Source organism: Cetorhinus maximus, chromosome 19 (genome assembly GCF_964194155.1).
Source record: "Cetorhinus maximus chromosome 19, sCetMax3.hap1.1, whole genome shotgun sequence".
Taxonomy (NCBI): domain Eukaryota; kingdom Metazoa; phylum Chordata; class Chondrichthyes; order Lamniformes; family Cetorhinidae; genus Cetorhinus; species Cetorhinus maximus.
This window is the reverse complement of record NC_135897.1, coordinates 75,661,906-75,783,801: the sequence shown is the minus strand read 5'-3', so window position 1 is coordinate 75,783,801 and position 121,896 is coordinate 75,661,906. Positions and strand designations below refer to the sequence as shown.

Here is a 121,896-nt window from a genome sequence, read left to right as displayed (position 1 = left end):
AACACAAATAAGACAATAGTTATGAATATAAATCAATGGTAAAGCTATCAGTTATCAAATTTCAAATAGTTCCTCAGCAGAAATTAACAATTAAGTTACTCGCATAAGTGTCTGAAACAGAATGTAAAATCTTGGATTATAGGATACATATAAATGGGCAACAAACAATGCCAATTCGAGCACAAATTGTGGCTATTTCATGCATTAAAGGTATTAAATCATTTTTTAAAATCTCAAAAGTTGTTCTTCTAAATGAAATAATGTAAAAAGTGATACCTTTTGTCACAGATGTGTCAGCTTCTGAAATTGCATCATTTTTTCTTTTCAGTGCTTTCCTTTATCTGGACAAAATGTTTCATCAACAGGCAGGCTACTCCAAACATGTAGAGGAGACCACATACATAAAACGAGAAGTCATATTTGTTTGTCAAATCAAAAATCCAGCCTAATCAAAGAGAAGACTCATTAAGTATTCCAGCAATAGATATCCTTAGACTTTAGACATTTCAGTTACTCTTCATTTTAATTTAGTGCGTTTAGATTTTGCAATAAGTGCAGTTGTAATGATCTCTTTATAGCACATATACTAACCACAGATTTTTCCCTGACATAAAGCTAGGTTATTTTTTGGTAAACCTCAAATAATGTCTGAGTTTTATTGTAAACATGATCATGAATCAGAACATGCAACAAGGGCATTGCTCATACTGGCAAAATAATTCAACCCCCACATAAAATTGACCTTATTGTATCAAGTTCAAGAAGTACAATTTCAACATTTTTGGCATCACCAGGGAGGACTGTGGCAAAATACAGGAAGACATTTATAAACTTGAAGAATGGGTGTGTCATTGGCAAATGAACTTCAGTGTAGGTGAAGCTGAGGTGGCACATTTTGGTAGGAAGAATGAGAAATCCACATACTCCTTGGAAAATAGGTGTCCAAATGGGGTACAGATGTATAAATTATGAAAAGTAGCAATGCAAGTTAATAAGACCATAAGTAAAAGGGAAGCACTGGAGTTAATTTCAAGAGGTATTGAATTGAAAAACAGAGATTATGCTAAACATGTGTTGAACATTGGTTAGACCACACTTGGAATACTGTGAATTGTTCTGATCTCCAGATTATAAAAATGAACATATGAATTAGGAACAGGAGTAGGCCACTCGGCCCCTCGAGGCTGCTCTGACATTCAATAAGATTATAGCTGATCTGATTGTAACCTCCATTCCACATTCCTGCCTCACCCGATAACCTTTCACCCCCTTGTTAATCAAAAATCTAACTCTTCTTTAAAAGTATGCAAAGACCCTGCTTCCAATGCCTTTTGAGGAAGAGAGTTCCAAATACTCATGACCCTCTGAGAGAAAAAATTTTTCCTCATCTCTGTCTTAAATGAGTGACCCCTTATTTTTAAGCCGTGACCCCTAGTTCTAGATTCTCCCACAAGAGGAAACATCCTCTCCACATTGACTCTGTCAAGACCCCTCAGGTTTCAATCAAGGTTTCAAAAGAGGCAAGAGTTGCCTCTTACTCTTCTAAACTCCAGTGGATACAAGCCTAACCTGTCCGACGTTTCCTCATAAGACAACCCACCATTCCTTATATTAGTCTAGTAAACCTTCTCCGAACTGCTTCTAATGCATTTCCATCTTTCCTTAAAAAAGGAGACCAATACTGTACACAATACTCCAGACATGGTCTTACCAATGCCCTGTATAACTGAAACATAACCTCCCTACTTTTGTAATCAATTCCCCTCACAATAAACAATAATATTCTATTAGCTTTCCTAATTACTTGATGTACCTGCATACTAACCTTTTGTGATTCATGCACTAGGACACAGATCCCTTTGAATCTCAGAACTCCTTAATCTCTTACCATTTAGATAATATGCTTCTTTTTTATTCTTCCTGCCAAAATGGACAATTTCACATTTTCCCACATTATGCTCCATTTGCAAGATCTTTGCCCGCTCACTTAACCTATCTTTGCAGCCTCCTTACGTCCTCTTCACAACTTACTTTCTTACCTATCTTTGTGTCATCAGCAAATTTTGCAACCATACCTTCGATCCCTTCATCCAAGCCACTTAAATTATTAAAAGTTGAGGCCCCAGCACTGATCCCTGTGGCACAGCACTCGTTATATCTCACCAACCAAAAAATGACCCATTTATGCCTACTCTCTATTTCCTGTTAGCAAGCCAAGCTTCTATCTATGCCAATATGTTACCCCCGACATCATGAGCTTCTATTTTCCGCAATAACCTTTGATGTGGCAGCTTATCAAATGCCTTCTGGAAATTTAAGTACTGTACATCCACCCCTTTATCCACAGCACATGTGAATCCTTCAAAGAAGGTTAAACATAATACACAGAGGCACTGGAGAAGGTGCACAAAAACATTTCTAGAATGATACCAGACTGAGAAATTATACCCATTAGGAAAGATTGAACAGGCTGAGGCTCTTTTCTCTAGAAAAGAGATGACTAGGAAGACCTGATACAATTCTTCAAACTTATAAAGGGGATTGATAGCATAGATGTAGAGAAGATTATTGCAAGATTTTAACTCACTTAAAATCCATTCACTTAGATAGAGTTAAAAATGAAGCCTGATGCTTCAATTTGCAGGAGAGACCAGAACTGGGAGCCATAAGTACCAGGTAGTCTCTAATAAATTCAATAGCGAATTCTGGAGTAGAGTGGAGTGGAGTGGAGGTTACAATCAGATCAGCTATAATCTTATTGAATGTCTGAGCAGCCTCGAGGGGCCGAGTGGCCTACTCCTGCGCCTAATTCACTCTGTGGCATTTGCACAAACTAACTGCTCCCAGACAATGATGTACTAGTAGGTATTCCCCTTGGAATACAACATGACTTGGAAAAGTAACAGAGCACAGAGTTGGACAAGCTACTGGAAGAGGGAGGACAAAGGGGCAAATGGCTCTCAGCAGGAGGCCACATCCACTCAGAGTATTCAGGGAGCAATTTTCCAACCTGAACCTCAACAAGGAACAATGGGCTGGATTTTACCATGCGCAACAGGGTCATTAACGGAAGTGAATGCACGCGGTACACCTGCTCCTGCTGTGATTAAACACTGGCCGGCCAATTAGCATCCGGCCTAGGTTAGGACGTCCTGCAGTAGTGGGGTCAGGCCGTGATCCAGAAGGAGGTAACAGTGCAAGATTGGAAGGGCCGCAATTGTGGGGAAGACACCCTCAGGGGCAGAATCTGGCCGTCCATCATCACCAAGAAAAGACAGCACTGTTTACAAAGAGCTGAGAAGGAGAGTGAAGCCGTAGGGCAAAATATCTGGCATAATCCTGATGACGCCTGTGGCAGCTGCAATCCCTGTCACCCTGGGTAAGAAAGGAGGAAATAACACCCGCTCCTCCAGGGCACCTCCCAGCGGATCAAGGTGACCCATTCCCACAGCGTCGACTGCCAGCAGCAATAGAGAAGGTGAAAGACAGGTGGGACCACAGTTTGATGATGACTTCCTGTGTGTGTCCTCCTCCAGGCTGTGACTGGTTGGCTGGACGATCTCATACCACAGGATGGGAATCCCCACCAGAGCAGGCAAGCCTCAGTGGAGGTGGCAAAGGAGGTCATTAGCCATGGGGCCATCCAGAGGGTGTTGCTGCAGTGCTGCAAGAGGCTGACTGACCTCCTCTGTTCTGCAAGGGTGAGTGGCAAACCTACATCCTGATGTGGGCACACCCCAATGGGAGGGTATGCAGTGATGTGCATGTGAAGTGGGAAATGGATCAATGAATGGCCAGTGGCCTGAATGCATTCTCAAGGAGCCTCGGCATCCAGCATGGCTTCGAGGGAATGTGGAGCGGTGGATGGAAAGGAAGGGTCACATGTGAGGACCATTGTCAAGCAGTCTCACCAAAGATGAGACTCATCGCTCTTCCATTGTCTTTGCAGGAGAAGAGGGCCCATAATGCCCATGAGAGGTCGAGGACCAGTGGTGGAGTGCTCAGCTTGGCATTTGTGATGGTGATGGATGCTGCAGCTGGCCAGTCACCTGAAATGCATATCCATTGGCCTTGCAGAGGCCGGGGTTTATGGCGAGGGGTGGGGTGGTGGGGGGTGGTGGAATGAGAATCTGAGAGACCATCACTCAGCCAGGAGTGGCAGAGGCAGGGAAAAGAATGAGCTTGTCTCTTCTAAAGGCTGGGAGGGCATCACTCTGTGTCATGGGTTAAGTGGTGCAGCTGTGTCCAAAATGCAGGAACCTCTATATCAACTGAAATATGCGATGCTGGCCTTGGTTCTGTTGGCTTCGAATGGTCATATGAGGTTGCAGATCAGAAGACTGTGGAGCACAGATTGTATGGTTGAAAGTCTTCCACGTCTTCAGGAGAAGTGTCTCATGAGACTCACAAAACTCCCTAGTAACCATTCCCTATTAGCCATCAGGTGCAGCGTCAGGCCAGTCTGGATCCTCCTGATCGTCTTCCAAATCCCCTTCAAATTTGTCTTCTGAGGATGCAGGCCAGTCAACTAGTTAAGGGGTATCCACCAAAGAGGTGGCTCATGACCCTGGTAAAGAATCCACAAACTGCTCATTGCAGTATACACCGGCGCAAGTCTCCCTGGTTGTGATGGCATGCTGCACTATTCACACCTTGCAATCCAGAGTGGGGAGGGCCTGGCACCTGGCCAAAGAGGATCTAGTTGACTGGCCTGCATCCTCAGAAGACAAATTTGATGAGCCACCAGCTCTGTGCAGGCAGAGGAATCTCATTTTGAGCAGGCCAATGGTGGCCCTGGTGGATGCATGGCTTTCATTGTATCTGTGCTCAGCCTCTGTTTGTGGATTCTTTACCAGGGTCATGAGCCACCTCTTTAGTGGATACCCCTTATCACCAAGTATCCATCCCTCCAATAACAGTGCTGGGGAAAGAAGTTGTAGCACCTGGAAGTGCCCAAGAATGTAGGTGTCATGATAATTCCTCCTATTCACAGAACTGCCTGATCCTCATTCGGTGGTCACATACAATTTGTATATTCAGGGAGTGAAACCCCTTAGGATTCACGAATGCCTCTGGCTGGGCTATGAGAGCCTTGATGGTCACATGTGTGCAGTCTATGACTCTCTGCATTTTGGGGAATGTAGTTATTGCACCAAACCCTCTGGCTCTCTTAGCCTGACTGACCTCATCCATTGTGTAGTTGGTGAACTCACTTGCTCTCCTGAAAAGTGCATCAGTTACCATCTTGATGAAGTGATCCGCACAAGAGAGGAGGGATCCTGGAAAGTTCCTTTCTGACCAGCCTGAAGACCTTACTGAAAAGTACTGCCTTTCGCAACTTCCTTGTTCACGTTTTCACTTACCCGCAATTTGTACTTAGTACATTCCATTGCCCATCACGTGGGAAATGTTCACTTATCCACGTTTTCTTCTCCCCCTCTCCTCTTTCCCCAGAAAGATGGCAGCCACGACAGGGCAGAGACTGGAATAGTTGCAGCTGAAGTGCAGCCCGAATGAAGAGGTTAACCAGGAAATGTCTGAATCTCTTGGTTCAAAGCTGCAATAACAGCTCTGTTCAATTTTGAAATCTTCACTGATGTATTGCTCAGACACTCCCCTGTCTGTCATATACAGGTACTGCACCACAATTTGCTGTAGAGTAACTGCCCATACCAATGCTGCCCTCACATTGCTGGAATCGATCTAATTGTGTCCCATTGAAAAGCATTTTCATCATTCGCGATTTCGCCATTTGCAATTTTTCATGAGAATGTAACCTCCATGAACGGCAGGATTTTACTGTATCTGGGTGTGATTTAGTCATCGCAATTCTCCATTCATCAACAATCCCACCTTGCCCCTATGCAAATGACGATTAGAATGCAAAAATAAAATCACCGCAAAATATATATAACAAAGCAAATTTATCAATGAAATCATTCCATATCGCATGCAAATGTGAACTATTCATCCTTGTGCATTCCCTTGGTGCCTTTCTTCCACATGCCTTTGCCTCACCTAGTGCTACCCCAACACCTACAGCACTGCTGATGGAAGGCTGCTGACTTTCAGTGGAGGAGACCTCAGGTGGCTTTGCAGGATGACTTCGACCTGCTCTAGAAGGCTTGGCTTCTAACTGCAGCATTTCAGCAGGGGCAGGAGCGGTTTGGGCTTGGTCGGAGGATGAATGCAGACTTCCAGAAAGAGGAGAGTAGGTCCGTGTTCAATGGAGCGTTAACAATCCTAGTAATCTGTTCAAGGACAAACTGTTGCTTTGCTGTGACACCTTGCAAGTTCTCTCGCACTGTGTAATCGACAGCAATGATGTCAGCAAGCTGATCTTGTCTGACGGCAGACTGACCTCACATGACTTCAGCCTGAGCTTCCACTGCAGCACTTAGACTGCTGGTGAAACCTTGCTGCTGTTGCAATGGAATCGGAGACATTGGGCATCAGGTGCTGCGTGATGGTGGGTCCACAAGTGTGCTGCTGGAGCTGGCCACCACTTCCATGTTGGGAAGGATTAGCTCTTAAGTTTTGAGCAAGGCCCTGTGCCAAGTTGATGTTGGACTCATCCATGCTCTTTAACATTGACCACAGGCTTTCTGACAGGCTCCCCAGTGCACCAAGTGTTTTGTTGAGTGTACTCATCAGTGTTCCTCTGTAAGCTCCCAAATCGAAGCGCTCATCTGAGTCCTCGGCAGCAGAACTCATGTACAACCTCAACCCTCGGACGGGCCGGTCCCTGCACTATCCTTGTTGCCTGCCCTGGCTGCAGGCCACTTATGTCGGCTGTCTTACCAATGCAGATCCCACCTCTATGCCATCCTCTTAATTATGCGTAGTGTCCGGATTTGAGCTGGACGCTGTAAATATGAAATCAAGTGACAATGTATCTTCATGATTATCATTGTCTTCTTGCTGTTCCACCACAGACTGGACTGGTTGGACTTCTTGGATATCTGAAAGGAGAAAGGCACAAGGATAAGTTTGTGGTGCAAGGAGGGAGGAAAAGTAAGAGGTTGTAAATCAGAAGAGATTTTGGGAGGAGGGGTAGATGTGAGGATAATTGGGTATGAGGATACTGTCATTTGCAGTGGTTTCAGCCCCATTGCTGGCCACAGCTTCAGTAATGGCATCCCAATAATGGCAGGCACTATCTCCTCCATGGGAGTCAGGACATGTGGGCACATCTGTCCCCTTCTGATTAGCTCCTGCTGCCTCCATTGTTCACCACCTTGTCCTGCAAGTGAGAGGGAAATGTGCCAGTGAGTGTCGTGCAATCTCAGGTGATATGGTTCTCATGGTTGAGTCGCCAACAGTGCGTACAACATGTAAGATGTGAGTGTGAGGCTTGCAGCAGTGCTAAGTGTGTGAGTGTGTGGTGGAGCATGTGAATGTTATGGAGGAATACTGATTGATAGAGATTATTGATAGGTGAGTGATAGGAGTGTGGTGAAATGAACAGAGTCTGAGGTTATCGGTGTAGTTGTCAGAAATGGTATTTAAAGATACATTCACTGATCTTGACCACTCTCTTAAGTTCATTGAACTTCTTGCAGTACTGCATCTAAATCCTTGGGACTTAACTCCTGGCATTGATCACCACAGCTATCTGCTCCCACTGCCTTCCGAGTGTAGGACTGGAGGGCCTTCTGACCCCCTGTGGATACAGGACATTTCTCCTATTCTCTACTTCATTCACCATTGCACCAGTGCAGCGTCCATAATCCTTGAAGCCCACACTCTACCATGTTATGCCTTTATTCAATGTTTCCCAGTGTTTCCCAATGATTCACTTCCTGCACAATTGCCAGCACCTACTCCTGCAAAAACCTAGCTGGAGGTGTAGGCTTGTTTTAACTGGCTCTCGCCACTCATGTTATAAGCCCTCTGCTGAAGCGCCCAGCCAATCGACAATGCAGTTAATGCTGGCTGAATGCTGAAATCATTTAAAATAGCAGGCAGCTCAAAGTTGGCATGGTGCCTGAATGACAGGCATGGGTTAATCACACATCATGATCCCTGTTTTTGGGTGCTATCCAATTTAGCCCCCCTATGCAAAAGTAAATAGATGGACGGTAATTGGAGGCATCAGGGTTGTGTCACATTTTGGAATTTTTTGACCATTTCTCCAGGGAATATACTTGGAGAAAAAGCATCGCTCTTCAAATGTTGTTTTCTAATATGTGGAGTTATCGTCTCCCTCCAGCTAGACACAAAGGTTGTACTCAGAAGTAACAACAGATAACGAGGTAATACGCACATTGTTATCAGCTGGAATGCACGGTCTGGTGGAGACAAATTCAAGAGTAGCTTTTAAAAGTGAATTGGATAAATGCTTGAAGGAGAAAAAATTTCAGGAATATGGGGAAAGAGCGGGGGAGTGGATGGTTCTTTCATAGTCAACAAAGGCACAATGGGCCAGGTGGCTTCCTTCTGTGCTCTATGATGGTATAATTGTACGTGTCCCTTGTCAATAAGGACAATCAGAGCGTAAATATCGAGAAGTATGTTCATTCCAAGTGGAAAACAAGTTTTTTGATTACTGTAAATTCGAACTGATCTTGTACTTTGTTGTTCAAGGTCACTAAAGTAATTTTTCAAATGGAGCATTCCAATGGACATGTTGACTAATGTGGACATTTATGTTTAGGTGATGGATTTTGCCGTAGTTCCGTTGGAGCATTGAGGGCTGCTCAGAAATCCTATGTTAAGGGTGCTAGTATTTTTAAAGGAGATTACTTTTCGTCGTTTGGTAGTACAGAATTGAGTATTACTGAAAAAAGACACTCTGGTATTCTTGCAATTGTCCTAATGAGTGTCAGGGGAAGCAACAACTTTATACTTTGTGAGAAGAGAGTGCTGATTGGTTGGCAAGTGTACTCTGATTGATAGAGGTATTGCCATGGAAAATGCACCAGTTAATGGTGACTCACAGTTAACTGCCAAGCATTGTTTGAAATTTAAATCAGGCAGCTTGACTCTGATTGGTCAAGACATTGCCCTGAGGAATGAACCAGTGAATAGCTGTCACTTATTTTGTTTAGCTGAGACAGGCGCAATGTGCATACATGTTCTTTCTGTCTGCAAAGAACAGGGCCCTGTGCACTAATATATGTAGTTTCCAGTACACGCAAATGCACCAAACTGCGAGCCTGACTGACAATCTTAAATTGGTTGTCAACGTAATTTTTAGCACACTGAGGATTATTTAGCAAATTATGTCCAATCACAGAATCACACCTAACGTTGGACACTGTTTTGAGTTTGCAAGCACAGGTTGATTGCTTACGGTCTGTATCTTGCCTGTTGTGAACAGAGGAAGGGGGGGACATGCTGTTTGATACGATCCTCCAGTCGTTGGGACATTTGGCCTACATACCTAGCATCACACTGGCACTGAAATTCATAGTCCACATTACTCATTTGTGTGATAGGCAGAATATCTTTTTGGCTTGATGGCAGCATCGTGTTAGTGGCAAATACTTTAAAAAAAAATATCATTTTTCCTAATATTACTATGGGGGATGTGTGTGTGTTATGTGTGTGTGTGACTAATTTAATTAAACTCAAGACAGTCGGACTGCAAGGCTTGAATCATCAAAGGCTTGAGGTGCAAATGCATTTATTTTGGGATGGAGATGGACAAGCTAAGATGAGATCCCAGTTGATACAGTTTGAATGGAAATTTGCATTAAGAGATAAGTGAGAAGTGAATTGTTAGCTGTTTGAATTTCAAAAGAGGCATAACAGGAAGCTTTACAACTTAAGAACATAAGAACATAAGAAATAGGAGCAGGAGTAGGCCATTCGGCCCCTCAAGCCTGCAGCGCCATTCAATAAGATCAAGGTTGATTTCCCCAGGCCTGAACTCCACTTTTGTGCCAGCTCCCCATAGCCCTCAGCTCCCCGATATTTCAAAAATCTATCTACCTCCTCTTTAAATACTTTCAGTGATCTGGCCTCCTCAACTCCCTGGGGTAGAGAATTCCAGACATTCACTACCCTCTGAGAGAAGAAATTCCTTCGCATCTCAGTTTTAAATGAGTATCCCCTCATTCTGTAACTATGTCCCCCTAGTTCAAGATTAGGGGGCTAATGGCAAAATCATAAATAAATAAGGCAAAGTTATTAAGTGTATTTTTCTCACAAGTGCTGACCATAATGACAATATGAAAGATTTTTATATTCTGGGAAAGGTGACTTTCAAAGAAAGTTTGGAACAATGGGTATAAAGGTCAAAGGGGGATAAAATATATTTAAGGAAAGATTGAAAGCTGTATGAGAGTGGGCATATGAGATTTTGAAAAGTGGGCTGTGTAAAGACAGACTTGTGAAAAGCAACCTCTATCCAACCCAGAGAAGTGTTTGCTTGTTCCAGAAAACAAGGTTTTGTTACAAGCCTTGTATTTCCATGCTTTAGTGAGAGGGAGCGGGAAGCCCTGTGAAATACCTCCCTTATAGCAACAGTGGGTACCTTGTGGTAATATTGCTGGATGTTTTATAGATTAAGAATCTATTTGGACTGTTGCTGCGAAAAACATGTTTATTTGTGAGTCTAGCTAAGTAGGAATCTTTTGGGAAATGTTGTAAGACTAAATTTTACTGTATAACTGTAATCTTGTGTTTTTAAGTTTTCTTTTGTTAATAGATGTTTTAATTTAATATTTAAAATCTCCAAAGTGGTAATGGGCTCTTTATTTCTGACTTCAGTGCACATACCTTCCCGTAATAAAAAGATAAATTGCAAATCGTTGTGATAGCTTGGCCAAGTTTTCCTTTGGGATTTGGTCAGCCCAGCAATTATCACCTGCCATATCATAACAATACCACTCAGGTTGTTACTGCCTAGTAGCAGCATGAAACAGCTAGCTTCACCTGTTGCTCAAATTTTTTGAGATACCTTGCCCTTCCAGGGTAATCTGAGGTTGACTGGGCACTTTTCAGGGCCAAAAGTGACAGCCTTAGGGCCGTTCATGTGTTTGCGCGATATACAGCACAAAATGATCTGATCAAGTAGCCATTATCCTGCAGGATGTCTTTAATATGCCCTATTTCAGCATCAAGCTTGCATAGTGAGAAAATGGCTTGGGCCCTATTTACGAGGTTGCCGAAATGGCCAATCTTATAGCGCATGGAACTGCAAGAATCCCAACGCATGTATTAGCCAATGAAGGTAGGCTTGTAGTAGACCATAGTAGAGAACCTCCTGGCAGATTTCTCAATTCATATGTCAAGGAAAGAGCATTCATTTGACTGCTCCATTTCAAAACTGAATTTGAGTGCAGGATGGAGCTCATTAAGAAATGCAAGGAAATTATTATATGCTGCTACAGATTTTCAGCTAAACAAAATAAGTGATAGCCATTCGCTGGTTCATTCCTCGGGACAATGCCTTGACCAATCAGAGTCAAGCTGCCTGGTTTAAATTTCAAACACTGCTTGGCAGTTTACTGTCAGTCACCATTAACTGGTGCATTCTCCATGGCAACACCACTACCAATCAGAGTCCACTTGCCAACCAATGAACACTCTCTTCTTATACAGTATAAAGTTGTTGCTTCCCCTGACATTGGTATTCTTGCAATTGTCCTGATGAGCGCAAGACGAAAAGCTTTGACCAAATGTCTTTTTTCAGCAATACTGAAGATGGCTTTTTTGGCGACTAACACAGAAAGAGTTAACAGTGCAGTATGACAATCTCATTTGGATGGTCCTTGCAGCAGCCAAGGGTGTTCATTCCGAAGTTCATTGTCCCAAACCTCTGAGGTTGTAGCATTCTTTCCTCAGACAACACAAATTCCTTGACGTTGAAGCTGAATTCATGGCCTTCCTCAAGTGCAAAACTGTACAGAGTGCAGCATATTGGGAGTCATGTAATTTACATGGGTCTAATTAACTATTGCAGTCGTTCTGTTAAAACAGATAATTCACATGCACAGTGTCACAAGGTGATTGACGCTCCCATGCAAATGAGCCCATGGAACTTGAGCAAGCAGATTATCAATGTGGCCAAAAGATCTAAGAAGTTTATGTTTAACGGAATAATAGCACATAACCAACGAGAAATGCTGAAGTGCAAATTTCCTCAATCCTTTCATCATTGCAATGCATAACTGGCAATGATCATGAAGAATTTCACCCAGTAAGTTACAAAAATATCACATAAATTACTGCACATGTGAAAGACAAAATTCGAAGCTCATTCTACCGGTTAAGAATTTTGCCATGCTGAAATCACAGGCAATTTGGTGAGGGATTTAAAACCAGGAATGAGAAACTGGCCCTTACACTAAGTGCAAGCTTGGAAGGGAGCAAGGGGAAGGGTTTGTGGTTGCGAAGCAAGCTTCCTATCCATGGGTGGCTGCCAATTGGCCACAACACATTTTATTCAGTGTGTATAAAGGGCAATCAGTGGACCATGCACTTCTAGGTCAGCATCCCACACTACAAGCCACACCCACCATCAATTATGAGGCCAGTTAAGGCCATTATTAAGAAGGCGATTAAGAAGGCTGACAACAAAATGGAGGAGTTGAGAAATGTGCTGGTGAGCTGGAGCAACATGTCTTCAGTGTAGATGTGAAAGCTGACAGCACATCATTGGAGGATTTCACTGAGGGGCTACATGTAGATGAGAAATGAGAAATTGCTGCTGGCAAGATCAATATTTCAATATTGGCGACCCTGATTCTGAGGATAAGATGGTTCGGAAATAGCAACCAAATGCCCCTTATCTCCTGGAGACATTAGATTAGAGCCAAAGCAACATGGTCAAGTAAAGTCAAATACAAATTGCACTCAATTACTGTAGTTTTAATAAGTTTCTGATATATTTAAAAGTGGTAACGGAGTGCAGTTTAATCAATTCAGCTGTTTATGGGTTTCTCACAAAAAGTCAATGGGCAGAATTCTTTGCTGAGCGGGCGAGCACACACCCGACCCACTCAACTGTAAAATAGAGTGATGACGTCGGCTGAGTGTCCTAGCATCATTGTGCACTCACGCGATATTTCTGTCGGCGGGCGCTAGCGGGAGTCCAAGCCATACCTGTCATCAACTATGAGGCCAGTTAAGGCCATTAAGAAGGCAATTAAGCTGTATTTTACGTTGCCCATGTGATTTCACGCTCGTAACACAGGCAAAATGGGTAGACAGGCAGCCGACAATTTGCTAAGCTTCATCCAAGGGTGGGATAAAAAGGGTCAGCAGCTTTGGCAGTGTGAGTAGTGAGGAGTTTTGGAGATAGTTTGCTGCTGGTTGCTTATTGGTACCTGACAGCTTCTTGGCATTTCCAGGCTTCATTTCAGGGCTCATTGGTGTCTCCAAGGCCCCCGTTTGGACCCTTCCAGGCACCAAGACATTATGGAGATTGTGCTGTCCGCTGGTGCAACCTCCTCTGAGGAGGAAGAGAGGGGCAGAACGGAGAGGAGGCCAGGTGTCCCTATGCAGCTTCCAAGGGAGGGAACTATGGGAGGAGAGGCACAGACACAAGGGGTGCAGGGCCAGCAGAAAGCCCAAGGCGGAAGGGGCCACAGAAGATGCCACTATCCTGCTGCCAGATTTTACAGGCAGCGATGCAGCTACCTCAATAGATCCGCGGTGCAATGCCGAAGGAGGGTCTGCCTCTTAAGGGAGACCGAGACCTCCATTTTTCAGATGATTGGGCCTGAGATCAGCTCTGATTGTGTGGGCAGACACCCCATGCCAGTGGCTCTGAAAGTCACAGTGGCCCTCAACTTCTATGCCTCCGGCTCTTTCCAGGGGTCAGTTGGGGATCTGTGTGGAGTGTTCCAATCAGCTGTCCACAGTTGCATCAAGCTGGTGACAGAAGCTCTGTTCAAGCGGGTACTGACCTTTATTCTTTACCATATGGGTGGAGCCAGCCAGGCTGAGCGAGCCAGAGGCTTTGCAGCGATTGCTGGGTTCCCCTGCGCCCAGGGTGCCATTGGCTGCACACATCTGGCCATCAAGACGCCAGCGGGTCAGCCGAATACCTTCGTCAACAGGAAGGACTTCCACTCCATGAACGTGCAGATAGTGTGTGATCACAGGATGCTGATTCTACAGGTCTGTGCAAGGTACCCAGGCAGCTTCCATGACGCTTACATCCTGAGAGACTCCCAGGTGCCGAGGCTCTTCAGTGCTCCAGCCTGACTGGATGGATGGCTGCTGGGTGACAAGGGCTATTCATTGAAAAGGTGACTCGTGATGCCTCGTCACCACCCAAGAACAGAGGCAGGGAAACGTTATAATAGGAGTCATGCCGCCACAAGGACAATGATAGAGAGGACCATAGGTCTTCTTAAGATGTGCCTCTGATGCCTGGACCGCTCAGGGGGCGCACTACAATACCCCCGAGAGTGGGTGTCACTGATAGTGGTTGCATGCTGTGCTCTCCACAATCTGACACTGGCAAGGGGGGACACACTGGAGGAAGAGGATGTTGACGGAGCTGTGCAGGCCACTGATGATGAATGCAGTAGTGAGTCAGAAGAGGAGAACACTGAGGGTGTGTTGGCAGACCTCGGAACCTTCGGGGAGGTAGAGACACCAGGGATGACTTGATCCAACACTCCTTCAGCTAGGCTCCTAAAGATCTGTTTCCACCTCATGCCAGGGCTGCCGCCTCCATCCTGGATGTCTGAAATGACCCTTTGATTTGCACCCAAAGTCTGCGCAATGCCTGTGCAATAAAGTATCCAGCCACTCATGCCCAGCATTACATACTGGCATCCCTGCACCAGAAAGAAGAAAGATGAAGCATACTCAGGTCATCAGAATCAAAGCAAATTTAATGTTATTGTCACCATTACTGGTGTTGATGTCCACACCAGCAGACATATAAACCAAACATAAATGAACAGAAAATCACCCGTGAACTTGTGCTCATGGTGCTTTTAACTTACGTTTCCAAATGCTACGTCTTGGATGCCCCCCTCCCCTTCGCTGGCACCAGCATTGGAGGCGGCCTGCTGACTCTGCTGTCTTCTTGGCCTTGATGACCTTGGGCGTCATCTGGCCAGTGGAGCCTGTGCTGACCCCGCCTGGGAGGGAGCGACCAGTGCCACGGCTGGCATTTCCCCAGTCATCAGATGCCATGGTCACTGGTGGAGGGGCGTAGGAGCTGCTGCCGTCATCCAGAGCGTCCTGAGAGAAGCCCGCACCTAGCTGGGATACTGGGTGCCCCATCCACCCACCTCCCACATTGGCACTGACCATTGACAGCTGGCACCCTTGAGGTCCACACGGGGACTGCCACACTTTAACATGTCTACACACTGACCCACGCCAACACGGTACTCACCCTTCCTGAGCGCAGCGGGTCATTGAACCTCTTCCGGCACCGCACCCATGTGCGCCGCACCATATCATAGCTGCTAACCAGCTCTGCCACCTCCTCCCATGCCCTCTTTGTGAGGTGCGGTGGCCTCCTCCTGCCATCTTTGGGGACAAGGGTGTCCCTCCTGGCAGCCACCTCCTCCAGGAGGACCACGAGACACTCATCCAAAAACTGGGGGGCCGATTGCCCACCCGACCTGCCCTCCCTCCTGGTGTCTCCAGCCGCACTCGCACTCACTTTGTCAACGCAGAACAGACGTTTTTCCGTGGCAGCCTTCCAGGGACTGCCTGGGCCGTTTTCAAACCGGCCGCTAGGTCGCCATTGGGCCCAGTAGCCGACAGGCCCCCCGCCCCCACTCAGCCTTTCTGACCAGTGCGGAGCCGCGTTTCACGATGGGCGGGCCTTAATTGGCCAGCATGAAATCGCGGCCGGGGGCCAATCGCAGGTGGCGGCCCATTTCCCGGCTGACCCCAGGCCTGCCAACCACGCCCGCTCGCCAAACTCAAAATTCTGCCCAACATTTTTAATCAGAATGTCTAGTCCTGGCTAATTAATGCTCACATTTTTTTCCCCCCTTTTTATCAACATTTTCATTATTCTTTCTAAAACATCCCCAATCCTCTGACTTACTGCTATTCCCTGTAACATTATAAATCTCTTCTTTTAATCTAAAGTATCCTTAACTTCCTTAGTATGCTACGGATGTTTCTTGCTGAGTTTTTGTTATTTTAATGGAATGTATTTTTATTGAACAGTTTGAATTGTTTCTTTAAATATATGCCACTGTTTATTTACCACCATACCTTTTAGTCTATTTACCAAATCAATCTTAACAACATCTCCCCTCACACTAAAGTAATTGGCTTTGTTTAAGTTTAAGATTCTTGTCTGGCACTTTAATATGTTGCTTTCAAAGTTAATATGGAATTCAGTTGTGTTATGATCACTTTCAAATATTTGCTTTTAAATGGACACAACCAGTCCTTCATAGCCATATAAAGAAAAACTTACATTTTTATAGCATCTTTCACAACCTGAGGATGTACTGAAACACTTCATGGCCAATTACAGTGAGTACTATTGTCAATGTTGCAATATATGTTTAACAATCCTATTAAAAATTAGATTGATAGGATTGAGTAGAATGTAATTATCCCCCTGCAAGTAGAAAGTTTCTGCAAATGACATAAATCAGCAGCCTTTCAGCTTCTTATGCTTCCAATTTAGTTCTGTCAGCACCACACTGATATCCATATTCCGTCTTTGTTTGTATTAGTGTCATATCTTCACATAACTCATTTCCAGATGTCCATTATTGCTCCTTGATACTTTCCCTTCAATTTTTCCCACAATTGAGAGTTTCTGCTGATTTAAAATTCTCGGGGGATAGGGGAAATGGAACTGGTATGATTATATTTCCCACATTCCCTGAGAGAAGAAGGTTGTGGAAAATTTACATCCAGCTGCTCTCTGGATTCTCAGACAAAGAGTTACAGAGCAGCGGTGACCAGGTGGCAAGGCACTTGCCTATCACCTGGACTGATGAATGTTGCAGGAGACTACGTAATATAAGACAAAACTAAAATTGGACAGAAATTAATAATTAAACAGCAGAGATGCTGGGTCAAAGGAGAATACAATCTTTTTTTTATTCTTACAATCATCTTTTCTCCACAAGGTTAGGCAGCAACAATTTCAATGTGTATAACATGCTCGCAGGATACTGACTCAGCCTGGAGCTTCATTATATTATTCCATGTCTATTTAGCTTCCATGCATCATTAGTCAAATCAATGAACCAAGGCTCCAACGGAGGTTAAATGGGACATCTGTCAGTTACCTTTCTTATACCAAAGCTTTGGGACAACAATTTTGTTTACTTGTGTTAAAGGAATTGACAATATTCTCCCAAGTGAGGGATCATGATTGTGTCAGAGGGGCAATTAGCCTCTGAGCAATTACGTAAATAATGGATAAAAGGAAATAAATTGCATGAAGAACATATACCAACATTGATTGCGATTTCCAGTGAGATTGTATTGAATAATTTTTTGAATACAGTTTTAGGAAGAAGAGAATAGTTGGCATGTAAGAGATTAAAAAATTCTCTCTACCTTTGCCTCCTCTGCACAATATTAATTAGGCAGAACGAAAACAGAAAATGTCAGACTTGAAACATTAACTCTGTTTTTCTCTCCGCACATGCTGTTAGGCCTGCTGAGTCTTTCCAGCATTTTCTATTTTTGTTTCAGATTTCCAGCATCCACAGTATTTTGCTTTTACCTAATTAGGGAGAAATTTGTTTGGGTTGTTTTCAGAGCCTTAGACCTCATGGTAATAGAGACGAACTGCTAGTGCCCTCCACTCCTCCAGATACAGCTTGCCCAATGTCAGCAGCAGCTTGCAAGTTCATGCAATGGGGGCGAGGAGAGCGGGATGTCAGTTCACTGAGCAGTGGCCTGCTGTAGTGCTGTGGAGCCAGGCAGATCGCTCTTTCTCTTTTCAATTACCATGGAGGATTTAGTTTCTTTTGGCCCCAGTAAGGACCACTGGTTAGACCACTGTGGAACTGGAAAAACTGGTTGGAACTTGCATGGCATGTGTTTCTCCTAGTTTTTCCCAAATTTTGAAGAAGGATGAAACAGGCGCAAGACCTTACTTTGCATTTTTAAATTGGGTAAACACTGATTTCAGTCGGCAGCCTGGGATGCCTAAAAACAGAGAGGACCGAGTTAGTGGCGGTATTGGCGCCAGCACAGGACCTCACACCCAGACATCAGTAATTGTTCGTTTTACACCCAAGAAATGGGTGAAGTATAATTTCGAGCCCAGTCTCCCTCGCAGGCATTCTGTCCCCTCCCAAAACTCCAGGCATTATCTGTTCATTTTGAAGAAGCTCTCTTAAAATGATTAATAAAAAGAAAAGAAAGATTTTCATTTATATAGCACCTTTTATGATCTCAGGACATTCCAAAATGCTTTACAATGAAATACTTTTGAAGCGTATTCATTGTGGTAATGTCAGAAACGTGGCAGCCAATTTGGGCACAGCAAGGTCGCAAAAACAGCAAGGTGATAATAACCAGATAATCTGTTTTTAGTGATTTTGCCTGAGGGATAAATATCGACTAGGACATCAGGCTCCATTGATCATCTTCAAAGTAGTGCCATGAAATCTTTTACGTCCACATGGGAGGGCAGACAGGTCCTCGATTTAATGTCTCATTCAAAAGACAGCACTTCCAACCATAGAACACTCCCTCCATACTGCACAGAAGCGTCAACCTAGATTTTGTGCTCAGTTCCCTGGAGTAGGACTTGAACCCACCACCTTTGCACTTAGAGGCAAGCATGCCACAATAAGCCCACACTTTTGGTGCTAGGTCTTCTGTGAGAACTTCACCACAAATATGCAGAAAATATAACTAATGTTTGCCTGAAACATAGAAAAACAGTGGTGCCTGCAATTTTAGCCTTATGATTTGTTTAATTCCTTGTGGCTAGACTAGAATTTCCACACATTTCTGTGAGTGAAGGAAAAAATGTTAGGAGTGCATTACTTCATTTTAATGGTCATTGCATACTCTCAGATGAACACAGTTGTACCTTGACAAATATTAAGTAACCATTTGCACTAAGTAATATGTTTGCTTCAAGTTTACTCATTACATCTGAAAAATTAAAATAAAAGCTTACCAGTCCACAAAGCTGCTCCCAGTTTTTATCTTGCATACACCTTGCAGGACCTGGAGAAGGATTTTCTCCTGTGCTGAGCAAAACCTCTGTGTTTATCATCTTGTTCCTGTCCACAACTTGTGCAATTTTCTCATTGGTTTCCCTTATTAATATCATTAATATTTTCAAATATTCTGCTGCCTTTTGCTTGTAGCCAAGTTGTATTTGACAACTAGGCTGTCAATTCCCATGGCTCTATTATAAAAACAAAAAACTGCGGATGCTGGAAATCCAAAACAAAAACAGAAACAGAAATATCTGGAAAAACTCAGCCGGTCTGGCAGCATCGGCGGAGAAGAGTACGTTTGACATTTCGAGTCCTCATGACCCTTCAACAGAATTAAGTAAAATTAGGGAATTTTACTTAGTTCTAATTTTACTTAGTTCTGTTGAAGGGTCATGAGGACTCAAAACATCAACTGTACTCTTCTCCGCCGATGCTGCCAGACCTGCTGAGTTTTTCCAGGTATTTCTGTTTCTGTTTTTGTTTCCCATGGCTCTATTGTTGTCTTCATGCTTGGGATTGTTTATCAAAAAGATATAAACCTTCTAGCCAGCATCTCTTTTACTGAAAAGAATTAAGCTCATTTTCTCTAAGCTAAATAACATTGTCCCTGCAAATTCTGCAAATTACACAGCTGGTGGAATTTCCATGTCTTAAAGAGTCAACAATGTAACCTCTGACTCACTGTAAAACATAAATGGTTATTGTACCATTGTGTGCTCAGATACAAACTGTTCTCCTTGCAGAACTTCCCCCATGGCTGTATCAGCAAAAAGAGAGGGCAGGTGCTAGAGTGGGGTATTTCTAAATGGGAATGCATTGTTCTGGGGAAAAAGCAACTGATGGGAGGAACTGCCAATTGCTTTATTTACCAATGAGAAATGCCAGAGAAGAAGTTTTGCATTTAATGTTTTATTTCTGTAACAAGCAGCACCAATAACTTACTGAATGTTGTGCATTAAACCAAAAGCTTTTCTTTGCTGATGTGTCTTTCTATTATATTCAGAATAGAAAATATTGAAACAAGACTAATTTTATATACCAAGAAGTTGTTTGCAACATGGCGTAGAATATTTTCAACATGGTGTATGACCTGGCTGTCTTATTAACACCTCAATTAAGCTGCTTTTTGTGTTACCTAACTGTCTGGAGTTTTATCTGAATTTAATCATTAGCAAGTTAACCAACCAGCAAGAGGACACAATGATCCTTATTATACTTGGATAATATGCTCTTATCAATAATTATTAATACGCACACCCATCTTGTTTAAAATTAAATTTTCATCTTTCAATCCCATTGAACTGAGCACTATTATTTGAATGAAAAAGCAGGTGGTCCAGTTTCCTATTCCACCAGTGCTATCCTTTTGCCACAAATTGACCATCCCACTACTACAACAATGACTTACATTAATATAGCACCTTTAATATAGTCAAACATCCCAATGTGCTTCAGAGGAGTATTAGCAGGTCACAGGTCACCAAAAGGTTTGGTTAAAGTGGTAGGTTTTAAGGAGCCACTTAAAGGAGGAAAGAGAGGTTGAGAAGCAGTGAGAGTTTGAGGGAATTCCAAAGCTTAAGGCTTTGGTAGCTGAAGGCACAGCTGCCAAAAGTGGTGATGGAAATTGGAGACTTGGAAGAGGCACACTGGAAGAGAGCCAAGATCTTGGAGGGTTGTAGGGCTGGAGGAGGTTGCAGGGTAGAGAGGTGGTCAGGTTGGGGGAGTGGTGGTGAGGTCATTTAGGGATTTGAACATAAGCATGAAAATTTTAAAATTGAGGCACTGCCAGTTGGGAGCCAATGATGCATTAGTCCAATGAAAGATAGAAAACAAATCACATAGAACCATACTTTGGTAAGCAAAATTGTTTCCTTTATCTTTCATCAATGGCTGGAGTGCAATATAAAGATGAAAGGTCTTGAGCGAATATTCCCATTGATAGAACACTAGGCTATTGTGTATTTTATTGCTAATGGACTCTATTGCATTACCAAGCTACGAATAATGAAATGAAACTGTTCCAATGTTTACCTGCAAACGGGGGTCCCAGCAATGCAGATACTCCATTAGCGCAGATGATGATACCATAAGCATTGGCAAGATTGCTTAGTCCCACCAAATCTTCAGTTACACAGGGCATGACTGAAAAATACCCACTGGAAAACCCAATCAATGCACATACAATGGCCAGATCAATAAACGTGTGCATGAGTGGAATTATCAAAATGCAGATGCCAAGACAAAAGTTAGACAAGAGTAATACATTCCAGGCACTGACAAATGGGAAGTCGCAGATTATACCCAGGATCACTTTTCCAAAAATGTGGAATATAGCAATGATTGAGGTTAGAGGAAGCTTGTCATTTTCTGAGGATAAACCATACTGTTTTACAATCTCTGGCAGATGAATAAAGGGTATAACAAAACTACAGTAAGCAAATAAAGCCCAGAAAATGAACGCTACAAAAACCTTATTTTGGAACAGGGATTCACCTCCGAAGTAGCTTGAATACCAAAAGTGAAATCCTAGCCTCACAGAGTTTGCACACTGGCTAAGTGTTTTAAAGAGGCTTAACGTATACATGTCCTTAAAGATTATGCCTTTAGTGTCTTTATATTTCCATTTAGTTTCTGATGCGGTTGTCACACAGTCTCTGTTTGAATTTTCTTTACAGCCCTCTGCATTGTTTTCAGTCTTCCTTGTTTCAGCATTTTGGTTGTCACTTGCAAGCGCTGTGTGATCACTCTCAGAAGGCTTACTGTCCCAGTTCTGCATATCATGTAACTCTGGTACAATCCCTTTGTTGGGTGAAAGTGGTCTTAATAGAGCACCACAGACACACAGGTTTAAATTTACTGCTCCATGAATCAACATTGTACCTCTCCATCCAAACTCAGCAGAGAGGGTTTTAAGTAAAATTGTTACAAGGAAAGCTCCGAACCCAGTGCCAGTTGTGCTTATTCCCTGTGCCAGTGCTCGTCGCTTTTGAAAATATTGTCCCACCATGACTATGTTCGGCAGGTATGCCAAACCGTTGCCAATCCCTGATCACACAGTGAAGAAAAGAAATTTTAGTTCAACAGAAAAATCTATCTGGATTCTTTCAAATGGAATCTTCTGAACATGATCGATGTTGTTAGCATAAACTAAAAAACAATGAAAGAGCATAAAATATTTATTATTACGCAAAAACCATTTTGATCCGTCCATCTTCCCTTTTGTCTACATCCCTCTCCCTACCCTTCTGCCACCATATCCTCGTGGTCCGGTCCATTGCTCAGTCAGGATGGTCAATAACCCCCTCAGATTGTACAAGTTGTACTCCTTGGATGACCTGGTAGGAAATGAACACTATTGCAATATGAGCATTGTTCTTAGACAGTTTATCTGGACAGATCGTTTGAAACAGATAAATTCTGTATTCGAATGGTTTAGGAAACAGAGTATGTCCAAAGTTATTTATTTTACTTCTCTTGCAAGTATTTGAAATAAATATTTCTGTATCATGGTAATGGAAAGGACCACGTTCAAACAGGATAATAAGTAAGTCTAGTACAAGTATAGCAAGAAAGATCAGACATGACAGAATAAAGACTTTTTCACTCAACCCCCAGATAACTCATAATTGCAGATGGTTAAACTAGCCTAGCGTGAATTATTATAACAATGATTATGAAAGACTGTATAGACAAATGCTTAAAATGCACTCACCAGTTACTACTCCGAATGAAATAAAGAGATAGTAAACACTTGTTGCATATGCACTCAGCGCCCAGCCCAGTGTGGTTATTATCCCTCCAATTACTGCTGTTGTGCGACATCCACATGCATCCACAAAAAAACTCACAAATGGACCTGTGCAGCAAAGGGAAATACCTAAATTAACTAGGCAGAAAAGATAGCAAACAGATTGATGGATCAATATTATGTATTGAGATGTATAGATATGTTCCTTAAGGCAAAAAGAGGGTGCATCAAAGAATAGAGTTTCATGGATAGATAGATTAAAATTAAACTGAAACTGAAAAGGGGGCATGTGATAAAATTTGAGATAACACCACTAAAGATAATCATGAGGAATTATAGAAAGTATAATAAGGAGGTGCATAGAAAGATCGGGTAGGTTAAAAAGGATTATGGAAAGACAAAGTCCGAGCAGCTAATCTAATATTGAATGATAACAGGTTTTGTAAGCACTCTAAGTGGTCGAAGAGAATGTAAGACCACTTAAGGATGGAGCCTAATTGATGAGGATGAAGATATGGTGGAGGTAATAAATATTGTCCATTGGTTTTTACAAATTAGAATGGAAGTGAAAATGGAAGTGTATCGGAAGAAAATAGGCAAAGCTGTTACTGCAACTGTAGAAAAGAAGTTGGTTTCGAAAAGAAGTGAGCAGAACTCCAGTGGAAAAGGCATTAGGACTTGACTGGTACTCACTGAGGCCGATGCAAGAAGTCAAAAAAGAGGGGATAATGGAGGCTTTAGCCACAATTTTTCAATCAACTTTAAATATGCAAAGTGTGCTCTGGAAGCGGAGAGGAACTGATATAACACCTTTGTTCAATAAGGAAGAGAAAGATAATCCAGAAAATGACCTAGATAGCTGGCTGCATTTCTGCAGCTACAGGATATAATGAATATCAGTATAATTGATTCTCAGTAACAGCTGACTATATTGCAATTCCATAATGGCATTTTCTGAGAGATACTGGAGCAAGTGAAATGCATTCACCTAGGATGCACAGAGAGCAATTCTCCTGTCTGAATCTCAGCAAGGAACAGTGTGTCAGTAAGGATGACCTCACTGGAATCCGCCAATTGCTAAAGCTTCAACTGCAGTCTCAGAGTAAGGCAAGGATAGCATAGCTGGTGGATGCCATGGTGACTATGGCAATGAACTTTTGTGTGTTGGGATGAGAAACATCAGCAAGGACACTGGCAGAGTGGCAGAGGTTGGAAGACAAATGCTGTCATCTTGAGAGAGGATGGCAAGTTAATGCACCATAAAGTCGTTACTGCCTAAAATAGCAAGATTGTTGTATGATGAGAGATTGGGCCGACTAGGCCTGTATTCACTGGAGTTTAGAAGAATGAGAGGGGATCTCATTGAAAAGTATAAAATTCTGACAGGGCTGGACAGACTGGATGCAGGGATGATGTTTCCTCTGGCTGGGGGGTCTAGAACAAGGGGTCACAGTCTTAGGATACGGAGGAGGCCATTTACGACTGAGATGAGGAGAAACTTCTTCACTCAGAGGGTGGCGAGCCTATGGAATTCTCTACCACAGAAGGCTGTGGAGGCCTGTGAAGGATATGGTTCGGAGGGACAGGCTCATGTGTTAGAAACTGGAAGGAGCGAGTGTCTATGGTGGAACTCCCTGTCAGATCCTTCCAACATGCCAGGAGTCTCACCCCCTCTGCGCATTGCCCTCAAGGTGGCTGTGGTGGGGACGATACCGTTGTTCATCTCCTTGTGGATTGTGCCTTTGCAAAGAAGGTCTGGAGAGGGATGCAGTGGTTTCTGTCGAGGTTCATCCCAAGCAGTTCTGTGACACAGGACTCTGTGCTCTACAGGCTGTTCCCAGGGACACACACTGAGACAAACATCAACTGTAGCTGGAGGATCGTCAACTAGGTGGAAGACACTCTTTGGTCTGCCCGAAACTTGTTGATCTTCCAGCGCAAAGAGTTGTCCCCGACCAAGCGTTGCAGACTGGCACATTCCAAGGTCCAGGACTATGTGCTGAGGGACGCACTAAAGCTTGGGGCAGCTGCCGCAAAGGCGCAATGGGTAAAGGTCGCTGTCTAACACCCTTCTGCCATTGTGCACTGAGGGGCTGGGAATTGTATAGACCCCTCGGGCTGTACAGCTCATAATGAACGTATGCATTGAATACTAATTGTATTATAATTGTATTGAAGCACCTCAGAGTGCAACATGATGTATGTTGATAACTCCAATATCATTGCACTGTCTGACTGTCTGTAATGACCATATTGAAATGATTGTAATATTCATTGATTGTATTGAAGCACCTCATGATCCATGTGTAAAAGTTGAATCTGATTGTACATTTTGGGATGGCAATTTAGAAATGTTTTGTAATGTTCTTCCAGATATTTTGTGAATAAAGTAGTTTTCCAAAAAAATAATTTTGAGATGAGCAAAAGCACAGGAATTACAAGACCTTTGAGTGGGAAACCACAAGACGGGTGAGCAAAGGCATAGAAATTGCAAGAACACTGAGTGAGGAACCACAAGATGGGTGAGCAACCCCTGAGTGGGAAACCACAAGATGGATACAGAAGAAGGGAGAGCTGGAGGATCCTTTAAGCCCATGCATGATGAAATTTTAATGATATTGAGTGAGGTGATCTGCAGGTTGGGAGTGTCATACCGAAAGGAGTATCAATCTAAATTGATATTATCCAGAGATCACATTCAAGTTACAATGGATAAGCTGTTTTACCTGAGAGATCAGTGATACTAGGGATGGATTTTGGCACTTTGGATTTTGATGTTCAGATCCATCCCTGGATCTGTATTGCTCCTCATTTTTTGTTATTGTACAATTCATTATTGTATTATATTTACTTGAGAAGACATAGATGTAAGAAAGCCAAATATCTGTATGGTTACATGCAATTGCAAAGAAAGAGAAGGGGTTTTGTAAATTGGGTAACTGCTTAGATAAATATGTACGTAACTTAGTTAGTTATGGGGGAGGAAACACTTACAGTCACCCATGGTTGGCAAAAGACATGTGACCGAGCAGTAATATCTCATTTTGGGTATGATAGTCCGCCATTATCCAAGCGTTTAACAAAACTGGTAAAAGATGTGGTGCTTTCCCAAAACATTATTATACTCTCTAACAGGAGAATAGTAAAACGAGAGACGAGATAAGGGAGATAGCTACCCCACCTTGGTGGGATATTGGTCTCAATATCGAAGCCCCACCCCCCCCCGGCTTGGATTTGAATTGTATCACATGTATTAGTAATTGTACAGTTAGCTATGGTGTTACTTATACCATCATATAAATTAAAACATAAGGCGAAACAGGTGAAATTGGAATGGTTATTTAAAGGGGGAATTAAGTTGATGGATTTACATGTATAGATTCTGTAAAAAATGTAAGGTTTGTCTGGGACCTGCAATACCTCATCATGACCGAAGATTCATCAGCAGTAATATCTCAATTAAGGTATAAAAGAGATATTAAAGGGGGGATATGTGGGATCAGAATCCCCTGCAACTGGACTGTATAAAATGTGATGGAAGAACCCCAAAAGCCCTGCAGGGTACTGTGAATGAAAGCCCAGCCTCAAAACAGAACACACCGAGGCAGAGCTACACTGTGGGGCGGGGGTTAATCTCAGACATCCCAGCATCACAACAGAACTGATACTATTAAAACGACTGGAATTTACGACATCGTCACAGCAACGAACACGGGATAACCACCATCATGTAATCTAATTAAGAAATGAAAGAGGCCATTGTCACAACCAAAATGGCCCCAGACAACATCCATTCACTCCTGTCACGAAAGGAGAGAAACCTTTCACATAAAGATCAGCTTTGGAGCCAGGGAGACCTCACCTTGGTGGGATTTATTGTTTTCAACATTAGCACTGAGTAGGTCTGTCTGGAACAGACTCGAAGGATCAAAGAAGGTGCTAAGCACTTAACCATCCAGCAGGACGGCCTCAGGAAATGTGTTCATGATATTTCGATAGGGATCATCATAAAAAGGACAAGAGCAAATGGTTTGGCACTGCAGTCAAGAAGGAGGGTCAGGAAGGGTCAACCTGGCTCACAGACATACAGTTCTCACTGGAAGGACCAGCCGTATGGAGGATCGTAAGTTTCAGCCAAATCGTAGTGATATTGGTCGGAAGGTTTTGTGAACGTCTGGGGTGAAAACTTGCTGTTTTTTTTGCTGGTACCTTGTAACTTGTTTCAGCCATATCTTGGTGACATTGGTCTGAGGGTTTTTTCTTAAGGCTTCAGGACAAGGCATGCAGCGGGATTTTCCACACCCACCCGCCGCCGCGATCTTCCGGTCCCAACGCAAGTCAATGAGCTTCTGACTGGGGCATCGCCTCGCCCGCGGCGGGTCCCACTCGCGATGGGGCTGGAAAACCCCAGCCATGGGTGTTTTGCCTGTGTTCTTGTCAGTTTTAACCGCGGTCGTGGTGACTTTGTGGTGGAAACTGGGAATAGGTTGTTTTACATTTTGGATTTTGTACTGTGGGGTTATGGGTGATTCAATAAAGCAACTGTGAATTATCAGAAGAAACTTATCTCGCTGGTCATTCTGTTCAAGCCCTACACTTGTGAATCTGGTGTCACGAACTTGAGTATGGGGAGGGTCTCTGAGGGAAAAGGGGAACCCCTACATAGTCTGCACCATTGAAGTACTCATCCAAGTCCACTGCAACGGAACTCATCTGCAACTGTGCAATCCCTGCCCCCTGCCCTAGCTGCAGGCCACTCTCATGATGTCTCATTACATGCAGATTTTCTACAGGTATTTAAAAAAGGAAAAGCATAAGTAAAATGAGTGAAGGTCCTCTAGAGAGTGACAACAGGGAGTTAATCGGAGAGATAATATGGAAATGACCAATGAAAGGAACAAATATTTTGATCCTGTCTTCACTATAGAGGATGCAAAAAGCATTCCAGTAATAGCTGTAAATCAAGAGGTGGAAAGGAGAGGGAACTTGGTGAAAGTACAACCATTAGGGAGGTGGTACTGAGCAAATTGATGGAGCTGTGGGCTGACAATTTCCGAGTCCAGGTGGACTTCATCCTAGAATTTTAAAAGAGGTGGCAAATAAGGTAGATACATTGGTGTTAATTTCCCAAAATTCACTAGATTCTGGAAAGGTTCCATCAGATTGGAAAATAGCAAATATAACCCCTCTATTCAAGAAGGGAGGGAGGCAGAAACCAGGAAACTATAGGCCAGTTAGCTTGACGTCTGTCGTGGGGAAGGTGTTAGAATCGATCATTAAGGAGGTTATGGCTGGGCACTTAGAGCAACTCAAGATAATCGGGATGAGTCAGCATGGTTTTATGAAAGAGAAATCATGTTTAACCAATTTATTGGAATTCTTTGAAGGAGTAACATGCACTGTGGATAAAGGGGACCCCGTAGACATATTGTTCTTGATTTCAAGAAGGCATTTGATAAGGTGCCACATCAAAGGTTATTGCAGGAAATAAAAGCTCATGGTGTAGGGGGTAACATATTAGCATGGGTAGAAGATTGGTTGGCTGGCAGAAAACAAGAGTATGCATAAATGGGTCTATTTCTGATTGGCAGGATGTGATGAGTGGAGTCCCGCAGGGGTCTCAACTTTTTACAATTTATATCAATGACTTAAATGAAGGGAGAAAAGGCATGGTAGCTAAATTTGCAGGTGTCACAAAGATAGGTATGCTGTGAAGATGACATAAGGAGGTTGCAGACGGATAGAGATAGCTTGAGTGAGTGGGGAAAAATCTGGTAGATGGAGTTTAATGTGGGAAATGTAAAGTTGTTCACTTTGGCAGGAAGAGTAAAAAAATGGAGAATGGCTGCAGAATTCTGAGGTGCAGAGGGATCTAAAGCCAGGATTTCTACTTTGTCGGGTGGGCGCGGTGGGTGGGCCCGGGAGCGGTCGCGAAGCTGACCACTGCCCGCAATCGGGCCCTGACATCAGTTTCCCGTTGGCTGGCCAATTAACGGCCAGCGAGTGTGAAACATGCGCTGCAACGCTGAGCGCTGCCGGGGTGGGGGCGGGAGGAGGGCGAACGCAGAAATTTGCGCATGCGCGTGGGTGCGCGCACTGAAAGCTCCCTGAGGCACTCTGAAGATTTATAAACTCAAAACTAAAAAAGGCTTACCAATGTTAAAAACATGTCCCCTCATGTGACTGTCACATGAGCAGGGACATGATATAAATGAAATTTCAAAATTTTTAATCTAATTTTTAATTGCCGTTGGAAACCTCATCCCGCCCGTGGATGAGGTTTCCTAAAAAATCCAAAGGCGGCTTGGACTTTTCACCTGCCCATCAAAGGCCTTAATAGGCCTGTTAATTGACGGCAGGCGCGCTGCCAACTCCTGCGCGCACTGGCCGAATGAAATATCGCGTGAGTGCGCGATGACGTCGAGACACTCGCCCGACATCATCGCGCATCAATTTACCTCGAGCGGGTTGGGTGCGCGCTCGCCCGCTCAGCGAACATTTCAGCCCTAGGTGTTCTAGTGCATGAGTCGCAAAAACTTAGTATGCAGATACAGCAAGTAATTAAGAAGGCTAGTGGAATGCTATCCTTTATTATGAGAGGAATTGAACATAAAAGTAAGGATGTTATGCTTCAGTCATATAGGGCATTGGTGAGAATACATCTCGAATACTGTGTGCAGTTTTGGTTTCCTTAGTTAAGGAAGGATTGGAGGCGGTTCAGAGGAGGTTTACTAGATTGATACCTGGAATGAGCGGCTTGTCTTTTAAGGATAGGTCGGACAGACTGGGCTTGTTCCACTGGAGTTTAGAAGAGTGAGGGGTGACTTGATTGAAATACAAGATATCCTGAATGGCATTGACAAGGTGGACATGGAAAGGATGTTTCCTCTTGTGGGAGAGTCCACAACTAGGTGGCACTGCCTTAAAATTAGGGACTGCCTTTTTTAGGGCATAGATGAGGAGAAATTTTTTCTCTCAGAGGGATGTGCAACTTTGGAACTCTCTGCATCAGAAGATGGTGGAGGCGGGGTTATTGAATACTTTTAAGGTAGAAGTAGGTAGATTCTAGTTAGGCAAGGGAATTAAAGCTTAACGAGGGTAGATGGGAATGTGGGATTCGAAACACAAACAGATTAGCCATGATTTTATTGAATGGTGGTGCAGGTTCAAGGGCCGAATGGCCTACTTCTGCTCCAATTTCATATGTTTGTATATTCATATGTTCATAAAGCATTTGAAGATGGGTTCACTGACCTTGACCACTCTCGTGAGCATATTGAACTTCTTGTGGCACTGCAAGCAGGTTCCTCTTGACCCCTGACATTGACCTCCATGGCTACCTGCTTCCACTGCCTACTGTCTGGAGGGCCTTCTGTCCCCCTGTTGATACAAATCTTCTCTCCTTCATTGTACCTCCTCCTCCAAGACTTCGAGTGCAGCATCAGAGGACCGTAGAGTCAGTTCGCTCTTATTTTGTGTGATTATATAGGCCGGGATTTTCTAGCGTCAGGTGTGTTCGGTGGCATAGTGGTATTGTCACTGGACTAGTACTCCAGATACTCTGGGTATTGATCTGGGGACCTGGGTTTAAATTCCACCTTGGCAGATTGTGAAATTTGAATTCAATAAAAAACCTGGAATTAAAAGTCTAATGATAACTCCGAAACCATTGTCGATTGTTGTAAAAACCCATCTGGTTCACTAATGTCCTTTAGGGAAGGAAATCTGCCATCCTTACCTGCTCTGGCCTCCACGTGATTTCAGACCCACAGCAATGTGATTGACTTTTAAGTACCCTCTGAAATGGCCTAGCAAGCCATTCAGTTCTCAAGGGTAATTGGGGATGGGCAATAAATACCTTGCTTCGGTCAGCACTCACAGTCATCAGCGCCAGGTTTCACAGACAGCACCACATCAGTTTTAGGGAGGTTCATGGGCAGGTCTCTACCTACCAGGTTAGCCATATGTGGGTGACTTTCAATGGCTGCAGGGCTAGGGCTTGCTTGGGGAAGGGGAAGAAATGGCCTCAGGCAAGGGAAGAGGCTATACTGGGGAAGGAGGGTATCCCAGGATGTGCGTCGGGGCACATGTTGATCTGTGCAAGTAGCCTCAAGGTGGTGATGGCTGAGGAGGCAGCCTCCAGAGGAGATGAGGCCAGATGGACATGTGAGAGAATGGGTGGTGATGCTCCTTGAGCTGGCAGTGAGTGAGATGCCAGTGGATGTGTGATGGGCTTGAGTGTGTGAGTTTAGAGTGATGAGATGGTTGCCTTATCTTGGCTGCACGGATGAGATCATTCGTCCTCTTTCTGCATTGGATGACCAACCTGTTCTGTGCAGCATTGTCACTGATCACCACTGCCATCGCCTGCCAAGCTGGGTTGGTAATGTTGCTGCCCCTCCTGCAGCCAGAGTGGGGGCAGAGGACATCACAGCAGGCCTCCATGGCATCCAAAAGATGCTCGGGGGCTGCAATTTTCTTGCCTTTTGGGGCCATGTCTTCTTTGCTGCCGTCCTGGGCTGGATGCATTGAACACAGCTGTGCTTTAAATATGGTGCTTAGCGTGATGAAGCAGCGAGGTGACGTCGTGGCAGGCGAATCGGAGCCCGCTCACCATCGAAATGGCATCTATCCTGGGAATGCACAATTAATGCTGCGGGTTTGGGGCAATATGGTGTGAAAAGCCGTCCTTGTGGCCCATGGGTAAAGTGTCGTTTTTCCCGCCCGCTACCGCACTTAGTGCAAATTTGGGATGATTCCATCCTTAGTGTTTTTCCATGTCAAATTTACTTGTACAATGACTTTCACTACTTCCTCTCACAACGATGAATCTCCCGTTTAATAGATACAGGCTGACCTTAAGTAGTGCAGGCTTGCTTTAATTCATGCTAGACCCTCATGCCTTTGTTGGACCCCCTGTTGAAGCATGTAGCCACTCAAGAGCACATTTATTGCTGGATGCATGCTACAATCCTAGTAATTAGCAGACAGCATGTAGGTTGGTGATCTGCCCGCATCACATTGCACAGGTTCTGGTTAATCACCCACTGAGAGCCCATTCTTGGGCACTGTCCAATTTAGCAATAGAAAATAACTTTTCCATTGTAATTCCTCCCAAATGGATCATTGTTAGGTGGCACATTATAGGATCAAGATATATAGAGAGATATTTTCAGAAGTAAAGCTAATGCAAAACAATATAATAAAGAACATCCTTCTCTTTTCAACAAAACATTACAGTAATAAATGACAAACCTACCAACGATAAGTGATATGCCCATTGCCAAGGATCCAATCCATGATGTCAATCCACGACTTTGATTAAACTCCTCAAGCCATTCAACATAAAGTATCCCCAGGGACATCTGTGATCCCATAACAAGTACGTGCATGATGAAAGATGCCAGAACCACCATCCAGGCCCAACCCCTGTCTGTGTTTGGATTTGTTATTTGCTTTTCACTTCTGGGTTTAGCACTATCTTCTGAGTGGTATTCAATGTTTCCACCTCCAGTTGCCATCTCGGCATTCGAAGCTGAAGAGAATCTGGAAGAATAATAGGAAATAGTTGGTCATAATACTTTTTAATGTTAACAACAATTTTCCATTTCAGGTAATCCCATCCCCTCACTTTTTATTTACCAAAATTAGATTTCATCTTTGAAATGAGCATTGCTCCACTGTCACTTAATTAATTGTTATTTCAATTTTCCTGCTTTATGTTTCCCTCTATTCATTGAGTGAAATAATTAACTATGATATTCAAATTAGCAAATTGATGTATTCAAATCTATCTATAATTTGGAATTGGCATCTCTGTCTATTCAACTTATTTTAGAAACTTGCCTCAGGGCTCCTCTGCACTCATGCAGTTTAAGAAACAATCATTAGGTGCAGGTTATTTACCTATAACTAACAATATTGTCATTTTCTATCTTCTCTAGTGCATAAAAGTCCTGACTTCAGTTTTTTTGAATGCACTGGCATTCACATGAATTGAACGAAGTTGGTAATTCACATTTTTTTTGTTTTGTTGTGTTATGACCACAACTGATGTTATTGCTGAGCAAGCCAGACCCCAGAGTGAAGTCTGTCTTGCTGACCATAAACCTATTTTTAAATTGTGAAAACAAGGTGGAAGAGCTACTGACTGCAAAAGCATAGAACTCCAGTTACACCTATAGAATTCTAAAAATTAAAGGATTCATTAAAAAGAAAAAAACTTAAGCACACAAGATACAAAGTTACACAGTTAAAATAGTCTTACAGAGCAACCCCCAAAACACATGCTTGGTTAAAAGTACACAATTAAACTACCTTTTTGGCAGCAATCCCTTTGAGATTTTTAACCATAAAAATCCAGTAAATATTACCCAAATCAAGGAATTGTTATTTTAATAAAGGTACATCTCACAACTTCTCAGACACTTCCACTCTGACGTGGAATTCCAAAAGGAAGGTCAGAAACAAATTATTTCCTAAAACAAGACTTTCCTGGCTTAGCACTAAGCTGCTTTCATCGATTTAAATCTTTCACAGCTTTTCAGCACTCCAGCACACAGGAACTGTCTTCAGTGGGCATTCCTCCACAGCAACTCTCTACATTTAAACAACCCTTTCCTTAAACATCTTTCCCCCCTTTCGTCTTAGGTTCCATTGTCCTCAAACATCTCTTTGAAACTCAACTTCTCCAAATGTAAAAAATATTTCATGTTTTCTATTTTGCCTCTACTTTTGGGTCATAAAATTTAACATACCTTCCCCTATTTACTCATGGAACCCCTGCAAGATGGAAATGTCCCCTGTCACCTCTGAACTCCCTTTTGAAATTCAACAGCTGGAAACCAATTCTCCTACTTATCTCAAAATGCAAATTTCAGATCCAACCTATTTACTTGTAACTCTAACCCACCTTAACCTCTCATTACAAATATACAAACCTAACACCTCTAACTTTTCATCTCTTAGACCTCACAGACAACCTGTCTCTGGTAACACACACACACCCACAGCTTTCTACAGAGGTGACATAACCACAAAGATATAAAAATATACACTTCTAATCACAGTAGTTTATTGCTTCTTCTTGCCTCCGACCATATGAATAATCCAGACTTAATCCCTGGCTATGGCCAATAGTGAGATTAAGATATGAACCCAGGTGGCCCTGGGATCATAGATTTGCTGTTTATAAACCGTTGGGTTTTATTCTTAGTGTGTCTGTTAACAACCGAGATAGATTTCTGTCTATGCTATTTTAAATAAGATACTAACCAATTTAAAATATAGCGATAAATTTACATAGCATTACAATTACTGCTTTTGTATGATGGGAAAGTTGGTATTGGGTTGTTAAGTTTGGCAGTCCAATCAATGTCCTACTAAGGTGTTGAGTGGGGAAATGTGCCTCCTAAAACAGATCTTGGGGATTGGTTGATGTAATGTGTTCCATGAGCTGAGACTCATGGCCACAATTGCATTTTGGGTCATCCCTCATCCTCCACTTGTGGAGTAGGTGGCCACATCCTCCATGCCCAGTGCAGATTTGGTTGAGCGCTGTCATTGACTTCAAGGGAGTTTGAAGACAGGGATTGTTTCATGTTGAGGTGCTCCTGATGTTAACCTTTTACTCTACATCTCCCCCAAGTCTTTATCCCAACTATATACATCCTCCTACTTCTCCTCCCAAAGTCTCAGACTTCAAAGGGTTAGTAGTCTTTTAGTGCCTTGACCAGTCTCCCTGATCTGGTCCTGATTTCACTTCGAGGTTGAGGATGAACTAAACTCTCTGGTCGTTTGACTGGAGTGAGTCCACCTGAGTGACTGTAGAGTTTCGACTTGTTTCTAGTTCCTTGTCTCCATCTGGATCTGGATACTAAGTCCAAGATTCCACTGGTTTCCTTCCCAATGATATCAAAGCTTTTGGTTCCTTCTTATATTTCCTTGGTCCATTTCAATTTGATAAGATCTCGGCTGTGGAGCTCTTTCTATTACTATGCCTTTTTTCTGTTGGTCTCATATCCACGTTCTACCCCTGGGCTGTAGCACTTTCAAGTCTCAAGTGCTCTGTGCCTAACTAGGTGAACTAGTCTCCTGCATGAAACCATAATTCCTGTGCAAAGTTGTGGAACAGTTCATTAGAAAATTTGCTTGACACCATAATGTCCGGGATGCCATGTGTTGCAAAGATTCTTTTTAGTGATGTAATGACTGCTTTGGCTGTAATGCTATGCAGTCTATTCACTTCAAACCATCTAGAATCGTCAATGACAATGATGAAAACTTTGCCTTTAAACTTAACAAATCCATTAAATCCATTCCAAGACACTGCCATGGCCTCAAAGGAAAAGTGGAGAGTGCCAGAGGTTCACTCTGCTGTTGGCTATTCACTGCTTCGTAAGGCAATTCGTGACTAACTCTTCAGTGGAATGACAGATGCCTGGCCACCAGACTGACTGCTGGCTCTTGCTCAGCATCTCGCTTTCCTCAAGTGACCTTGATGGATTTTGTGAAGAACTTTGAGTTGAAGTGTTCTAGGGATGATTAATCTGTTGTTAAAAACTAAGAAATCACCAATGGTTCTGAGATGTTTTCTATGCTTGAAGTATTGGCAATGTACCGGGTTGCTAGGAGTATAATCTGGCCATCCATTCTGGCAATGCTCTTTTATTTGGATGCATTTGTCATCCAGCTGTTGTGCTTCCTTAACCTCTTGTAATATCTTTTCTGTGGCTGTTAAGTGTTTAGTAATGAGCAAAGTATATGCTTCCACTTCCCCAATAAAATTTAAATCTTCCAGTTTGACTCCTTCCACTAGTATTCTTGATAATGTATCTGCTGTTGCCTGGTACTTCCCATGAACATACTCAGTAACTGAATCATGCCTCATGAGTCTCAGTCTAAAATGTTGAATTCTAGGTGGCATCTTGCGATCTGCTTTAGGTTAAGAAGAGTAACCAAAGGTCTGTGATCAGTTTCAATTTTAAACTTAATCCCATGACATAATCAGACAGTTTCTTGCAGGCCCATGTAGCTGCTAATGCTTCTTTCTCAATGGTTGCATGCGTTTCTCTGTGTCTGAGAGAGATTTTGAAGTGCAATAAACTGGTCTTCTTTGTCCATCTTTTTGAACTTGAAACAACACTACACCCAAGCCTGAAGATCAGGCATCCGCTGCTACAACTGTTGGCAACTCTGGATCGTAGTGCGTTAGAATTTCTGGTGAAATTAGGAGATTTTTGATCTTGTCAAATGCATTCTGTTAGTCCACATTACAGCATCATTGTTGACCTTGTCTCAATAGCTGTCGTAATGGCTCATTGATTTTTGCCAAGTTTGGTAGGAACTTGCCCACTCGATTGACCATCCCAAGGAATCTTTGTAATCCTGTGATGTTTTTAGATTGTGAGAATCCTCTAATCACCATGGCTTTCTGCAGGTCGTCAGTAATTCCCAAAGCTTGCACAAAGTGGCCTAAGAATTTTCTCATCGGCGTTGCAAATTCACATTTGTCATTTAATGTCAAACCTGCGTCTTGTGAAACTTTGAAGAGTATTCACCCTCAACCGTCACGTTCCTCCCTCAATGAACCGTGAGAATGTCGGCCATATGGCATATTACTCCTTCCATGCCTTCCAGAATCTGCGACATCATTCTTTGGAATAAGTCGGGTGCAGAAACAATTCCAAATGGTAACCTGTTAAAACAACAAGGATCAAATGGGGTGATAAGCGTCGTTAGCAATCTGGATTCTTTGTTCAGAGGCAGCTGCCAAAAGCCATTGTTAGCATCAAATTTTGTGAAGAGAGTGCTTTTTGCTAATTTAGCAAGACTTTCATTCGCTGATACCAGTGGGCGGATCTCACGCTGTACTGAGTCAAGTCCACATAAAATCTAATTGAACGATTGAGCTTTGGTACTGTGACCATTCCAGAACACCACTTCGTTGGTATGGTTACTGGAGAGATAACCCCACTGTTGTAACATGTGTTTAATCTTGCTCTTGACTTTGTCTAAAAGTGGGTGAGGGACCTTCCTTGCTTTGAAGAGACATAAAGGCTTAGCATCTGCCCTTAGGGTTACATGAGATTCTGTTTTCAGCTTCCCTCAGCCTGAAAATTGGGATGGAAATTCCTTTCTGAATACATTACTGGACTGCTCATCAGCAATTCCATCAACCTTGTAAAGTAGCCTCAACTGCAAGCATGCTTTTCAGCTCAATAATGATGACTCCTGGTTCGGTAGGGATTCAATAATTTCTTTTTCCTTGTAACTTTATCTTGTCAAGTGATCTATTACTTTCAATGTAGTCCCTCCTGGACCTTGCAACTGGATGGAGGATGTCTGCAATGTGATATTTTTAAGCCACTTTACTTCTCCAGATAATACTGAAACACCTGTGCCAGCATCTAGCTTGAATTCAGTGGGGTGACCATCAACTTCTAAGTTAATGCTCCAGTAATTATTTTCTGTTTCGTTAATTTCTCCTAGGAATGTTATTTGTTTTTTTCTGTGGCTCTTCCACTTCCTGAATTCGATTTGGCCTTATTCCTTTCTCTCTCTTCCTGTGAGATACTTGTATTTTACATTGGCAGACAATTTTAAAATGTTCTAACTTTCCACAGTTGTGGAACTCTGCTCCACCTGCTGGGCATTCTTCCTGCTTGTGCAGGGTTTTCCCGCCATACTGAGGGCATCTCAAGGTGGTGGTTGGTGCACCTTTTTCTGATTTTGTGGGCTTTTGCTTCCATAAGACCATAAGACCACAAGACATAGGAGCAGAGATTAGGCCATTCGGCCCATCGAGTCTGCTCCGCCATTCAATCATGGCTGATAAGTTTCTCAACCCCATTCTCCCGCCTTCTCCCCATAACCTTTGATCCCCTTACCAATCAAGGACTTCAATGCGCTTTCTCTTTTTTTATCCAACAAACTTAATGGCTTCACTCATTTTTTTCCCAAGGGAAATTACGTTCCCCACGAAGAACCACTCTGTTTAGCTTCCTAAGCTCAGTCTGTCACACTATTTTTACTGCCTTTGTGAATTAAATCTTCTCTCACTTGTAAGGAATCTGATAATGTTTCATCTAAGACCCCAGTGACATTACAATTGTGTGTTAATTCATTTATGAGGATCCCGTAGTTGCAATTCTCCATGAGCCAGTACAGGTCATTTATGAATTAATCTATGCATTCACCCAGTTTTTATTCCCTCTTATTAAATTTTGCTGACTCAATGATCAAATTTGTTTGAACACTGATGTATGCATCGAATGCCTGGAGGACTTCATCACAGGAGCTTGAAGCCTCATTGACAGCCTATCTCTCCATTGTGTTATTTGCAATAGCCCTTACTGCATAGAGTAAAGTACTGATCTGATCCTTTTGTACCTTCTTATGAGAACCTGAAGCTGTTCTGTATCTGGAGAATCTTGTCCTCCAATTGTCCCATTGTTGAGCCTGTTGTGAGCCTTCCACACTTCGGAGAGGTTCTGGGAGTGGCAATGTAGACTCCATGCTTGTCCAAAACTCTGGATCTGCTGCTGCGGTAGTTTGACTTGTCAATTGTGATCTTTGCTCTCTGCTGTCTGGACTCCAGGTGAGTGTGTCAGCTTGCATCTGCTACACCCACGATGCTCCATTTTCAGCTGAGGCTTCAATCTTTTTTCTTCTTGTCTTTTTTTAAAGGATTTGTAGGCCTTTCAGCTCTGGAATCTTCAATTGGAGTTTTTCTGGGTCTTTTATGCTCTGTCCACTGCCATCATGTTTTGTCTTGGGTTTGGGGACTAGGTGGGGTTTCTTTAAGAAGGCCACTTTAGTCTGTAACTCAGGAAAACCATTTTTGTTTATTTACAGATCTATATACATCTCAGTAAGTCTGTCTACATGATGTTGTACTTGTGCTTCCCTCCAGATCTGAGTTACTTAATCACGTGACATTGCATCATAGTTACATTAGTAGTTACATTGGTATCAGGTGCTCCTGATGTTAACCCTTTACAGGGACCTCTGCTGTTGGGTCAGTAGTGAGGTGTTGGTTTTTTATGCTGCATGTGTCCCAAGGTTCCAAACATCTGGATAGTCGGTTGATACCAGCATATGAATATTAAATGCTATTTCCCAGATTGGCCAATATGATCTTACGTGTTTTCTTGGTGGATTTTTCAAGTCTTTGTCAATGGGAAGTTGATGTTCTCGTGACTTTTTTCCATCACACAGGGCATGATGGCATCGTGGGGAATGGCAGGTGGGCGGGGAGAGGGTGCAATCTGGGATACCAATGGGAGCCACTAGGCTGGAGTGGACTTAAGCATCCCTGACACTGTTTTCATGGTGGCATCCAGAATTTTTTGTGTGACAGCTGTAAGGACCAAAAGGCACAGCAATACTCTGCAGCAGTGCGGACTAGGGCCACTGCTGTGATGCAAAGTTTTCTGTCTGTGCTTCCCCCATGATGTTCCAGTGAGTTTCCATGCCAGGCTTACCCTGTTTTTGAACGTTTTGGCTGATGCTGATGAGATGAGGCCATTGGCAAGAACAGCATTAAAATTGTGTGACAGCGAGAGAGCAAGGTAACTAAACTTGTGTAAAAACTCACTGCTTACATCTAATTCAACAGCCTAACAACTTGGACGATCACAGACACAAACCATCATGCAAATAAATCAATGTGCTCAATGAGGCATGCTAATTTATTGTGAATCGCAAGCCCAAATAAATGAATAAACATCACTACACAAGCAGGGTTTAAAGGAAAGTAAAATACACTGTAACCTTTCCAGTCTGGAAATCATAGAACCATAGAAAGTTTAGAGCACAGAAAGAGGCCACCTGGCCCACTGTGTCTGAGCCGGGTGAGAAGAGAACCACCCAGCTCCCACTTTCCAGCCCTGCAGATTACGGGACTTGAGGTGCATATCCAGACACCTTTTAAATGAGTTGAGGGTTTCTGCCTCTCCTACTCTTTCAGGCAGTGAGTTCTAGACCCCACAACCCACTGGGTGAAAGAATCTTTCCTCATCTCCCCCTTAATCTTTCTACCAATCACTTTAAGTCTATTCCCCCTAGTCACTAACCTCTCTGCTAAAGTAAATAGGTCCTTTCCATCCACTCTATCCAGGCCCCTAAAGGACATAAGTAAACCAGTTCTTTTACCAGGCTTTTACAACAAACTGATAGGACGAAATTTTACGGCAGCGGGATTTTACGTTCCCGCCGTAGCCAATGAAGTTTAGAATGTCTCGCCGCATTTTATGGCCCCACCCCCGCCGAAACGGGGCCGAAAAATTCTGCCCATAGATTTTTTTGTTTTGCTTAAACGGAGGAGTTCAAATTTTCAAACTACTATAATGGAATTTGATCTCGCAATCTCTGAATATTAATACCAGGGGTACTAGCCCTGTAACATAACCAAGACAATCTATTGTTTGGAAACACCAGTTGTCTGGGAATTTTTTGAGAAGGCCCAAGCAGTTCCCTCGACATCACTGGCATCATTTTGGGAGCAGAATCATGGAACATACAGTATTTGGATAAGTAAAACCATTTCTATTACTGCTTTTTAATGTTTTATCAATGTTTTATATTTAAGGTAAATATTTAAACTTTATGATGTTTTCTGGTTCACACACTTTTGATTAGGCCTTCTAATGTCATTCTATAATCCAGAAAATCCTGAAATCCAGAAGTGACTTGGTCCCAAGCATTCCAGACTGGAGGCTTTACAGTGTATTGCAAATTCTGGAAATCTGAAATGAAAATAGAAAATAGAGGCAGTCGATTTGAGCTGCTGGAGAAAATTGGCTGCCCACCAAAGCTCCACAATGTGATCTCCTCTTTCCATGACAACATAATGAGTAAGTTCAGTTGTAATGGTGCAACATTGGAACCCTTTCAGATCCATAGTGGGTCAAACAGGTTTGTGTTCTAGCACTGAAACTCTTTGGCATATTCTTCTCTTTGCTGCTATCATATGCATCAGCATCAGGAAGACTAATGTCATGGTCCAGGATATTGCCATATCTGGAGATAGACAGTGTGATGCTGGACATTGTTGATAGCTTCACATACCCAGGTTTGACAATCACCAGCGCTCTGTCATTTGATGCTGAAATCAAATCACGCATTGCAAAAGTTGCAGTGCTTATGTCCAAGCTGAGTAAGAGAATGGAACAACAGCAACCCAACTGAGAACACCAAACTGCAAGTCTACCAAGCCTGCATCCTCAGCGCACTCCTCTACTGTGAGACCTGGACAACATATGCTAGGCAGGAGAAAAGGCTTAACTATCTCAGACGTATCCTTGGCATCTCTTGACAGGACCAGGTCCTGAACTCAGAGGTCCTGCAGCATGCTAATTCCATACACTCATTGCTAAACCAACAACGTCTGCGCTGGCTCAGCCATGTTCATTGGATGGATGACGGCCGAGTGGCCAGAGTCCTTCTGCATGGTGAACTGCCCACTGGGTCATGACCTTCTGGGCATCCATACTTCCACTTCTAGGATACCTGCAAGCGAGATATGAAGACGGTGGATATTGACACTGAGAATTGGGAGACAGTTGCTGACTGCCGTGACCTCTGGAGGCTGACTGGAGGGGCATTGGAAGAGGTGAGTGTACAATAAGGGTGTGTGGCAGAGTAAGGGTTTATAAACGGTTTATGACAAGCCTCCAGACCTCTTTGTGAAACACCAAACAACCTTTACAACAGTGGGCAGAAATGAAAAGCTCAGCTGTCTGAGAAGAGGCTCCAGAGGAAACAGAGACCAGCGAATCATGTATCTTTTCAGTCCACTGTCTTCAGCTACAGCAAATGCTGCAAAGACTGCCATGTCAGACCGGGGCTCCTGAGCCTCACCAGGATATATTTAACGCAGAGTCGGCCACTAAGGCGCAAACCATCACCTTATGCAACAGGAGGCTGCCAATCCCACAATTCGGACTGTGGTATAAAAATAAACATTGCCTTTCATTATCCAGTAAGAGCGAAGGGGCAATATATATTCACAAAATAATAGTGTACCTTTGAAGAGAGAGTTTTACTTTTTGTGGGAATGCCTCAATTATTTTCAAACAGCTTTGTCAAATGCCATTTAAAAACTACTCCAAGGCAAAGTTCTCACTGAAGCAAACAAGGGAAAGAATTTTCTCAGGGACTTGGAGGTGGGTTTGGAGGCAAGAGGCCCAGGAAAATTGGGGAGAAAGAGGTGCACCAGTTCCCTAATGTCTCCTCCTGCATTTCCCAGAGGCAGCTTCAGTGTGGTGATGGCAGTGGTAAGAAACCTCTCAAGGCTCCTAAGAAACCAATTAGCAGTAATTATTTGTTGTAAATGAAATTTTACTGGCATCGCACTGAATCCCCACTGTGTTTGCAGCTCCTTTGTTAATGGGAGCCACATGCAGAGCGGGAGGTCAAAGCACCATGACAAATAAGTTAAATCTACCACCCTAAGATGCAAATTCCCAAGCTTGAGGTCTTCCACGGGAAGAGACTTACAATTTCCCTCCAGTCTCCCAGGGTATCGGTGGCAAGGAAGTGGCAGCTGTTGCCTCCAGCCATTTCACTCCTCCTATTTGGTCTAGCCCTGTTGCATCCCCTGCACACCAGCAGCACCCCCACTGCACACATAGTGAAGGCTGCCAGCCGGCTCTGCAGTCCCACACACTGACACGCCTTCCCACTTTCACAACCTGCTTGATGTCCCTAATTGGATGGCAATCCCAGAGGTGGCCTCTCTATTGGGTGCCTCCCATAAAATTATTCTGGGAGCCACGCTTCTGCTGCAAACGTGGTTGAGACCCAAAAATGGTCGTGACTGCCAAAGATTTTTCAAAGTCTTGAAGATTCAGCCCAAAGTATCTATTACCAAAAGAAAAGGTGCTGTGAATGAATGAATGAGATCACACATGCTTTAGTAAGACGCTGGCTTTGTGTTCCACACTTTTAGGGCCGCCAACTGTGATTAAATGTATTCCTGGAGGTTTCATCACATGACTTGCCCCCATGTTCCAGCCATTCATCGGCCAACACATCCATCCTTGTGACGTTCTGCCTTCCTATGCCAATTGGAAAGCAAAAAGACTCATTACCAGTATAGCAAATGAAGGTATAGCCTCTCCTACTGTCTATCAGGGGTCATGTGATTGTTCTTGGAGGCTCCGACCAATGAGCCCTAAGCGCAGGCTTCTTGTCAAGGACCTGGTTCAAGCACGTAGCATCTGAAAAGCTCTCTGTAATAAAGTTTATCTGTTTCTTGTTGAGACTTGTCTGGTACGTCAAGTCATTACAACCCAATTGCATGATGCTCAACTTCAGCCAAACAGCAATTTTTTTACCCAATTTTCAATATTTTTATACCTGATAAGAGAAAAGTTCAAATAAATTTTTTTTAAAAATCTTTTTTAATATCCTGATGACTTTTTCCAGGGTTGCACGCAGCAGTGTCCTGGAGACTGATTTTCAATTTCTGGAGACTCCAGGCCAATCCTGGAGGGTTGGCATCCCTTTTTTGTGATTCCTACTGTTAATGTAATTGTAGTTACGTTGTTCAGCAACTGTTAACTAACAGCTGTTTTCATCTTAATTATCCCAAAATACTAAATAGAGAATTGTCACGATTGCCAAACAGGGAAAAAAATCCCGGATGTACTGCCTGCAATTTTTATCATGTGAAAGAACGCGGTGATATTTTGACAGTATGTCATATTTCAATATAAATTATGTTGTACATTACGATTTTAGCAGACAAAAGCATTGCCAAACATTTTTTTCCAGAATGGTGTTGCCTCTTTAACCAATAATTACACAACTAATAGATATGCTTGGGCAAAAACATGTGTCTATTTGTACTCCATAATTGCAGTTTCCTATTTACAAAGGAATACATTGCTTGTTCTTCATGAGTAGCATTTTACGAAGAATCTCTAACTATGATTATAAGTCATTGCTCTATTTTACCCCCAGTGTTGCATTCCAATTAACCCCTCTGCCTCAACAGGACCTGGTCAGCTTTTAAATCAAATGGATCCCTTTTTCCCTAGAGCATGTTTCGAGTTGATTTTCTGTCAGTTTCTAAAAGTGCTTATTGTGAAATAAAATTAAAAGAAGTGTGTAATTGTTTGACATTTCTCAATGTGTCCTAAACAATTAGAAATAATCTAAAGGCTTTTAATCATTTTTATTAAGGAATTTGTCATTGGATTGCTACCCAGCTTTTTAAATTCAAACAAGCATCTTAACTCTGATAAAAGCAAAAAACTGCGGATGCTGGAAATCGAAAACAAAAACAAAAATACCTGGAAAAACTCATCATCTTATCTCTGATTGCTGCCCGTCTGCCTTTTCTGCTGATAATATTGCGCATTTGTGCTTAAGCTTGACTGAAATTACATGTTTGCGCTCGAATGAACTTTCAAATGAATTGATGTGATTTTGCTTCACTTACAGCTACGATGTGACACGGTTTGAGTATCTCAGGGTTGCCTCGTTGTGATGGTTACTGTTTAGTTCTCAGCGCTGCTCAGTTTCTGCCGACTGGTTCTGAAGATGCTCTCTTTGGATTCCTTGACATGAGTCAACCTTTTTGCTGATGGGCAATTGCCTTCTAGTCCCTGCCGCTGAACCCTCTGTTTGTTGCTGGACCCAAATGTTTTGTTGTCTGATTCTGATCCTGCCTCCAGTGTGGAGATGCTTGCTGCTTCATTCTATTACCAGCTGGCTCTGGTTTTCAAAACCTGCAATCACATCACCCACACACACCCTAGTGGTTGGATAGTTTCAATCAAGAAGTGAAGGCAAAACCCAAGCCCTATCACTAATAAGTAACATGTGCCAACGTATCATTCTGTACTACATTACATAGATAAGAATATTTCCCCTCTCCCTGTTAAGTGCTGGTAAAGCTAGCCACTTGTTTTAAAATGTGTTTTTAAAATTATTATGTGCTATCTATTTGAATTATATATTTAAAAAAAGATCCAGTACCTTTAACAGGTGCATTGTAACTAACACTGAGGCCAGGTCATTGTATGTTTAAAGAGCAGTTGTCTCAACACTGACCTGTGGGGAACACAATTGCACCCTTCCTTCCAGTCTGAAAAGCAACCACTCATCACGGCCCCCTGCTTTTTGTCCTTCAGCCAATTACATATGCACACAGTCTTTGTCCTTTCTGCAACATAATCTCAAGTACCGTTATCAATCCTCTCCATTACTTCATCAAAGATCTCAATCAAATTAGTCAAACATGATTTTCCTTTAACAAATTCTTGTTGTATTTCATTTATTAATTCGAATTTTTCTCAGTTTCCCAGATCATTTTCTCTAAAATTTTCCCCACCACTGAAATTAGACTGACTGACCTGTAGTCAGGTTTATTTTTGCGCTTCTTCCTTGGTAAAGCAACTCAGCATTTATGACTTGCTTTGGAATATATCAGGGTGATCCTGTCTTTCTAACTCATTGTATTTGTTACCATCGACTTAACCATTTTGATGCTTTTCAGCCAGCCTTCGATCCTCCTCCCTCCGTAAACTTCAAATCATCAAAAATTTACCTGTGCACATATTATTCTGCACCAAGTTCTGCTCATGATCATCCCCATCCTTATTGGCCTATGCATAAAATCCATATACTCATGTTGAAGTTCCTTCCTGGTTTTGCTCCTCCATACCTCTGTAACTGCATCCCATGTCACAACCTGAGTTCCAAAATCTTTGATCTTGTGATGGCCACAGTGATAATCCTAGCTAAGACTTGATGGTGACTAAGGAATTGTCTGATGTGGAGGATGCAATGGATTCTAGTTAGGAGAGTAATGTGGAGCTACAGAGACATACTGAATGGGGTGATCTAGTGACCAGCACTCAAACCTTTACTCTTTGTACTCTACGTAAATGTGGATTCAGTAATCCAATGCAAGTTGTTCAGATTTGCCATTGCTACTAAACTAAACTAGAGGCAACAAAATCTAATGAAATAACCAAGGAACTATGTCACTTACACAAAACATTCATGGCAAATGAAACTTCTCTCCAAAGACCTTGAAAATTTTGCACTCTCCCAAGATCCTACTCAACTGCTCCCTAAACTACCTCTTGACTATCTCCTATCCAGGCTACAGTAGCAAAAGACAAGGCTGGAGCATTTACAACCATCTTCAGCTGGAGGTGCCAAGTGGATGATTCATCTGTTTTCTCCTGAGTTCCTGAGCGTCACAGATACCAGTCTTTACTGAGATTCTGAGAATTTGATACACTCCACATGATGTCAAGAAACAGCTGAATGCATTGGATACGGCAAAGACTATGGGACCAGGCAACTGCCTACCTGAAAGACTTGTGCTCCAGAATAAAATGGACCCCTAGCCAAGCTATTCCAATAAAGCTACAACATTGGCATCCACTTGACTAAATGGAAAATCTGCCCAGCTATGTCCTGTCCGTGATTAGAGGGTCATTTCAGGAGGTGGTGGTCCCTGCCCTTTTGCGAGTTTCCCCAGGCCTTGGTAAGGGTCCCATTCTCAGTCTTATGAGCCATGGCCAATAGCTGAATTTTCAGTGGTGATGGAGAAGAGCTAGAACCTTCAGGGACAATGACAGCTCACAGGCAGAGAAGGATCCTACAGGCTGAGGACTTTAAGAACACATGAGGAAGGCAACAGGATGCCACCTCATGTATTCTTTTCACAAGTCATATTTCTCATCGCGCACTGAAGTTTAAAATGGGAGGCTCTTTGGAGCAACCGAAGAGAAAAGTGCAGGACCCTCAGGTGTGGAGAAAAGAGGACCTACCCTCCAGCAAATCAGCACCATTATGTCCTGTCCACAAAATGCAGGGCAAATCCAATCCAGCCAATTACCACCCCATTAGTCTACTCTCAACCATCAGCAAAGTGATGGAAAGTGTTATCAAACGATACCTACTTAGCAACAATGTGCTCACCAATGCTCAGTTTTTGTTCCAACAGGGCCATTCTGCTGTAGACCTCATTACAGCCTTCATCCAAATGTGAACAAAGGAGCAAAATTGTGGAGGTGAGGGGAGACTGACTCTCCTTGACAGCAAGGCAGCATTTGACTGCGTGTGGCATCAAGGAGCCCTGACAAAATTGAAGTCAATGGGAATCAGGGGAAAACTCTCCACTGGCTGAAGTCATACCCAGTACAATGGAAGATGGTTGTAGTTGTTCGAGATCAATCATCACAGTCCCACGACATTGCTGCAGGATATGTCAGGGTAGTGTCCTCGGCCCAACCATCTTCAGCTGCTTCATCAAGAACTTCCCTCATTGTGGGGATGTTCAGTATTGCTGCACAATATCATTCACAATTCCTCAGATACTGAAGAATTCATGCCTGCATGCAGCAAGACCTGAACAACATTTAGGCTTTGACAGATAAGTGGCAAACAATATCTCGTCATCATCCTCCACAAATCTTGAGGCTATGAGGGCCTCACGAGCACGCCTGCCTTGTCTGGCCAGGGCAATGGCCTCATCGCCAGCAGCCTCACCTTCGAGGATCGCATCACCGTCATCCCCTTCAATGTTCTCCTTATTGGAGGAGACGTGCTGCTGTCCCATCTTCTCCTCAGTCAGGTCCTCCCCCCATTGCAGCGCCAAGTTGTGTAGCACGCAGCAAGCTATGATGATACATGAGCTCCTCTGGAGACTGTATTGCAGTGCTCCACCAGACCTGTCGAGGCACCAGGACCTCAATTTCAATTTGCCTATCATTTGCTCCACCAAAGTCCGGGTCACGGCATAAGCCTCGTTATACCATTGCTCTGCGGCAATCTGAGGTCACCGCATGAGCGTCATCTGCCACATCCTCTGTGGGTAGCTCTTGTCCTCAGGGAGCCAATCCCGTGGCTTCTGTGGGCCCTGGAAAATGTCAGGGATCTGAAACTTGCTAATGATATAGGAGCCGTGGGTGCTTCCTGGGAATCATGCACAGACCTGTAGTATGCACTTGTGGTGGTGGCAGACCAGCTGAACATTCAGTGAGTGGAAGCCCTTGCGGTTGACGTAGTTGACTGCTAGTGGCCACAGGGATCTAAGCGCCACGTGAGCAAATCCCAGCGCTCTTGCTTCCTTGGCTTGTCTGATCAGGGAAAAATGCACAAAGTTCTGTGCCTTCGTAAAGGTGACACCCATGGCCTCCTGGATACACGTGTGCCTGGAGGCTTGCGAGATCCAGCAGAGGTCACCTGTGAAGCCTTGGAAGGAGCCACTGGCATAAAAACTGGACACTGCGGTCACTTTCATGGCCACTGGCAGTGGATGCCTTCCATGTTCTCAAGGCACCAAATCTTGCAGCAGGTGGCATATGTGATTGACCAGTTCCCTAAATATGAGCAGTCTTCAGTGCCACTCGTTCTGTCATCTGCAGGAATGGTAAGCACTGTCTATAGACTCTGGGTCTCACGAGGTGCCTACAGCGACGGCGCTCTGTGGATCTTCAGCTACGTGGGCAGCAGGCCCTGCCACCCCTTCATCTTGAGGGTAGTGCTCCTCCTATTGCCGAGCCAGGTGTCTCTGATGCACTCTTCTTCTTCTCTGTCCCAATAAACCATGAGGCACGCCGCTAAATCACCAGGCTCCATGATCGTGATGCTTTCCTCCTGCAGGATCAAAGAGTCGCGTGGGTTAGCATATGTGTCCTAAGGACCTCTCTTGGTTAAGTCTGAAGGCCCCTTCACACATGCAGAGAGTGCTGGCCACCACTTGGATGGCCAGTGTGGGATGCACTTCATGGCTGTCCGAAACCCCACCCACCTCCGCCGCACTCCACTTGACCGATTGGCGGCAGCTTCAGCCACTGGACTGCATGTTGTGCTCTCAGCTCAGGTGCAGCCATTCTCCTAACCCACACTGCAAGGCTGCGCTGTTAGCTTGAACCATTATGGATACTGGTCTAAACCTTAATAAAAGCATTGCAAGGAGCTGTGAGCGCCTCCACCAGTGACATGTTCCATGCTCATTTTTCACAAGGGCATTTTTACAACTTGCAAGTTGTCCCCTGTTCTGTCCAATCCCGTCCAATTGTTCTGCTGCCCCCTAAAACACATTAATTCACAGCCTATGCCCAAGGGGTGAAAAGTTCTGGAACATTTGATGGTACTTTCATGCTTTTGCGTTGCTTGAGTGGGCAGAAAAGCTTCAGAGGCTCCGACTCCAAGCCTGTCAATGGAGCTGCTGCTGAACGGCCTCCGCTGTGGAATAATGCTCACTTTTGACCAGCTTTTCCAAGTGCGCGGCCGCTTCCCTTATCCTCCACCCTACCTCCCCACCCCACTTCCCTCAGCATCTGCTTGTGTACCACCTTCTGTCTGTGCTGCCTTGCACCTTATGCCCCACCCCCGGCCCCACCCTTACCCTGGCACTGCACTGAAAGCAGCCGATAAAAAGTGACTTTCCTGTGCACCACCCGCACCCCTCCACCCCCCCGAATGCACGGCTCCTCTTCCTTGATGTCCTACAGGCGATTCTCGCAAGTGCTGTGAACACACTCACCTTCAAGTTCCCCTCAAAGTTCAGCTCGCCAGATGCATGTCTTTTGAAGTCACGCCGACGAGAGTGGTAAATTTGATGTGTGGGGGCGGGGCTGATTCTGGCTTGAGGGCACAATAATGAGATGCAAATGTACTAAAATTAAGTTCTCGATGTTGGATGGCGGGTAACATGGCCCGCCCTTGACAGGCAGAGTGGACAATTGCAAACTGGTTTCAAGACGGTGTAAATCCGATTTTTGGCCTTCTCGCCATATTGTCCGCTCACACCTGTCATGACGCCTGCAGCCAACGGGACCAGAAAATTCCGGCCCTCGTCTCAGTAAAGATGATCATGAAACTATTAGATTTTTGTATAACCCATTTGGGAAGGAAATCTGTCACCTTTACCCAGTCTGACCTATGTGTGACTCCAGACCAATTACAATGTGATTGACTTAACTGACCACTGAAATGACGTAACAAGCAGCTGTAGTCATGAGGATGACTCACACCATGTTCTCAAGGGGAATAGACAATAAATACTGGCCTTGCATTTTGAAAGAATTTTTAAAATTAGGTTGCCCCCCCTCACCGCCGTTGATCTGCATTTACTGTGTGAAATAATAGCTGACACATAATTCCAGCCCCAGGAGTCTGCAATTTTTGAGACTGCCAGTGTTGTCCATAAGTCAAGCCTGGTGACCTTTATGTGCCTTGTTTTTTCAGCTGTTATTGACTCCTTGGTTAAAAAATTTAGAACTGAGAAGATGTAGCAACTTGATCAGCATAAAAATAGACAATACATGGAGGCCAATGGCGTACAAAATGGACACAGAGTGGTTGACTCTGGACATTCAATTCACTGCTTAATTCAGTAAATGAGCTGCTCCTGTGAATCTATGCAAGAGGCCTGTATTTATAATTATTTTCAAAATAGAGCGTTCACCATTCACAATATTTACTTTGAGATTACCTTCTTTAAAATCTACAGTTGCATCTGTTTATCCTTTGGACTAGACTTCATTGGTTGTAAACTCTTTTTGATATTCTGAGGTTGTAAAAGGCTCCATATGAATTCAAGTCTTTCCTTAACAGAGTACATTTTACCAGATTCTCCAGAGGCAGTACTTCTTTATAAATGAAGTGATTGAGCTGTTTATTAGATGAGTTGCTTCAGCCATTTTTGCTCCAGGATTAATGGTAGGCTGGTGCAGAAAGCTGCAGAGATGACTGGCTGATGTTTGGCTCAGTTTTCCTCTCCCCACTTCCTCCTTCAGACAGGAAGGGAAAGAGTCCAGGCTGCAGACGTCATCATGGCTGCATTCGATGCCCGTTTACATTGCAATAATGTAAAGCACATGAATCGGCATTGTGATGCAGAATTAGCCACATACAATCAATAAGGAGAAAGAATTGGAGACCCTCTGGACAGATGATTAAATGATTGACTCCTACAGCCTTTCAGGCATTTTAAGTCTTGTCAGTATCAATGAACTGAGAGTGTACTGCTTTTGTACTAACAGAATTCTGGAAATGCATCTGATTGCAGAAGTTACAGTGTACATTCCTGAAACAAGTTGTTCTTTTTACACTTACAAGTCTTAAGCTTCCTGATCGTTCAGCTGAATAAGACAATGGGGGAGCGGAGGGGAGGTGACCTCGATCTCAGGCGATAGAGCAAAATGGACAGTAACAAATATGCATGATTTTCACTGGCTTCACTCTCAAGGAGTGTCTGAGTCATATAGGCCTGAAGGTTTCAGGTTCCGTATGTTATGAGGTTGTAATATGTGCTCTATTCATTTGCACAAGCTGAATGGGGAATTCAGCCTTAGCTCCAATCCCTTGATACCCAGGTCTCAAAAAATATCAGTTTCAACTTTAAAACCTCAGTTGTTCTCTCATTCACAGATTTCTGGGGACAGGTTTTTGAGGGGCTAAATTGGATAACACCCAAAATTAGGTGCAGGGACCACGATGTGCCATTATCTCATGGAGGAGATGGTGCTGGGAATCATTGGAGTGACTATCACTTCAGCCTCAACTGGACTATTGCATCTAATTCTGGAGTAAGAATGTGAAAGCTATAGCCATGTTAGGAAAGGAAACAGTTAAAAAAGTTCAATTGCTAATTATTAGGTTGTTTAACTAAGTACCATTTGTATGTATAAAAAGGAGGTGTCAGCTGTGGCTCAGTTCATAGCACCCTCGCCTTTGAATCAGAGGGTTGTGGGTTCATGTCCCACTCCCAGAAAACCAAGAACTGTGATTGTACTCGAAAGAGTTGCAATCTGTGACTGTTGATAACTCGAAAGAGTTTGTATGTATAAAAAGGATAACAGCTGAGACTAGTTCAGTTTGTAGAGAATTTTATAACAAACAATAAAACTCCGGCTGAAGGAGTCTGCCTTGGTTTCGGTCTTCATTTCTAAACAACTATTGGAACTTAACAGTGCTAGCAGAGGATGGTCCCTGCTTGTAAGTAAGAAGATTGGAAACTAAGCTTTCTTTGGACAAAAGAACGTATTTGGAGTTAGCTTTAAGATCAGAATGGTTTTGAGTCACAAAAAAAAATGGCTGAATCAAAATGTGGAGTGTCAGAGTATAATTACCCACTGACATTTTCTGAGTGTCAACCATATGACCAATAGAAAAATGAAGTAACCATGTGGACATGAGTTACGTCCTTGCCAAAGGAAAAACAGGGGATGGCTTTAGTACTTTCACCACCATATGAAAGCAAAATAAGATGCAAAGTATTTTTGGAGTTGGAACCTGAGCATTTAGACACAGATGAAGGTTTGGAAACCTTACTAGATTTTATGGATAAGATCCATCAAAAAGATGATTTATTAAGTGCTTATGAAGCATGGTCCAGTTTTGACAAATTTAGAAAGTTGGAAGAAAATTCCATAGAAGGTTACATAATGGAATTAAGTAGACTATATGCAAGGTTGCAAAGATTCCTTACAGAAATTGCCCAGTCGATGCTGGCGTTCAAGTTACTAGACTGTGCCAAAGTATCAACTATGGACAGGCTTCTAGTTCTAATGGGAGTTAAGTTTGCAGAAAGACACATGCCGCTAGAACAGATGTCAGAAGCTCTAAAAGATTCCTCAGAAAACATTCCTTTCCAGCAGCGTTCATTGTGCAAATGAGCCATTCGGCAGTAAGACAGAAAATGGAGGATACAATGTTAACGGGATAGTGAGATTGTTTAGAAACAAGACACAGGCATTAGTACGAAAGGAGATTCGTAACTAGAAACAAAAGGGACAGAAACACCTTGGACAATTATGGCAGGAGAAAAGAATTAGTGATTTACAACAAAAGAATGAACCCCAGAAATGCCCCGTGTGTGGTCAATCAGTGTTTTAGATGTGATTAAAATTACCATTATGCAATGAACTGTCCTAAACGATGTAAAAAGATGTTCAAAATTAAACATGTGACAGAAGACTCAGAAGATGGAGATATTGACCAAAGAGAGGGCATGGCATTAGTTACAAGAAGTTTTAGCCCGGTGATGAATGTCTTGGTTGCAGAGTCCTTCAGCTGTGCAGTGCTAGATAGCGGATGCATGTCTACAGTCTGTGGAATAGACTGGTTAAAATGCTACCTGGACTCCTTAAATGACAAGGACCGGAATAAGATTAAAGTATTTGAGAGTTACACCAGCTTTAGATTTGGAGATGATGATACCCTAAAATCTTTAAAATGGGTATTGATTCCCTGTAAGGTAGCTGGAGTCAATCATTTCATCAGCACAGATGTAGTGTCTAGTGAAATACCATAACTGTTGAGCAGGCCAGCGATGAAGAAAGCACAAATGAAGCTGGACATGGAAAATAACAAGGCCTTTGTATTTGGAAAGCCTGTGGATTTACAATTTCCGCAATCTGGACACTACGGTATTCCTTTAATGAAACCTAACTTTTCTACTAAGGAGATTAAGCTCTACCTTTTCTAAGCATTTAAATGCATTACACGTGTGTAGAAGAGTGTCCTTAAAGCCAATGTTTCAGATTTCAGCGAGCTCTAAGACACAATGTACAACCATCAATCAGGGAGACATGGTATACCATAAAAGAGAAGGACTTCATGAGTGGAAAGGCCCGGGAAAGATTATAGGTAAAGATCTTTAAATAGTCATTTTACAACATGGGAACCAGACTATTCAGGTACATTCGTCAAGGTTAGTTGGCGCAGACTACAGATTTGTGGGTTAGGAAAATGGAGGAGGTGATGAGGGACCATGTACTTCTCATACCCATATGTTGCATGATTGTAAGGACCAGGTAGCTGAAATTGACGGGGTATCTGAAGGTGGAGACAGTAATTTGGACGAAGAAAATGAGGCAATTTGTCTCAGAGGACAGCTGCCAAAAGCTGGCACTAAAGTTACATACTTGCCAGAATGAGCCAGCCAATGGCAGGATGTGACGATTGGAGGTAGAGCAGTGAAGGCCACTGGAAAATATAAAAACTAGTTAAATGTACGAGATAAAGGACAGGAGGTTAGGCTTATGGATTGGGAACATGAAGTACAAAAATGGAAGGCATGGAAACGCAGTATTAGTTCAGACAGTGGGTCTGGGAGTGAACATGCCTTGAGGAAGAGATCGTGAACTGTTGAAAGAGCACCTATAAGTGGGAGAAGGAGATCAAACAGTAACAGTCTGGAGTGTGACAGAAGGCAGGATAGTGGGTGTAGCTTAATAAGGTCAAGGAATATGGTACAAGCTGGTAACGCTACAAGGAGCAGAAGCCCATGTGATTGAGAAGTCTTAGTAGCTTCAAACAAATTAGTCAAATTAATAAAGGATGCCAAACAACAAGAACTACATAGTTGGAAAGAATGTGGGGTATACACAGAGGTGCCAGATAGGGGACAACTAGCTCTGTCTCATAGATGGATATGCATGGAAAAAGTGCTTCCTGATGGGACTTGTAAAGCTAAAGCCAGGATAGTAGTGTGAGGGTTTGAAGAAAAATCGGGTGCCTGGGATATAAGTGTAGATTCACCTACGGCAGGGAGAGGTATGCTGAAGATCTTTTTAGCTCTATTAGCTACAAATGCTTGGGAATACAAGTCCATTGATATTAAAGCTGCTTTCTTTTGCAGGAACACCAACTTCAAAGGGAAGTTATTCTCTGTCCATCAAAAGAGGTGCCAAATGCAGAAGGGACACTCTGGAAGCTAAATAAATGCGTATACGGTTTAAATGATGCCTCCAGAGTTTGGTATTTCTCTTGAGGTCAGTTTTGTTAAAGTTGGGCTGTCTTCAGTTGAAAGCAGACCCGGCAATGTTTTATTGGCACCATGGAAGGTAACTTACAGGCATCTTTATGATGCATGTAGATGATTTTTTTGGGGTGGTAGTAGCGAATGTGAAACAGTTGTTGTTAATGGGCTCAGAACCAAGTTCAAAATTGGAAGGCAGGCTTCTGGTGCATTTAAGTGCATTGGATTGGAAATTAGGCAGAGTGGATCACACGTCCTTTTACATCAGCAATCCTATTTCGAGAATGTCAATCCCATTGCAATTAGGGCCTCCCAGAAAGACACGGTGGCTTCTGAAACAGAAAAAGAGGAACTCTGATGTCTCATTGGGCAACTCAATTAGCTAGGCAAACAACAAGGCCAGATGTCCGTTTTGATGTTTTGGAATTGAGCACTAAAATTAATGATCCCAAAGTTGAAGAAATCATTTGGGCAAACAAAACATTGACAAAATTAAACATGGAGCAGTGTGTTTTGAAGTTCCTATCTTTGGGTGATATTAGAAAAATGAAACTGTGTTCAGTGACATGTCTTATGCAAATCTGTGATGGATTTTCGAGTGTGGGAGGATTTATAATATTTCTCAAGGGGGGAAAAAGGCAAATGCTGCCCATTGGCATGGGAATCTAAAAAGATACGAAGAGTTGTAAAAAGTGTGTTGGCAGACTCTCGCCCTTGTTGAGGTGGTAGATATGGCATTCTTTATATCAAAGATACTGGCAGATGCTTTAAATGGAAAAGGGTTTTTGGGAATGGTACCTATCGAATGTCTTATTGATAACAAGTCACTTTGGGGGGGAAATGTTCACTCTACAAAGTGTGTTACGAGAAGAGATTGCAAATTGACATTGCAAGCTTAAAACAGATGCTCGAGAATAAGGAGATTGCCAAGATCAAATGGATCGATAGCAGCTACCAATTATCTGACTGCTTCACCAAAAGAGGAGCGATCTCCTCCAAGAAGTTACTACAGATCCTCGAGGGATGTCTTTTTCTTTAAGAAAAAAGATACTTCCTTTAGGTGGACATATCATCCACTTACATGTGTTCTTTTTTCAAGGAGGTGAATGAAGTCAATTTATTGAATGAAAAATATATATTGATGTTTGTTCCTTTTTTTTGTGTGATTATATAAATTCAGCGTTACTTTTTGAAGGAAATCTGTTAGGGAAGGAAACAGTTGAAGAAGTTCAATTGCTAATATTTAGGTTGTTTAACAACCAAATGTGGTTGTATAAAAGGGATAACAGCTGAGACTGGTGTGGTCTGTGGAGTTTTATGATGAGCAATAAAACTGTCTGAAGAAGACTGTCTTGGTTTCAGTCTTCATTTCTAAACAACTATTGGAACTTAACAAGCGAGGGTGTGGAAAAAATGAAGGACAGATTGGAGAAGTTGGTGTTGTTCTCCTTAGATAAGAGGTTTGATAGAGGTGCACAAATTGTGAGGGGTCAAGAAAGAGTACATTTAGGAACTGATCGCTTTGGTGGAAGGGTCACGAACCAGAGGACACAGATTTAAGGTGAATGGTAAAAGAATCAATGGTGACACAAGGAAAAAGATTTTTACATTGAGTAGTTAGGATCTGAAATGTAATGTCTGAGTATGTGCTGGAGGAAAGTACAACTGTGGCTTTCAAGAGGGAATTGGATAAAGACCTGAAGAGAAAAAAAAACTTGCAGGGCTATGGGAAAAGACAGAGAAATGGGGTGAGCTGAGTTGCTCTTGCAGAGAGCTGACAGGGTCATGAAAGGTCAAATGGCCTCCTTTTATGCTGTAACCATTCTATGTTTCTCTGATTGTAACTGCTACCTGGCTAGGCATCGTATGGAAGGCTGGAGTCCTAGACAAAGAGACCGATGAAGAAAAGGTATCGTCACTCAGTCTGACACTCGCAGCCACCAGTGTAGATACAGACACTGCACGTACTTTAGAGAATAGCATAGAGTTGGGATCTGCATGTGGTGAGTCACCAGGCATGACTGAGCTGTAGCAGACTAGGGGGAAAGGATCATACAGATGCCAGCTTGGAGGGTAACATGGGTTCTGCTGCAGAGACTCTAGCAAGAACTGGTCAGAAGTGGGGCTGTTTGCTGGTGATTGCAATGTTTAGTGTCATTTACAGCTCCTCGATACTGAAGCATTCTGTGCCCATATGTGTAGCAAAATGTAGGCAACATTCGGACTTGGGCTGATAAGTGGCAAATAACAATTGTGCCACACAAATGCCAGAAAATGACCATCTCCCCTTGGCATTCAATGGCATTATCATCATCGAATCCTGCACCATTAACATCCTGGGAGTCACCATTGGCCAGAAACTTAACAAGACCAGGTCAAAGGTTAGGAATTCTACAGCAAGTAACTCACCTCCTGACTCCCCTCACCATCTACAAGGCACAAGTCAGAAGTGTGATGGAACACTCCCCACTTTCCTGGATGAGTGTAGTTCCAACAACACTCAAGAAGCTTAACACTATCTAGGAAAAGCAGCCCACTTAAGTGGCACCTCATCCACTTAAACATTCACTCCCTTCACCATCAGCGCATTGTGGCAGCAGTGTGTACCACCTACAAATGCACTACAGTAAATTGCCAGGCTTCTTCAACAATACCTCCCAGACTCATGACCTCTACCATCTTGAAGGACAAGGGCAAGAGGCACATGTGAACACCACCACCTGCAAGTTCCTCTCCAGGTCACACACGATCCTGACTTGGAAATATTTTGCCATCCCTTCATCGTCAAAACCCTGATACTGATCCCCAGCAGCACTCTGGAAGTACCCTCACCACAGAAACTGCAGCGGATTAAAAAGAGGGCTCACCATCATCTTCTGAAGGGTAATTAAAGATAGACAATAAATGATGGCCTTGCATGAATATAAAAGAGAGAATGGCCTTCATATCTTACTAAGGCCACTTTGGCGTTCTGTTAAGGCCAGAAACGCCATTACAACTGGCTGAGCACCCACGGGCAACGGAGAGGAAATATAAAGTAGGTTCCTGCTTTTGACTGCTGTCTGGTGGGCCTTGATAGAAAGGATTGAGCTGGACTTTGATGCCCTTTATGGATGAAATGTTTGTCAGTACTCATTGTCCAAACTCTCACATGGGATATTGATCATTACAGTGAGTACAGGATTGCTGCTGCCAACATGAGTCAGCAGAGGGAGGAAGCAATATGGGCTGGTCTTTATTTTCCTCTAAAGGTCAGAAGTGTGTTGAAAGAAGATTGCCATATAGGAGTGTACGTGTAATAAGAGACAGTAATTCAATCCTGTAGGCATGATGAATGCTGCTGGTTTTTGATGAACTTAGGCAGTGATTTTATTTTTGTCGGCTCTCCCAGCTTTGTAAAGTAATATGAGTAGATGGGAGGATGAAATGATTCTAATCTACGAATGTGATCACTTCCCAGTCCGTGTGTAAAGCAATACTTTATCAATTCCAGTATGCTCGCTGTCAGTACTCAGCGCTACTCAACTCTTACACAACATTAACTTTTTAATTGCTTCAAAAAGCAATGCATAATCTATGTAGCAATACAGATGAATCCGGCTAAACCTAATGTCTGTGAAGGTTTGTGAATATTCTACTTTGAATTCTCCATCAGAGGTAGCTAGCTCAGTGTTGATATTTCATACATTCTCATTGCAGGGAGGTCAGATGCTGGATAGTATCCATGATTTCTCTCTTCACAAGATCCTATTTCGAATGCCATTATAGGGTCAAAATTGGCCAGTTCTTCCTAACGGGGGAAATCAGAATACAATTCACACCTCGTGTCAGGTGTGTGCTTCCTAGAAACTTTTAATAAAGCAACTTAAGCCTGGCCATTAACTAAACAGTGATGCACAACACAAGAGGAGAGCTCAGAATCTGTACAATGAAGAGGCAGTCTAAAACTGCTAGTGTAGCAGAGCCTGGGATGTATAAAAAGATAAACCTCAAGCAGATAGGAGAGAGGTTAAAGGGAGGGATAGGGAATGACAGGTTCAGGAAAAAATAGAAGCGAAAAGGATATTGGGGTATTTTAATGGGCTAGGGTTTGTGAGAAATAAAGTCATTGAACATGGGGAACTAAATAGAATCAGGGGCATGGTGTCTTTGATGAAACTTTGACTTTAGCTAGGGCGAGGACAACAGGAATGAAATATCCCCGGCAATAAAATTTTCAGGAGAGATAGATAGGAAAAGGAGGAAAGATGGTCTTATTAATAAAGGAGATGTTCCACAGAAAGGAAAGCTTCATTGATGGTGGTATTCAGATATAGCTTGCTTGAGCTGAATTAAGAAATGATGAGGTGTTATATTGGGAATACATTTTGACTACTGAGTAGTGGGAAAGAAATTAAAGATTGGATTTGCAACAATAATAAAGCTATAATAGTGAAACTCTATTTGTCCGAAGACAAATTGGACACAAAAATTTGTATCAAATGGGAATGGATTCTTAAGCTACATTCACAACTATTTCCTTCAACAACATATTGCATAGCTAACAATGAAAGGTGCTGAGCTAGATCTGTTCTTGCTAAAGAAACTGTACATGTGAATAATCTGAAGGCAGGGAAAATGCGGGAAATAGTTAAAAAGAGATAAGGGAAAAGAGGAATCAAAGATAAATGTATTAAACTGGAAATGAATTAATCCCATTGGGATGAAAGCAAAACAAGCTTAGGCTGAAATAAAAGCAGATCAAAACAACAGATCAGCAATGGGAGATATTTAAACATGGGATGCAGAAGGTAAAGGTAGAATACATTCTGCATGGGAGTAAAAGGGATGTATTAACGGCTAGGTGAATGGAGAGATTAGAACAGAAAGTGGGCACAAGATTCATACACGTAATGCCCCTTCCTGTGTGGCCCATGTGTCGTACCTGCATTGGACTGGTGCATGCAAGTGTATCACTGGTGTGCACCCGAAATCACGATCATGAGTGTACACAATCATGATGTTACTGAAGTCAACGAGTTAATGCAACACCAGGATACCAAAACTGGTCAACCAATGTGCAGGTAAAGCCTGCCTTATTCACTCCTGAAACAAGTGTTTTGAAACAAACTGGACCATGCTCTGGGGCTATTTAAAAAGCCACCCACTCACCACTGAGGTGCTTCTGACTTTCTTCTGCTCAGGCAAAGTTGATGGAAGCACTGTGGTGACTTGCCAGAGCAATTTGGAAGTTCTTTCTGAACACAAGAATGCAGAGAATTATGTGACCTAGCAAAGTTATTGGGACAGTAGCCGCAGTGTCACTTGCTCTGCAGTATGAGCAGGGCAGGCAGAGAGGCAGAGGAGAAGCATGCAAGGACGGAAGTAAAGGAGGGGTCTCCTTGCAAGGCCCTACCCTGAAAGAGCCTTCTGGCAGTAGAACTTCTATGTTGCAATGATCTGGTGTCTCAGCAAGTGTTATTTATCTAAGGAGGTAATGATAGAGTTCTGTCACCTCCTCCAATATGGGGGAGGTGGCGGTGTAGTGGCATTGTCAATGCAGGACTGATAATCCAGAGACTCAGGGTAATGCTGAGGACCTAGGTTCAAATCCCACCATGGCAGATTCCGGAGGGAGTTGTCTTGGGAGTCCTCAACGTCAACTCTAAAAATGGGCAAGGAAAACCCCCTGCTAATTACCACATACTGCCCTCCCTCAGCTGATGAATCAGTGTTCCTCTGTGGTGAACACCACTTGGAGGAAGCACTGAGGGTGGCAAGAGTGCAGGATGTACTCTGGGTGGGGGATTTCAATGTCCATCACCAAGGACGGCTTGGTAGCACCACCACAGACCGAGCTAGCTAAGTCCTAAAGGACGTAACTGCTAGACTGTGGCAGGTGGTGAGGGAACCAACAAGACAGAAAAACATACTTGACCTCATCCTCACCAACCTGCTTGCTGCAGATGCATCTGTCCATGGCAGTGTCGGTAGGGGTGATCACTGCACAGTCCTTGTGGAGACTAAGATCTGTCTATCACCATGCCAAATAGGACAGATTTTGAACAGATCTAGCAACTCAAGACTGGGCAACCATGAGGCACTGTGGGACTCAATTGTACTCAACCACAATCTGTAACATCATGACCTGGCATATCCCCCACTCTACCATTACCACCAAGCCAGGGGAACAACCTTGGTTCAACAGGGAGTGTAGGAGGGCATGCTAGGAGCAGCACTAGGCATACCTAAAAATGAGGTGTCAACCTGGTGAAGCTACATCACAGGACTACTTGCGTGCCAAGTAGCATAAACAGCAAGTGATAGACAGGGCTAAGTGATTCCACAACCAACGGATCAGATCTAAACTCTGCAGTCCTGCCACATCCAGTCATGAATGGTGGTGGACAATTAAACAATTCACTGAAAGAGGAGGCTCCAAAATATCCCCATCCTCAATGATGGAGGAGCCCAGCAAATCAGTGCAAAAGATAAGGATGAAGCATTTGCAACAATCTTTAGCCAGAAGTGCCGAGTGGATGATCCATCTTGGCCTCCTCCAAAGGTATCCAGCATCACAGATGCCAGTCTTCAGCCAATTCAATTCACTCCACATGATATCAAGAAATGGCTGAAGGCACTGAATACTGCAAAGTTATGGGCTCTGGCAATAGTACTGAAGACTTGTGCTCCAGAACTTGCTGCAACCCTAGCCAAGCTGTTCCAGTACAGCTACAACACTGGCATCTACCCGGCAATGTGGAAAATTGCTCAGGTATGTCCTGTACCCAAAAAGCAGGACAAATCCAACCCAGTCAATTACCGCCCCATCAGTCTACTCTCAATCATCAGTAAGGTAATGGAAGGGGGTGATCAAAAGTGCTATCAAGTAGCACTTGCTTAGCAATAACCTGCTTACTAATGGTCAGTTTGATATCCACCAGGGTCACTCAGCTTATGACCTCATTATAGCCTTGGTTCAAACATGGACCAAAGCGCTGAACTCCAGAGGTAAAGTAAGAGAGACTGCCCTTGATATCATTTTGACCGAGTGTGGCATCAAGGAGCCCTAGCAAAACTGGAGTCAATGGAAATCAGGGGGAAAACTCTCCACTGGTTGGAGCCATACTGAGCATAAAGGAAGATGGTTCTGGTTGTTGGAGGTCAATCATCTCAGTTCCAGGGCATCACTGCAGGAGTTCCTCAGGGTAGTATCCCCGGCCCAACCATCTTCAGCTGCTTTATCAGTGACCATCCTTCCATCATAAGGTCAGAAGTGGGGATGTTCGCTGATGATTGAAAAATGTTCAGCACCATTCGCAACTCCTCAGATACTGAAGAAGTCCGTGTCCAAATGCAGTAAGACCTGGACAATAAACCAGGCTTGGGCTGACAAATGGCAAGTAATATTTGCGCCACACAAGTGCCAGGCAGTGACCATCTCCAACAAGAGAGAATCTAACCACCGCCCCTTGACATTTAATGGCATTACCATTGCTGAATCCCCCACCATCAACATCCTGGGAGTTGCCATTGACCAGAAACTGAGCTGAACTAGCCATATCAATACTGTGGCTACAAGAGCAGGTCAGAGGCTAGGAATACTGCAGCAAATAACTCACCTCCTGACTCCCCAAAGCCTGTCCACCATCTACAAGGTACAAGTCAGGAGTATGATAGAATAACCTCCACTTGCCTGGTTAAGTGCAGCTCCAACAACACTCAAGAAACTTCACACCATCCAGGACAAAGCAGTCCATTTGATTGGCACCCCTTCCACAAATGTTCACTCCCTCCACCACCAACGAACAATGGCAGCAGTGTATGTCAACTACAAGATGTACTGCAGAAACTCACCAAGGCTCCTTAAATAGCACCTTCCAAACCCAAGACCACTACCATCTAGAAGGACAAGGGCAGCAGATACATGGGAACACCACCACCTGGAAGTTCCCCTCCAAGCCACTCACCATCCTGACTTGGAAATATATCGCTGTTCCTTCAATGTTGCTAGGTCAAAATCCTGGAACCCTCCCTAACAGCACTGTGGATGTACCTACACCACAGGGACCACAGCAGTTCAAGAAGGCAGCTCAACACTACTTTCTTAATGGCAATTAGGGATGGGCAATAAATGCTGGCCCAGCTAGCAATGCCCACATCCTGTAAATGAATTTTTAAAAAATCTGGAGCCTCAAACCAGGTTGCGGAGGACCCTAAGATCAGTGCTGCCCACACATTCCATGCAATTGGATCCTTCCAGGCATCAGCAAGAAACATCAGTTATGTGTCGCAGTTCACCATGCATATGGGAAGTCACCAAGGCACGTAAAGAAGGAAAGGGGACTTCATATTCCCGCAACATTGACCAGGCTCAGCATTCCCATCGGAGGATGATGTGGAAGGGATGTTACTAGTGATAAATATGCATTCATCTTCTATTTTAAATGTGTCACCTTCAGTCACTTCCCTGGTCTGAAATTCTTGGTTGGGACCTCTGATACTGCTCACCTCTTCTCACTCAGTATACCAGCCTGCAAAGTTACCCTGAGACCGTGTGATACCAGGGAGCAAGAACTTCTAACTGAGGGAGTTCCAGAGCCCAAACCATCAATGGCCATGTAAGATTGGATTCTACTCCACAAGACCATCCTGAAAGACTCCTGGTTAAGACCAGGTATATTTGGGAAGTTTGGAGTGATTCCAATGGACCTCTGCTGAATTTACATTGGGAATCTACCAAATAATAACAGCCGCTAGATTTAGTTAAAGAATAGATCCTCAATCCCCAGTCAGTCAGCTTGGTGGTTCCGTGAGTATGATCAGCCACACAGACCTGAAGGTCCCAGTCTCAATCCCACCTGTATTGAGTTAGAGAGGCTGCTGTCAGTTCCCTTGAGTTATGGAAGGGAAATTGCCCAGAGTTTCTGCTCCAGATTGTAACTCAGATATCATTGCTAGTTGCGTGCATGAAGAGACATCAGATGACGAGCGACTGAGTTCAGTTGTGATCACTCCCTGCTCCTCCCAAGGCAAGAAGTTAATATTCACTGTTAAGGCCCACACATGATTAACGGTCAACTGTGCGAGATATCAAAGGGCAAATATTGCATGTGGAACCATGCCAAGACTGTTAAAGTTGCTGACAGTCCCTTGAGTTATGGTAGAGAAAATTGACCAGAGTAAAGAATCAACCCACACAGGAAGGGGAGAAAAGAAACCTTAGGGCAAGCTTGGTGAAAAACAAAGACTGTACCATCAATCTCAAATTATGTTTATAAATGGTATGAATCTTGGTTTTGTATCTTCACAGAATCACAGAAGTGTTACAGCGCAGAAGGAGGCCTTTCGGCCCATCATGTCTTCACTGACTCTCCTAATGAGCCTAATTCACTAAGTGCCATTCTCCCATCTTGTCCCCATAACCCAACACATTCTTCTTTTTCAGATAACAGTCTAATTTCTTTTTGAATGCTTTAATTGAATCTGCCTCCACCACACTTTGAGACAGTGCATTTCAGGCCTTAAGCACACACTGCATGAGTAAGTTTTTTCTCATATCACAATTGCTTCTTTTGCCAATTACTTTAAATCTGTGCCCTGTTGTTCTCAATCCTTTCACGAGTGGGGATAGTTTCTCCCTATCTACTCTGTCCAGACACCTCATGATTTTGAATACCTCTATCAAATCTCCTCTCAGCCTTCTTTTCTCTAAGGAAAACAATCCTAACTTCTCCATCTATCTTCTTAACCGAAGTTTCTCATCCCTGGAATCATTCTCGTGAACCTTTTCTTCACTCTCTCTAATACCTTCACATCCTTCCTAAAGTGCGGTGCCCAGAACTGAACACAATACTCCAGCTGAGGTCAACCTAGTGACTGATACAAGTTCAAGATCGCCTCCTTGCTCTTGTACTCTATGGCCTTATCAATAAAGCCCAGGAGACTGTATGCTTTTTTTAACTGCCCCCTCAACCTGTCCTGCCACCTTCAATGGCGTATGCTCCTGCACCCCGTTTAGACGCAGGTCTCTCTGCTCCTGCACTCATTCAGAGTTGTACCCTTTATTTCAATTGTTTCTCCATGTTCTTCCTACCAAAACGAATCACTTCACATTTCTCTGCACTGAACTTCATCTGCCACCTGTCCGTCCATTCCACCAAATTGTCTATGTCCTTTTGAAGTCCTACACCATCCTCCTCACAGTTCATAATGCTTCCAAATTTTGTATCACCTGGGTTGATTCCTGTATGAAATGTTAACCATAATTGACATTCTCATTCTTAATGTGAACCTTGTGATCAGCTTATAGTCTAGTAACTCAGTAAACACGCCAGCATTTCTTAATGCTACAATCATAAATCTTCTGCAACTGAACAAACACATTACAGGGCTCCTACAATGGGTTTGGTGTGCTCGGAATTACACTGTCCAAAACTTTGTTTAAAAGCAATACTCAAATGCAATTTTTCTTTCAATTCCATGCAGTGGTATCTGAACTGAAAGCAACCCTATGCAAAAAACTCATCTCAGGAACTCGGTGACGCTTTTCTGTCATTTAGGAACATAGATTCTATTCCTTTATATAAGTCTTGTCATTCTGTCATATTTTCTGTACGCCATTCATAACGGTCAAGTCTCATGCCTTAAAACAAGCTTTAAATTCCAAGTATTGAACAATATCAGTCTCCATTTCTACTCAGCACTGACACCATTTCCAGAATAAAGAGTTTGTGGGGTTTCAACTCTCAGTTCTCCACTTCACTCACTTCCTTATCGGACAACCTTGCCCAAAATAACTCACCACCAGCTTCTTCCTGTGAGAAAATGCTGAATCTCTGCTGTACATCACCTGCTGATAGCACAATTGAGTTTGGGAGCTCATGTTCGAGAATGGTCTCACCATTCCATAATGCAGTACGTAACATGCCTTGTCTATATGGTACCAGGGCCTGGCACTGTTACTTCCATGGAGTCCACCAATCAGGTGGCAGCATTAATTAACTATTTCGTCTGCAGATTCAATTTGACTTTTTAACTGACCGGCTTCTAATGTTGCCTTTTGGCCTGTATTGCTAGGGGGTTGGAGTTTAAAAATAGGGAAATCTTGTTACAACTGTACAGGGTGCTGATGAGGTCACATCTGGAGTACTGTGTACAGTTTTGGTCCCTGTATTTAAGAAAGGATATTCTGGCATTGGGGGCAGTTCAAAAGAGATTCGCTAGGCTGATTCCTGGGATGAAGGGGTTGACATATCAAGAACGGCTAAACAGGTTAGGCCTTTATTCACTGGAGTTTAGAAGAATGAGGGGTGACCTTATTGAAACGTACAAGATTCTGAGGGGGCTTGACAGGGTAGATGTTGAGAAGATGTTTCCACTAGTGGGGGAAACTCAAACTAGGGCACGTAGGACAGAATTTTCAGTTTAACGAGCGGGGGGAGCAGGACCCACACATCTGCACACAAAATGACACGTGGTACATCGGGCGAGCGTCCCGACATCACCGCGCGCCATCGTGATATTTCGCTGGGCGGATGCACGATGAAGTCCGACGCGCGCCCGCCATTAATTACTGGGCTAGTTAAGGCCCTTAATTCGTCAATCGACGGCGATTTTCAGGCGCCCGTGTGATCTTCGGGTCGGCGCATGAGTGCAACAGACAGGCGGGTAAGAGACTTTTCTATGAACCTCATCGGGCAGGATATGAGTGCTCAATGGGGTCGTCAACCTGCTTTGTGGAGTATTTATTGGAGAAAGCTTTTTAAACTTGCCTGTGTGATCTGCAGTAGTTCAGAACACATTCCAGCAGCTTTCTGTGTACTGCATTCTGCAGTCAGGAATCTTTCGTGGGCCTGCAGCTTTCCGGAGGACTCCCCTTAGCCTGGGTATGTCCACTGGAGGCGGCTCCTCTGAGGAGGAAGGGAGGGCTAGAAGGAGGAGGAGGCCAGGAGTGCACATTCAGCCTCCAGGGGAGCCACCTTTGGGAGGACAGGCGCAGGCACAAGGGGCGCAGGGCCAAGAGATAGTCCAAGGCGGAAGGGGCAGCACAAGATGCCACTATCCTGCTGCCAGGGTATACAGGCGGCAAAGCAGCTACCTCAATATGTCTGAGGTGCAGTGCTGAAGGAGGCTCCGTCTCTCAAGGGAGACAGTCAACTATATCTGTCAGATGATTGTCCCTGAGATCTCTCCTAACTGTGTGGGAGAACACCCCATGCCAGTGGCTCTGAAGGTCACAGTTGTCCTCAACTTCTATGCCTCTGGCTCCTTCTAGGGTTCGGTGGGTGATCTTTGCATTGTCTCCCAATCAGCTGTCCACACTTATGTCAAGCAGGTCACAGACGCTCTGTTCAGACGTGCATTGACCTTCATCCACTTCGGCTGGGACCAGGCAAGTCAGGCACAGCGAGCCAGAGGCTTCGCGGCCATTGCTGGCTTCCCCCGTGTCCAGGGTGCAATAGACTGTACACATGTGGCCATCAAGGTGCCAGCAGGTGAGCCCGGTGCCTTCATCAACAGGAAGGGCTTCCACTCCATGAACATGCAGATAGTGTGTGATCACAGGATGCTGATTCTACAAGTCTGTGCAAGGTACCCAGACAGCTCCCAAGATGCCTACATCCTCAGACACTCCCAGGTGCTGGGGGTCTTCAGTGCTCTGGCCCGGCTTGATGGCTGGCTGCTGGGTGACAAGGGCTATCCCCTCAGAATGTGGCTCATGACGCCTCTCCGCCATCCAAGAACAGAAGCTGAGCAGCAGTACAATAGGAGCCAGGGCACCACAAGGGCTGTGGTGGAGAGAGCCATCCATCTTCTCAAGCTGCGCTTCCGATGCCTGGACCGCTCAGGGGGCGCACTCCAGTACCCCCTAGATCGTGTGTCGGTGATAGTGGTTACATGCTGCGCTGTACACAATCTTGCGCTGGAAAGGGGGGACACAGTGGATGATGAAGACGTTGACGCAGTGTCTGCGGCTGCACACAACGAGACCAGCACAGATTCTGAGGATGAGCAAGCATAGGGGAATGCTGAGGGGCTAGACGCTGACCTGGGACTACACCAAGGAAGCAGGGACACCTGGAAGGCTTTAATCCAATGAACCTTCAGCTATCACAACACAAATGGATCAGCAGGACCAGCCCTGCCAGTCATCAGCAGGAACTAAGGGCTTTGGACATAAATTTGAATGTCCAAAGAAACACTCATGACATTTCTCTTAAACATACACACGCAGAACAAACGAGCCACCCTCAGCCATGGTCATACTTCTGATTTTTATTTTAAACATCATGTATTCTCACAATTCCAAAACAATACTGTAAGCAAGCAAAAATAAATTATAATCTCGGGCCAACACAAAAGCACCAGTGAGAAACCCGTGGTGTGTCTAATATGCCTTATATTTACATTTCCGGGTGCTACGTCTTGGTGCTGCCCCATCGCTGGGAGTGGCATCTGAGACAGCCTGCTGACTCTGCTGTCCTGTTGGCCTCGATGACCTTGGCGGTCGTCCTCTGGCCCGTGGAGCCTGTGCTGGGCCTGCCTGGGAAGGATTTGCCGGTTGCACAGCTGGCATCTCCCCAGTCGCAGCAGCCTCATCCGATGAAGCCGTCACTGGGAGACGGACGGAGCAGCTGGTGCCCTCATCCAGAGCGCAGCGAGAGGAGCCTGCAGATACGACAGGCAGCTGCTGCGCCGATGTGAGGTCACCTCGGACCTCCCTGCTCACCGTGGATAGATGGGCAATGAGCTGGGAAGCTTGAAGCCCAAACCATTTCCCACATTGGCACTGACCAGCTGTGGCCAATGGCGCTGTGAGGGCTTGCAGGTCTGAGCATAACCCCAAGAGGACCTCATGGAGGTGCCTGTCCACAAGAGTCACGACTCTCTCCATGGAGGAAGCATGCGCTCTGCCATGAGGCTCATTGCTCCACGTGGACTCCTCCGCCACAGACACCAAGTGAAGCACAGCCTCATGTATCTCCCCCAGATGCTCCCGCACACCCGGCCACATTTCCTGCAGCTGCTGCGTCACGGACGGCTCCAGAGGTACATCATCAGGCATCGACTGATCATGTGTCTGGTCCCCTGCAGTCCTCCGACTGCTGGTGCCATCGGCACTCTCTGTCCTTGCCAGCTCCTCCAGCGAATGTGAAGTGCCCTCTCCACTGTGCCCCGGGACACTAGCCAATGTTCCAATGCCCATCGAGGTGCTAGCATCTGTGCTGGTGCCTGCCTCGCAGAAATGGTGTGATGCAGGTGACACTTGACGGCCCTCAGGTGTGAGAGGGGGCATCTGCAGCTCCTCCTGCTGGCCGTGCTCTGATGATGCTGAAATGAACAACAAGGACAGTGGATCAGTTAGCATGCACACACTGACACACTTAATCCCTTTCCCCCTGACTCATTATGCACTCAGCCTTCTAGAACCAATGGACACGAACATTGGTGGGGTGGTAAATAGTGAGGAGGATAGCCTTACATTACAGGCGGATATAGACGGGCAGGTCAGGTGGGCTGATGAATGCCAAATGGAATATAATGTGGATAAGTGTGAGGTGATGCACTTGGGCAGGACAAACAAGGCACTGGAATACACGATGAATGGTAGGACTGTGCGAAGTAACGAGGATCAGAGGGACCTTGGTGTGCATGTCAACTGGTCCCTTAAGGTGTTTAAGAAGGCATATGCCATACTTGCTTTTATTAGCCGAGGCATAGAATATAGGAGCAGGGAGGTAATGTTCCAACTGCAGAAAACGCTGCTTAGGCCACAGCTATAGTTCTGTGTGCAGTTCTGAAATGTGCATTCTGGGAGGGATGTGATTGCAGTGGAGAGAGTGTAGAGGACGTTTACCAGGATGTTGCCTGGCCTGGAGAGTTTCACTTATGAGGAGAGATTGCATAGTCTGGGGTTATTTCCCCTGGAGCAGAGGAGATTGAGGGGGGACATGTTTGAGGTGTATAAACTTATGAGGGGCATAGATAGGGTCGACAGAAAGGAAATTTTCCCCTTGGCGGAGGGAACAGTAACCAGGTGGCATAGATTTAAGGTAAGGGGCAGGAGGTTTAGAGGGGGTGTGATGAGTAAATTTTGCACACAGAGGGTGGTGGGAATCTGGAACACACTGCCTGAAAGGGTGGTAGACACAGAAACCCTCCTAACATGAAATAAGTATTTGGATGTGCACTTGCAATGCCATAGCATAAAAGGCTATGGGCCTAGTGCTGGAAAATGGGACTAGAATAGTTAGGAACGTGTTTGACCCGCGCATCCTTAAAGGGCTGAAGGATCTTTTTCTGTGCTCCACACCTCTGACCCTATCACTCTGTGACCGAGCAACGTTGCAACCATAACAAGTTTAACAATCATCAGTGCTATGGATGTTGGGAGGACATTGTGGATCTCACTGTTGACCTCAAATACCTGGCCGTTCCACCCCAGCCTCACCGACACCAGTTGACCTGGGCGCATGGCGCCTCTCAAGCTCCAGGGCCTTCTGTTCGAAATGGCTTAACATGAGGAGGTGATACTGGCCACCTCCAGTCCTCACACACTCTGACGCATTATAAGTATTCTTCTCTTGAGAAAGAGAGCACCATTCATTGCGGCAATTTGCACATGGACTCTGCACGCGCACTCCGCACCCCATCCACAGTGGGCCATATCAGGCCTCCAGTGCCTCCTCTCCCCACTACTGCTGATCATTCACACAAAGATAGTACACCTGCTCCCAACCCTCCTAACAGCCACCTTGGACACATGCTGCATACACCACTTTAGGAACCACACTGTCTTTGCTCCAATAACAAGGATGCGTAACTAAGTGCAGCGTCGAGGGCAGCAGATGGTTCTTGGCCACGACATCTTGAGGCTCCCCTTCCACCATCTCATCACCGTGAATAGGACATGTGTTGGAGTTCTGCGTATGCGCCTGGCTGCATCTCCTGCAGGTTGCCCCCAGACTAGTCATGTGCGACTAAGAGCAACACATGGTGCGGGGGAGAACTCATTTCCTGGTGAACCACTCAGGCTGATCTAAGCATGGGTACTATCTGCTTGCCCACCCAACGTAGGAAAAATGCCCTAAATGATTCAAGGCAGTCATGACAGTAGGACCTGGTCGGTGGGGGGGGGCCTCAAAGGCTAAGGCTACCTGCTGGGTTAAATGGCCAATGCCAACATGGTACTCACCCTTCCAGAGTGCAACAAATCATTGAAGCGCTTATGGCACTGGATCCAGGTGCACCGCACCACGTCGCGGGAGCTCACCACCTCCGCCACCTCCTCCCAGGCACATTTGGTCATGTGGGGGGGGCCTCCTCCTCCCATCCTGGGGGACCAACACCTCCCACTATGCTGCCACCTCCTTGAGGAGGGCAGCAAGGCATCCATCTGAAAAATGAGGGGCGCATTGGCCCCCCGCTGGCCTACCCTGCAGCCTGCCCTGCTCCTGTGGCATACCCTGCATCCTGGCCTGCTCAGCTGACCCCCTGCGGTGTGACCTCGAATTGGCCATTGTCACCAGCCTACAGGAGGCTTCCAGGCCTTCCTTTATCAAACTGCCGGGTCGCCATTGGACCTGGTGGTCTGTGCACGCCCGCCGCCGCCCGCACACTCCCACTATCCATGGGAGTCAGCAAATATGCTGAGGGGGTCCTTAATTGGCCGGCCCGCATAAAATGGCGGTGCGGACCTGATCGCGAGTGCCGATTGGGTCCGCGCCCACCTGTGCCCGCACCCACTCTCCCCCTTCTCCCCCACCAAAATGGAAAATTCTGCCCATAGTTACAAAATAAGGAGATACTCATTTGAAACAGAGATGCGAAGGAATTTCTTCTCTCAGAGGGTAGTGAATGTCCGGAATCCTCTACCCCAGAGAGTTGTGGAGGCTAGATCACTGAAAGTATTTAAAGAGGAGATGGATGGATGTTTGAAATATCGGGGCATTGAGGGCTATGAGGGGTTGGCATGAATGAGGAGTTGAGGCCTGGGACAGATCAACCATGATCTTATTGAATGGCAGGACAGGCTTGAGGGGCCGAATGGCCTCCTCCTGCTTCTATTTCTTACGTTTTTGTTTACCAGTTTCCAGTTCTTTGAGGTACATTTTGGTCAAATTCTAAATTATTGCCATTCAAAACTTTCAACATTGGGAATTGGGATTGTGTTGTCTATCTGGTTCAAAACTTTGCAAGAGGGAGACAAATAAATTCCACATCTGTTAAAGTAACCACAAAGTGTAAATACAGCTCAGCTTAGGCCCTTAATAATTGAAGGAATCATGAGAAAATTTACCTTTCTCAGTCTATTTTTTCACCAAACTTAAAGACCATCTTTTTCTCCTGAATGAAGATATATAAATTGCTAATTTGGATGCTGGGTTCCAAAGTGAGGAATAGACAAAATTGGAAAAAGAGTGAGACAAAAAGATCAGCATTTGCTTTCAAACTGGCTATCAGTGAAAAGAGACATTGTTTAGGACGAGCATTTATATCAAAGTTAAGCCATTTCAATCATGCTGTACAGCTCTCACAAAGTTAACAGTGCATCATACAAGGTCACTCAAATATAATTTTCACTTTGCGTCTGATTTCAGAACAATGCCAGTTTGTATCCTAACACAATGAGGAACATTAGCCTATTTTCCTTTTTCAAGTGGTGACAGTCTTGTTGTACCTTCCAGCATTTTCTGTAATTTATGTTGGCTAACTCTGATTGACCATCCAGCCCATGAAGATTGGGAGTGAAAGGGGAGGGGTGGAGCTGAAAAAATAAAAGCGATTCATCAGCTGCAACTTGGATTCAGATTTGGCATGAATACTTTCTTTAGGGCTCAGTGGTGCAGTCAACCTCATGCCATCTGAACATCTGACCTTAATGGAAGTTCACTCTCACTGTCCTACACCTAATTACTTGTATGATAGCATAACTCGGAAATGTAACAATAGCATCCCTTGTGTCTCTACTGGAAAGCGGTAGGTTTTGAACATACATCTCTTCGTTCTCTTCAAGGTGGACTGAGCTAACACAAGATGCAGTGAAGTTCAGTTTTAATTGTAAGCAGCTATGTTCGACAATGAGGTGAAACAAGTAAATATGATAGGTATTATGAGTCTCTTACTTCATTCAGTACAGTTTATATTTGCATAATGATGAAAAAATAAAGAACTCGATCTGAATTCAGTGGGCTATCACAGTTAACTTAAGCAGAATAAAATTTCAGCATTCTGTCCTTCAGTCCAGGGTAGAATGACTCTCCCTGCAGTCTCCAGTCTTTTGCAGCCTTTCAATGGTTCTTGTTTCCAAAATCCAAAATGCCCTAAACAAAAACAGAAACAGAAATACCTGGAAAAACTCCGCAGGTCTGGCAGCATCGTTGGAGAAGAGCACAGTTGACGTTTCGAATCCTCATGACCCTTCAACAGAACAAAATGCCCTCTTTGGGATCTGCATTCTGATCATAAAAGCCTCTCATGGTGTCAAAAAAAAACCTGTGCTCATCACATCCTGGAAATGGAGGTCAGTCTTTCAAAATACACAGGTAATTAAATAAATCAGAAGATCAACAGCCCGAAGTGATGACTCTGTTACTCTCTCTGCATATGCTGCCAGACATGCTGAGTATTTCCAGCATTTTCCGTGTTTATAACAAATCCCCTATTGTTTAATGTCTGGAAGAAGAGATTAGCGTATTGGCCATTTTTTATCAGGCCGCTGCCTTTTAAAGAAAATTGTGAGAATACACACTGGCCTGAATGTCACACTTCCCCACCAATAGGTTATTAGGCGGGTAGTGGGGGGAAGAGTGTGCAATTGAAGGAATGGGATTCTCTCTGGGTTCCCGCCCGCCCTGACCTCACAGCAAATTGACGCTGGGGCAGGCAAGGCCTCAGATGGGATGCCCACCATTGGCCCAATTGAGACCCTGAAGTGGCCAATTATTGGCCACTTAAGGGCTGTTTTCCACACAGCCTCAATTTTTAGGCTGGCGGGAGGATTTACCTGGCTGAGAGGAGCCCAAAAATGAATGGGCTTAGATCATGGGCGCAAAGAGTGGGGTGGGGGGAGCGGGTACCTCCATCAAGAGCCCCTTTTGGACTTCGGGCAACCCCCCCTTAAGGTCCGGTAGCCACTGGACCTCCCTCCCGCTGCTGGCCTCTCCCCCGACACCCCGATTTCCCCCTTTGTGCCCCCCCAGGCCATCTCTACTCTCCCCACTCTAAAACTTACCTTGCCCTCCGGGCCTGGGGCTTAGGCTCAGGCATCTTACTGTAGTTCACCTTCAGTCCACTGCGGCTCTTGTCGCTTGCAGGGACTGGAGAGCTGCTGGCCAATCAGATTGGCTAGCAGCTCTGTAAGGTGGGGCTTCCCCCCAGGTAAGGGGCGCAAGTCCCACCTGCAGCCAGTTTAAGCTCATTTGAGCATGGAATGGCTGTAGGGCACTCAGAGTCAGTGGGGACTCTTTGGATTGAGGGAAGGAAAACCCACCATCTGAAAAATTCAGGACAAAGTTTTTAAAGATTAAAGGTAACTCTTTTTCCAATTTCTTTCAGTGGAAAACTGGTCAAAAAAATCTAAAAGTAAGACAAAATTAAAATATGGACATTTAAAGGGCTCTTCTATTTTATTTACCAGCATGGACCAGTAGGGCTGAATGCCCTCCTACTGTGCTGTATATTCTAAATTACATAGTCTATGTAACTTTACAAATTACTGATAAGATGATAGCCAAGAGTCATTGAAATAATTTGCTCTTAGCATTGGCATCAGTTGTGCATCGTAATTGTAAGATTCTCCTAGAATTTGCTGTGACCAGTCAATGAACAGTGGCTGCCATTAGTTAGGCTTTCCCTATTTGATATCATGATATTTTGTACAGCAAGTTGCTGGAAGCGTGAGATGGAATTGGAGCGATATCTTCTACAGGGCATATGGACCTGAATACAAGAATTAGGAGCAGGGGTTTGCCATTTGGCCCCTCGAGCCTGCTTCGCCATTCAACAAGGTTATGGCTAATTTGAACTGACCATGGCTGATTGTGGCCTCAACTCCACTTTCCTGTCTGCCCCTGCTCCCCCAGCAACCCCCCCCAGCCCCCCCTCTCATAACCCTTGACCACCTTGTTGATCAAAAATCTATCTAACTCAGCCTTGGACATATTCAATGACCCAGCCTCCACTGCTCACTGGGGAAGTGAATTCCACAGACTAATGACCCTTTGAGAGAAAATAATTCACCTCGTCTTTTAAACTGTGTCACCTTGTTCTAGACTCCCCCATTAGAGGAAACGTCCTCTCAGAATCCACCCTATCAAGTCCCCTCAGAATCTTATATGTAAGATCACCTCCCATTCTTCTAAATTCTAATGAGTATCGGCCCAACTTTCTCAACCTTCCCTCACAAGATACCCCAGGAATCAGTCGAGTGAACCTTCTTTGAATTGCTTCAAATTCAATTATATCCTATCTTAAGTAAGGAGACCAAAATCGGAAACAGTACTTCAGATGCAGTGTCACTAAGGTCCAGCACATCTGTAGCAACACTTCCCTAATTTTATACTCGATGCCAACATTCCATTTGCCTTCCTAATCACTTCTTGTACCTGCATACTAACTTTTTGTGATTCATGTACCAGGACAACCAGATCCCTCTGTACCGTTGAGTTCAGCAGTCTCTCACTTTAAATAATATATTACTTTTTTATTCTTCCTGCCAAAGTGGACAATATCACATTTTCCCACACTGTACTCCATCTGCCAAATATTTGCCCACTCACTTAACCTATCCAAATCCTTTTGTAGACTCTTTATGTCCTCTTGACAGCTTACTTCCCTACCTATCTTTGTGTCAGCAACAAATTTAGCTGCCATACATTCAGTGCCTTCAGCCAACTCACTGATAAAGATTGTAAGTAGTTGACACCCAGCACTGATCCTGTGACACTCTACCAGTTATAGCTTGCCAACCCAAAAGTTACCCATTTATTCCAACTCTCTGCTTCCTGTTAGCTAACCAATCCTCTATCCATGCTAATAAATTACCCCCTATACCATTAGCTCTTATCTTGAGTTGAAATGGCATATTATCAAATGCTTTTTGGAAATCCAAGTACACCCTTTCCACAGACTCCCCTTTATCCACCTTGCTTGTTACTTCCTCAAAGAACTCTAATAAGTTAGTCAAACACAATTTCACTTCGACAAAACCATGTTGAGCCTGCTTGATTGTATTATGATTTCCTAAATGTCCTGCTATTACCTCCTTAATAATGGATTCTAGCATTTTCCCATATGACAGTTGTTAGGCTAACTGGCCTATAGTTTCCTGCTTTTAGTCTCCCTCCTTCCTTGAATAGAGGTGCTACATTTGTGATTTTCTAATCCACTGGGACCTTTGGAATCTAGGGAATTATGGAAGATCACAACCAATGCATCTACTATCTCTGCAACAATTTATTTTAAAACCCTAGATTGCAGGCCATCAGGTCCAGGGGATTTGTCAGCCTTTAGTTCTGCTAGTTTTCCCAGTACCTTTTCCCCAGTGATTGTTTTATGTTCCTCCCTTTTATCTCTTGATTCTTAATTTTCACATATTCTTGGGATGTTTTTTGTGTCTTCTACAGTGAAGACAGACACACAGTACTTGATAAACGCTTCTACCATTTCCTTGTTGGCATGGGCAGGTGGGTGGGAGTGGGAAAGCTGTTTTTTAACCTAACTAGTTAAAAGGCAGGAAGGAAGGCGGGGTACATTCTTTGGAGTGGTGCCCTGTGCACATCAGAGGCACCCCCCGCCCAAGATGTTACCCCTCTTTGTCACTTTCCATCTGGCCACCAAAACCCACGCCCCACCTACCTCGCCCCACCTACCTAGACTCCCCAATCATCCTGGGACCTCCTTGCAGTCCCAGCAGCGCTCACTACCGAGTTTTGGCACTGCTGGAGCTTCTGGCAATCAGATTAGCTATCAGCTCTCGAGAGCAGGACTTCCTCCCACTGAGGGACAAAGGTTGCTCCTCACCTTCTTAAGGCTGCCTGGAGCACATTATGGCTGCGGCACTGCCTTGTTTAATGTCAGTCAATTTGGGACCAACATTTCTTCTGAAGGGGCCAGTGGTATGGCCCTGCCTCCCTCCCCTCCGCCACCCCCCCCCCACCCACCCACCCCACCCACCCCCCCCCCCCCCCACCCACCCCCCCCACCCACCCCACCCACCCCCCCCACCCACCCCACCACCTCCCCCAATAAAATTCTGTCCATAGAGTTTTCTTTCTCAATGGAACATATCTTTGCTCAGAGTTATGAAATATCTCCATAAATGCCTGCACTGCTTGAGCAGGGCAAGCAACTGGATAGCTCCTTAACCAATCAAATGGAACGACTGTGAAATTAATAGCAAGGACTGAGAAAGTAATGTAAATTAGAGAGATTGAACTCAATAAATCAAGTTTAGAACAACAACAACTCATATTTATATAGCATCTTTAATGTAATAAAATGTAGCAAGCTACTTTACAAGCATCACAAAACAATATTTAACACAGGAGATATTAGGCCAGATGACCAAAGCTTGGTCAGAGGTGGGTTTTAAAGAATATCTTAAAGGAAGAAAGAAATATAGAGAAGCAGAGAGGTATAGGGAGGGAATTGTAGTCCTTAGGGCCTCAGCAGCTGAAGGAAGTAAGAAAGAGGAATAAAAAAAAGGAAACAAAGATTGGATTAAGAGGAGGTGCGAAATAGAAAGAAGTAAAAACATTCATTTTAATTCTTGTTCATTCCAGCAACAATAAAAACTTGAAGAAATAAGAATCTACACTTGTAAAGGTTAATTTTCAGTGCCAGAGAGGTTGACTGATGGTAACTGACACTTTACTGAATCATTAAAAGGAACCAAGTTAGGCGCTATTATACTTTTAGCTATCATACACAATGCCTGTTTTTGATATCACTATGCCTATTCATTGCTATAAATATGTGGATGAGCTGACCCTCTTGGAGTGTTGTAATCAAGGCGACACATCACACATGCATGGAGCAATCACTTTGTTGAGTGAATGGGCAACAGCGAATCACATGAGACTGAAGCCCTCAGAAATGCAATGAAGTGACATGGCTTCATTTTCTGTATTAAATTTACTTCATATCTGTTGTGCAAATACAGGAATTTCACACCGAATGAATGGGGAACCAAATAGACATTTGTCATTTTTGGCTATCTAAAAGAGGAAGGGTGAATCTATTAATGCAACTTTTTGATTTCCACCTTTAATTTTTCTTGCTTGAAGTTGAAGTTGCAATGAAGTTGCATTTGCAGATAGTAGTTAGCACCATTAGTCTCACCATTATTCCAACAGTAAATTTTGGGCCATTGTCACAATAATACATAATGTCCTGCAATATTAAAACATTTCAAAGTGTTTAACACCATAAATTACTTTGAAATACATTGACTATTGTTATATGGGAAAAAAGATAGTGTCGTGGGCCTCCTCAGTCAGCTGTACCTGAACGCTGACAAACAGAAAACATCATCAACAGTAGTGCTAATTGATTTTAGCAAAGTATTTAACCATGTAGATCATTATATCACAATTAACAATCTCCTTCATTTAGGAATGAGCCAATCATGACTGCACTGGATCTCGGACTTTCTCAACAATAGACAACAATGTATTTAATATCAAGTACTTCCAGTTGGATAATGCTATATGCTGGGATCCCACAGGAACCAAGTTAGGCGCTATTATACTTATAGCTATCATAAACAATGCCTGTTTTTGATATCACCATGCCTATTCATTGCTATAAATATGTGGATGAGCTGACCCTCTTGGAGTGTAGTAATCAAGGCGACACATCTCACATGCATGGAGCAATCATTTTGTTGAGTGAATGGGCAACAGCGAATCACATGAGACTGAAGCCCTCAGAAGTGCAATGCTATGGAATTGTGTTTCATGCGCTTTCCTACTGATCCCCCTCTCATCAATTTACACAATGCTGAGATTGTGCATTAAGCTGAGGAATCTACATTCAAAGTGATCTCAAATAGGATTACCAAATGCAGGAAATGCTTAAGAGAGCAAATAGAAGACTTCACATGCTGTCTTCTCAAGCATCACAACATACCTATTTACTGTGTTTAATAGTTATGGTTGAATATGCAGCATCTGTTTGGAATGCTGGACTTACCAAACAGCATGTGAACAAAAGCTACTCTGACAAAATTAAACAACAGAATATGCGTTCCCTTGCTGAAATGCTTTCCGCTCTGTCTGCGCTTCACTAGAAAACTCTTGAATCCCACCTCCCATTGCCACTATTGACACAATCACATTTATTGTTAAAATAATGGTGAGACTAATGGTGATAACTACTATCTGCAAATGCACAGCAACCTCAAGCAAGGACAATTAAAGGTGGAAATCAAAAAGCTGCATTAATAGATTTGCCCTTCCTCTTTTAGTTAGCCAAAAATGACAAAGGTCTATTTGGTTCCCCATTCATTCGGTGTGAAAATCCTGTATTGGCACAATAGATATGAAGTAAATTTAATACAGGAAATGGAGCCATGTCACTTCAAGTCTTAGCACCCTTTTAATGATTCAGATGGAATTAAGGAGAAAAGACACCATTCCCAATTAAGATACAGAATGAATAGACTACAAGACAACCCAATCCCCTACTTTATAAAACTCATAAATAGTATGTAAATGATTGAGAATTTAACAAACTCAACCTGACAACATCTGAACTATGGAATCTGCTTTAGATGAAAACGCAGAATGCAGTAGACCTTTCATTTTTATTATGTATGTAAATTAAGGAGACCTGCATTTTCCAACATATTGTAATTGTTTGTATACTGAAATGTTCATAATTGTGCAATCCTTTTATTATTTTATACTTATTTTTATGATTATAACTATGTTATGAATTATGATGTAAAAACAGGAGATTCTGGAAAAATTCAGCAGGTCTGGCAGCATCTGTGGAGAGAGAGAGGCTGAATTTTATGGCCCCTCCCCCCAACGGGATTTTCCGGCCCAGATGAATTAACAAAAGTGTCATGGACACAAGACAAAGGGAGTGGTAATAATAGTGTTAAAGACCAAAGCTGGTGTTAATAGTGGCATAAAGGTCAGAGAGCAGAATGTGTTAATAGCAGAACAAAGGTTAGCACTTTCTGAAAGCAAAACAGGAGAACAATTTTGAGACTGGCTCTTGGAGGGGAAGGGGGGGGTTGGGGAAAAAAAGTCAAAATGGAGGACAGAGTTCATGTTGAACTCAATTTGTTGAACTCAATGTTAAGTCCAGATGAGCATAAGGTGCCTAATTGGAAGATGAGCTGCTGTTCCTCTCATTTGTGTTGGGCTTCACTGGAACACTGTAACAGGCTGAGAACAGAAATGTGAGCATGAGAGCAAGATGCTGAATTGAAATGGCAAGTGACAGGAAGGTTGGGATCATGCTTGCTGACTGAGCGAAGGTGTTCCACAAAGCAGTCGCCCAGTCTGCGTTTAGACTCCCCAATATAGAGGATACCACATTGTGAGCAGCGAATGCAGCAGACTAAATTGAAAGGGGTGCAAGTGAATTGCTGCTTCACCTTGATTCATCTTCACGTTTGGGGCCTTGGACAGTGAGGAGAGAGGAGTTAAAGGGGCAAGTGTTACACCTCCTGTGATTGCATGGGAAGGTGCTGTGGGAAGAGGATGAGGTATTGGGGGTGATAAAGGAGTGTACCAGGGTGTCACGGAGGGAACAGTCTCTTTGGGGAAGATGTGTTTGACAGGGGAAGTTAGGAGAAGATGTGTTTGGTTGTGGCATTGTGCTGGAGTTGGCAAAAATGGTGGGGGATAATCCTTTGAATACGGAGGCTGGAAAGTGAGGACAAGGGGAACCCTATCATGATCCTGGGAGGGTGGAGAAGGGGTAAGGAGCAGAAGTGCAGAAAATGGGTCAGATACGGTTGACGACCCTGTCAACCACAGTGGAGGGGGGGGGCGCGGTTGGTGGGGGGGGAGGTGGGAAGGGTAAATTATGTTTACTTATTTTATTGGTATCGTCATCATATTTCAGCACCTGCCACCATGGTAGTTTTTCAATTAACCAAATATTACCATCATCATTGAGGTCATAATTATGCACGAAATAGATGCAAGGTTGTACCTATTATCCACTATGCCGATTCTCAGCTCTGTTGAGTGTCAAGGTCCTAAGCAGAGTCCAAATGTTTCTCCATAGTGAGGGAGGGATAAACAAAGGGCGGAATCATCCGGTCCCATGGCGGCGGGCGTCATGGCGGGTGTGAGCAGACAATATGGCGAGACGGCCAAAAATCGGTTTCACATCAGTGTGAAACCAGTTTGCGATCAGCTGCTCCACCCACCAGTGGTGTTTCCTGCTGCCGCACTTCGGAAACCTAATTTCAATACTTTAGCTTGCCGGAATCATCACCCATCACCCCACATCAAATTTACACTCACGTTGGCGTGACTTCAGAATGATGTTCTTCACGACTGCCTTTAAGAGGCGTGCACTTGGCAACCTGAACTTCGAGGGGAGCTCAGAGGTGGGTGCGCAAAACCTAGGGCAGCGCTTGCAAGCATCAACTGTAGGACATCAAGGAAGAGGTACCATGCATTCTGGGTGGGGGGCATAGTAAAGTTTCTTTTTCCCGTTTGGCTTTCAGTGCAGTATCAGGGCTTGGGCTCCAGTGCAGGTCAGGCCGGGGTGAGGAGTCGGGAGTTGGGGGGGTGGTGGGGGTGCGGGGGGCGGGGGGGGTGTGAGGGAGAGGGGTGGGTGCACAAGGCAGCTCAGACTGAAAGAGGTACACAAGCACATGCCAGTTAGGGCTGGGGTGGTGAGGGAAGCAGCCACGCACTTGGAAAAGCTGGTCAAAAGTGAGCATTCTTCTGCAATTGAGACCGTTCAGCTGCAGTTCCATTGACAGGCTTGGAGTTGGGCCTCTGAAGCTTTTCTGCCCACTCAAACAAAGTAAAATCATGAAAGTGCCACCAAATGCTCCAGAACTTTTCATCCTTCGGGCGCAGACTGCAAATTAATGTGTGTTTTAGGGGGCAGCGGAACAACTGACCGACTGAGCAAACTGTAGAATCCTCTTGCAAAAGGTAGCCATGGCACAGTCACTGGTGGAGGCACTCACGGCCCCTTGCAATGTTTTTATTAAGGTTTGGACCAGTATCCAACATGGTTCAAGCTAACAGTGCAGCCATGCAGTGTGGATTAGGAGAATGGCTGCACCTGAGCTGAGAGCACAGCATGCAGTCCAGTGGCTGAAGCTGCCACCAATCGGTCAAGTGGAGTGGGGCGGAGGTGGCTGGGGTTTCAAACAGTCATGAGGTGCATCACACACTGGCCATTCGAGTGGTGGCCAGCACTCTCCTGCACGCGTAAATGGGCCTTCAGACTTAACCAAGAGAGTTTCTTAATATACCCATACTAACCCAAGCATCTCTCTCTCGGATCCTGCAGGAGGAGGACATCAGGATCATGGAGCCCAATGACTTAGCGGTATGCCTCATGGCTTACAGAGAGCAGAGAAGAAGAGAGTGGCGGAGGGACCTAGCTTGGCAAGTGGAGGAGCACCTCCCTCAAGATGAAGGTGCGACATGGCCTGCTGCTCATGCAGCTGAAGATCCACAGAGAGCTGTCGCTCATAGGCGCTTCACTAGACTCAGAGTCTATAGACTGCACCTGCCATTCCTGCGGATTACTTAGAAGCAGTGCTGCCGAAGACTGCGTGTATCTAGGGAACTGGTTGGTCACATATGCCACCTGCTGCAGGATTTGATGCCATGGGGACATGGAGGGCATCCACTGCCAGTGGCCATATAAGTGACCGCGATGCTCAATTTTTACACCAGTGGCTACTCCTAGGGCTCTTCTGGTTGACTTGTGTGGGATCTCACAAGTCTTCATGCACAAGTGCATCCAGGAGGTCACTGATATCATCTTCACAACAGCACAGAACTTTGTGCATTTCGACTGTGATCAGGAAAGACAGGAAGCAAGACTGCTGGGATTTGCACAGATCTCTGGTTTTCCACAGGTGCAGGGTGCCATCGACTGCACTCATGTGGCGCTTAGATATCTGTAGCAACAGGCAGTCAACTACACCAACTGCAAGGTCTTCCACTAACTGAACATTCAGTTGATGTGTGACCACCACAAACACATCCTACAGTTATGCCTTTATCTTGGATCAACCCTGTTTCAATGAGAGCGCAGGAAAGCATTGCATGAACAGCGCCAGACGTAGCTAAAAAAGAGATGTCAACCTGGTGAAGCTACAACACAATTCTACTTGCATGCCAAAGAATGGCAGCAGCATGCTTTAGACAAAGCCAAAGCCAACCGATCAGATCAAAGCTCTGCAGTCCTGCCACTTCCAGCCGGGAATGGTCATCGACAATTTAATAATTAATTAGGGGAGGAGGAAGGCTGTGGCTGTTGAAGGTCAATCATCTCAATCCCAGGAGGTTGCTGCAGGAATTCTTCAGGGTAGTATCCTACGTCCAACCTGTTTCATCAATGACCTTCCCTCCATCATAAGGTCAGAAGTGGGGATGTTCACTAATGATTGCACAGTATTCAATATCATTCACAACTCCTCAGATACTGAAGCATTGTGTCCATATGCAATAAGACCTGTACAACAATCAGGCTTGGGCTGATAAGTAGCAAGTAACATTCATGCCAGAGAGGTGCCAGGCAATGACCATCTCCAACAAGAGAGAATCTAACCATCTGATCTTGACTTTCAATGACATTAATGACATTACCATTGCTGAATCCCCCAATATCAACATCCCGGGGGTTACCATTAACCAGAATTTAAACATCTCATCTGGACATGCAATGACTTTATCATCACTGAATGCCCCACTATCAACATCTTGGAGGGTACCATGGACCAGAAACTGAACTGGACCAGCCATATAAATACTGTGGCTACAGGAGCAGGGAATTCTGCGGCGAGTAACTCATCCCATGTCTCCCTAAAGTCTGTCAACCAACTACAAGACACAAGCCAGGAGTGTAATGCAATTTTCTCCACTTGCCTGGATGAGTGACACTCCAATAACACTCAAGAAACTCACCACCATCCAGGCCAAAGCAGCTTGCTTGATCGGCACCCCATCGGCACCTTATATGTTCAGGCCCAGGTTTTCGCCCCTGGGTCTGATGCTCAGAGATGGGAGAATTCTTGGCTCTGTGAAACCGACTTTTAAAAATGGCCGCTCACAAATGGCCTGATTTTTGGTTAGTATTGCAGGGTGGTGGGGGTTACTCGAATTGAAGTCAGGGCGGGTGAGCCCGGAAGTGGTGAAGGGTCAGAGGCGGGCCCACGCAAGTAGTGCGATTTGGCCGCATATATAAAGCGCCCCTTTTGAGTTGTCGGCCAGACTGTTACTTCCTAAATGCAGCACATCCAGAGCTTTGGAGAAGATGTTATTGAGTTGTCAGACGACTGTTAAAGCTGTGAACGTGGTCCAGCTGTTAGATTATCCTAGAACGAATGGTCTATCGTGGGCTTTCCCTATGGGTGAATTGTCATTCACACTTTCTAATCAAAAATGTGCTGAACTAAATCACTGAGTGGATTCTCAAGACATGGCCATGGAGATGATATTGTCTTGCCACCACTGCTTGCTACAGCTAATATGCATTTATTTAGCACAGCATGTGACCTTGGAGAGACAGCTGCAATATACATGGCGCCAAGCGTATGAACAGAGCCTTTCTCTCAATCGCACTGTTAAGAGTATTCATAGATGACATGATGTGAATTGTTACTGCATGTAAGCACACAAAAGTGAATTATAGCAATGTATCCTGAGTTGCTACTTTTCTCCTTACATTTTATAATAGAATGTAGCACAGAGCAGCCGCATCGGAAGGAATGAAGGCAGCTGCCCCATGCTTTTCCCACCGGGACCTGGAGGCCCTGGTAGATGAAGTACAAATGAGAAGAGTCATCATCTAACCAGCTGGCCAACACAAAATGCCTGCTACAACCAAGAAGCCTGGGTTCAGATTATGACAGTGATGAGCGCCACCGGAGGCTATCAGAGTTCATGGATCGAGTGCTGCAAAGGTTCAGTGACCTGTTGCATTCTTGCAAGGTGAGTAGCATGGTTCATAGAGACAGAGGTCCAAGGAAGGGTCACACCTGCATGCTGCAGATAAAATGTGAGACCTGGCACATACATGCCTCCAATGCTGAAGCAGAGAAATACATGTAAGCAGCTCAGTTAGCTGTGCACAAACAGTTGTGAATAGGCAGTATGATGCACAGACACAATGAAGAACAATATCTCTGCATGCGCTATATATGAGGGTGATATAAATTCAGGTTGTGGGTGTAGAACAAAAGGGCAAAGGACGCAAAACAGATGGTCTGGAGTGGGGTTGGGAGAGCCTACCTGTGGTCCATGCACCCAGTGGAATAGGTAGCTATGGAGTTTGCCGGGGTGCAGGAGCTGCTGGCTGTTGGTGACGGTGATAAAGGAGGAGTTGATATTGCCTTGGCACATGGTGGTACTGGTAGAGGTCATGCTGTCACTTCACTGAGCACAATGGACGTTGGCATGAGAGGGAGTGCAATAATGGGGTTGATTGGTTTTGCAATGGCCAGCTGGGTAGATGATCATTCTTCTCCTTTGCACCTCATCATGCGGACAGTACGAGCATGGTTAAGGCAATGGTGTGCACCAGAGAGTGCATTCACTATTAGAGGGGCTATATCTAAATACCTTATTTTGTGTGTCACACAGGTCCCAGCTCTGCTGTCTCTCCCACAGCCCCAACCCTGGCCCATATTATTCCTCGGGTGTTATGACCGATGCAGTTGGTAAAGCGGAGTTATTTAAAAATCCCAGAGGGAAACTTTAAACGACTGTCATAACCTATAATTTTAAGTGTTATGTTTGAGATGTGACTCTAAATTCAGGAATCAGACCATCAGTTCTTGAGGTTTTACATTAAACTAATTGAAACATTTTATTAAGTTACGTAGGTTAAAAAAATATATACGTGGCTTACAAATTACTACTATCATAACTTTTAACTAATTCCCAAACTAATCTCCATCAAGGCAACAGCAACCCATAGACTTAACCAAACACCAGGCAAAGCATTTTCACCTTACAAATTCTAAGTGAGGTTCTTTTCACTGTGGAGACAGTTGGAGGCTTGCAGCTGGCTTTTGATCTTACATTGCCTCTACCTGCACATCTGAAAACTACTGAAGTTATACCTACCACCACTGAATGAATTCAAATTCTCATTGTCTTACCAGCCTCTTTGAACTCCACCTTTCAACAATGAAACCCCTTTCATAGTACCAATTTTATTAGTAATATAAACATATGACTTGGTATCTGCTAGATTGGTGTCAAGTTTTCACCCCACTTCTTGAATGCTCTATTCAAAAAATGCAAATGCACGCTATCTCTCTGCTTACATCTCAAACTAGTACATCAAAGCATCCAGACTAGCTGGCTTTAAACCAATTAAGACATGTCCGCAAAATAAACCTCTATTTTAAAAGAAAAATATTTTCCAAAATATGACATACATTAATAGCTTCATGACATTGGGCATCAAGAGAATGAAAAGATTTCAAAGGATACAGCATTACATCATACTAGCCCACAATCCGCCAACTCAGATACAGGCACATCACAGGGATGTAGCATATGTTTAGACTCAGTGGCACAGGATGAAAGTCACTGCACCTGAATGCAGGAGACAGTATCAGAGTCAGAGACATCTGTGCACAGTCCCCTCGAAGGAGGGTGGAAAGTTACGTTGAAGTTCCAGTGGGCAGGAACCTGGAGCCTAGGGAGTCATCTTTTGGGGCATAAAAGAACCCATTCAGGAGCAGATGTGTGGACATCTGGCAGAGTTCCCTAAGGCAGTAGGAGTTCTTGGACTACTATTGGAGGAGTCCATCGCCACCATGAGTTCCTCATTGTCCTGTGGGCTCAACTACATGACCATGAGGGATTGGCCAATCTCATGGAAAGACAGATGCAGCAACGCTCGGAATGGATGCAAAAGCAGGAATCAGCCAGGCAAAGGTGCAAGCCTCCCTCTGTAGCCTGGAGCAGTCCACTTCAGAGTAGAGTGCTGACATCCACGGAATACATGTGGGGCTGCACACCCTTAACAAGATGTTGGCCCAACATTTGCTGGATTGGACCACTGTTGCACACCAGCAGCCAACTCTATCAACCCTACCTGAAGGCCAATCTAGGGCTGTGGAGGTCTCTGAGGAGGGTAAAGGTGCTGAGAGTTCCTCAGCACCCTACCTTCCACTACCTCTCCGGCCCCTATGCCAGAACCCTTGTCGGCTCCACATGTGCCACTAACCATGGCTGCCATGCAGAGATGCAAAGACTGCAGTGGGAGGGAGGTCCCCAATGGGTGCCTGCACAGCAAGGCCGCCCACCACACTGCTTATTGCCCTTTGGACGGATAAGTGAACAGCCTTCCTCCACCTCCTCTGAGGCAACACAGGGGGCACTTCAAGCGCAGGGTCCCATCTTATTGAACACTAACGGGTTCACTGTGTTTACTGTATTCACATTTTATACATCACATTCGATTGAATATACTTCTTTTCACTTCTACATGACTTGGCGTGTGTGTGTACAACAGAGGGCTCAAAAGGAATGATAAAAATGTGAGGTTGCTTCTTAGCAGTAATACTGAAGGGGGCATGCTGAGTTGTATCTCAATGTGGCTTCACCAGGAGCAATGATGTGGTCTGATTGGTGAGGCACATGAGAGCTTCTTCCTTCCCTGTTGTATCACTTAAGAGTCCAGAGGTTAAAGGCTCAAGCATTAAGATACTCCTTGTATCTTTTAGTTTTCACCTAAGCATACCTTTAAGGGAGGCTTAATGAACTGACTCCAAGACCATATGCTGGACAACAAGTGCACCTCAAGCATGAGTGCTGGGTGCCAGACATTCATCCACACTGCAGTGTTGCACTTTGGCTTTAAGTAATGCTGAAAAAAAAGACATGTCGAAGCTCTTCTTCTTGCACTCATCAAGACACTTCGCCACAATATCAATATAAAAGGAAATCAACAATTCATACTGTATGAGAAGAGAGTGCTGATTGGTTGGCAAATGGACTCTGACTGGTAGAGGCATTGCCATGGAGAATGCACTCTGTATTCATTGAGCTAATGAGTTTGACAAAATTGTGCAGTTGAGTTCAGTTTTAATGACACTATGTATGCCCTAATAGATGGTGTTGCCATGGAGTCCCCTCTAGGCCCCGCTCTCACAAACATCTTGGTTGGGTTCCATGAGAAATGTGTCTTCGATGGAATGATACCTAATATCCTACTCCTTGCATATTTCCGAAATGTGGATGCTACGTTCGCTATATTTAAATCTGCAGCTGTGTGTAATCATTTCCTTACATGTCTTAATGAGCTTCATCCTGCACTCAAATTCACCTTTTGAAATGGAGCAGTCAAATGAACTCCCCTTCCTTGACATACTAGTTGAGAAATCTGCCAATGGGTTCCCTTCCACGGTCTACCGCAAGGCTACCTTCACTGGCCAATATACGCATTGGGATTCTTACAGTTCCACATGCTGAAAGGTTGGTCTTATCGGCAATCTTGTAAATAGCGCCTGAGCCATTTAGTCACCATGCAAGCTTGATGTTGAAATTGGGCGTATCAAAGGCATCCTGCGGGGTAATGGCTAAGCTGGTCAGATCATTGCTCGCTGTATCACATGCAAACTCATGAACGGGCCTAAAGCTGTCACTTTCGATCCTGAAAAGCGCTCAGTTTACCTCAGATTACCCTGGAAGGGAAAGGTATCTCAAAGTTTGAGCAACAGGTGCAGTCGCAACACGAATGATATTCGCCACTAACAGGATGCTGCTGTCAAGCCAAAAAGACATTCTGCCTATCACACAAATGAGTAATGTGGTATATGAATTTCAATGCCAATGTGATGCTAGGTATGTAGACCGTATGTTCCAAAGACTGGCAGATCGTATCAAACTGCATGTTCTAGCCGCTGTTCGCAATGGGCAAAGTACAGACCATACCCAACTAGTTTGTGCTTGTAAAACTCAAAACACAGTATACAACATTAGATGTGATTCCGTGATTGTACAACATTTGCTAAATAATCTCCACTGTGCTAAGAATTACACTGACAACCAATTTAAGATTGTCAGTCGGTCTCGCAGTGTGGCACTAAGTATTGGAAGTTATATATATAAATACAGAGGGCCCTGTTCTTTCCAGACAGAAAGAACATGTACACACATTGCACCTGTTTCAGCCAAACAAAATAAGTGACAACCATTCGCTGACTCATTCCTCAGGGTAATGCCTTGACCAATCAGGGTCAAGCTGCCTGGTTTAAATTTCAAACAATGCTTGGCAGTTAACTGTCAGTCAGCATCAAGTGGTGCACTCTCCATGGAAACGTCTCTACCAATCAGAGTCCACTTGCAAACAATCAGCACTCTTTTCTCACACAGTATAAATTGTTGTTTTACCCTAATATTGGTATTCTTGCAAAGTGTCCTGATGTGTGCAAGACAAAAAGCTTAGACTGTCTCTTTTTTCAGCAATACTCAAGTTCTGTACTACCAAACAACTTAGAGTGGGCAGTGTATTATTCAGGTAATATAGGTCATCTGCTGTCATCACTATAATGGCTGCATTGTCATTTCCAATGTCACAGGATGTGGTATGTGCAGTTTGCAGGGGTATCAGTAGAGGCAGTTGACGATTTAAATCATCAGCTGCCTCTACGAATCGCGCATGCACAAAACTCGGCCAGCCTTCAAAATCTCTGTCATAGTGAAAATCTGAGCCTCAGTCTCTCCATCACCGACACACACTGGCAGTAGTGCGTACCATCTACAAGGTACACTGCAGCAACTCATCAAGCCTCCTTTGAAGGCACCTTCCAAAACTGTGACCTCGGCCACCTAAAAAGACAAGGGCATCAGACACATGGGAACACCACCACCTAAAAGTTTCCCTCCAAGCCACGTGCCATCCTGACTTGGAACAATATCACCGTTCCTTCACTGTCGCTGGGTCAAAATCCTGGAACTCCCTTCCTAACAGCACTGTGGCTGTACCTGCAGCAGATGGACTGCAGCAGTTCAAGAAGGCAGTTCACCACCACCTTCCCAAGGGAAATTAGTAATGGGCAACAAATGCTGGCCTAGCCAGCTATGCCCACATCCCATGAAAGAATATTAAAAAAAACTGGCCAGAATTTAACATCTCGCAGGCAGGCATGCGCTGACCAGAATGGACATGAAATAGCGCAAGATAACGTCGGGCGAGTGTCCCAGCATCATCCTGCATGTAAGCAATCTTCAGGTCGGCGGGCACGTGTGGGTGTCGGAGCTGCACCAACCAACAATTAAAGGGCCATTTAAGGCCATTAAATAAGCAATTGATCCTGATTTTACATTGCCCGTGCGATTTCCCGCTCGTCGCACAGACAAAACGGGCAGGCAGGCAGCCCACTTTTAACAAAAACTTATCCAAGGGTGGGATAAAAAGGGTCTGCAGTATTGCCATTGTGAGTAGTGAGGAGTTTAGGAGATAGTTTGCTGCTGGTTGCTTATGTGAACTTGACAGCTTCACCTCTTTTCTGAGTGTCAGTCTTAGCATTTTCAGGCTTCATTTCAGGACTCAATGGTGTCTCCAAGGCCCCTGGAGGATTTTGGCTGTGTGGACCCTTCCAGGCTCCAGGCAACCTTCTGTTACCCTAGTAATGGGGATTGTGCTCTCCACTAGTGGCACCTCCTCTAAGGAGGAAGAGAGGGGCAGAAAGGAGAGGAAGCCAGGTGTCCCTGTGCAGCTTCCAGGGGAGCGACCTGTGGGAGGAGAGGTGCATGCACAAGGGGCGCAGGGCCAGGAGCTATTCGAAGGCAGAAGACGCCACTATCCTGCTGCCAGAGTTTACAGGCAGCGATGCAGCTACCTCAACATGTCCAAGATGCAATGCCGAAGGAGTCTTCGACTGTCCAGGGTGACTGTGGCCTCCATTTGTCAGATGATTAGGCCTGAGATCACCTCCAACTGTGTGGAGGTCAGTGACTCTGAAGGTCACAGTGGCCGTCAATTTCTATGCCTCCAGCCCTTTCTAGAGGTCAGTGTGGGATCTTTGTGGAGTGACCAAATCAGCTGTTCACAATTGCGTCAAGCTGGTGACAGAAGCTCTGTTCAGGCCAGTACAGACAAGGCCAGCCAGGTTGAGTGAGCCAGAGGGTTTTCAGCAATTTTTGGGATCCCCCACATCCAGGGTGCAATTGACTGCACACATGTGGCCAACAAGGCACCAGCGGGTCAGCTGGGTGCATTCAGCAGGAAGGGGTTCCACTCGATGAATGTCCAGATAGTTTGTGACCACAGGACACAGATTCTGCAAGTCTGTGTACAGTACCCTGGCAGCTCTCATGACACTTACATCCTCAGACAATCACAGGTGCCAAAGCTGTTCATTACCCCAGCTCGACTGGATAGATGGCTGCTGGATTACAAGGGCTATCCATTGAAAAGGTGGCTTATGATACCTCTCAGAGGTAGGGTGGTGTTATAATAGGAGTCATGCCTCCACAAGGGTGGTGATAGAGAGGACCATAGGTCTTCTGAAGATGCGCTTCTGATGCCTGGACCGTTCGGGGAGCACTACAATACCCCCCAGAGCAGGTGTCACTGATAGTGGTTGCATGCTGCGCTCTCCACAGATGGGGGTGGGGGCGGTGAGTGTGAAATTGAAGGAATAGGATCCACTCTGGGTTCCCGCCCACCCTGACCTCGCAACAATTTTACACTGGGGCGGGCAAGGCCTTAAATGGGATGCCCACCCTTGCCCCAGTTGAGGTCCTCAAGTGGCCAATTATTGGCTACTTAAGGGCTGTTCCCCACCCAGCCTCAGTTTTTAGGCTGGCGTGAGGATTTACCTGGCATGGGGAAGCCCGATAAAGAACAGGCTTCAATCTTGGGTGGAAAGTTGGGGCCTCTCCCCTGATATCCCAATCGCCCCCTTTGCGTTCCCCCAGGCCTTCCCTACCCCATCCCGCCCTGGGATCCCTTAAACGTACCTTGTCCTCCAGTCCCAGGACTTAGGGTAAGGCTTCTTCCTGAAGTTCCTCTTCAGTCCAGTTCAGTTTTTGTCACTGCAGGGACTGGAGAGCTGTCAGCCCACTTTCTAAAGCAGGACCTCCCCCAAGTGAGGGGCATAGTCCCGCCTGCAGCCAATTGACACTCATTTGAGCATGAAATGGCTGTGGGGCATTCAGATGCGGGAAGAGAAACCCCGCCATCCCAAAAATTCAGGCCACACAGTCCGATTTACTCTCAGTCTGATTTACCCCCAGTCCGATTTATTCTCAGTCCGATTTACTCTCAGTCCGATTTACCCCCAGTCCGATTTACTCTCAGTCCGATTTACCCCCAGCCCTATTTACACACAGTCCTATTTACACACAGTCTGATTTACACACAGTCTGATTTACACACAGTCCTATTTACACAGTCTGATTTACACAATCTGATTTACACACAGTCCTATTTACCCCCAGTCCTATTTACCCTGAGTCCGATTTACCCTCAGTCCGATTTACCCTCAGTCCGATTTACACACAGTCCTATATACACACACCTCCTATTTACACACAATCCTATTTACACATATTCTGAGTTACACACAGTCCTATTTACTCCCCGTCCGATTTACCCCCAATCCGATTTACCCCCAGTCTGATTTACACACAGTCCGATTTACTCCCAGTCCGACTTACCCCCAGTCCGATTTACACACAGTGGGCAGAATTTTATGCCTCGCAGGCGGGCGCCTGCCCGACCCGATCAGGTGTAAAATAACGTGAGATGTCAGACCCCAATGTCATCCTGCATGTGTGCAATCTTCATGTCGGTAAGCACATGTGGGTGTTGGAGCCGCACCCACTATCAATTAAAAGGCCGCTTAAGGCCATTAAAAGCCCAACTGAACAAGATTTTGTGTTGCTCAAGCGAATTCGCACTCTTCGCATGGTCAAAATGGGCAGGCGGCCAGCCCACATTTTGCAAAACCTCATCCAAGGGCAGGATAAAAAGGGTCAGCAGAATTGCTAGTGTGAGTAGAGGAGGAAATTTGCTGCAGGTTGCTTATTTGAATTTGACAGCTTCATCTCTGTTTTGAGCTTCACTCTTAGCATTTCTAGGCTTCTTTCCATGACTCATTGGTGTCTCCAAGGCCCCCGGAGGATTTTGACAGTGTGGACACTCCCAGACATTTCTGTTACCCTGGCAATGGGGATTGTGTTCTCCACTAGAGGCACCTCCTCTGAGGAGGGAGGGCCAGAAGGGGGAGGAGGCCGGAAGTCCATATTCAGCCTCCAGGGGAGCCATCTGTGGGAGGGCAGGCACAGGCACAAGTGGCGCCAGAAGGAAGTCCGAGGCGAAAGGGGCTGGAGAAGACGCCACTATCCTGCTGCCAGGGTTTACAGACAGCGATGCAGCTACCTCATTGTGTCCGAGGTGCAATACCGAAGGAGGCTCCGCCTCTCCAGGGAGACCGTGACATCCATTTGTCAGATGCCTGGATTGTTCAGGGGGTGCCCTACAATACCCCCCAGATCGGGTTGCATGCTGCGCTCTCCACAATCTGGCACTGGCAAGGAGGGACCCACTGGAGGAAGAGGATGTTGACACAGCCCCACAGTCCACAGATGATGAATCCAGTAGTGAGTCAGAAGAGGAGCACGGTGAAAACGCTGAGGGCATGGAGGCAGACCCCGGTAACCTCCAGGGACGCAGGGACACCAGGGACGCCTTGATCCAACGCCCCTTCAGCTAGTGACTATTGCATGACATGAACTGCTTTGTTAACACAACTATTTTCTTATTGGCTTAAACATTGCATCAGATTGCTAGAGAAATATAACGGGAATTTAATTTGAACTTTGAGGTTGTAAATTGTTGTTACTTTTTACACCCTATTATAAAAATGCTTTATTTGGCTGTTTATTTCCTTTGATCTCTGCGGGCTCCTCTTAGAGTGCTCTGGATGAAGGCAGCAGCTCCTCTGCCCCTCTGCCTGTGACTGTGGCATCTGAAGAGTGCCAGTAGTGAGCCAGAAGAGGAGCATGGCGAGGAGAACGTTGAGGGCATGGAGGCAGACCCCGGTAACCTCCAGGGAGGCAGGGACACCAGGGACGCCTTGATCCAACGCCCCTTCAGCTGCCAACGATCTGCTTCCACCTCGTGCCAGGGCTGCTGCCTCCATCCAGGGTGTCTGAAATGACCCTTTCATTTGAACCCAAAGTCCACTCAGTGTCTGTGCAATAAAGTTTACAGCCTTTCACGTCCAGCATTACATACTGGTGTACCCTGCACCAAAAAAATACAAAGGTGGAGCATACTCAGGCCATTACGGCAAAAACAAAATTTATTGCATTTTGACAATCCAAACAAATTAACATAACCTTCTCTGGTCTTCAATCCCAGACCGGTAAACATAAACAAAACATTACAGAACAGAAGATCACCTGTGACCAGTCCCTCTTGTGCTCATGGTGCCTTAAACTTACATTTGCAAGTGCTACGTCTTGTTGCCCCCCCTCCACTCGCTGGCAGCGAATTGAAGGCAGCCTGCTGTCCTGTTGGCTTTGATGGCCTTGGCGGTCGTTCTCTGGCCAGTGGAGCCTGTGCTGGCCCCGCCTGGGAGGGAGCAGCCGTTGCCACGGCTGGCATCTCCCCAGTCATCGCAGCCTCTTCAGATGCCACAGTCACTGGCAGAGGGGCAGAGGAGCTGCTGCCTTCATCCAGAGCGCTCTAAGAGGAGCCCGCAGAGACGACAGGCAGCTCGTGTGCCAATGTGAGGTCACGCTGGACATCTCTGCTCACCATTGATGGAGGAGTACCTAGCTGGGATACTGGGTGTCTCATCCATCTCCCAAACTGACATTGACTGCCTGAGGTCATTGCCTGTGTGAGGGTTTGCAGATCTAAGCGCAACCCCAGGAACCCCTGATTCTGTTCCTGCAACTGCCTCTCCATGAGTATCGCCACTCTCTCAATGGAGGATGCAGTGCGCTCAGCCACGAGGGTCAACACAGTGCTTATGCTCCGCATAGACTCCTCCACAACAAAGACTGTGGCACGCATACCCTCATGGATCTCCGCCAGATCCTCCCGGACTTCACACCGGACGTCCAGCATCTGCTGCCTAATGGATGACTCCAGAAGCTCATTATCTGCCTTTGACTCAACATCGAACCTGGTTTCCAGCAGTCCTCCGACATGGTGGCGCCCTGGGCAGTCCCTGCCTCCGCCTACTCCTCAAGTGAGTGTGAAGTGCCCTCACTGCTGCGCTCCAACATTCTAAACAAAGATCTAATGCCCACCGAGGTGCTGGTATCAGCACTGGTGCCTGGTTCAGAGAGCGGGTATGAGGCAGGTGCATGTAAAAGCTGGTGGTCTTCTGGCATCAGGGGTGGCTCTTCAGGGTCCTGCGACTGAGTCCGTGCTGGTCAATCTAATGGAGGACAACGACATGTCATTAATTAAAGTCATCACACTGTCACTATACATGCCAGGCCCCTGGTGACACAATGGAGATCTGCATCATGGTGCTATCGTCTTTCAATGATCAATGGGAACTCCAGTTTTGAGGCCCCCACCAATGAAGAAATTACAGAAGAATGTTTGCACCATCCGAAACTCTCACCTCTGTGCACTGCACTCTTACCTTCGTCAGAGACCCCAGCCTCTCCACAGCTGGCTGAATGAGGTGCATGGCGCCGCTCCAGCTCCAAGGTGTCCTGCTCGAACCCGGTTAGGATTAGGAGGTTTGGGGGCCTCCGCCTGTCTGTGACCTCTCCATGTTGTTATGGGTCATCTTCTCCTGAAAGGACAGAGGAGCATGGATTAGTCCACTCTCTACCTGTAGCACCATTGCAGCCTGGCCAACCCCACCTGAGGAAGACCTTGCAGGGCACATCCGAGTCATGGCCCTCGAACCACAAAGCACTCAGGCAGAGCAGCCAGGGATCACCCCCTTGGCCAGCTCCAGCGTCATTGACAGTTGGCACTCAGACTCTAACACCCCTGAGCTGCACTGGAAGACAGCCAGACCTTAACACTTCAACACACTGATCCATGCCAACACGGTAATCACCCTTGTTGAGCGCAGCAGGTCATTAAACCTTTATGGCACTGCACCCATGTGCGCCGCAGAACGTCATGCCTGCTGACCTGCGCTGCTGCCTCCTCCCAAGTTCTTTTTGTCAGATGCGATGGCCTCCTCCTTCCATCTCTGGGGATGAGGATGTCCCTCCTGGCAGTCACCTCCTCCAGGAAGACCGCAAGGCACTCGTCCGAAAACTGGGGCGGGGGAGGGGGGTGGTGGGGTGGGGTTGGCGAGTGCCCACCCGACCTCCAGCTGCTTTTGAAGCCATGGTTTCGGCCTTCAGAACGCAGAAGATATGTTCTACCCTGGCGGTCTTCAAAGGAGCTGCCTGTGCCACTTTTAAACCGCCCGCTGGATCGCCATTGGACCCGGTGGCCAACAGGCCCCCGCCCACGCTTCCCAACCATTATCAAGGCACATTTCACGCTGGGCCGGCCTTAATTGACCAGCCAGCATGAAATCGTGGTCGGGGGCTAATCGCAGGCGGTAGCCCATTTCCCGAATGGTTGCGGGCCCGCTGACCGTGTGCACTCATCAAGAGTAAAATTCAGGCCAGTCTGATTTACACACAATCTGAGTCACTCCACAGACTGTCAGCTGGAGCAGTGGCTGAGGATTTGAATCTGCCAGAGTGAATCAGCACACATTGTGCTTTGGAAAAGAATCATGATTTCACATTGACCTATTTTTGTGGTAGAAACTTTCTGGGAACTTTATTGTAAAAGCAGCGGAAAACCCCAAATTTCTTCAATCTTATCTTTTATGAGATTATTCCAATGTAACGTAGGAAAGCAAAAGAGAGTTTTAGCTACAACTGTAATGAAGATTGTGTCAGAGTGAGGTAATCAAATCCAGACACATCATGAATGACCCAAATCTCAACATTCTTATATTACTCAACAAGCTTACTTGTGGGGTCACTGCACTGGTCAACTTGTTTTTTTACTTTTTTTAAGAAGTGACTGTATTGGAGAAGACTCTGAGTTTATCTTTCATCTACCTGGCATGGCTAAAGAAGGTGTAGGAAGGTGGTAGTACCAGGTAACTGTTGCTGTAGTTGGGAGAGTATTTGTAGTACAAAATTGTGAAAATCCACTTTTGGACACTGCACAGTGATAAAGGGATTTTCATTCCCCCACCTGGTAGTTACTAGGCAGAGTGTAAGGTGTTGGGAATTTAAAGTGATGCAGGGGAAACTTCCACAATCCTTTCTTGCCCCGATGTGCCTGACTCCAATTTTAAACCACAGGCCACAGGATAACTGTCCCAATCCGGTGGGGTCCTCTTTCAATACGCAGGCCAGACTCTGATGAGGACCTCAGTAGCCAATTTGGCATTTTAACCTTGGGCCTAAGCAGTGGAGCAGTGCGGGTTACACCGTCAGACAGAACAGTGCCAGAAGATGCCAGCAAAGTGAATTTTTATTTGGTTTCCTGATGGCCAGGAGTACTCAAAGTTTCCCACTGCTATTAAATCTGCCTGAACACAAATTGCACCAGAAAATTCGAGGTAATCTGAGTTCCACTCTGTGTGACTATGCTAACTTTAATTAAGAAAAGAAGTGACTGTATTGGAGAAGACTCTGAGTTTATCTTTCATCTACCTGGCATGGCTAAAGAATGTGTAGGAAGGTGGTAGTACCAGGTAACTGTTGCTGTAGTTGGGAGAGTATTTGTAGTACAAAATTGTGAAAATCCACTTTTGGACACTGCACAGTGATATAATTTTAGACTGATATTGTAGGTGTTTTATGTAATTAAACGTTTATATAAATAAATAACTAAACTTCAGACAGCATGTTCACCATTTAGCTATTGTTTATTTGCAAGAATTTAAATGAGTGGTTTTAGAGGTCAGCGTATCATAGGGCAGCCTAGTAGGCGGATATTACATCCTGAGTCAGAGCATAAATCTTCCCTTAAATTTTCTGATTGGTTCCTCATTAGTTTAGCAGTGAAACCAGCCTGAAATAGCATTCAGCAGCTTGTGGTACGGCAATGTTCACAGACTCTCTTTGGGCTACAAGCGTTTTATAATCCAGTAAAATGCATTTTTGAAAATAGTTATCATAAAAACATGCTTCAAGGAAGAACATTAGAATAAGCAATATGTGTCGCATGGAAGATACTGGAAAAATAAGGTAAATCACATGGCTGGGTTAAAAAAGAGAAGAAATAATACTTAGTGAGATGACTTATGAAATTGTTTAATTTGGTTATTGATGGTTATATGTTAAAATAGTTAATAATAGGAACTAATAAAAGGGAAGCATCTGTCTTGATATTTGGAAAGTACTGATGGAGAATTGAGACACTATCTATAAAAAGAATACTATTTTGTTAGGTTTCAAATATCCTGTAAACTGTTAGCCACCTGGAAAGTTATTATTGTTTCCAAATAATCTTTGTCTCTTAACAATGGTTACAGGATTTTGTTTCTGGTTAGAGTGGTAGTTCATTGCAGCTTAAGGTGCTGGTTGCAAGAAAGGGAACTTGCACACCTACCCTCCTAAAGTATCCAACAAGAGAAAGGGTTGTTTTGGATAAATTAATGGATAAAAGACACAAATAACCAGCTAATATTATGTGGGCAATTAATAAAGGTTGCAAGTTGTCAACATATAATTATTGACAAGTCAAACAATTCCATTGAGATAATCAGTTAAAGATTCTTAAAACAGTAAAAAAGCAGATGCTATAATACATTTGATTAGCAACCATGAAATGGTAATTACTTGGGTTCTAGTGGTCATTTCCTAGTTAAGTTTTTAAAAATTCATTCATGGGATGTGGGCATCGCTGGCTAGGTCAGCATTTATTGCCCATCCCTAATTTCCCTAGAGAAAGTGGTGGTGAGCTGCCCTCTTGGACTGCTGCAGTCCATATGGTGAAGGTATACCTACAGTGCTGTTAGGGAGGGAGTTCCAGGATTTTGACCCAGCAGCAGTGCAGGAATAGTGATATATTTCCAAGTCAGGATGGTATGTGACTTGGAGGGGAACTTCAAAGTGGTGGTGTTCCCATGTTTCTGCTGCCCTTGTCCTTCTGGATGGTAGCGGTCCTGGGTTTGGAAGGTGCTGTCGAAGGAGGCTTGGTGAGTTCCTGCAGTGTATCTTGTAGATGGTACACACTGCTGCCATTGTGCGTCAGCAGTGGAGGGGGTGAATGTTTGTGAATGGGATGGCAAACAAGCAGGCTGCTTTGTCCTGGGTGGTGTCGAGCTTCTTGTCTGTTGTTGGAGCTGCACTCATCCAGGAAAGTACTTTAAGGCCATCAACTAGCAGTCATTCTTGGTTTTATGAGCAGCCAATTTAATTTTAAAAATTCAACTCATGCACCAAACATAAAATATTATGGTATTAGGACTGGATTGAACCCTTTTATTTTTACAGATAGCTTTAATCTTCCTCTGTTGTCAGATATAACTTTGACCTTGCTTTTATTAAGAACTAACTTTAACCCTATTCTAAAGTTATGGCTAATTATCTTAACTTTATATTAATTTGTTACGGAAGATAAACCTTAACCTGTCTCTGTTATTGAGGGCTAACATTAAACCTGTGGAATATAACCTAGCTTTAACACTGCTGAATGTTAGGTCCCTATAACTTGAACTAGATTAAGTAATTAAAATTTTACTAGTATACGGCACCAGGAGTAACCCAGAGAGTACTACCTTTGAGAGTCTACTTTTTATTTTCTTTCCTAGCTCCCTAAAAATTGCCTGCCAGACTTCATCCCTCCTTCTGCCTCAGCCAATGATACCAAGATGGATGTCTGTCTGTTCACTCTCCCACCTCAGAATGTTTTGCACCTGCTCAGTGTCTTTCTTGACCCTGTCACTAGGAGGGCAACATTCCATTCTGGAATCACATCTGCGGCAACAGAAACACCTGTCTGTTCCCCTAACTATTGAACCACCCACCATGGCTTTTCTTACCTTTCTCCTTCCTCCCCTCACCTGCACAGCTGAGCCACCAATGGTGAGGTGGACTTGGCTATGGCTGTACTCTCCAGAGGAACTATCACCCTCACCAGCATTCAGAACTGACTACCGGTTACAGAGCGAGAAACACTCTGGGGATCCTACACTACCTGCCTGATCCTCCACATCTGCCAATGGGTGGCCCTCCATTCCATCTCTGCCCGCACACTCTTAACTGTAGAGTGACCTCCTCCTGGAACATACTATCCACGTCACTCTCATCCAAATGGATATACCACAGGGTTCCAAACTCCAGAGCTTGAGCTTGTCCATCTGATGACACTTTCTGTACATGCGGTTGTCTGGGACACAAGAAGCATCCTGCCGTTCACTGATGGCACAGGATGTGCATTCAATGAAACTGAAGTGCTCTGCCATGCCTCTATTTATTTTACAAGCAGATAAACTTACCAGAAATTATGTTAAGATTTAATTACAAAAGCAAACTACAGCAGATGCTGGAGATCTGAAGTAAAAACAAAATGCTGGAAATAATCAGTAGGTCAGGCTGCATTTGTGGAGGCAAACAGAGTTAATGTTTCAGGTTGACCTTTCAGCAGTTCTGAATGTGTACCAAGAGTTATGGTACAGGAGGGAGAGCTTTAGACTCCTGTTGCATTGGTGTCGGTCCTCGGGAAGAATAGACCTACACTGCCACCAAGGCTGGGACCAAAAGTGTGGCAGGGGGGATTTGCTGTTGAAGAGGGTTTAAGCTAGCTTGGGCAAACATTCAGAAGAAAGAGAAGCAAAGCTGGAAATGGAAAGCACAAAATCAGTAAGATAGTATGGGAGGTGCAGGAACAAAGGCTAGAAAATAGACAACTAATGAGTTGTTCAGTGATTAATGCTACATACTTCATTGCAAGGAGTCTCATGAATAAGGCAAATTAGCTGAGGATACAGGTAGACACTCGGGGCAGAATTTTCTGTTCAGCGTGCGGGGGCGGGCCCGACAGGACGACGCCTAAAATGACGCATGATGACGTTGGGCGTGCGCCCCAATGTCACCGTGTGCCATTGCGATATTTCGGAAGGTAGGTGCGCTATGAGTTCCAAGGCATGCCCGCCATTAATTAACGGGCCAGCTAAGGCCCTTGAGGCACCAGTTGAAGATGATTTTTCACAGCCCGTGCGATTTTCAGTGTGTCGCACGGGCGCAATGGGCAGGCGGGTAGGCCACATTTTTAAAAACCTCATCCACAGGCGGGATAAGAGGGGTGAGTGGGCTCGCTAATAAAGTTGTTAGAACTTTAGTTTATTACTTACTGCTACTTGCTTGAGCGAACAGGACAACTTCATTTCGATTCAGAGCTTCTTTGACAAAAAGAATAGGCTTCAGTTCAGGATGCTGGAGGAATCATAACATTTGGTGCCTTCCAGGTACCAGGCAGCCTTCCCTTACCCTGGGAATGGGGATTGTGGTCTCCGCTGGAGGCACCTCCTCTGAGGAGGAAGAGAGGGCCAGAAGGGGGAGGAGGCCAGGAGTCCATATTCAGCCTCCAGGGGAGCCACCTGTGGGAGGACAGGTGCAGGCACAAGGGGCGCAGGGCCAACAGGAAGTCCAAGGCAGAAGGGGCCACTATCCTGTTGCCAGGGTTTACAAGCGGCGATGCAGCGACCTCATTATGTCTGAGGTGCAGTCTGAAGGAGGCTCCATCTCTCAAGGGAGAGAGTGACCTCCATCTGTCAGATGATCAGCCCTGAGATCAGCTGCAACTGTGTTGGTGCGCATCCCATGCCAGTGGCACTGAAGGTCACGGTTCCTCTCAAATTCAATGCCTCTGGCTCTTTCCAGGGGTCGGTGGGTGATCGTTGTGGAGTCTCCCAATCAGCTGTCCACAGTTGTGTCAAGCTGGTGATAGATGATCTGTTCAGGCGTGCATTGACTTTCATTCACTACTGCATGGATGAGGCCAGCCAGGCAGAATGAGCCAGAGGTTTTGCCTCAATTGCTGGGTTGCCCCATGTCCAGGGTGCAATCAATTTCACACATGTAGCCATCAAGGAGCCAGCGGGTGAGCTGGGAGCCTTTGTCAACAGGAAGGGCTTCCACTCCATGAATGTACAGATTGTGTGTGACCATAGGATGTAGATTCTGCACGTCTGTGCAAGGTACCCAGGCAGCTCCCATGGCGCATACATCCTGAGACACTCCCAGGTGCCGAAGTCCTTCAGTGCTCCAGCCTGGCTGGATGGATGGCTGCTGGGAGACAAGGGCTATGGTGGCTCATGACGCCTCTCCACCATCCAAGAACAGAGGCCGAGCAGCGGTACAATAGGAGCCACGCCTCCACAAGGGCTGTGGTAGAGAGAACCATCAGTCTTCTCAAGATGTACTTCCAATGCCTGGACTGTTCAGGGGGCACACTCCAATACCCCCCAGATCATGTGTCACTGGTAGTGGTTGCATACTGTGCTCTCCACAATCTGGCGCTGGAAAGGGGGGACGCAGTAAACGAAGAAGATGTAGGCGCAGATACTTTGGCTGCAGACGATGAGTCCAGCAGCAAGTCTGAGGATGAGAATGCTCAGGAAAACGCTGAGGGGATAGACGCCGACCTGGGCAACCTCCAGGGAGGCAGGGACACCCGGGAGGCTTTGATCCAATGCTCCTTCAGCTAGCCTACCAAAGATGAACCACTAACACATGCCAGGGCTTCAGGCTCCATATTCGATACCTGAGAGCAACATTTGCCTGGTCAGGAACATTAACTATGTGCCTTGTCAATAAAGTTCAACGACAAACAAGTCACTGATAAAACAATGGGCTCCCGTCCACCTGCAGAACTAATGAAGAACCCAGAGGCTTGTTCAGAACTAAAACATTTAATTATTGGCAATTTGGCATACAGAAATCAAAGTACATTAAAAGGTGTTGAATGGCACACCAACTTAAAAGATACTTAAAAGTGGGGCAAAAGAAAACCACCAGTGAGAATCCCGTGTTGTGCCTAAGATGATTTACGCTTACGCTTGCGGGTGGAATGTCTAGGTGCTCCCCCCTCGCTGGCACCAGCATTGGAGACAGCCTGCTCACTCTGCTGTCCTGTTGGCCTTGATGACCTTGGCGGGCTGTGGAGCCTGTGCTGACCCTGACTGGGAGGGAGCAGCATTGCCACGGCTGGCATCTCCCCAGTCGCCGCAGCCTCGTCAGATGCCAAAGTCACTGGCAGAGGGGCGGAGGAGCTGATGTCGTCATCCAGAGCACCCTGAGAGGAGCCCACAGAGACGACAGGCAGCTTGTGCGCCAACTTGAGATCGCTTTGGACCTCCCTGCTGATTGATGGATAGGCACCTAGCTGGGATATTGGGTGCCCAATCCATCTCCCACACTGACCACCTGAGATCACTGACCAATCCATCTCCCACACTGACCTGAGCCCGCTGTGAGGGCTTGCAGGTCCTAGTGCATCCCCAGGAAGCCCTGATTGTTCTCCTGGAGGAGCCTCTCCATGAGAGTCGCCACTCTCTCCGTGGAGGAGGCATTGTGCTCGGCCATGAGGGTCATTGCATTGCTCATGCTCCACATGGACCCCTCCACTACAGAGACCATGCCATGCATAGCCTCATGCTTCTCCGCCAGATCCTCCTGCAGACTCTGCTGGACTTAAAGCATCTGCTGCCTCAGGGACAACACCAGAGGCACATCATCAGCCGCCGACTGAGCATGTTCCTGGTCCCAGCATTCCTCCAATTGACGGCGCACTGGGCACTCACTGCTCCACCTGCACCTCAAGGGAGTGTGAAGTGCCCTCACCACTGTGCATCCAGATACTAGCTGACGATCTTATTCCCACCCAGGTGCTGGTATCTGCACTGGTGCCTGCTTGGTTGAGAGGGTGTGACGCTGGTGTGTTAATGCCTTCTGTGCCCTCAGGGGTCAGCGGCGGTCCCTCTGCCTCCTGACTCCGAGGGTGCTCTGGTGAGGCTAAAAGGAAGAACAAGGACATTTGATTAGTTGAAGTCGTTACACGGTTAATGTGTAGGCCTGGCACTCGGATCAGGATATGCTCCTCCTTCCATTATCAACGGGCATCCCATGTTGGATGCTGAAATAAATACACAGTCAACAGTGGAATGTTTGCACTGACAGACATTGTGACCTCAGCACTCTTACCTCCCAGTGGCACCCCAACCTCACTGCGGCCACTTGACGTGGGCACATGGCGCCTCTCCAGCTCCAGTGCCTCCTGCTAGTATCTGGTGATGATGAGAAGGTGGGGCTGCCCTCCGCCAGTCCGCAGCCTCTCTGTGTTATTGTGGGCTGTCTTCTCCTGAAAAGAGAGAGGAGCATTGATTAGTTCACCCTGCACTTGCATTGCCATTACAGCCTGGCCAACCCCACCTGAGGAAAACCTTGCAGGGCTCATTCGATTCGTGACCCTGGAGCCACCAAACACTCATTCCAAAAAGCCAGGGCTGACCCCCTTGCCCAGGTGCTGCCTCCATCACATTTGCCACTCACACTCTAAGACTTTCCAAACCCACGAACACTACCACCTAGAAGGACAAGGGCAGCAGATAGATGGGAACACCGCCACCTGGAAGTTCCCCTCCAAGTCACTCAGCATCCTGACTTGGAAATGTTTCACTGCTCCTCCATTGTCGCTGGGTCAAAATCCTGGAACTCGCCCCCAAACAGCGCTGTGGGTGTTCCTGCACCACATGCAGTGGATCCAGAAGGCAGCTCACCACCAACTTTTCACGGGCAACTAGGAATTGGCAATAAATGCTGGCCCACCCAGTGAAGGCCACATACCGTGAATGAAAGAATACAAAAACAAAGTTCTTAGTTGGGGGGGGGGGGCCAATCTAACTGCTGTGCTAAGTGACCCATGCCAACATGGTACTCACCCTTCCCGATCGCAAGAGGTCATTAAACCACTTGCAGCACTGCACCCAGGTGCGTCTCACCACATCGTGGGAGCTGACCCGTCCTGCCACCTCCTCCCAGGCACGTTTTGTTAGGTGGTGGGGGGGATGTGGCTCCTTCTCCTGTCCCTTAGCACCAGGGTCTCACGGCGTGTTGCTACCTCCTCGAGGAGCCCGGTGAGGCATTCATCCGAGATCCTCGGGGCTGACTGCCCCGCCGACCTGCCCTCCCTCCTGGCCTGCTCTCCGAGAACCTTATCCATCATGCTCCTGACCGACATCAGTGGAAGCCTTAGGAGCGCTGCCTGCGCCATTTTTGAATAGGCCGCCGGGTCGCCATTGGATCCGGCAGTCATTGGCCTCCTGCCGCCGCCTGCCCCTCCCCGCTGATCTCGGAAGCTGCGATTTATGCTGGGCGGGCTTTAATAAGGCTTAATTGATCGCGGGTGGCGATCGGCTCTGCGCCCGCTCTCGCCTGCTTCCGCCCAGTCCGCCTGCCATAGGAAAAATTCCTGGCCTTGGGAATATGATATCATAACTAGTACTGAAACACGGCTTAAAGAAGACCAGGAATAGCACTCAATATTCCCCGTTACAGGATTTGCAGATGGGTTTAAGGAGGGATAAAAAAGGAGGGAGGGTCACAATGTATTGGTTAAAGACACGACCACAGCTGTGAGGAGGGATGACATGCTAAAAGAATCATCAACCATACGAGTGGAACTGGGAATCAAACAAGGGGCAATCACATTGCAGGGAGCGTAATTTGGACTTCCAAGCAATCAGAGGGAAATAGAAGAGCAAATATGTAAATTACTGAGAAGTATAGAAACACTAGAGCAATGATAGCAGGGAATTTCCCTGGGATAAAATCAGTTTCAAAAGTATAGAAAGTGCAGAATTCTTAAAAAGCATTCAAGAAAGCCTTTTTTAGCCAGCATGTAGCATGTCCAACAAAACAAACGGCAGTGATGGGTCTAGTTTCAGGGAACAAGGACCAAGATAGAGTGCCAATTTCACTCAGCTGAGATGTAATTTGGCAAGAGTGGACTGGAAACAGTTTCTGAACAGCAGTGGAAGGCATTCAAGGAGGAGAGAAAGAAAGGGTTCTGAACAAATATGTTTCCACAAGGAAAAAGTGTGGAGCTCCCAAATCTAGACTCTCCTGGATGTCAAAGAGCACCCAAAGTAGAACAAGGCAAAAAAGGGAAGCTTGTGTCAGATACTGGGAGCTCAACACAGCAAAAAGCCTAGAGAAGTATAGAAACTGCAGGGTGAAATTAACAAGGAAATTAGGAAAGCAAAGAGAGGGCCTCAAAAAATTTTGACGGGTAAGATCAAGGAAACCCTACAGATGTTTTATGGTTACATAATAAGCAAGAGAGCAGAAGGTTAGCTTGTGCGCAGAAGTGGAAGATGTGGGCATGGTTCTTATTGAATGCTTTGCGTCTGTCTTCACATAAGATCAGGATAATGGAGACGTTGTAGTTACGGAGGAGATGTATGAAATATTGGACGATATAAATGAATCCCAGGATGTTAAGAAAAGTAGGGGAGGAAATAGTGAAGGATCTGACCATGGGTAGAATTTTACGGCCCCTCCCGATGGCGGGATCTTCAGGTCCCACTGAAGACAATGGAGTTTTGAACGGCTCGCCGCATTTTCTGGCCCCGCCCCCGCCACAACAAGACCGTACTAACTTGATTGAATTTTTTGAGGAGGTAAGAAAGAGGGCTGGTGAGGATAGCATGTTTAATGTGGTCTGCATAGACTTGACGGTCCGACATGGCAGACTGGTCAGAAAAGTAAGTGCCTGTCGGATCCAAGACCAAATGACAAGTTGAATCCAAAATTGTCTCAGTGGCAGAAAGCAAATCGTAATGGTCATCAGGTGTTTTAGTGGCTGGGAGGCTGTTTCCAGTGGGGTTCCACAAGGCTCAGTTCAAGATCTCTTGCCTATCGTGGTATATCTCAATCATTTAGACTTCATTTTAAGGGACATGATTAAGAAGTTTGCAGATGATGCAAAATTTAGTCATCTGGTTGATACTGAAGAAAACTGTAGACTACAGGAATATATCAATGGATTGGTCAGATGGATAGAGAAATGGCAAATGGAATTCAGTCCAGAGAAGTGTGAAGTAAACCATTTAGGGAGGGCAAACAAGGTAAGGTAATGCATGATAAATGGTAGGATATTGAGAAGTGCAGAGGAATACAGAGACCTTGGTGTGCATGTCCTCGGATCCCTAAAGGTTGGAGGACAGGCAGGTGGTTAAGAAGACATATGGGATACTTTTCTTTATTAGCTGAGGTATAGAATCATAGAATAAAGGGCAAGGAGGTTATGCTAGAACGGTTTGAAATACTAGTTAGGCCACAGCTAGTGTACTGCATACAGCTCTTTTTTTCATTTTTTCACAGGATGTGGGAGTCACTGGCTAGGCCAGGAGTTATTGCCCATCCTTAATTGCCCTTGAAAAGGTAGTGGTGAGCCACCTTCTTGAACCATTGCAGTCCATGTGGTGCAGGTACATCCACAGTGCTGTTAGGAAGGGAGTTCCACGATTTTGACTCAATGACAGTGAAGAAACAGCGGTATAGTTCCAAGTGAGGGTGGTGTGTGGCTTGGGGGAAACTTGCAGGTGGTAGTGTCCCCATGCATCTGCTGCCCTTGTCCTTCAAGATGGTAGAGGTCACAGGTTTGGAAGGCGCTGTCGAAGGAGCCTTGGTGAGTTGCTGCAGTGCATCTTGTAAATGGTACAAACTGCTCCATTGTGCATCAGTGGTGGAGGGAGTGAATATTGAAGATGATGGATGATGTACCAGTCAAGCGAGCTGCTTTGTCCTGGATGGTGTCGAGCTTCTTGAGTGCTGTTGGAGCTGCACTCATCCAGGCAAGTGGAGAGTATTCCATCACACTCCTGAGTTGTGCCTTGTAGATGGTGGGCGTGCTTTGGGGAGTCAGGAAGTGAGTTATTTGCCGCAGGATTCCTAGCCTCTGACCTACTCTTGTAGCCACAGTATTTATACAGCTGGTCCAGTTCAGTTTCTGGTCAATGGTAACCTCCAGGATGTAGATAGTGGGGATTCAGCGATGGTGATGCCATTGAATGTCAACGGGAGATGGTTGGATTCTCTCTTGTTAGAGATAGTCATTGCCTGGCACTTGTATGGTGCAAATGGTCACTTTCCACTTATCAGCCCAAGCCTGTATCTAGTCCAGGTCTTGCTGCATATGGACATGGTCTGCTTCAGCATCTGAAGAGTCACAAATGGTGCTGAACGTTGTGCAATCATCAGCAAACATCCCCAGTTCTGACCTTATGATGGAGGAAAGTTCTGGTCACTACAAGACAGGAAGGATGTGATTGCATAAGAAAGGCTATGGAGGCAATTTACGAGGATATTGCCAGGAATGGAGAATTTTAGCTATGAGGAAAGACTGGATAGCATGGAGTAGTTTTCTATGGAACAGAGGGGGCTGAGGAGAGATTTAATTGAGGTGTATAACATTATGAGACACCTAGACAGAGTCACTGAAAAGACCCTATTACCCTTAGCAGAGAGGACAATAACAGGAGCATAGGTTTAAAGTAATTGGCAGAAGGATTAGATGCGAGTTGAAGAAAACTTTCTATCACCCAGAGGGCGGTGAGAGTCTGGAACTCATTGCCCGAAAGGTTAGTAGAGGCAAAAACCCTCAACACATTGAAAACCAACTTGGATATGCACTTCAAGTGCTGTCATCTACAAGCCAGCGGACTAAGAACTGGATCATGGGTTTAGGCTGGATAGCCCTTTTTCAGTCGCCTACCGATATGCTGGGCCAAATTGCCAAGCAGCTCAGAGGGAACACTGAACATTATCAGTCTCCACAGTCAATTTGAGGTCTCATTTGTAAAATGAAATCAAGGAAACTGATCAGGCAGGGCTTTCTTTGTGTTAAGACATGATGAGAGCTGTTCACTTAACTTAATGTTAATCCTCAAGTTTACAGCAAAGTGCAACACTATCTTTAAGCATAAAAAAGTGGACTCATTTACCCCTCATCTGCTTCTTGGCAAATGAGATGCATTAAACAATGGTGTTTTTTCGTGCTATACTAATATAAGCATAGTTTATACTTACACAGTCAGTGGCATATCACTACCTATGTGTATGTGTGTACACACTGAATTGTGCACATGAGGGAACAGGAGGCCCTATTTCATCTGGCTGTACAAATTATCAGTTTACTCATTATCATTCATTTCTAATGACTTTGGATGCTGAATTTTTGAACCATTACCTCCCCCTCCCACCTAGACAACTAATGTGTTAATTGTCCCCTCTAAAGAAGCTTTATACCAAAATTTGCAGCATCTTATTTTAGTCACTGTTGCTGACCAAATACAAAAGTTCCAGCTCATTCCCTCATAAGTGCTAATGTATGTGAGGTTCTTGAGACAAAGGTTGCTTATGGCCAATGGATGGCCACTTCTGTTCAATAAAATCAATGGTGAGGAAGCTGACTAAACACAAATCGCTCACTGCTATCCCTTCCTGAGGTTCTAGAATTTCTTACAGTAATACATGAAAAAAATATTCTGTTATAACCTCCTTTATAAGCATCGTTGGGAGGGTGTGATATTAGTCCATGTATCCTCTTCAGTAAAATGAGTTCAAACACCAGCTCTTACAGTGACCTTAAAACATGTTGCCATTAATCTTCCCTCTAACTTCTATTTGCTGTACATGAAACATTTTGTGCGCTGCACGGTGCCCTTAAAATTGACATGTGGGTGCACATGTGTGCATCTTAAAGGGAACATTGCTTGTGCGTGGCCTATTTGTTCCTGCATGACACATTGGCTATTTCTGCAAGGTCACACAGCTCAGGGGGAACTTTGGTTGTTACCAGTTTCATTGTTTGTATTGATAAAGTTGATTCTTTTAAGTTGAGTTGATTATTTTCTATCTTTTTGACTTTTATAGAATTGCAGTTACAGACGGATAACATCAATGCACGGTGAAGCACATAAACCAAAATGACAAGATGCCCTTTACAGTCGACGGAGGAATAGCTTTGCACAATTTGTTCAATTCGTTTACAAAGAAGAACATTAAATGGAGTCATGAACAGCTCTAATGAGACTTCTGATTCCATTTTTATTGCAGTGAAGACTTCAGTTTATCTGATTGATTTTATTGTCACTGGTACATGCAGTCATGTAATAATAAGTACAGTGCAGCAAGAGTTGGAATTAAAGCATGAGACCAGATACACCCTCCTGTGCCAACATCTCATCTATGCTTCTATATATTTTGCCTTGGGCACTCTGACAAATGGTTTTCAACTCTTCAGTATCAACTTGCCCAGGATTCTTTGCTGGATCCTGTTCACATTGCAAGTAACATTCGCACAATGCATTATGCTAACTTTAACCTTAATGTCCTTGAACGCTTATATAGCTATCTGTTGGCCTTTGCGATATAATTCACTTATTGATTCAGCAAAAAAGAAAATAACTGTAATAATGTGGATGTTAGCAGTGCAGAATCCATTGTGGTCAATGATATATCAAAGTCTGAACGTCTCTTTGGAATACATAACTGAAAAAGACAATAGCTGTTCTAATCCAATGAACGGCGTTGCTTCAAGACATATTGGGATTGCATTTATCCTCCTGTGTTTCATCTTGATTGTGTTGTGCTACGGTTTCATATACAGAGAAGGAAAAAGGGCTGGACATTTCGTCACCTCAAATGTTCATGCAAGGAAGACTATTTTTATTCATGGTGTGCAATTAAGCTTTTTCATTATTCCCGTTTTGATCACAATAGGATTCGGTAAAAAGCCTAAACTGACATTGTTGAATCTGATCAATACTGTCATTTTCTCTGTGGCTCAGTGTCTTAGTCCTGTGGTCTATGGTCTCAGATGTAAAGAGCTTCGAAATAAGTTACCTAAAACCAAATTCTGCTGCTGTACTTTGAAAAATGGGAAGAGAAATTATGGTATTTTTCAGCTAAATGTAAGCCTTGCTGCTGATACTGTGACTGATACCCAGAGCAATCAAGTCTGCAATCCCTGACAATTGCATCACTATTTTTACCAGTTTTGCAATAATAGTGTTTAATAAAATGATGAATAAAAAGAGACTATTCAACCCATTCTGACTGTGCTGACTCTTTGAAAGAGCTGGTCAATTAGTTCCACAGCCATGTTCTTTTTCCATAGCCTTGCCTTAGATGAAGTTTGATGAAAAATACAAAGGCCACCTGGCCAGTTCACCCATTCGCCAACCGTAAGGTTGGATGGGCCGCGAAAAATCGGAGGCACTTGTGCCATTAATGGGCTTAATTGCCCTCTTAGTTGTCGGCGGGCCTTCCCTATAGTCCTGCAAAATCTCCCTCCAATGTTGGTAAAATATAGTTAGGAAATAGATTACTGTTTCAGGCTGTTGAAAATATGCTATTGTTATTTGTATGTACAAGTTATAGCTATATTAATAATCTAGATATATGTATTTAAACAATTTTACAGAAATGCATCTAAAATTTGGAAAAGCTAATTAAACTTCAACTGCTGTTATACAGTGGTTACCAGGTCAAAACTACTACCTGCTTTTAGCGCCATGGCAGTTGACAGAACTGAATTTCATGTATTGCAAGCTTTGCAGTAACCTTTGGTTTGGGAAAAAGGAAGCTGTGTTCATTGGAATCTGAATGCTGGCTTTCAGCTTAATTAAAATACAAAAATTTAAAAGTATTAACAAATGATCCTTTGGAATTTTTACAAACTTCACACCAATTGCAGTTGTATCTGCTTAATTTAGATTGGGTTGACTTCAAAACAGAGTTAAAAATATTGTAATTAAAAACAGAAAATGGTAGTCTGGCAGCATCTGTGGAGAGAGATACAGAGTTAACATTTCGAGTCCATATGATTCTTCAGAGCTAAACAGAGGTAGAAATATGGTGGAATTTATGGTGTTTAAGAGGAGGCAGAGCAGGTGGAGCAAAATAGAAGTTCAGGGATAGGAGGGAGCTCAGGAGAAATTTCACAAAGATGTCATGGACACAGGACAAAGGGAGTGCTAATGGTAGTGCTAAAGACTAAAGAAGGTGCTGATAGTGGCATAAAGGTAAGATGGCAGAGTGTGTTAATAGCAGAACAAGAGTCAGCACTCTGTGAAAGCAAAACCTAAGAACAAGTGACAGATGGCCATGTGGGGTAGAGGGGGCTGCAGTTTGGGGGAAAAAATGTAAAAATAAATGTAAAATTTTAAAGAATGATTAAAAAGGGGCTAAAGATGGAGTAGAAAGTTCATGGCTTGAAGTTGTTGAACTCAATGTAAAGTCAGGAGGGCTATAAAGTGCCAGTTTGCATTGGGCTTCACTGGAACATTGCAGCAGGCCAAGGGTAGATGTGGGCATGAGAGCAAGATGGTGAGTTGAAATGTTAAGTGACAGGAAGATCTGGGTCATGCTTGCAGACTGAGCAAAGGTGTTCCGCAAAGTGGTCATCCAGTCTATGTTTAGTCTCCCCAATGTGGAGGAGACCGCATTGGGTGCAGTGAATACAGTAGACCAAATTGAAGGAGATGCGAGTGAAGTGCTGCTTCACCTGAAAGGAGTGTTTGGGGCCTTGGATGGTGAGGAGGGAGGAGGTAAAGGGGCAGGTTTTGTGCCTTCTGTGATTGCATGGGAAGCTGGTGAGGAGTTGGGGGTGATGGAGGAGTGGGCCAGGGTGTCACGGAGGGAACAGTCCCAATGCAATGCTGATAGGAGTGGGGGGGGAGGAGGGTGCGGGGGGGTGGGGGGGTGTTGAGGGGAAGGTGTGTTTGGTGGTGGCATCATGCTGGAGTTGGTGGAAATGGCAGAGGATGATCCTTTGAATGCAGCGGCTGGCGGGGTGAAGAGTGAGGACAAGGGGGACCCTATCATGGTTTTGAGAGGGAGGGGAAGGGGTGAGGGCAGAGGTGCAGGAGATGGGTTGGACAGGGTTGAGGGCCCTGTCAACCACAGAGTGGGGGAACCCTTGGTTAAGGAAAAAGGAAGTCATGTCAGAAGCGTCGTTTTTGCATTTTGGAAGGTAGTGTCGTTGGAACAGATCAGAGGCAGTGGAACTGGGAGAATGGGATGGAGTGTGGCGACACAGGAGGCAGGGTGTGAGGAGCTGTAGTCAAGTAGCTGCGCGAATCAGTGGGCTTGCAATGAATATTTGATAGACAGTCTATCACCAGAAATGGGGACAGAGAGGTCAAGGAAGGGCAGGAAAGTGTCGAAGGTGGACCATGTGCGGGTGAGAGAGGGGTGGAAATTGGAAGCAAAGCTGATACATTTTTCCAGGTCCAGATGAGAGCATGAAGTGGCACCAATACAGTCATCGAATAGTGGAAAAAGAGTTGTGGGAGGGGGCCTGAGTAGGACTGGAACATGGAATGTTCCACATACCCCACAAATAGACAGGCATAAATGGGGACCATACGGGTACCATAGCCACACCTTTTATTTGGAGAAGTGAGACTAGTTAAAGGAGAAATTGTTAAGCAGGAGAACAAGTTCAGCCAGATGGAGAAGAGTGGTGGTGGATGGGGATTGTTTGGGCCTCTGTTCAAGGAAGAAGCAGAGAGCCCTCAGACCCTCCTGGTGGGGGAATGGAGGTGTAAAGGGATTGGACATCCATAATGATCAGGAGGCAGTGAAGGCCAGGAAACTGGAAATTGTTGACATGACATAGGGCATCAGGGGATTCGCAAATGTAGGTGGGAAGAGACTGGACAAGGGGAGAAAGAATGGAGCCAAGGTAGGAAGCAATGAGTTTCGTGGGGCTGGAACAGCCTGATACGACAGTCCTGTTTGAGGATTTTGGGAAGGAGTTAGAAGGAGGCTATGCGGGGTTGGGAGAATATGAGATTGGAAGCTGTGGAGGGAAGATCTCCAGAGGACACGAGGTCAGTGTCAGTCGTGGAAACAACGGCTCGATATTCGGTGGTCAGGTCATGGTCCAGGGGGAGGTAGGAAGAAGTGTCTGAGAGTTGACGCTCAGCCTCTGCAAGGTAGAGGTCAGTCGCCAGACAACAACAGCACCACCCTTGTCGGCAAGTTTGATAACAAAGTTAACATTGGACTTGAGAAATATTGTAGCCATGATTGTCAAAAGCAACCTAATATTTTGACAAAATATCATTACACAGTGCCATTTGAGCATTTCGATGAAGGGTTGAAATGCCCAATGCAGGATCCCCTCAAAGTTGAAAAGGGTAGATCAGAAGATGAGGTAACTCATGAAGTAGTGACTAGTGATTAGTGAACCAAGCTTTTGTTATAAAAGCCTTTGCTTATAATGATTCCTGATAGACATCATTCACCAATGAGACAAAACCGATAACACCATCTGAATATTTGACCATGGTTAGGATTATAGCACTAGCTTACGGAGTGCAGTCATTTTCGCCTCTGCAAATTGTAGTGTAAAGGGTTAATGTAAGTAGACAGTCTATATCATTAGTGATGTAAGATCACGTAGCAACTGAGTGTACTGATTCATAGTTCTATGTGAAGCCTCACGCTAAGCCTTATTCAGTACATAGTTAGGAGAATGTTTAATAAAAGTTAAAGTTCACCAACAGCTTTGCCTCCAGTCGTCTCTGTTGATCCTAACCAAAGCCAGCTTAAGCTAAGACTCACAATGATGATAACAGATGCTGGCAGGAGTAAAGAGAATGGAAAAAACACTGAGTGAATGGCCCGGCAACTGAAAAATGCAGCAAGCAAAATGACTGCATGGAAAGGACCGTGTGGGGACAAATGCCAACAGAATGTGAAGAAGGCTCAAGTGAGGAAAAGCCATGGAGAAAATCTTACCCTTACCAGAGTGCTTCAAACATGTGGAAGGCCCGATCAAGCAGAGAAGTGGCAGAACTGACGTTGTAGGTTTACCAGGTACAGAACCACTATGGGACTAGCAGAGAAGCCTATCAAGGAACAAGTCAATACCATAGGAAGTAGTGCAGATGGCATGATGGTCAGACAGAACGTAAATGAAGAAACAGTGACATCCAAAGATGATATAAAAGCTTTTGATACATATTTCAGACTTTGAAGGAACACAATCATAGAAAGGATGAAGTTCAATAGACATACCCAAAGACTGGGAGAGAGCGTAGATTCCTTCATTAATGATTTATATTGACTAGATGAGAATTGCAAATATGGAGCCCTGAAAGATGAATTAATTTGGGATTGCATTGTTGTAGGTGTCTTAGAGGAGATGTTATCAAATGTTCTACAGTTGAGGGATTTAATCTATCTAAGGCTGTGCTAACAGCAAGGAAGGCAGAAGCAAGAAGTGAGACAGCAAAATTGCGTATTTATTTGAGGTGACGGGGAGATTTTGTGAAGAGAAATGGCTGACATAGTGCAGTTTGTAGGACATAGAAGTAGCAGCGCACCTGTTAAGGGAAAACAGGGGAAGAGCGAAGAGTGTTTGATAGCTACAATTACTCAGTGTTTTCGCTGTAGCGGGAAAAGGCTGCATTGGCACGAAGAATGTCGCGCCAAAAATGCAGAGTGCCATTCCTGTAAGAGGAGAGGATATTTTAAAGCTGTATGCCACAACAAAAAACTTGTAACGGAGATTTAAGGAGGAACCAATTAAAGCGTGTAGCATTCAAGAAATTGAAGATGTAAAAGACAATAAGTGTCATTCTTGGGAGAAATTAAAAGATCTAATGGGAACTATTGAAACGCAGACATTATGGTCAATGGACATAAACAAACTTTAAATTAGACACTGGAGCTTGAGTTTCAGTCATTTCAGACACAGAACAAGACTCCTTCCAGCCAGCAACCATACAACTCCATTGTCAAGGGATAGTTGACTGCTACACTTCAGTACAAAGAAAGAGAAATCATAGAAACCTTGTACATGATCCAAAACCAAGAGTGTTCACTATTAAGCCAAAAAGCTTGCACAGACCTACAACTCATCTATAAAACAGGCAAATTGGGAAGCCAAGGTAACCTGAAAGAATTCAGGACAGAATTTCCAAACATATTTATAGGTCTTGAGAAGACTGAAACAAGATGTTCTGAATCAGGAGCACCAGGACCTAATAGAATCAAGTGAAAACCTTGAGAAAACCAGGCAGAATATATCCCATGAACTGAAGGTGATGGAATCACGAGTTCATTACCGGGAAGGGCAGTTTGCATCAAGCAAGAAATGAATGGACAAACCTGAGCACAAGAACGAGAGAGAAAAGCCTGAACAAGAGGACAAAAATTTTGTTGAAGATGTGGAGTCCTATACCTCATTGGCCACAAAATTTCTACCAGCAACAGCACAGAGGCTAAGTGAAATTCGAAAAGCACAAAAAGCTGATGAAGAAGGTGGTAAACCTTGGGAATACTGCATAAAAGGTTGGGCAGAATACGTTCCAAATAATCTCATCCTGAAGCAATGCTTCAAGCAGCAAAGACATCTCAGTGTCATGGATGATTTACCGATTTATGATGAGAGATTGGTCATGTCTTGAGTCCTCAGACTCGAGATCTTTAAGAGAATACACCTGGGCTTGGCAAAGTGTTGTGTTTGAATATGAAATTCTGTCTGGTGGCCAATGACCTCAAAGTCATTAGAAGAAATGATTTCAAACTGCATCACCTGTGTGATGCATTGCCAGGAGCAAAGAGAACCACTCTTGGTATCATCATTTCCTTCCAGACTGTGGGGGCATCTGGTGATGGATCTTTTTGAGCTCAAAGAGAAGATATTCCTCATAGTTGTTGACTATTACTCCAGATGGGTTGAGGTTAAGCATCTACATGATACCACCTTGGAAGCTGTCATTATGTTACCAAAAGAAACCTGGGATTCAAGTTCAGCCCAGTTTATTTCTGAAGGCTGGAGGCCCACCCTGAATCCAAGTTCTAATGAATGTGAGTCCACAGTGCAAAATTACTCATGTAATTTGATGCTAATTGATGTCATAAAATAACATGGTGGCTGTCTTACAGAGTCTATGTCGTTCTTTTTTCCCTCCATTTGCTAATTTTCTTCTATCCCAGAAGATTTTGATCCCTTCCTGGACACTGAGTACCCTCAGGTAGTTCCCCTTCCACTATCACACCAACTGACATAAGTTGCTTCATACAAACCACAGTCTAAATCTGACCCTATCCTGAATAATCTCACCAAGTTACAAGGGGACAACAGACAGGATGCTACAAAGTTTACAGAACAAAAATGAATCTCCCTTTCCCCCTAAGTCCTCTTATTATTAACTGAATATGGTAGTTTCACATAATTTGGACAAGTGAAATTATACTTAATTTTCAGTATAGCATAGGACAGAATTTTGCCCTTGGCATGCGGGCTCGGCGAGGGCAGTCAGGAAGTTGATCGCCTTGTGCAATTGGCATCGGACTGCAATTTCACGCTGGCAGGACAATTAAGGGCCGCCCAGCGTGAAGTGCAAGTGGCAGTGCTCAGCGCTGCCTTTGTGGAGGTGGGGAGGAGGGTGAGTGGGGCGAGTGCAAACTTCACGCATGTGCACGAATGAGCACTTCATAATCTCCCTGAGGCACAGAGCTGCCTCAGGGAGATGAAGCATTGTTAAAAAAAGAAAATAAAGAAAATAAAAACATAATAAAACATGTCCCCTCATGTGACTCTATCACATGAGCACGGACATGTTATTAATTCAATTGTAAAACTTTTATTTCACTTTTATTTGCTTTTGGAAACCTCATCCCGCCCGTGGATGAGGTTTCCAAAACAATGCAAAGGCCGCTTGGCCTTTTTGCCTGCCCACCGACCGTTAGGTTGGACAATGTTGCTGCAATCCCTGCTGACGTCAACACGCATCATTTCACGCTCGAGTGGATCGGACGTACGCCCACCTGCTGAGCGAAAATTTCTGCCCATAGACTTAGAAAGAACAATGATGTTCGAATAGGTATTGTTTTCTTGGAAGTATCGATCACTAGCCCTTCACCCAGTGTCCCAGACAGTGCCTGATGGCAGTGATGGTAAATGAGAATGGCAAAAATTGTACTAATGTGAAAAATACCGCAAACACATGTAAGCATATTCATGTATCATAGTGCATTGAATTGTCAATATTAACAATACCAGAATTATGCTTTAAGTCTATTGCCTTTATCACACAGAATTTACAGCACAGAAACAATTATGTGGCCTGATTGGTCTATGCCAGTGTTTATGCTTGATTTAGCTCCTCTCACCCTCGCTTATCTGACCATATCCGCATATCATTAGACCAGTTAGAGGTTAGAAACCTACAAGTACTTCCACAGATTGATCAATGAAGTAGCTTTTCAACTTGTCACCCATGCATAAAAGTAGCTTGTGAATTGACTGCCCATTAGAGTAACTGCCCTAGTTTCATTTCCATTGAAGTTTCTATTGTAGGGTAAAAGCAAAATACTGTGGATGCTGGAAATCTGAAACAAAAACAGAAAATGCTGGAAAAACTCAGCAGGTCTAACAGCATCTGTGGAGAGAAAAAGAGATAATGTTTTGAGTTCGTGTGACTCTTCTTCAGGGCTCTGAAGAAGAGTCATACAGACTCGAAGTGTTAACTCTGTTTTTCTCTCCACAGATGCTTTTAGACCTGCTGAGTTTTTCCAGCATTTTCTGTTCTATTATAGGGAGTTGATTTGCTGTGTCAGTTTTAGGCAAGTGCAGTAAATTGAAAATATATACTAATGGCCTTTTCCAGCTAATGTCATCTAGTCTTTCATCATGTTCCCAATTAGAACTTTATCAATGCACACCAAAATTTCCAAACTTTGAGAACCAGATCACAGGTACGATGTTCAGGAACCTACATTTTTGCCAGTCACCATCTGAAACATGAACACTTTAAATGGTTAGGATCAGGCAAACAAAATATTTTCTTCTGATAGTTTAGCTACCAACACAACAAAACAGATAACCTTACCAAATGTTTTGTAGTATTAAATGCTGTGGCAGCTAATAAATTCAGACCTGCTGGTTTCCACATCTTCAGCATACACTTGCACCCTCTAAACGATAACAAAAACTGGCATTTATGTAGCATCATTCGTAAAGTAAAGCATTCCAATGTACTTCACAGGAGCGTGATGAGACAAATTCTGACACCGAGCTGCGTGAAGGGATATTAGGACAGGTGATTAAAAGCTTGGTCAAAGAGGTAGGATGTAAGGAGCATCTTAAAGGAGAAGAGAGAGAGATGGAGAGGTTTAGGGAGGGAATTCCAAATGTTAGAGTCTATTCAGATGGCAGGATGATGGAAACTGGGAATGCAAAAGAGGCACAGAGCAACACAGAGATCTTGGAAGGTTGCAGGACAGGAAAATATTGCAGGAATAGGGAGGGATTCCCTACACCATGTTGGGATTCAAAAAAAAAGGATTTAACTTGGTGGTTTTACTGGACTCAGTCAATGTAGATCAGGGACCACAGGGATGATGGGTGAACAGGACTTGGTGTGAGATAGGATACGGGCAGCAGAGTTTTGGATGAACTGAAGTTTATAGATGGTGGAAGATGAGCGGTCAGTTGGAATAGTCAAGTTTGGAGGTAACAAAAGCATGAATGATGTTTTCAGCAGCAGATGGGCTGAGGCAGGTGTGGAAATGGGTTATATTACTGAGGAATCTGTTTTTGGAAAATTGAAGGACATTGAATTTTAGACATTCTCCCTCCTGAGTTATTTTTTAAAAGTTTGCAATATTAATTTGGGCTGTGAATATGCCATTCTTTAAGAAGCCACGGGTCAACAGAGATGTCCAGGGAGGAACACTTACTGAGGGAACAGATACTTTGTATATCTAAGTTAACAAGGAACTGTTGCTGCCAGACTAAAGAGTCTTGCTGATTGGTTAAAACACCTGGCCTAAGAGAGGTATTCTTTGAACATCTTAGTCTTTAAAACTCTCAGGCAGAGAGTCTGGAGGTGTCTTAGAAGCAAGCTGCAAGGAAAATACTCTCTGTATCCCTCCTCTTCTACCCCACTTTTGTGTTAAACTTTCTTCAGAAATGTCTCAGGATAACTCATCTGTTTTTTTTGAGACTTCGCAAAGTTATGATCAGTAAGAGTTATCAAGGACAGTTTCACCAACAAGTCTGTCTGAAACAACTTCCAGATCTATTGTGACCAGAATTCTGTTAGATCAACAGCATTGAGATCTCTTCACATTTTATCCTTTTAAAAGAAACATTCCCATATTCCAGCCTCTGCAGGGGACTATGTTTGTTTTGTTCTGTTTGTGTGTTTGTGTGTTTGTGTGTGAGTGTGTGGGGATTCGAATATCTGTTTTTTTTTAAAACAAGAGGAAAATTGTTACACTTCTAAACTTCAACTTGTATGTTAACCAGTTTATTAACTTGTTTTTTTAAAAAGTAGTTTGTTTTATAATAAATTAAATGTTTGCGTTTACTGAAAGACGCCTGGTTAGAGTCTTTTAATGCTGGGAATTTAAAGGTAAACAGTTGGCCAATTTTGCGGGTGAATTAAACTTTTAAACTATTGTTACGACCTGTGGAGAAGTGAGGCTAGAATTAATTGCACACTCCTCCCATCTTGGTCTGTAGGCCGTCTTATTGATGGAGAGAATATGGGATTGAATGCTGAGCATTCCTCGGTGGAACTGCCAGCCTGATATTGCTCTGGGCCCACTGATTGGGCCTCCAACCTTAGTAATCTGCCTGCCATCCTTGATAGGACAGCAAATGTGGAGGCAACTAATTAGGGGGTTGCCTCCTGGATGTTTGTGCTGGCAGGTGTGCTGACAACATGGATGGGCTCAGGGCCCCCCTTAGGTGTCCAACATCAGGGTCCAGACATCTGCTGGAAAACTCAGCCCAAGGCATCAGATGAAGTTGAAAAATGAAGATATGAGGAGGAGGTTGGGGGATCAATGCATAAGCATTATGCACATGATGCCAAGTCTTTTTCTTACCCTCACCAAAGCTGGAGAGTGGTAGCATAAGTGACCTGATGAGCAAACTTTATTGGTATTGAGCTTGACCCATGTTATGGAAACCAAGGAGTTGGAAGCTATTGTTAATTTTAGCCCAAAGGCTAGAACAAATTATTTGAAAACAGCAATATCTTGCTTTCATTGTTTTATTCTGGTAGATATGGCACGGCTCATTATCAGAGTTTCTCGCGTAGCTGGTTTCTGATCTCAGCTGGCCCGTCTGAGCATAAATAAGGCACCCCCTGAAAGAGTGAATGGATGAAGGAGAGCCACCATGTGCATTCTTATATTCAAGCAGACATTGTGGATGAACATTAACCTAAGCCACCTGTTCATTTTTGCAGATTGGATATGACACATGCAACAGAAGAGGAAAAAATATATGCGTTTTAAAAATGCTTACAGAGCACACATTACTACGGAGTACAGCATTTGTTACTAAGAGTTAGAATTAGCACCAAACACTGCACCCTATGAATTTCTTTGTAACTTTCGTTTGATGTTTGAAAGCTTAATTAAAGAAAATGAATCATATTCAGACAGGTTACTCTAAGTTGTATCAGCTGAATATGTTTTGTATGTTGTACTGTGCAATCAAGCTAATGAAGGAATAATATGTCTGAAAAAAATACATCATTGCATTATTAAAGCTCTGTGTTTGGCTCTTCCTGTGAAACAAGTGTGCTATTATTATCTGGTAACAATTAAGCAAGTTGTGAATTTAATTAAAAGTCTCAAAGGTGAAGACAAAAGAAGACTTGTGTGAGGTTGATACAGTAAATTGGACACATAAGAGCCTCAAAGATCTTTACAGATCAACTTCTGTCTCTTTAATCAGGCGCTGTCAGATGGCTATGCTTCACTCACCTCAACTTCACCTGGTTTCAAATAATTATTTTCTTTCCTCTGTTGGGAAGTATTGAAAAGATTGTTAGAGAAGGAAGAATTGAGGGAGAAATTCAACTCACATCCTGTGTAAAATAGATGGAAGACTTCAAATTATGCACGGTGATTGGCTGGACTCAAAACGAAACAAGCCGGAATTGTGCCAAACCCTATATTGGCTTTTTGTTATCCAGGCCATCAAACTGAACAGCAGCTTCGATTGCAGGACCCCAAATGCAAAACACTGGTACAAATGAGTGGAGCTTGCCTGTAAGCAGCCGAATCAACAATACAAGGGAACAAGGGAACAGAGGAACAGGAGTAGGCCATTTACACCCTTGAGACAGTTCTGCCAAGCAATTAGATCATGGC

General features: G+C 44.6%; 2 protein-coding genes across 2 annotated transcripts; one reads left to right on the top strand and one right to left on the bottom strand.

Moving 5' to 3' along the window:
• Positions 1 to 295: 295 nt before the first annotated feature.
• On the bottom strand, positions 296 to 73,828 carry LOC144694092 (monocarboxylate transporter 14-like). Its single transcript, XM_078564451.1, has 5 exons — positions 73,794 to 73,828; positions 32,096 to 32,382; positions 22,801 to 22,944; positions 21,120 to 22,133; positions 296 to 445 (listed from the first exon to the last, which is right to left on the bottom strand). Exons 1-5 carry the CDS (start codon positions 73,826 to 73,828, stop codon positions 312 to 314), a joined length of 1,614 nt encoding a protein of 537 aa, XP_078420577.1. The 3' UTR covers positions 296 to 311.
• Positions 73,829 to 97,768: 23,940 nt separating this feature from the next.
• Positions 97,769 to 110,913, top strand: LOC144693934 (odorant receptor 131-2). Its single transcript, XM_078564169.1, has 2 exons — positions 97,769 to 97,938; positions 109,633 to 110,913. Exon 2 carries the CDS (start codon positions 109,773 to 109,775, stop codon positions 110,730 to 110,732), a length of 960 nt encoding a protein of 319 aa, XP_078420295.1. The 5' UTR covers positions 97,769 to 97,938; positions 109,633 to 109,772; the 3' UTR covers positions 110,733 to 110,913.
• Positions 110,914 to 121,896: the final 10,983 nt, after the last annotated feature.

What these genes read in the sequence shown, in the direction of transcription:
- LOC144694092 (XM_078564451.1), bottom strand. Translation starts at nt 73,828, where the DNA reads ATGCCTGAGCCTAAGCCCCAGGCCCGGAGGGCAAG. An exon ending in CCCCAGGCCCGGAGGGCAAG is followed by an intron (nt 32,383 to 73,793) that starts GTAAGTTTTAGA and finishes TTATTCTTCCAG; the next exon opens with ATTCTCTTCAGCTTCGAATG. An exon ending in GGGCATATCACTTATCGTTG is followed by an intron (nt 22,945 to 32,095) that starts GTAGGTTTGTCA and finishes TTTGCTGCACAG; the next exon opens with GTCCATTTGTGAGTTTTTTT.
- LOC144693934 (XM_078564169.1), top strand. Translation starts at nt 109,773, where the DNA reads ATGAACAGCTCTAATGAGACTTCTGATTCCATTTTTATTGCAGTGAAG.